The sequence below is a fragment of the Poecilia mexicana genome, unplaced genomic scaffold (genome assembly GCF_051168715.1).
Source record: "Poecilia mexicana isolate PSO_F unplaced genomic scaffold, ASM5116871v1 scaffold_13, whole genome shotgun sequence".
Taxonomy (NCBI): domain Eukaryota; kingdom Metazoa; phylum Chordata; class Actinopteri; order Cyprinodontiformes; family Poeciliidae; genus Poecilia; species Poecilia mexicana.
In genome coordinates this window covers 15536938-15640872 of record NW_028263382.1, presented here as the reverse complement: position 1 = coordinate 15640872, position 103935 = coordinate 15536938, and the positions used below count along the sequence as shown (strand labels likewise).

The window sequence follows — 103935 nt, the reverse complement described above, 5'->3', positions numbered from 1 at the left end:
TTAACAAAGGCAAGCATCTAAATTAGGATACAGCCGATATCGAAGGTCAATATCGTTGTTCCAGTAGCTCCTTTTAACGGCAGGGAGTTTCCTTTCAGCAGCTTTAAAGCTTCTCTGTCCTCTTGGGACAGCGGCCTGCCTATTCTGTTTGTCCGCTGCTTGATTCCCACATCAGCTGACCTGTTTCTTGCTTTTTCCTGTGTTCCTCTGCTCTTATCGTCTAGATGGAGGCCAGGACGTATTAGGTGCTCTTTGTTGGCTTTGCACACCTCTTCACAAAACAAGCAATTCATGTAATGACCCACTGTAAAACAGATCTCTTGTTTTCTAACCTCGGATGAGATTTAAAACCCCGGAGTTGAATTATGACGTTTTTGGTCCCTCTGAGATGGCTTAACAGTTTGTCAAGTAACAGAAAGAATATTAAGTACAAGCATTTGCCATTTTTTATTCTTCTTCATCAAACAAGAATAATCAAATTCTATTATAAAAAAACAACAATAGTGTCAGAACTGAAGCTTTTCAACTTTTCATGTAGGAGAAGTCACGAGTTTTGATCAATTTCAGTTTAACAATTTGTCCTACCCCTGAGCCGTACTGCTGCATGTTCTTTTCGCAGACCTAGGATATTGGATATTTCCAGATGTTTTTGATGTGAAGAGGTAGAGGAAAGAGTTTAAAGAGATTAAAATCAGGGATCATGAACTGAACTTCAAGTATTTTCTGCTATCATATTTAACATCATCTGAAAAGAAATGGCACAACTACAGTCCTACATTTGAGATTAAAAGAATTTGTACCCCGGGAAGATTTAAATGTAAAGTAATATTTTAATTTTTATATACAATAACTTGTTTTTTTCAATCTGACTGGAAGAAATCTGAATATTTTAAGAGTGTAAGAGTGATGCGACCAGATGTCAATGTAAAAGGTGGTATTATGTATTTTTCAGGCACTAGTGCCTTTTTATAGCTCAATGAAGTAACTGTGTTATGTTAAGTTGTTATAAAAAATATAGCATTAGAACATGATGTAAAGCTTGACAAAGCTGATTCCACACATTAAATATAGAATCGATTTATAATTTACACATTATAAATTGATTCCACATTTATGAGAATCCATTGACAAGAAGACTGTCAAAGTCTAGACCCCTCTTTAAATACCATCGATGTAAAAATTTAGATGGCCATTCAATCTCAAACACTTGGAGTTCAGTAAGACGATAAATCATCATGATACCAGTGGACACACTGGAATTTTAAATGCTGGTCACTAGAGATAGTGATCAAGACTTAGATTTAGAGACAATACAGATAAATCTTTATTGTCATTGTACCAACATATAAAGTTTAGTAGTACAATGAAATTGATGTACAAACCACTCAAAACTACACAGAGCATAAAATAAGCGTATAGTCGGCCATAAATAAGAAAAATGAAAAACTAATTGATAAAAATGATACTTTTGTGCTGCACATGGCCCACTTCAATGAGGCGAATCATAAATTAGAGTTACAGCGTTGTTGCAAACGCTGCCTTCACCACTGCTGTGGCGTTAGATCTCCATTTCAGGTCTGCATCCATGTGCGCAACCAGGAACTGAAAGCTGGCCACCTTCTCCACACATTCCTCTCTGATGGTTATCCTTCTGGAGTCGATCATCGCTTCTTTAATGGCCATGCTGTGATTAAAACAACCTGGTGACCTCGGGCTTGTGTGCTCTCTCATTGCCACCAGAAATGAAATGCCAATTAAGATTTTTGTTTTCCCCATTTAATATTGACTACGTGTAAAAATGATCCTATACTCAGTTGCACATTCCTTGGATCAGAGTATATTGTTTGTACTGTTGATAATGTAGGTTTGACTTCTTTATTTTGAAGTTTGACCCTGAAGATAAAATCCAGGTGAAATAATTTAGATTCTCCATCCAGTCTTATGTGTCACATCTGAAACTGTTTTAAACAATTGAATTTAAAATGGGCAAGTTCAAGCGAGTAGCTAATTTTTGTAGCTATTTTCTGACTCATGAAACTCAACATACGTCTGCCTTACTTGTATGATGCGTCTCTTAACTTTCCCGAATTTGAAGAGTATTTATACTATATACTTAAAGGGAAAAAAAGATGGGATGTATTTTAATTAAACAAAGATAAACACTGCAATCATCTATAAAAATTGTGTTATATATGTTAAAAGTTGGATGTTTTAGGGGTGTATTTAATGTTCATCTCATATGTATGATCAGCTACTACAGCTCTGGAAAACAATGAAGAGCCCACTGCAGGGAACCTCATCGAAAGCCTCCTGGTTATTCCATCAAATATTGATTTCTGAACTCTTCCTGAGTTAAAACATTATCATTGTTGTTTCTAAATGAATATGAACCTGTTTTCTTTGCATTATTGGAGGTCTGAAAACAATGCATCCTTTTTTTTTTTCCTGCAAACTAATACTAAATTTTTGCTTGGAAATTTGGAGACGTCAGTAGTTCTTAGAATAAAAGAACAATGTTGATTTTACTCAAACATAAACCTATAAAAAGAAAAAATAGAGAAACGAATCATTTTAAGTGGCCTCGCTTCATTTTTTCCAGAACTGTATATAATGTTCACAGTGCAAATTGAGCCATAAAAATATCCTGTACTTTAACCTTCAATGATGGGATTTTTTTTTTTTTGTGATTTATTAATAATGTTTAACACATTACCAAACATCCACCCCAAAGATCATGATTTTAGATATCCTAAACATGTTTTACTACATGTTAACATATCTTATACTTCAATCTTCAGTCTTTCAGAATGGCCACTTGGAGACATTATCTCTTCGTAAGAAAAATTCTGAGATTTGGTTATTATATGCAAAAAAAAAAAACATCAATTATTGACAGCAAACCAATGTTCACATTCCAGTATTTTATTGTTTTTACACTTCCTTGTTTGTTGACAATACACAAGAACTCAGATTAAAAGAAAATCACAAATAAAGGAAGCTTCTTTGTCTTAAGGTCATTGAAGGATTTAGGGGTTCGAGCCTCAAATCAAACAAGAAATGTCATAATCTGATGAGGAAAAACACAAGATGTTACACTAGTCAAGCTTTATGTCAGGAAGATTTCAGATCGCCCAGACTGAAAGCTTATAGGACGACATTATTTAAAATATGATTTCCCTCAAAGAGCTTAGAACATCATAATGTAAGCGCCTACATGTCATTACAGAGGAGGAAACTAAACTCCCTAACTTATGCGTCAGCATAAAGCAGAAAGGCGCTGAAAGTGTTATAGTGGCTCGAGTCGTCACAGAGGAAGCATCCCTTGACCAACTTGACTGACACTTTGTCTCCAGCTTTCAGTTTGAGGGCAACAGCTATGGTGCTGCTGTCCTCCTGGTCGCTCCTGTTGAGTTCTCTGGATCCAGCCACTATCTGGCCGTTGACCTGCAGGCTGGTGCAGACAGCCAGCGTGTTGCCAGGAGAACCGGCGTCACTAAAGGAGGTCACGGCCAGGCTGTAGACCCCGGGGTAGGTGACAGTGAAGACGCCAGTGGCCATGTTGTAGGCCATTCCCAGGTTGATGAAGATATGCTGGTAAGCGATGACGGTGTCGACCCCAAACGGTCCGAAACACTTGAAGTTGTCTCCGGTGTACAGAGAGACGGAGAAGGCAACACGGCTGCCTGCGGAAGAAAAGATTAGAGTAGTTAGAAAGTAGAACTGTGATTTCTTATCTAAATATCTTCAGAATGTGATTCTCACCTTGAAGGGTGACAAAAGTTTGGTTTGCTTTATCTAACTCCCTCTCCAGATTAGTTAGAGTTGTATTGAAGTACGTCTGCAGTCGGTTCGTCTCACGCACCATCTTGCAGCATTCACATGAAAGCGTGTCCACATTGCAGGCTGAACACAAAGGCAATTTAGCGTCCGTTCAGGTGAAGATGCACACATTCATACACTCTTAAAAACACAATCACAAGTCCTCACCGCTGGCTGAGCTGGTGACGGCGCCCGGAGCGGCTCGCTCAGGTCCATCCCATTCGAACTGACTCCTACCAGGGGCCACATGCAGCAAGCACAACAACACGACAGCTGGAGGGAAGAACAAGCAAAAGATGCATGAACATTTGTCGAGCTTTGTAATAAAATGTTCTTTTGTTGTGTGTTAATCTCACCTCTCATGTTGGTGATATACAGACAGCTTCTAGAGGAAAGACAAGGTGAAAGAAGTGACTGTTTGGGGAAAAGAATCTTGGATATATAGTTCTCCTGGGGCTCCTCCCTTACCACCTCACATTTATGGTTCTCCTCTTTTAAGATCGCTCCACCTTGTTTTGTTCTTCTTTAATTTGGCCCCCTGCTTGCCTCTGTAATAGTATAACTGGGGGTATTTTCATCACTGGGTGCTCACAGAAGCAGCAACACACCCTCCAGTTCTTTGTTGTTGATGCAGGGCACATATCACATATCGTCTGCAGGGAGGTGTTGGTTCTGTCACACCAGGAGATAACAAGAGATGCCTTGAAAAGTTCTGGACTTGTTTCCACATTTTGTCATGTTTCAATATGGTTTTCTAAAAATACAAATCTGAACAGATTCATCTTCACTCCAGTTATGGCAGCTTGGCTTTTGGTCAAAGTCTCCACCAGCTCCAGGATACATCCAGGACACAGCAGGAAAATGCAACCCAAATCTAATTCTTTTGACCATATGTTTGATGTTTTCACAGTGGCTTGCACAGCCTAATTCCAGTCTTTTCAGCCCCCCAAAATCTGGTTTGTGCCACTTCCAGTAAAACTAAATTGGATATGTATCTGATATTTTTCATAGTGACTGCAGTCTGAATGTTCACGTTGCATCTCATCCCACTTTTACATCATCGATGTGAAACGTGCATCATAATTCTACATCAGAAGAAACCAAAAGCAGTAAATCTGGTTGTCATGAAATGTGGTTGTGTGGTTGTGATCGCATCTCAGAGTCCTGCTGTCATCAAATCTTTTGCAGCCATGCACAGATTTTCTCACAGGATTTCCCTACATTTAACTCCATCCACTTTACCTTCAATATGGACCAGTTTCATGATCTCTGCTAAACAAAAGCACGCCTACAGCATTATGCTGCCACCACCACGTTTACAGTGCATGTAGGCTATAAAGTTCAGTGGATTCAACAGTGCTCTGTGAGACGCTTTGAATATTGTTTAAGGAATATTTAAAGTATTTCTTAATCTCCGTTATATTTGTTCCTTAATGTTCTCTGGGAAATCTTGGAGACTTTTCATAGAACAGCTGGATTTAGGTCAATCCTAATTCACAATTAGATGACTTTTGAAGCTATCCTGGATTTAAATTAAGGGTATCAGAGTAGAATGTGGCTGAACACATACCATTCAAGTTTTAATTTGTAAGAAATGTAAAAAGCAACATCTCTTTTTGATTTCACCCCACAATTATGTGTAACATCATTTTATTATATAAAATCACAACAAAATAGGTTCTGCTTCATGGCTGTGATGTGACAAAATGTAGAAATAGAAGGAAAAAAAAATCATCTGCAACATCAGATTTAGTGTGAACTTTATTTTTTATTGTTATTTTATTCGCTCACAAATTTATGCTCAGAATGACAGCTGTAGGTTTAAGTCCAGTTTATTTATTTTATCTGAACAATGAAAGCAACTCATATCAGATCATTTCATTGGAACAGGGTCAAAAGTTACATCCAGGATACCTCAATTAAAAAAAAAAGAAAGAAACAACAGCTACGTTACTTGTTCATATTTACTCTTCAGTCGACACGATGCTAACAATTTACGCGCACGACGTACAAACTGAGCGCAACGGATCAAAGCATTGAACTCATGACTGTTGACCTGAACAGACGTCGTCTAGCAGAGTTAACGCCAGAGGCAGCTACGCCGTCTCAGCAGCATACAGCAGGAAACCGGTGAACGTGTTATAGTGGGTGGCGTCGTCGCAGATGTTGCACCCTTTCAGCAGGATGACGGACACCTGGTCGCCGGCCTTCAGGTGCCTGGCGATCACAACGGTGCTGCTGTCCTCGCTGTCCAGTCCGTTCTTCTCAACGAGGGTAGCCAGTGCCACGCCGTTCACCTGCAGCTGGGCGCAGGTGGCCTGGGGCAGGTCAACAGGAGACAGGCTGTAGACGGTGGCCGCCAGGCTGTAGACACCCGAGCTGGGAGCGGTGAAGATGCCGGTCTGAGCGTTGTAGCTGTCTCCCAGGTTGAGGAAGACGTGCTTGTAGGTGACCCGTCTGTCATCGGCTACGGGGCCGAAGCAGGTCAAAGTTTTCTCGTTGTTCAGGGCGACAGAGAAGGCGCTGCGGTTGTCTAAAAAAAAGATAGATAGAAAAAAAAAAGATCTGCTTAATGGGATCAGAAGGCCATGATGTTCTGTTCTGCACTCTGCTTGGCGTGAACACTCACTTTTGATGTTGTTGAGGGTCATCTTAGAGTTCATGAGCTGCTGGCTCATTTCTGTGGTTGTCATGTTAAAGAACTGCTCCATCCTCGCCATCTGCGTCTGCATCAGACAGCAGCCACACGCCGATTGGTCGTTACTGCAGACTGTACACATATAAGAAAACATACAAACGCTAGCTTTGGAGGCGAAACTTGGTAGGGACTCCGTCTAAAGAGACATTTAACCCACTTTTGTTTAGATTAGGGTCTGCAGCAGGTTGTGTGACGGCAGGTCCATTCCAGCCGAATCTATTTTGACTCTGACCAAAAACTGCTTGCAGCAGACACAGCAGAAAAATCGCTGAAACAACAACAAAAAAACAATGCATTAATCAGGAAACTTTTGCAGACATGCTTTCCAAAGTTTGAACCATCTTTCAAAATGACCATCAAATTGACACATTTTTCCTCTTTTTATAAAAAGCATCAATTTTCAGATTAGCTGTTTTTTTTCTATTAAATTTGTGTGTTGTTTTATACTTTTAATCAAATCTAAATTTCTTACTTATCTTCAGTAGTAACATTTGTAATTTACAACTCTAAAACATTACACTCCAACAATAATGTCCGTCAAACTCGAACTATTAAAGTCTCACCTCTCATGATGGCAAATGATACCGATCCTTCTGCAGGAGGAGAAAGATATTCACCGATAACACAGAAACAGAGAATATATATTTTTTATGTAGCTCCTCCCTTGGTAACCTCCTAACTTTGCTCCTCCTCATTCTGTCCCTCCCATTTGCCTTTAAAACCTGAAGTGTGAGAATAGATTTCTTCATCCCTGTGGCCTCTCTGTCCCTGACATTTCCTCATAGTTTGGGGCTTTGTTCCTCTTGCTGCTCAGGTATTATCTGTCACCTGTAAGAGACGCACAAATCTCTTGGATCGTTCACAAAACTACGTTGTGTCCAACCTCCTGGCCGGGGAACTTCCGTTTTTTATTTATATATATATATATATATTTGACAACTACTGTGCTGGGTCAAAAGTGTACAAAAAAATCATGTTGAAAATTATTCAACTGTAGTGTCACTGTCCTCAATATATATAAAGTTTTTTAACATCCTCTTGGAATGAGCAGGAGAAAAATAAGCACTATTCAAAAATCAACTCCTGCAAGGATGAATGACCGAAAGATACTCAGCAGCTCACATAAGCCAGATGTTTTCAAGAGAAAGCGAAACGTTAAGGACACAGACGGTTATTGGCAACAACAGTGCACTACGTTTGAAGGAGTCCAGATGAGCTTTTTCAATCAACAAAAAGTACCAATAGTCAAGCATGGTGGAGGTAGCATCATGCTGAGGGTCAGTTTCTCTCCTAGTGAAGCTTTTCAATTAAGAACAACAACAACACAAGTTTCAAATAAGATGCTTTTTATATTTTATTCCCTTTCAACAATTTAGTAACACTTCAAATCACAATGAGATTGGCGCACAAAATATTCTGGAAATTCCACAGTTAAGTGTTTCCATGCATGTCACGGTCACAAGACATTTTGAGAGCTTAAACGTTAGTTGGAATAATCAAAAACACAGCAACCAATCTACGAGAATCAAAAACTCAATCCAGTTTACAAATGGTGAGAGAGTCCCCTACTCCGGCCCCCAGCCTGAACCCTGCGTACAGTGGCCCGGTGAACTGCGTCTCGTAGTGATGGATGAGATGAGCCTGGCTGTGGGCGATGTTGTAAAAGTTTAGAATCCCAGCATGCTGGTCCAGATAGACGCCGAGCCGCGCAGCCTTGGGCGAGCCCAGAAGTTTCTCCTGGTTATTGTGGCAGAAGGAGTAGCCGGTACCAGACCAGTAAAGGCTCCAGGACTGAGCGTTGTGACCCAGACGGCTTTTGTTGTCACTGCTTTTGCGCTCCATGTCCTTGAAAGCAACACCAATGGTGATCTGCGTGGTGGCACAGACAGAAACAAATGAGAGAACAGAAAACCAAGCGATCACAGGAGTAGGTAGCAGGTTTTGATGTGTGACATGGCCCTTCACACAGGGCGGTAGAAGCATCTGGAGGATAGAAAAAAAAATCAAAACGGCAACAAAAATAATCTGCCAGTTGTGCCCAGATTAGCATCTTGTTGCTTATTTGTCAATTCTAAATTGACACCCACATGTGAAACAGAGAATAGATCATTTTTCTGCATTTTTTATAAGTTTTAGAAAGGCACAATTGAATGATATCCATGCAATAATATTTTCTGTGTATGAAATGACTAAGGGTAAAAGTGAAGGCTTTACTCTCTTTGCTCTTCAATAAAACTGAACCTATATCTGTAAACTTGTCATCATTTTTCATATTTTAGTTACAGTCTATCACAAAATTTGGAGAAATTCACAAACCAGTGATGCTACTGTGAACGTGCTTCATGGACAAAATCATGAAGACAGCACAGACCAGTAAGTGTTGCTTTAAGAAGATGGGAAATATAAACTAGTTGGACACAGCTGTGAGGAAATCCACGACAGAAGAAGGGTTTTTTTTTAGAAGCTACATAGTCAACCAGTTAATTATGGTCTCACGTTCTAGCCTTAAAGGCCTTTTTTGCTCCATAATGCAAAAAAAAACCTGTATGCAACAACTGTGTCCAACTGGTCAAACTTGACTAAAGTCTGTGGTGCAGAAACATTTTGGATTTGCCCTTGGCAGTGTTCACACAAGAGCTTCTACAGACATCAGAAAATGAAATTATGGACAAATTAGAAATGGGCAATCTGCCAAAAAGACTAAATAGGGGTGTTTAGGGACATGACTGGATCTTCACATACATATCTAAAATTTTCCGATTAAAAGTGAACACGACCACAGACTGAGGGAAGATATTAAAAGCAATCCATCCACTAGATGTCTCAACGATCCTCTCCAAAAAACAATCACAAACGTCGATGCCTGAGACAATCATTGGTAGTATTACGATCAGAAAGGCATAAAGTAAGGGCAAAGTTGCATTTAAAGCTTGTGTGTAAGGACTCGCCTTCTGGCCAGTCCACTCGACCTCCCAGTAGTAAGGGCTCCCAGCCAGGGGCTCTTTGCAGAGAACTTGTCTCCAGAAGAAGAAGCGATCAGGGTGGTCAGGTGGATTCAGGTTTTCAGAACGCATTGTGACCTTACGACAATCTTCCGACAGCTTCATGTGGCGGTAGGCTGTGTTTGGGTCTATGGTAGGTTCAAAGCGGACTAGAAAAACAGAAAACATTGTGATGAAACTTAAGGGCATCTAGAATGCTTCATTTCAGTTTTATATGTTGCTCTTCATATTGAAGATTAAAACAGACTCACATTTTAACATTTCCTCTCTTGTTTTTGGCTCTGGATTCACAAGCTTAATTGATCCAGATGCTACAACAGCAAATTCATAATGAGCCATTATTAAAAATACAAGGGAAGTGTGACGTTTAGATTAGATGCATTGCAAGTAGATGTACCTTGAAGCCTAAAAGGTGGGAGAGGTGGAGGGTTTCCTGCAGAGTCATATCCAAAACAGGTAGGGGAACAGAAAAAAAAATTATATACATATATATATATTTTATATATAAAAATTATATAAATGTTTACCTTGATGACTCATAGATCCTCTGAATCTTGAAGACTCACGTACTGTGGAGGAAACTATGACAATTTTGAAATTGAGAATTAGCATGGTTAAAAAAAAGACAAAAACATCCATATTGAGTGCATAAGAAACTTACACTGATGTCGCATAGGTTGTGGCGGTGGAGAAACATCAATTTCTTCATAGACTATGTATTAAAAAAAATAATACTTTATAAGAAACAAGTCCTTTTCCCATAATTTAAAATACATTTGTTTCGAATTTAAGAATATTCTGTGTAGTATTGGACAGGCAGAGAGGTTTCCAAACCTGAAGCCTGTGCAGCGGCCTGACCAGAATAATCAGTGGACCCTGTGCTTGCTGCTGCCACACCGTTGGGTGTTGAAGCCATGGGTTCATGACTCACTGCAAAGACAAACTTTTAGTCCGCAACAAAACAGGAAATAGAAGAGAAAACCAGAAAGAGGAAAAAAATCTGACCTATTTTGACAATCTTGGATAGACTTTCTTTGCAGAGGTTCTGTACGGACTCTTGCAGCTCTTTAATGACCGATCGTATGGAAGCCACCACACCTTCCTCCTGAATAATCCCAGACTGTCCTGTGGCACCAGTCTGCCCCAACGGCTCCATGAGGAGGAAGTTCTTGAGAGAAAAACATTGAAAAGAATCAGATAGAACAACCATAACAACTCATTTAAAAAAATAAAAAAAAATGAATATTTTGTGAAAAGAAAATGAAACTATTTTCTAGAACCATCCTTCCTTACCTTCAGGAAGGAGATATTATCCTGCATGTAAGCCAGCCTGCCCAGCTCCTCACTCTTTTGTTGAAGCTGTGATAAATCTTGCTCTAAATGCTTCACCAGTGCTTTGACTTGTCCGTCAAAGACGCTCTCCTGAGCAATAAGGAGCTCACCAACTTGTGTCCCTGTCAGATTTACACTCTTCACCAGTTCTGGAAATAAATCAGCGCTCTCCCTTTGAAGGGCCTGCAGCAAGGCCTAGAGAGAGAAAGAGAGAGAGATGCCATAAATGCCTTTGTAAATATCTATGTGAAGAAAATCAACATGGAGTTTCGCTGACTTTTTGTTGACGCGCAGCATGCGGGATCTCCATGATATTCCTCTCGGTCTCCTGGATTCTCCGTTGTACTTCTGCCTGCATCTGGACAAGCTCTTGCTAGAGACACATCAAAGTTTGGTGGACAAAGTGAATAAATGGATTGCAGTGCAGTCAGATCAGAAGTAGAGGCAAATAAAGATAGTTTGTGATCTCTCTCATCTTTATTATGCTCACCCTCTTTACTAAGGTGGAAATGACATTTGCCAGTTACATACCTGTCTCTGTCTTCTTTCTTCTTGCGGTCCAACCACACGATGTCCCGTGTGTCCATCCTGGCAACACATCACACACACACACTCCTTGTCTTCATGGCAAAACAAATCCAGTGGTTGCTTGTGTTGAGGGCAGATTCTTTGTTCCACCGAAGGCAGTTGAGGGTACACGCTCCCCTTCCTGGGCCCAATATCCGATATGACGTCCAAGTAGACGGGCATCACCGGGTCAGCTGAATAGATGCCCACCATGTTGCTTTGCTTTATGCTGTTTGTTCTTAGCTTCTCCATGGCCTGTGCAAGCAGCGTATTCTTGGCCACATAAGGTCGAGGCGTGAAGAGCTGCCTACACTGCGGGCAGCTGTAGTGACCTTTGTCGTCTTCCTTGTCCCAGTGGTTTTCGATACAATTCAAGCAGTAGGAATGTCCACATGTTAGAGTGGTGGGCTCTTTCAGAGTTTCCAGACATACAGAGCAAGCAAAGCTCTCCTCTTCAGGCCAAACTGAGGCCATGATGATGCTTGAGGTCTGGACGGTATCAATGAAGAAGTATGTCACAGTTTACAAAAATCAATGCTTATAGCAAAAAGAAAGAACAGCAAGGGACCAAAGTAGTAAAATGACAGTTGACTTGAGTCACATGCACTGAAATACTCAAGCTTCCTTAGCTTGGGGTGGGGCTTGTAGAACAGGTGTGGTGGAGTTTCTTTCTATTATGTCACTGGTGTTTGTCAATCGTTTAAGAGTACTTTTAACCTGAACCATCTAAATCATTGTTTTAAAATTCACAAAACAAAATGGTTGGGATAAATGTTTGACATTTTTTGAATAACAATTGGTTTAACTCTCTTTTTTTGGAAATGAAGATAATGAGGAACACTTTTTTGCCCACAACAAGACAAACTGGTTATTTAGCACTAATCAGCCATGACGTAATTCATGGGGTTTTGTGTGAGTTGAATCACTAATTATTTCCCTACTACTAGTCCAGCCCTTATCCAAAAAAAGAGGAAAAACAAGTCTTATGTGAGGTATGTCTGACGTCTGCAGAGGGAGGCGCTGACGCATGCGATGCTCAGAGTCCCAGTTGGATCCGCCTCATTTTTCCAACGGCGCAAGCCATTTAAGGGTTTTTATCTAAGAATTTGTTTTACAGTCTTGTTTTTAATCTTATCTATTAGTGTTGAATATTTAGCCTGTTCCAGTCTCTACTCTTTGGGCGCGGGGTTACTTGCACCCATGTAGGAACGAGGTATAAGCTCTGTGACCCCCCACTTTGTCTACAGCTTTCCACAACCTCTGTGCTTATGATGCAAAATAAGTGTCCAATTCGTGTTAGCAGAACACCCTGCGGTTCATATCATGAGATCTGAGCTCTTTTAGCATTTAGTGGTTTTCATTTAGACTACACAGCTGGAATTAACAGCTGGGCTGTTTTAATGTCAAACAAGAAACAATTCATGAAAATATAAATAAATTGAATCAGTAAAAGTGCTTTATAAGTTGTATTACAAGGTCTATATTTAAAACATTTTCAGTTGTTATACATTCATCTCGTAAGCAAAGCATGTTAAGTTGAACGAGTTCAGTAGATCACCCCTCCCTCGCCGAAAGTGACCATAACTTCTACTGCACATGGCGCCGTTATGAGAAAAAGAAGCGGACCCAAGGGCAGCTAGCCGGGTAGCACGACGAATAACCAGGTATTGTTTTTTTCTCTCAGTGTGAACATGTTCAGCTCTCGGTATAAATATTTTATTTATTTTATAAATATTTATTTGTCTTACGTGTATCCTGAACTTACGTGGGACATGTTGAATAGGCGTAGTTTGTAAGTCACAATTTCCAGCTGTGTAACGGATGACATTAGCTTGCTAGCCATCTGTGTTGCTAATGTTTTGCTACCTTATCCAGTTAGTTTGGGTTGCTATTCTGAAAGCTCGATACAGAGTCGGTCTTGACTGCTACCAAATAACTCTGCTGTGTTATTTGAATATTAGCATTTGCAAAATAATTGCCTCAAGATAAGGTAAAGCACATTAAGTTAGGTAGCAGCAGAGAATGAGTTGTGGGCATTAACTTTACCTGCTGGGTGTTGAAATTATGTCTTTGCTTTAATAAACTCTTCCAAACATAAATATTTTTACATTTTGTCACGTTACAACGTACTTTATCAGGTGGTTTTAATTGGAGACTAGTAAGTTTTACATAATGTAAAGGGAAATGTTTACAAATACAAATCTAATTAGTGTAGCATGCATTTGTATTCTTTAGTCTAATAATTTGTCAGTCTGCAAGTTTAAGAATGTGTTATCAGGTTCACATGACCATTATTTATACTGATGAGTCAATAATAAGCACAACCTGTCTGTACATTGTTCTAATCTCTATATTTTCTGTTTGTTTACAGGATGTTCAGGGGTCCACAAATACTGGTTTGGGTTTGTAACTTAAGGTCACTGCAGCTGTCAAAGGAATTTCGCCTTCTTGCTTTCTCTAAACACATTGACTCAACATGTTTGGAAGTAAGACACATTCGTGCTAGGAGACATGATCAAATCCATGAAAAAAGCACAAAGACTTTATGCTGTTCATCTCAGCTGACGTCTTTCAGCGCAGACAGTGAGAATTATCAGCTAGAAGGCCTTATATCTGAAACCCCCATTTCCAAAGCCATTCTGAAAAGCCGCTGTCATCACCCTCAGGTCTCTGCCAAAACCAAAGCACCTTATATTTTCAGCACTTTCTGGCACTGTTTATGCAACAGGACTTCCTGGCCTTTGGATCTTAGCCCGGCTACATCTTATAATATACCAGCACTTAATCCCCGGACCTCAAACCAGCTCTACTGTCGAGCACAAATCAACTATCACTCCGTCCATCAAATCAGAACTGTTCATCAGGCTGTCCCTCGTGTAACAGACACCTGGAAGGACTGCCTGTCCCCTGAGAACGAAAACAGATGTCGACAGATCCTGCAGGCCAACTGGAAGCACTACGACATGGACAAAGTGAGGCAAGGGGCCGGCCAGGCTCAAGGACAGAACAAAGGGAAGTGGGCTTCCATCTTGATTTCCCTCTGCTATGATAAAGGAGGACCGGCGTTTCTGTTTACTCTGCGCTCCTGTATGCTGAAGGGCAAGCACAAAGGAGACGTCAGGTTAGTGGGAGGCTGGAGACAAGCACACACTACAACATTTTCCTGTATGTCACATTTCATTGATTTGCAGGCAGAGTACTATATTATCTGTCCTTCTTGTAGCTTTGCTGGAGGAAAGGGTGATCCATCAGACAGAGATGTAGTGGCCACTGCATTGCGGGAAGCCAGAGAGGAGCTGGGAGTTACTATTCCAGCTGAAAGGGTCTGGGGTGTCATGAAACCTCTGAGGGACACAGTGAGTGGAAGGTGTTTTGATCTGATTTGAAGGCTTACTTTGATTTGTCCCCTGTTGAATCCACAGAAGTAATAACTATAAAGATATATATATATATATATATATATATATATCATTGAAGGGGCGGTACTATGTATTTTCCAGGCACGTAGTACCTTACAGCATAAAGTAACTATGCTACATTCAGTCTTTATAAACATGACTTGAACGAAATTTGACTTTGCAATTTGGTGCCTTGAAATTGGCATCTGTCTCTTTAAGAAGCTCCCGCTCTTTCCGACACTCCACCTTCAGCATGTTAAATCTCAATATGTCATTTACATATTCTTAGGAGTGCTGGACTGAGAAAATGTTTGTATAATGAGATCAGAAGAGACACAGTTATACCAGGTGTTTGCTAATTGCTGCTAGTTTGAAGAAGCTGAATAAGGAAGGTGCAGAGGAGGGTCCAAGGAGGAGCTTTGTGGAAATATAGGGGGTTTGTGAGATCAGGCTTCAGGCACCCCTGAATGGTTGCCATGGGAGATTCAAGGATTTCCCAAACATGCATGGAAGAATGAAAGCCACAGGGAGGTATTGGTAGAAATCACCTTGAGTCTAAAAAAAGCTTGACTGGAGAGGTCCACCATTCAGCAATTAACAATTCTAACTTGTTTGGATGTTAGAATGGCCCAGTCAAAGTCCAGACTTAAAGCCAGCTGAGAAGTTGGTCGTAATGTAAGGAAGCTCAAGGCTTGTGACTTGACATTATATGTTGTTATTTCTCTGCAGTCAGGGATGATGATTGCTCCGGTGTTGGCTAACCTTGGTCCTCTTGAGGAGTTGGCATTCAAACCAAACCCAGAGGAGGTACAGTCAAATCCAAACCAAGATTGTTTTTTTTTTTTTTTTTTTTTTTTTTTTTTGTGTAATTTCTTCAAAACTTTAATTGAACTTGTTTTGTCTGTATTTCCTTCAGGTGGACGAGATCTTCACCTTGTCCTTGTCACACCTGTCCAATCCCCAGAATCGCGGCTACACAAACTTTCGTACTGGCAACAAGTATGGATACACACTACCAGTGTTTCGTAACAGTAAACACAGAGTATGGGGTCTGACTGCAGTCGCTCTGGACCATACTCTCAAACTTCTTATACCGCCATATGGATCTGTTACTGAGGTTTTCAAAGGCTGAACGTTTCTTTTTGTAGCAGACCTCAATAACCGGTGAAGAAAATCTGGATTTCTTACATCCGGTCTAATGTTTAATAATTCTGTTGTGTTTATTAACGTGTTAGGAGACTGATCTTTTCTCTTATGCATTTGATGATTATATATTATAATCTTTTATGAGGAATCAAGACAGCAGTCAGATTTTTTGACCTCACTGAAAGGCACTGTTGAAGGTTTTCTTCTGTTCTTTTTTTTAAGTAAAGTGAAGGAGAATATTTAAGTATTTGACTGGTCCATATATGACTAAAACACAAGGAAACTTGTGTAGTCATATAGTGAACCAAGCACAAATAGAAAAAGAGTTTACCTTCTTATTTCATTGTTGATCAAATCCTAAATAATCAAGGCTTTTCATATTTGTTGAAGAACAATGCAATAAAAAAATTATTTTAAAGCAGTATGCAAGTGTTTTTTTATTTTACAGTATTGACGTTAAAGCAAGAAACTGAAAAGTCAGTTCACTTAACAATTGTTTCTTACTTCATCTGTACACTTTGACCATTAGTTTTAGTTCCATTTAAAGTTGCACCACTTTAAATGCCTTCATGCTCACGTTGCTCAGCAAATTCAGTAATTTCTTGGTCAAAGGTCATGCAGGTTTAGCCTGACCTCCAGAAGGACAAAGAGCAAATGTTAAATTTTGAAGGACTTCACAACCTTGCCCTGCAGTTATTTTCTAGTTAAAACACTAACATATACAGCCCCCTTTACAGCAGTAAATGTGTTGCTGCAGTTTAAGCTTTAAGGCTGTGAACACTCCACTGGGTCTTGTGAGTCTGGTAAGAGGTGGCAGTTGAAAGGCCAGCTAAAGGAGAAGAGGTCCAGCGCCTGGCTGCACTGCTGCTCAGCGGAGGAGCAGACTGAGCGGCAGGGCTGGAGGACCCCACCCTGAGGGCTGCACTGAGGAAGAAACATCCCACACACCAGCTTTCGTAGAGGCTCGAAGCACGCCAGCTCCATTAGCACCTGTCCACAGAACAAAGTAAACGCTGATTATCACTGTCTGGCTATAACCTGTGTTAAAAACAATGTCTGTACTGATAAAATGTGTCATAACGGTCTACTTTATTTGAGTAGTTTGATTGTAACTAACAAACTAGACACATAAGTGACACCCTAAACTCTCCCCACACACCAAAGAACAAGTTAAGGTTATAGTCTAAGTCTGTGACTTCAAATTACAGCTCATAATCACCTCCCATAAACACACATTATGGGTATATTACACATTTTCTGAATCTTTAGAGTCTGTTTGGTATTTCAGTTGTTAACTCTTGTGTCCTTCGTGTCCCTGGATGCAACTGGGCCAAAAGAAATGTATCGTTTAGGCAAGAAGTGTGCATTATTTTTGGTTTAACAAGCTCTAGTAACCTCTGCGTTGCTGGTCAGGGAGATTCCAAACATGGTTCAAACATGATTCAAACACTATGTTAGATTTATGACAAATATCCGTAGCATAAGCCTCATCTGGACATTCACCAGTTTCATAAAACAGAATTGGTCCAAAGAGGTTAACTTTATGAGCTACTTATGACTAATCCACCACTTTGAAAGGGTAATCACACCTAAATATCTAGAAACTAAAAGATGTGTATTTTTCAAAAATTATGGGTAAGCATTGCCATCCTGAGATGGACCAAAAATTGGTCTGGTCCATGGATGTATATGGTTTGTTTTGGAGTGTGTCTGCTCATCCCAAAACATTTTGTTTTTTTCTTTCTTTCCAAACTAGTTATTGTGACTCTTTGAAGCAATAAAGTAAAAGAAAATGTGTTGGCACAGTAAAATCCTTTCAGGTGTGTTATTATTACGCGTTGTTAAGGTAACCTTTACCCGGTACTGTCGCAGGAGTGTAGCGGCTTCCCTCTGGTCAGCGATGGACAGCCATATGTTGGGGAATGAGGTAAAGTTGTAACTGAGGCCCTGACACATCTCCACCTCTATGATCTCACATGATGAAGCTGGTGTTATTATGTGAGGGAGAAAAAAAAAAAACACTTAAATTTATTGAAACAGCTGTAAGAAATCTGAACTCATTTAAATTGGGACGTCTTTTGTGTCTGAGCTTCTTGTGTTTCCTTTACCCTGATATGAACAACAGATTATCTCCTATGTCAACCTCTCAGCAGCAGCAGACAAAAGAAACTCAGTGCTTCTTGATTGAGGCCGGTGATAACGTGGACTCACTGAAAGGAGGGTAGGTGGAGTTAGCACAGCCCTGCTCATCGGCACCGTCTGAACAGTCGCTCCACCCGTCACACAGCCACTGCTGCTGAAGGCACTCCCCTGTGCTGCAGGCGACCTGGTTCGGGCCACACGTTCCTTATCGGGGCAAACAAAAACAAAGTCGGTATGACAATATGCGTGCTTTTAGATATGCTGGTTTTTCGCTTTCTCTTGCGACGTGTCAAGGACAGAAACATTTTCATTGGAACCTGGTTGCATTTGTGTTTATAGTATGTTATGAAAAGGACAGATCTATATTAAGCTGCAAAAGATTCAGATTCTCTCAGTTACCAAACAACATCAGTAATTTCATTGGGCTTTTCTGTAACATACCAACATGCCGAGTAGCTGTGAAGGGAATGGAAATGCATGCACCGATTGCAGAAACGTAACAGATAAAAATTTCAGCTCCTCTTGAGTCAGTGGTGACAGTAGTAGCTGCAGTATTTCTCTACCACCTATGCACATGTAGGAACTGAAATTCTTCATAATTCTCAGCTCCAGTCTTAAATCTTTGTAGCCTCTGACAGATTTTTTTCTAGGGCTACTTGTATTTAGCTGTCTGAATGTTCTTGTCCTTGCTGTAAAAAAGCAGCTGGATGCTGCCGTCATTATGAGAAATCAAGCTGATGGTGTGTTCAGAGTGATGGGCAGCGTTTTTGCTTTGCTAGAAATGATGTTATGCACCGTTTTGTAATGTTCTCAGTAACTTTTGAGCAACAGCTTATTTTCTTTCGACACATGTTGGAAATATGGGGCTGAAATTAGAGGGATAATAAGAAACAAGAACACTAACTTTATTAAAGCAAAGACTCACTGTTCAGCACAGACACAGCCCGGTATGTTGCGTTAAAGCCGCTGTCTGCCACGCCCTCATCTGCCACAAACACCACTGTCATGTGCGGGCCAGAGGAGGTCAGGTCTGGTGGGAAGGTAGTACCGCAAAACCTGTCACCGAGGCACAACAGCTCCGTCTTAGCTCAATTCTTGAACTCAGGCGAAGGAAAACACAAATATTATCACAGTCGAAGAGCTTCTTACCGCCCTAAAACTCTCCCGGCTCCAATGCTGCTGCTGTCATGAACCTCCACATAGTCAAACTCGCACACATCCTGCGTCTCCAGACTGAAGTTTCTGAAGCTTAGCGTGATGACGTGACCCTCATCAACAGATATATGCCACACGCACAACTAGGGGACATAAAAAAAGGCTGTTACTTTTCCAGTTATTAGTAGTCTGGGTGTGTTTGGTTGTTTCCAGAATTACCTGTTGGTGAGGATAAGGCCTGGGGTGATTCGGACTTGCCAGGTAACCATGCGGCCCAGACTTCTGACCACCGCATTCTGGAAAACAACAGCGATCACAGATCCTTTCTTCTTAAAGATTCCTGTTGGGTTTATAATAGCGTCTGTGCTCTCACCTTTGTGCTTTTGACTACAGTTTGCCTCATCTGTTTGGTCATTACAGTTTGGATGACTGTCACACACAGACGCAGGCAGCAGGCACCGGCCACCATCACACATGAACTCTTCTCTGCTGCAGCTCTCTGGGGAAACAGAGAAGATCCTGGGGTGAAAGTGGAAATGAATGTGAGTTTGCACAAACATAACAGGGGTTCCCAAACTTTTCCAGGCCATGGCCCCCTAAACAGCATTAGCTTCTGGCCGAAGACCCCTTTTGCAAACCCACAGACAATGCTACAACATTTATAAAGAAACATTAACTTTTAGATTTGATCTTCTCACATTCATCTGCTAGTCAGTAATGATTACATTCATTTCCAGAAATGCTCCTCACATCTTCTAATTTTAGGTGGCCATGAGTTTTGTGGTGGAACATTTTAATCAGATAATTTTATCAGATAATTTTCTTAGAATTCTTACTTTTGATGTCAGACAGTTATGGTCATCTTCTGACTGTAATTCTGAGATTATAGTGAGAATCTCAGAGTTCTGACTAATCTCCCTGACATCAAAAGTAAGAATTCTCAGAAAAAGGTCAAAATTCTGGGGAAAAAAGTCAGAATTGTGAGATTTTTTCTCTTTCAGCAGCGGGAATCCTCTTCTATTAATTGTATTTAATTTCCACATTAGAGGTTTTTTTTCCACACTGTCCTCCACAACAGGAAGAAAAATGTTTTTCACCTTCACTCTTTGTCTTATTGTAAACTTTTCCATTTCACTCTTCCTATATGCTGGCTTGAGGAAAGGAAGTTGATCAATTTGAGTAGCAGCCAGTCAGGAAGATGAGTGTGGCCCTCTTTGGGACAATAAAGGCAATTTCTTCCATCCCTGCTTTTCAATAATGATTGAAAAACAGATTACATTTATAAAATAAATAAATAAAATGAATGATTTAAAACATCATTTCTTTCATGTAACTTTTTTCCCCCCTCATCTTCCCTCCAGCTTTTTGAGGGGCCCTCCGTGAGGCCGAGGCCCCCCATTTTGAAACACACTGATCTGGAACACTGAATACTGACTTTGTGCAGGGAGGACAGCTCTGTACTGCGCAGCAAAGCCGGCGCCGGCGATGCTGCCGTCAGAGTGGAAGGTGACCCACACGGTACTGCTGTTTGTGTTGATCGTTGGTGGGGCGATGTTACCACAGAACCTGAAGAAAATGATTCACTTCAATCATTTTACTATGTTGTCGTGTTACAACATTTCGTATGTAAAAAGGTCAACATGTTCCTGAGTAGATAAAAATTTTGCATGCAACCCTTTTGACAAAAAAGGACTAGAAATATTTGCACATCTTTAGCGCCATCTTGTGTCATTTTTTTCAAACACTTCTTCCAAAAGATTGAGGTGCAAACCTTACATTGCAGTTAAGCAGCTTAGAGTAATAAACCTGTGGTAGATTTAGATTTTCATCCTGCCCGCAACCTGACCGACCTGGTGAACACTGAGACCTGCTCGACCTGCTGCTGAACCTCCAACCAGTCAAACAGACAGGGGGAGGGTCCCTCCACCGCCAGATAGGAAACACGGATCTGAACCAGGTGTGGGGGTGCGACCCGGATCTCCCAGACGCAATGTGAGTTTGAGGGGTAGGAACCAGGGTGGTTTGGGGAACTGAAACTGCCCCCTGAGTCAGTCAGGACACCTCCACAGCCTGGGAGACAGAAAGGAATATTTTATTAAAGGGGAAAAACAAATATGCACTGAAAGAAACGAGAGTCTTGTTGACTGAGGATCGACGTACTTGTTTCAGACTGGGGGATCACAGCAGGCTGTGGTATGGCTGTGCTGTCCATGTGACTTCTGTTCAAAGGTGCTGCGGTTGGAGTGTGGGGCACATCATGCCCTGTGCTCTGTAAGCCTGCAGAGGTCGTTGCCAGGTGATTGTCCACTGCCTGGCTTTTCAGCTCTAAAAGAAAAGCAGGACATACTGAGAAAATGACACACATCTGGACAGTGACTTTTGTCTACTGTACATTTTAAAGTCCATTCATCCATTCTGTCAGTCATTTTTAAGTATCACCCATTGCATTCTGAGCAACTGCGTGCAGCAGGAACTCACGTGTGAGAATAAGAGCCAGCGCCAGTCCGATGGCTGTTAGCAGGAGCAGGGCAGCAGCAGAGACCACCACCGCCCCCCACCCACCACCTCTGCCTCTGAGCCGCATGGAGCACATTTCCACAAAACCTGAAGGACAAATTAAGCATTTAATCTGATTTTAAATAACTGAATTTACTCCAACACTGCAAAAACACAGAATCTGATCAAGCATTTTTTTTTCTCTGGCAGATTTTTTTCACTCACAACATGTAAAAATGGCTTGTTGGGTGAAATAATCTAATATTGGAACGAGTGCTTTTTATCTATATTAAATGACTGACTTAAAACAAGCGCCTATATCTTGCTGAAAAGTTGCCTGTAAGTTAGTTTTGTCTTATTTCAAGTGTAGTAAGATATTTACACAAAACTACTTTTTGTGTTTTTGAAGTGTAGCTTAATAAAATGTACAAAGCCTCACGATGAACAAAACTAAAACGTTTCATTTCATGTGATACACAGACTCTCTGAGTTCTGCTTTCTGTCCAGGTAAACGCAAAGCAATGGATGGATTTGACTGTTTTCACAGTCATGAAAAAAACTAACAAGTTTGCACTAAGTAAAACATGTAAGCTAATTATCTCTATAGTCCCTCACTTAGTTGAGCTACTCATTGGTATAATTTATTGTATGTAAACCCAAACTTTAAAATCCATAAATAAATGAAATGTCAGTCAGGGATTGGCTGACTCACTGGCTGCTGGGGGTTTGATTGGTTCAGGGGTGGATGAGGAAGTCCTGAAGCCGTCCACCCGCTCTTCCTGCTCCCCCTCCAGCTCAAAAGCGGGATTACAGAACACATTCTGTAGAAAGGAAAAGGGAATTAATTTAAACAAGATTTTATTAACCGAGAACTTTTTAAATAGACAGTATAAGATAACATAGTCTTCCTCTTTCAGATGTATGTTAGGACTGTCTTGTTTTTAGCTAGCTCAATATGTTGACCTTGCGGTTGTTTTTTTTTTTTGTTTCAATTAATTGACATCGGTCTGCTAAAGGTCATGCCACATTGTCATGGATTTATCTTGAATTTGACCACACCACTCCAGAGCCTTCAAATAGTTATTTAAAGCAATTTATAGAAGAATCTGCTGGTGTGCTTCATTGTCCAGCTGCATAACCAAGATGTTTTTGGGTTTAAAGTCAGAAACAGATTATTTCTCGGATGTGATAGAATGCACACCTTTCAAAACATTTACAGCCATCATTAAGATGTTTTCTGGCCAATGTCTGTTCTGTTTCGTCAGCAGATTGTTGTTCAATGTCTTTCATATTACTGAATCTCTAAAACTGACCTAAAGTGAGTCAGGTAAGGCCTTAGATATTGTTGTGGGTTCTCTTAAAACCTTTTTGATGAGTCTTTGATACTGTCTGGATTACCCAGATGCAAAAAAACATTTAGTAGGCTGTCCACTCCAGGAAGTGCTCCTCACTGTTCCATATGTTCTCCCTTTGTAGATAGTAACTCTCACTGTGGCTCGGGCCCACTGTTGTTACTCATAAAATTAAATAGTACTAACATTCAAACCATCTACCACCAGCTTATTGCTTTCCAGCTTACCTTATAAATGTCAGAGGAGTCAGAGTAAACAGAGACCTGGCTGAGATCAGACATCTTCTGTCTCAAAGGGAAATTCTGATTCCGGTCAGCAATCCTCTCCAAAGGTCCGGCGTATTTAGGAATAAATCTGGAGGGACATCGCAAAGACAGAGCTGTTTCTGTATTAGAATTTTTCAAGGACATTTTCCAGCGTTTTCTTACCATCATGCATTTTGCCCAAACAGTTAGCCTTCTCTTTGACTGCAAAATCTTCCAGTCTTCGATTCTCCTGCACATAGAAATTCTTTGTTGGCGATCCATAACCATAATTCTCACGAAAAGCAGCAATAAAACCAAGATAATTCAGGGGGAAGGAGTTTTAAGTTGCAGTTGTCAACATAACCGTCCTCGATGCTCTTTATTCTCTGTATTTCTCTTGTGTGTTTTTGAAAAACTGGCTACAAAAGGGTTTCAGAAAGTTGTTCCCAGTGCTCAGCAAAGCCGTGTCAGCTGAGAGGACTAAGCCCTGAGAAGGAGGGGAAAATTAAAGTGAGGGGGGCTGTTTGGGGTTTGCTAAAATGTTTGTAACACTTAGGTTGTACAGAGACATACGGTCGCACGGCTGAGCAGGAGCGGCCTGGCGATCAAACATTTGAGTGCAAACAAACATGAACGGACAAACAGAATTTTAGGCAACGGGTGAAGACGAAGCAGAGTTAGTTACTACCTCAAAAGTTTGAGGTAATCGGTGCAGCTTGGTCTGGGAATATCAAATCTGTTATTTTGAATATGCAAAGTTGTCTTTATATGCCTTACTAGAGAGTACATGGTTTACTCTGAAAACAGAATCATTCAGCAGAAAGGGGTAGTGTCACTAAAAACGAAAGTGCTGAAATAAATCTATTTTCTGTCCTAAATTGCTCAATCCCTCTGTCCCTGTTTGGTAGCTGGATGTTAATGGGTAATCAGTCATCAAATAAAGCCACCGACTGCAGGACGACTCAGAAGGTCCGTTAGCGGTTTCTGCCACTTAGAAACAGAGAAACCAAACTCTGCCGAGTCTGATCATGAGTGTTAAATCCGCACTGTGGCTCCTTGTCTCCATCACCGTCCTGGAGGGTGAGTGTGTCAGTTTTATTCAATATTTGCAACACCAAATGGAGATCGCTTGGTCCAAAATGACTGGTTGCATTTGTGTGTTTGTCTCAAACATTATTTAACTTGTTGTGCTCCAGTGGCTCCACAAGAGTTTGACTACTACTCCGAAACATACGATGACCAAGGACCTCTGAACTGCTCGACCACGGAGACGATCAAAGGCGGGAGTGTCACATACTCAGAGGTGGGGATTATGAATCGCTCCCCACTTTATCACAGCAATGTCACGCTGCTATTTAAATAAGGTGTCACATTTACATCAACATCTTCATCTCAACAAATTAGAATAACCGTCAAAAACGTTACAGATTTCAGTGAATTAATTCAAGAAGTGAAGGCCATTGTAGGTCATAAATTCATGACCTACAGAGTGATGTTTTACAAGCATCATATTCTGATAGGGTTGATTTTTATGACTCCCAGGTGTTGGTTCCTGTAGCAGTGAGGGTGGGTGGCATCAAGACCTTCTGGAAAATAAAATCATCTTCTGCATGAAGCTTGTCGGCAGAAAGAACCATAAAGTGTTTGACAATTTCCTGGTCAACAATTTGGATAGCTTTGGACTTAGTACTGAAGTTGACCAATGCTAACAGGTAGCAATAGTGGTGCCATATCAAAAATGATGGGCTGAATTTGATATGTTTTGACTTTAAACCTGTCTTACAATTTATATATATTTACTTGGGACTTGACTTGAGTTGCAAACGACTGACTTGGTCCTCACTCTGATTGTGTGTGTGTGTGTGTGTGTGTGTGTGTGTGTGTGTGTGGGTGTGTGTGTGTGTGTGTGTGTGTGTGTGTGTGTTGACTCTTAATGCTCTGACTCAGGCTGTTCGTCAGAGCATTCATGTGTTTTTATTTCCTGAAAACGTTTGACTGGACTTTCTTCACAATTTTCTCTGGACAGTAGCTATCCCTGTTGCTTGTGCTTTTCTTCCACTTAACTTTCCATCAGTGTGCTTGAATAGAGTGCTCTGTGAAAAGAAAGCCTCTAGCAGTCACCTTTAGTGGCTTACTTTCTTTGAGGGAGGATGTTAGTGACTGTCGGCCAGTGAAGACCATAATATACATTTATGTGTCAAAAATATATATTTTTTTATTACCAACATGTAATATTCTGATTTTCTGAGAGCTAAACTTTGAGTTTTTATTAAATGTAAGCCATAATCGTCTAAATCACATGTGTCAAACTCAAGGCCCGCGGGCCACATGTGGCCCGCCATGTCATTTTATGTGGCCCCCGCAGCATTTTATAGGCCGACATTGACTTACAATAGGTTTTGAGCACGAATTGACTACAAACTACATCTCCCACAATGCATTCCGATTGTTACCAGCTAACATTACGGCTTCTCGCCACTAGAGAGCAGCAGAGTCACCTCAAGCTGCTTATTGATTTTCCCAGCGAATAAAACTGAGACATCGACAAGCTAACATCAAAACGTCCAAGAAAAGAAAAATCGATTTACAAGTAAGACTGTGAATGAAGATGTGTGAGTTGGTGTCAGGGCGGCAGGTCGCGTTAGACATTATCTTGACCGACAACATAAAAAAAATCGATCCTGTACTATTTTATCCGTGAAATTACAATCATATTAAAATTGACTATTTAGTCGCATTTTATGCGGTTTAGTTAATATTCACCGTGAATCCAGATCCCATCACAAATTAAGCAGATAAATGCATCTACATTTTTCTCGTAGTGACAAAAACCACCCCAATAACTTTTAATAAATTAAATTAAGCGACTTCACTTAAATTAGCATCACTTCACCCGCTGGGGTCTGAACGCACTTCCTCCTAGTTCCCATCTGCAGAAAAATCTGCGCTAATTCATGGAGACTTGAATTTAACGCGCCATTTCAACCAAAGGTTTGTAATGCGCTTCCTAACCATTTTTTATTTGTAAGTATTAATTTTACTTTTTAGCCAAACCTGTCTCTGCTAATAATATCTTCAATACATTTTTTGATCCCAGGCTTAGTTTATGGACTGAACAGACAGAAACAGTTACCATTATCCATTTTGAACTGTTGATTTTATTTTTGAACCATTTTTTTAATTGTAAAATGTTGCTTTTATTTTTGAACCATTTTTTATTTTAAAGTGTTGATTTTATTTTTGAACCATTTTTTTTATTTTAAAGTGTTGATTTTATTTTTGAACCATTTTTTATTTTAAAGTGTTGATTTTATTTTTGAACCATTTTTTTTAATTGTAAAGTGTTGATTTTATTTTTGAACCATTTTTTAATTGTAGAGTGTTGATGTTATTATTGAAACCATTTTTTAATTTTGAAGTGTTGTTTTTATTTTTGAACCCTTATTAATTTTGAAGTGTTGATTTTATTTTTGAACCCTTATTTATTTTGAAGTGTTGATTGTCTGAAAGACCTTACACATGAATTGCCCCATACGGGTTTGAACTGATGACCTCAGCATTACCAGCACAGTGCTCTAACCTGCTGAGCTAACTCACCTACCTTACAAACTGTTGAGTTTCCATGGATTTAAGAAGAACTTACATGATTTTACCACAATGGAGATTTGATAAAAGTGCTTATATTCCAATGTTTTTCAAAACAACATACATCATAATTTATTTTCCAGAGATTTTGTATTTTGAAGTGTTGATATTATTTTTGAACCATTTTTAATCTCCAAGTGATTGTATTTCAGAGATATTTTTTTATTTAATGTCTTAATTTTATTTTTGAACCATCTTTTATTTGTAATTATTGATTTTATTTTTTAGCCAAGTCTCTGTAGAACCATTTGTATCTGCTAATGACATCTTCAATACAATTTTTTTGATCCCAGGCTTAGTTTATGAACTGTAATGTGAAATTAGGCACAATTATAAGTCTGACAGTTTGTTCACCAAGTTACTGTGCTCTCTGAGAGGATCTGTAAGTATTTGACATCGTTCCATGCCCATTGTTCACATTAGTCTCTAACAAAATGTGGATCATCTACCAGGAACACTCCAAAGAGCATGAGTTTCTGTAGTGTAGTGGTTATCACGTTGGCTTTACACGCAAAAGGTCTCTGGTTCGAAACCAGACAGAAGCAGATTTTGCATGTTCTACTCATCACAGGTGTTTTACTAAAGGTCAACAAGGGTTCTGTGGTGTCATGGTCTGTACTCTGAATCCAGACATCTGGATTCAGAGTACTGAGTGCAAACCTCAGTTGAAATTTTCATGCGTTGCATCTCACATCATCAACTTTGGAACCTCAAACTGAAACAAAGCAGAGAAGTTCAGTTCCTGTAGTGTAGTGGTTATCATGTTTGCTTTACATGCAAAAGGTCTCTGGTTCAAAACCAGACATAAATGGTTTTTGTAGGTAATGCATCTCTTGGGGTGCAGTGAGACAACAAGAGCCTTCCTCTTCCGTGATGGTTCATTTGCCAATCGACTTCAATGTCGGCTTCTTTGAAATCAAAGCTACTTTACTTCAATTACCAATTGGCAGTTCTATGGCGTAATGCACATGTGTCAAAGTCAAGGCCCGCCGGCCACATGTGGCCCCCCAGCATTTTATAGGCCAATGACTGACTTAAAATAGGTTTTGAGCACGAATTGACTACAAACTACATTTCAACCAAAGGTTTGTAATGCGCTTTCTAACCAGACGCTCCAAAGCGTCCGGTCCATAACTCTTCAACACGCTGTCAGCTCCCGGTCAGAAAGACGCATTTAGTTCAGAGACCATGAGATGATATTCAGAAAGGATTTTTTAAATTAATAGATTTCAGTTGCCTCTGAGACTAAATCTTTGCATAAAGTCTATAATGTCTGCCCATGTGACTTGTTTTTATTATTTGTTTGCTTACCTTTAAACACTGATTTAAATATTGTAATTTTTAAACTGAGCAGTAATTTTACATCCATGGAAACTCAAAAGTAATATTTAAAACTTCAATACATAAAATCAGTTATTTAACAATATGAGGTGGTGTTTAATTTATTTTTAACATTGTATTTTATACATTTATGCTACAGGTGCCCAAGTCTAGTTTTCCAGAGCTACCATCTGCAACTTTAGATGGATTCCTTCTCTAACACACCTGGACCATTGACTCATTATAAGCCTCTGAATGAGGGAAGTCAACCTTTTGTCTGGGGTGTTTTAGCAGGGATGCCCTCCTGATTTGTACCATCAATGTGGCCCGTTGAAGGGGCCCAATATGCTGAAGTGGTCCTCGGTGAAATTGAGTTTGACACCCCCGGTCTAAATTATTGCGATGAAATGAATAAGAGTTATCACTCTGTTTAGATGCTATAGTGAATGAGTTTCACTTTGAATCAGTTTGCTGAAATAAATTCACCTTTCAATGATAATCTAATGTATTTAATTGCACCTGCAGATGGAATGATTTGTGTTTTCTCAAAAAGTAATTATGAAGCCTGTCACACTGATGAAAGAAGTAAAAAACAACAACAAGAAATTAAAGAAATTAATTTATAGAGTACTAAGAAGAATGAGTACAGTCAAAAGAAGAAGCATGTAGAGTGAAATATCTTCATCTCCAACACTAACATTAATTATTGGCGAAAGGAGCAAGAAACATGAAAAATAATAAATGTGGGCTTCTTTTCAATTAAATGCTTTTTAATTTTTTTATTCTTTTACCTTTAACCTTGAAGAAATAATGTATTTCCTCCCCAGGGAGGGATGGAGGGTAGTGTGATGACCTATCACTGCGATCCAGGGAAATTCCCACACCCGGTCAGCGACAGGATCTGTGGTGCTGATGGAGAATGGTCACCAATGAGACTGCCCAGTGGCAGGCTTGTGTCCCGACCCACTTGCAAAGGTAACGTTTTTATTTTCAAGGACCTCCGCCTCCTTCCTCCCCCGTCCACTGAACACCATTCTGTCTCCCTGTCACACACAGACATGATGTGTCCGGGTCAGCTGCAGCTGGACAATGGTGACTTTTGGCCCAGGGATCAGTGGTTCCCAGTTGGAATGACGCAGAGCTTTTCCTGCCATAGCGGTTTCTCCTTACACGGGTCAGAACAAAGAAACTGCACGCTGTCTGGAGAATGGACCGGCACAACTCCAATCTGTCGCAATCATGGTGAGGAAACAATGCAAAGATTGCTCACTGCACTACTACGCTGTAGGTGGAAAGCGGCGATGTGTTGGTAGGTTTGGATTTGGGCCTTATGCTTTCCATTTTCAGATGATGGCTTGTTCAGAAAACAGAGATTTTCAAAGTTTAGATATCGTTCTATAACTGCTTTTAACTTCTACGAAACTTCATCCATCACATGAAATCCCCACAAAATTAAAATTTGTGATTATAATCTGACATATGAAAATCCTTAAGAGGTTTATTTATATAGTTTGTAAAGAATAAAATATATTTTGAACATTTTATTTTAAACAACACGGACATAAATTTTGTGCAGCCTCAGAATAAGTCATTATAGTACGCTTATAGTTTTTGCAGCCAGTGAATGTAACGACCCAGGGATCCCCCCGGGGGCCAAGAGGTCAGGTGATCGTTTCCAGATAGAAGACAAAGTGACTTACCGATGTCAGGCTGGAATGCATCTGCTTGGGTCGGCTGAAAGGGTTTGCCTGGAGAACGAGGAGTGGAGCGGCTCATCGCCAAGGTGCCAAGGTGATGACTTTTATTATTTCTCATTAGAAAGAGCTCACACACTAAACTCAAACATTATAACTCTACCAGCAACAGAGTATCCAGCTTTTCCCTCCATTCGGTACTTTTGTGCTTTATTGCAGCTCCTCAAACTTTTGACACGCCCAGCTCCGTGGCTGAAGCCATGGCGGGATCTCTCGCTGGTGTGATGGATGTTCTCTCTCCGGATTCCAAAAAGAAAAGTTGTTAATTTTTTATTTATTATTATTATTTTTTTAATGAACATTAAGATGTTTTTATGTAAAAAAATAAAAAATATGTTCAAATGGAATAAAAAATATCAATCGTGTGTTTGTGTGTAAAAAGATGTTAGCAGAACATTTGGCCGGAGCTTTCTTGTGGGTGAAGTCAGTCGTATGAACATCTACATTTTGCTGGACACATCGGGAAGCATCAAGAAGGAAAAATTTGAGTTGGCCAGGAATGCAACCATTGCTCTGATCAGAAAGGTTTGTATGAGACACGGTCAGGGTTAAAGTTACAATAACATCCTAGGGTCTTTGAGTCTCATCCTCTGTCCTTTTAGTTGGACAGCTACGAAGTCCAGCTGAATTTCCACGTGTTGTCGTTTGCCAGCGAAACCAAAGTCATTGTCAACATCCATGAAACGGATATAAGCGGGGATTCTGACGAGGTCATATGGGCTCTGATGGACTTCAACTACAACAGTAGGACATGGCTTGTTGCAAACTTTATAATTAAAAATCACATGTCACAGTATGCTGGTGAGTTAACGAATTCAACCAAGTGAGTTTTGTTTTTAAACTGATCAGTTTCTTTTTCTGCTGCAGGTCACGGCCGTAAGACAGGCACCAACCTTTACTCTGCTCTGGAAAATGTGGCGAACACAATCGGCTTCTTAAATGAAAACAGAAACAAGAACCATTTTAATGAGACCCAGAACATCATCATCATCGAAACCGATGGTAAAAAACAACAACAACAAAAAAAAAAAACTCTTGGAGTCTCACAAATGCAACTGCAGATCAGCAGCTTCTCCTGCTTTTTAGAACAAGTGTAGCAAAGTACAAAACACCTTGAACCTTGACCTTGGACACAAAAACATGCGCATACACCACACCCCGATGATGAGTGTTGCTGAAGCCTTCATCATGAAATTTGGTCCTTTACTTGACCTTACCTGATTGAGTTTGATGTCATTTTATTTACTTTTATAAACAAGCTTGTCCTCTGTGTTGGTTTGCTTCAAGACACCTTGCAAGTTTTATTTTCATGGAAGCTAAAGGGATAAAATACTTTACCTGTATTACCATGGCAATAAGACAAGCCCTTTTCAAAAGAATTAAATATTGTATTAGAGATATTGCAAAAATTGTGATGCTTCTTTTTTTGTTGTTGTATTTTTCCTGCAGGTTACTCCAACACAGGGAAAAAGCCAGAGGCCGCTCTGGTCAGGATCCGGAGCTTACTGGGCTACAGCACCACACAACACGATCAGACACACGAGAAACTGCTGGGTAGGATGACATGGATTGATATGAATGCACAACAAGTATTTTTGATTTAAAATTTGAATTGACAAATTTGAAATGAAAGATACACCATCAGGAAAGGATGAGTGCAAAAATAAAACATAAAAATAAGGGAGTTCGATGTTTCCAGATGTCTATGTGTTCGGCGTTGGGGAACAAGTGAACAAAGACGAGTTGAACTCTCTGGCCTCCAAGAAAAGTGGCGAGAGGCATTTCTTTGTTCTCAAAGACTTCAGCTCACTGGGAGAAGTGTTCAACAGCATCATCAGTGAGTAGCAGCTGTCAGTCAGTGCGAAACCAAACATTACTCAACACGGATTGTCTCTAAACGGAACCAAATTCGTGCCTTTCCATTGACCAGGTGACAGAAGTGTGACAATGTGCGGGATAGCTCAGGAAGACGTCACCGAACATGCCACGGCCTACACCAGGCCTTGGCACGTCACCCTCTCATCGGCAAGTGCAATCTCTCTCAGTTAGAAGAAACCGGTTGAAGTGGGCTGTAAGCTTAAACAAATTCTGTCTCCCTGTAGAACGAAGGGACACACTGTACCGGATCTATTGTAAGCCAGAACTGGGTGCTGACAGCTGCTCACTGCTTTGGCAAAAGGAGCACAAGCAGAGTCCCAAGTGAGCTAAAAATACAATATGGTAAGAAGCTGAAATTGTCAATAATTTGGAGATGAAGACAAATATTTAGTCTTTTAAAAATAAATGTTCTCATACAGATTACATTTATTTTAATCTTTAAATCATTATAGATTAATTTAGTAAAGCTTTGCTTAAGCAAGAATACATGCAAGGACATCATACTTTTCCACAAGATTAAGTTCATATTTATATTAAATATCTATGTCTGGAAAAAAAAATAGATTGATTCATAAGTTATCCTGGAAAGGGTGAACATATATAATTATATTGAACTCAAATCCTTTATGCGGACATAGTAAACCGTGTCTTTGGTTTCCAGATGGAGGACTGGTGGATGGCATCAGGGTGATCACCCACCCCGAATTCAACACCCTCAAACTGAAAGGGAGGAATGTCTCAGAGTTTTATGACTACGATGTGGCTTTGGTAGAGACAAAACAGAAAATCCCGTTGTCCTGGAATGCCAGGTGAGGCAGATGACAGTAAAGCAATCTGTAAATGGCTGCAGGTCAGCACACGTCTGATTGAACAACTTCTTCAGGTGTTTAATTATGAATGCATACAGGTGTAGTTTAATGTGAGATTTACTTAAATAAAATGTTTTTCCAACAGGCCTATCTGCTTGCCATGTACCATAGCGGCCTCTCGAGCCATGAAAAAAATCAACTCCACCTGTGAGCAGCACAGTAAGTAATTTTTGTAATGACGGCACTTGGAAAAATGTAATGCTGCAGTTGTTGATTTTTATGTTTTTTATGATCTGAAGCGTTTGAACTGCCTTGTTGCTGAAATGTGCTGTACAAATAACTTTTGACTGGAGAGAAGTCCTGTGTTAAAAGACTTAAGACTAGAGTGGTGGTTCACCTTCACCAGGACGACCTTAGACACACAGAGCTGAAATTAAATGTCTTAGTTTGTTTTAAAGTGCTCCAGACCTAAATTCAATTGGTAATATAAAGTCTTTTGGGAACATTGTATTTCAAAAACGTTTTTTTTTTCCCTTCAAAGTGATCAACTAGTTGGTTTCTCACAGGAAATCCTAATAAAACACTGAGGTTTGTTGTAGCATGAGACAGTTGAAGGGGGAGCACAGCTGTGTCTCGTATTTGTTCATAAACATAAAGCTGTACGCAATGTTTCAACAGGGGAGGAACTCCTTTCACACACGGCGACTCCTGCCTTCTTCATCCACAAGACCAAAGAACGGAAACAAACTCATATCCACCTAAAGAATCAGGTGAGTTTTCTAGGCCAGTCATCATAAATCTGATAGAAATCCTCCTGGTAAAATAAAGTGCTGTTGTGTTTTCTCTCTCTGCAGAGGCCAGCCTGTGTGGAAAAGGCCAGGGTGACCCTAACTGAACCAACAGATGTATCGCTAGACGAATATGTGACTGAAAATTTCCTCTGCTCTGGAGGAACTGCAGGATATCAGGATGGCATCAGCTGCAGAGGTCTGGAATCTTCCAGTTCAAAAACAGCAACAGAGATCAATATAGGACACAAATAACAGCTGCACCTCTGTCACAGGCGACTCTGGCGGATCCCTGTACCTGCAGAAAAGGAAGCGCTTCTTCCAGGTCTGAAAACTTTTAAACAGGGGAAAAAGAGAAGAGTCGGATCGCCATGAGTCAAACTATTTTCTGTTTTCATCGGTAGGTGGGGGTGCTGAGCTGGGGCACCATAAACGTGTGTGAGATCCCAATGAGCAGCAGGAGCAGAACCCTTCCTGACGCCCGAGACTTTCACATCGACCTCTTCAAGTTGATGCCGTGGCTGAAACAGCACCTGGGGAAGGAAATCCAGTTTCTTCCTTAAGAGCCAGAGAGCAGATCCTGGACCGTACAGTAGAGCAAGTCCACTGTATGCTAATGAATACCTGACTTAATGTAGATTGCAACATCATGCAGATCATTCTAGAAAGATGATAGACCTGTTGAATAAAAATCTTAAATCTTTATTCAACAGTTTGAAAAATAAAATGTAAACTGTATTCTGAGTGTTGATGTTTGTTCAAACCCTGAGACTTTCTTTAATTTTAATTAATCAAACTATTCAGGTAGGAAGTTTTATTGTCCAGTGGAAACGGTGAAAATTTGGAGCAATGGAAGTAAAAAAAAAAATCTACTTCTGTTTTTACATTTTACCAGTTTATCTCTAGACTCAACATATAGACAAAAGTGTCTCTGTTATGATGTAATGCTTCTTGCAACATGTCAATAAAATGACCTGAGCTAATCTGCTTGACATCTCTGCTGTAATCACTGTAAGTAATCACTTCAATAGCTTAGCATGTGAGCTAAATAAGCAGACTGTTTATCAGCTGCAGGCCTAATATCCCAGTGTCTTTCCTGAGGTCTCATCTGTGATCCGTCGTTGTCAGAACCGGCTGCTTGAGTCCGGTCAGCCCTCGGAGAACTGCCTGAACAGAGTTTCAGACTGACTGTCCTTGAAGTGTGGAACAAAGTGGATTTGAAGGATCTCAGAGAACCCCTCAGAGACATTTGGAGCCACAAAGTTTTTCCTGCCCAGAAACAAAAGACAGATCACATCAGTTAATTCATAATAAAATGTTTTAAGTACGCAAAAAAAATGTAAAAATAAAACGGATTTAGCAAAAAGGACACAATTTGAGCAAGTACTTTCAAACAAAATACCAATTTCAGTCCACATGAGTCTTTTGACTCTAGAAAAAAGTTGAGCAATATGACCGAGGCCGCCATCACAGGCCAGTTTCACTCACTTGTAGCTGTGGAAAACCATGTCGTTGACCTTAGCGTGTTTGCTGTTGGATGGAGCCATCTCACGGAACTGAGGACAACAGCAAAAACAGACGAGGTTCCTCACAACCAGGACAAAACTGAGCCATGTGTTTAGAAAAAGAAATCGGGGATGTTGTTGGTCATACTCTGTTATTGTGCTTGGCTTGCTCCAAGGTGGCAGTGAAGAGGAAACAACGGCAGGACACTCCTGCTGCTTTGGCCACGTCCAAGTATCTGCAGAAACCCCCACACAGGTCAGTTTATCAGTGCAATTCTGGTGTTGGAAAAACTTCACAAAATCAGAATCATTTTCCTACAAAAATATGCTAAAGGGGACCTATTATGAAAAATTCACATTTAGCATGTTTTGTTCTTCCATTTGTTTTTTGGCGGTAAGTTAATGGTTTCTGGTATTACCTAGCAACCCCAGTACATCCCAGCCCATCACCTAGCAACCCAAGCGAAGCTCCAGCACATTTGGTCACGTGATACAACGGCTGTGTTTTGTTGTTGACTTACCATCCAGGAACCACTTGCTGCATTCTTACTGGTTGTGCAGGAGGCTCTACTTCTGTTTTTTAAAGATGTGCAGTTGTATAATTGTGAATCTGTTTGAAGTCATTTTCACATGTGAGTGTAAATGTTGAGTTTGGGGGGGCGTGGCCTGCAGCAGATTATTTGGATTTAAGGTGACAAGAGGCCCTGAGAGCTCAAAAATAAGCAAAACTAACCAGACTAAATTCTCATAATATAAGACTGATTGTGTACAACAAATAGAATGAACATGTTTTGTGTCGCACATAGACCTATCCTAACCTTGTCAAGGAATCATAACAGGCCACCTTTAATGTTTTAATGCAGACTGCAGAGAATATTACTGAATAATAATTAACACCTGAAAGCATCAATCATGAGAAAAGTGACTTGAACTAGATTGCAGAGCAAACACTCCTCCAACGCAAACATTAACTAATCTGTTTGTGTTAAATCATTTGCATTTGTGACATGATTCTCCTGCAGGCAGTTTACATAAAGGTGGATCCAGTGAAGTGGATCGCGATCATCAAACTGAAACATAAAAATGACACACCCATCCAAACAAACAGAGAGAAAACACATGGGAGGTGCTGCAACGGAGCTACCGTTTGCGAGACTCTGGGTCTGGGTTGGTGTTGTCCACGGCGACGCTGCGGCCCTCCTTCAGAGCGCGCTCGCACGCCGACACGCAGTTCTGCCAGGAGCCGAGCGTGTCCTGTTGCGGACGGGAGTGGAAACAAGCTTTACTGAACTGAAAACCAAAACAATGAGACTCGTTCAGTTAGCTGAGCTGAAATACTCAGGATCTACTCGCCCTGTTGACGTAGACGTAGCCCTTCGGAACAACGTGGGTGTGGAAGAAGGTGGATTTACCAGCTGGAAAGAAAAGACAAAAAAAGAATATCAGGGTGTTGGCGGACGGACAGACCAGAAAGGTGACATACCCCTACAGACGGTACCTGCAGGGTAACCCACGGCAACAATAACTTCTGTGTTGGTGCAGGTGAGCGAGGCGGACGGCGGGTCGAACAGTCTGCAGCTGGAGTCGAGCTTCCGCTAATTCAGAATGAAAGACAACGATTAAGACGCACACAGATTAAATTATATATCTACACACCAGAGGATTGTCAACCTTGGACTTTAATAAGATTTTTGTCAAACGTATTGATCATTCCCCATAATTAGGGCTCAACAGGTTCCCTGATTGGTTTTATGCTGAGCCAGAATAAAGCCCAATAGAAGGAATGACTCAGCCGCGATGAGTCAGGAAAACATCTGTGACACCAAAAAGAGGATTCAGATCTAAGCTGTACTCACAGGGTCAAAGTCAGGCAGGCTGTAGGGGGCGCTCTTCCATCCTAAAAAGTATTCTTCTGGTGTGTAGAACTTAAGCCCAATGTTCAGCGCAAACTGCAACAACAGAAAGAAAAAACAGCTTTGAGCTCCACTAATCTATTCACTGAGATCAAACATGATGTTAACGACTTGGTGGAGACAGGAAGTGACAGGAGGAGGATGAGGTTCCCACATATTTTCAATAGAAAAATTCCCAAATAAATTTTCTAGATTTAACCTTCTAAAATCAAGCAGAAAAAAATAAAATAAAAAATTTAGAGCAGATATTTCTACACTGAGCTTTCAACATGGAACCTCCAAAAACCAGAGACAAACATGAGAGAAGGACACAAAAAGGAAACATGGAAGAGTGGAGAGAAAAAGGGGGGAAGGAACGAAGGAGAGGAGAAAAGATGGGATGAAAGGAAGGACAAGAAAGCAGAAGTAGGGACTTTGGAGCTCTTACCAATCTGTCACTGCAGGAGAAATCCTTCTTCTTCTTGCCCGGAGCCCAGTTCTCCGGCCTTCCTGCAGCATCTAGACACAGGGAGACGGTCAGGATGTCGTATGAATTTGTCAACCCAAGTGTTATAGACTGCTACAGATTCAACTGACACATGATTTGGTTAAGCAATGGAGGCTTCTGTGTTTGACATCAAACAGAAACAGAAAAGAGAATATTTATCACATCGACATCAAAGCCACACACCTGAGCTCTGACTTACCTCCGACATAAAAACTCTGGGTCTTGTCGACAGCCAGCCCGTCATTCGCCTGGACAGGAGACACACCAGAGACGCCATGCAATAAAATTTATTTTTATTGATTCTTTGTTTGGTTTCTGGTGGTGAAGCTGCTATGTATCAGGTGTGTACTCACTTTCTCACACAGGTGATTCCACATTCCCATCACGGGTTTCCTGTAGACACCAGGGCCGCTGGCGACAAACACCTGAAAGCGTGGAACGGGAGATCAGTCGCTGCTTGATGCTGAAGGAATCTGTTACGAGAACATGGGACCAACCTGCACAGGCAGCTGCAGTGTGGTGAGGATGTCCTCCACTTTAGACTTGAACACCTCTGGTATCAGTTTGCCCCTAGCGATCCCCAGCTGGTTGGTGAAGAAAACAACCTGCAACACGTTACACAAGCATGTAAAATCCAGCAGCACTCCACTAGGTTTATTCTTCTAAAGTCCACCAGTGCAGACGTTTTAGTGCTTCGCACCTTATAGCCTTTTTTGAGCAAGCTGGCCAGCCTGGGCTGAATCTCCGGGTACAGAATCCTAGGAAATTCACATAATGAGAGTTAAATAATCTACATCTGTTAAAGTGCATACAGTTTTTGAACTCTTGAACATTGTTCACGTTACAAACACAAAGTTTATTTAACCGTTTAGTGATACACCAACACAATGTCACTGCTGGCGAGGCTGATACTTTTTACAAGTCATCATTTAATGAGTTGTGAGATAGAACGTACTCAGGTTCACCCCCCCCCATCACAAGGCCAAAAGATGGAAATAAAAGATCAACAATTATCAAAGAACACATGGAGGAGAATGAACATACTTCCAGTCATCAGGTGCGGTGGGAAATACTTTTCCAGATTTGGTGGTGATAATGCATCCATCAATATCAAACCCAGCAATCTGAAAGCAGAGAACAAGTATATAAACCAAGTTTAGTAGTACATAGCACAAACATACCAGTAAATCTTGTGTTTCGTTCCAAAAAGGAACCGTTCCCCACCTTGTCGCTCGCTTTCACTCCTGCAGAGATGTAAAACAAGAGGTTTCCTGTCTGCTGCCAGCTGCTCTTCATGCACGCCTTTGCTGGAGATGACGACGGGGAAGAATGGGTGTCTTTATTCTCCTCTGTCATCTTCTTTTCTGCAAACTCCTGCAGCTGCTTTAGCTTTTCCTCAGCGAGTCTCTCCTCCTCATCCTGCTCATCTAATTTCTGTCGCTTCACCTCCGACTGGTCCCTCTCTGTGTTCAGCTGCCTTTTAGAAGCCTGAACAAAAAAAATATATACATACAATCACTCTCACAATCATGTGCATTTATTTGTGGTGCATCAAAAATGTATAAGATGCATGAGAAACAGATGATGTTTTACCTTAGAGGGAGAGACGGAAAAGAAGTCTTTAATACTGCGTTTCGGAGTCGGACTGGATTCAGCCTCCTTCCTGCTTCTACCTCCTTTAGTCTTATCTGAGGCTTTCAGGTTCCTCCGTGGCATATTGCAAGCTGTTCCGTTGGAGCTCAGAGAGACGTCCAGTGTAAACGGGTGGCTCTGGTTGACCAGGTACAGGGTGCCTCCGTGGGTAAGTTTACCTGACTGACCCCGACCCAGCTTCTCACCATTCAGGAAACTGGGATTTGGCCCAAGCTGCAACAATACGTCACATGTGGACATTGGACTGGAGAATCTCCAGGGCAACACTTCGTTTAATGACGAAGTGTTGCCCAAGATAAGCAGGGTGTGTGTAAAGGGAAAGAAAAAAAATGTGCTGACCTCAGCTTTTTTCATGAAATAAAATAACTAACTTGATGTGTTAATGTTGCATAACCTGGCAGTGATGCTTTAGTTGTAGATCATTATGATACCTCTCTGGGTGGGTGTGTTCCCATACCTGAGTAACAACCACATCCTGCTCTGCATAGCAAGCCACCGCCTTCACTGAAACAAACACAAGGGCTGTTAAAATGGATATGGCACATGATCACAGAGGAGGCGATTTAATATGTGTGTGGCTTACTCAAACATAGGTGCAATGAGTCACAGAGAGTGCAGATATTAAAGTAAAACACACATGAAAGATAGGAGAATGTTATTTTTAAGCTATCAATATTTAAAAAAAAAACCATTGCTTATTTGTAGGTTTAACAGAAACTAGAGGAAAACAATCGTTCATGAAATGATTTGGCTGTTTCTCTCAAGTTTAATATCTAAGTAGTAACACTGATTTAAAACTCTGCAGACATAATGCAATCCTGTATGCACAGATTCATATTTAACAGTTAAAACAGGGATGTTGCTAAGGCAGAATAAAAACATATTTTGCCAGACGACTGGAAAATTTCAGGTCAAATGCAGCACAAATTATTTTTGTGCTGCACGGAGCATGTTTTTCTTAATTCTGGGCAGTTTATTCCCATTCAATGCAGACAGCAGGAGCCTAGACCCATGTTTTAACCTTACTGCACCAAGATCAATCTAAAAATAATTATATTTACCCTATTTGACAATACAAGTTTGAAATAACATCACTTTTAATCTCACAATAAGCATCAGATAATCTTTACATTTTAAAATTTCATAAATTTCCAGACATATTTCCAAATAAATCTCCTTTGATTTAGGCTGTTTTTCAGATCTAAGCACGGACATTCACTTTAATTTTATTTGAAGATAACGTGGATCTTTAAAATACCAAAGAAATCCCCAAACTACCGGTACTAACAGGATCCATTTCACCCATTATTCAAGTGATACTGATTCCCTCCAGTAACTATCATGAAAGACAAAAACAAAAATACACTGAAAAGATGACATTATATTATGTTATCATATTATACTTGGGTGGACATTTTCTCTCTTTTACTCCTGGTAACCGAGCATATCAACATTCATGATAAAACTGATATAAGCTGACATTACGGCCAACAGTGCATTGTTATTGAGTGTCTCTCTGCCTCACCCTGGTGCCTGGAGCATTTCTTGTCGGCCACCCCAGTGTCCGGACCCCGGCCCAGAATCACAGCCCGTCCGTCCTCCAGTGGAACCCGGATCCCAGAGGGTCCAACCAGCGTACACGACATCTGTGGAGCCACTTCCAGCTACTTTTACTAACTATTTAGAGCAACAAGGAAGGCAAACATAGGACGTTCTTTTACGTCCTGTTTCGGTGGCGTTTCTGGGTCTACTTTAAAGGTGTGTTGCGGCTAAAAAAATTAAACTGAAAAAAATGTTCCCCGTTTAAAATCTGCAAAAATTGTGATTTGTTTAGTTGCAAGCTATTTCTGCAGGAGGTGCGTCTGCAAATCATGCTCGTGCAGAAACATGCTTTATGTTTTAGTGTTCCGCAATGACTGACAAGTTGTACGCAACATGGAAAATAAGTTTTATTACTATTTAACTGTTTGCATTCATATTTGATTCGTGTTACAATTGTACGTTTGGAGTCATAGTCTTGTACATTGTAAAATGTGTTCATTTTATGCGGTAAAACGCGTTTAAAAGAGTTTGAAACTGTTCAATGTGTCTTTTTTTCCCCTCCCATCTTGTCAGATGAAAAACTACCTTTTATGAAAAAGCAAAAATAAATAAATAAAATAAAGCTAAATGAAATGAAATAAAACTACTAAATGCCTTGGTTGGTTTGTGTTTTTTATGACATCCGTTTCATTTTTCCAAATGACAGTGGTACAGTTTGTTAAAAACTTAAATGTTTTTGAAAAAGCAAACAAACAAAAAAACGAAGTAAAAACCTCATGGGCAGTGTGTGTTTCTTTACATGCTAAGGTTTTTGTATTATAGCCTCAAATAAATGAAGACTCACAAGATAAACAGGTTTTACTTGATGTCAGGATCGAGTAACGCAGGACTAGTCACACACTTAGACTGTTGACACACAGTTTTTTTCCATCCAGCTTATCTCTGCAGTTCCTCCTCTTTTTATTATATTTTGACTGATAATCCCTCCCCGCTCAGCTTTCATTTGTATTACTGTGTCTGTGTTAACAATAGGTGAAGCACACTACCGAAGCAGGAACTTTCAGGTATGCATATTGTGAAGCAAACTATTGAACAGATATTTCATATTTTATCTTTGCGGGTATACATTCTTGTGTTTTAACTCAACTGTCACAAGTTTCATCAGTATTGTTTTGTATTTCATTCGTGTTTCTTCCTATAGGCCTGTCAGCCATAAAGTGCACTGGAGCTATTAAACTGGATGTTGACAAATTGAACTTAAGGCATCGCTGGAGACTATCCTTAATTTTCTTCACTGATCAAATATAACTAGATTACATCATGTCTAACCCAACCAGCCAAGTCAACCATCAGGCAGCCTACTTGTCCCTCATGAAAGGAGTGAAGGAGCTGGACTTTCGTGGCCCCTTTGTCCCCAGCGACCTGCTGCTGATCGGAGACCATGCCTTTCCTTTAGCCATGAACAGCAAAGGTCAGGTCCTGATGGCTGCGTCTCTGTATGGTGCTGGGAGGATTGTTGTTCTGGGTCATGAAGGCTACCTGACTGCCTTTCCTGCTCTGGTGGAGAACGCCCTGATCTGGCTGCGGGGTGATGGATCAAATGACCCTTCTGTATTTGTGCACAACAGCGTCAGGGTGGTCAGCAACAACCTCAGCAAGTCCACCTTCCAAGCACAAGTGGTGGGGGGCTTTGACAGCAATCTGAAGACCGGCGTGTATGTGACGGATGCGTACAGCGTTGGTGCTGACCCGAAAGACTTGGTGGCCTTCATGAAAGCTGGAGGAGGGGTGCTGATAGCCGGCCAGGCGTGGAGCTGGACTGCAGATCACCCTAAGGAGAACACACTGCATCACTTTGATGGAAACAAGGTGTCTGGGGTTGCAGGGATCTACTTCTCTAAGAATCCAGCAGAGGAGGAAAACCTCCCAGTCTACCCACAGATCCCATCCTCCTATATGGCTGTAGTGTGAGCATGCACTCCATTTCTTCTAATTTCCTCTTTTAGAAATGTTTTCATGTTGAGTTTAAAATATCAGATTTAAATACATTGCTTTCAGTTTGCTTTCATTTTTAAGATAATTAATATCATATAAGCTTTACTCTTTATTAAAATTTTTAGACATTCAGGAGGAGTTAAACGTATATATTTATTTATATCTGTGCATGTTTTTGGACGTTTTGAATTTTAAAAATACTAGTTATTAAAATCAGAGCTAGGATCTTTTTTTTAACTCTCAGAGAAAGAAAGTACTTAGCAATGGTAATTAACAGAAATGTGCTTCCTTTTTCAAATACAGAGTAGGGAAGGATTTTGAGGACGACTTGCAGTTCTTACTTGATGGTGTTTCAGAGCTCGCCATCCCAAATGGTTCACTAGCATCAGAGGTTATGGTCCATGGCCCGCTAGCATTTCCAATTGGTGTAGCAAATGGTGGGCAGGCATTTTTGGCCGGAGCCTATTATGGCCAAGGTCGGGTCATCGTTGCGGGACATGAAGGAGTTCTGAGTGCTGAGGTAAAGTAACCAAAAACATGTTAAAACTTTCTAAAGTTAATCAAAAAAACTGGGTTAATTTTTCTCTTGTCTCTTTCAACATCTAATTATAACCCAGGCAAATGCTCCATTTTGGAAGAATGCCCTACACTGGCTGGACGAAGGACGAAGGGGCGTTGTTGGAGTAGCACTGAAAAATGGGATTAAGATAGCTACCGACTCAGGTCTAAAAATGGAGAAAACAGGCATCAAGAAAGACCTGAGTGTGTTTGTGTCTCCATCGAACCCCAAAATCCACTGGGAAGAGATCCAGAACTTTGTAGCAGAAGGAGGAGGTCTTCTGATTGGAGGACATGCCTGGTACTGGGCACAGAGCCATGGTGGAAAAAACCCAATGACAGAATTTGGAGGTAAAAAACTTTAAAAAATTAATACAAGAGTCAAGCCTGCATTTCTGGTGGATTTGCAAATGTTGCATATTTGACCCTTAATAGCAATCATGTAAAACTGTATCAAAAGCCTGAAAATGCAAACTTCAAGCTTATACAGGTATTAGCATATCTAGATTGACATGTGCAACTGAGTGCAAAAACCCTTGTACAAAACTGAGTAAACTATTTACAAAAAGCAGGAATTTTAACATCTATGGAGTTTGTTTGGAGCAGTGATGATTCCAAAGTCTTACAGCTGCTGCGAGGAAGGATTTTTCATAACACTCCTTTGTGTTTCAAGACAAATATGTTTTAATTCTGTGTCTTTCAGGGAACAAATTCCTAAACCAAATGGGATTGAGCCTGTTGAAGTCAACTATTAAAGCAGGTTCATACAAGGTTCCTGATCCCAGTCAGGCCATCAAAGACACCTACCATTTCCGGCATCTTTTGCACCGCTTTGCAAAGCATGTAGCTCTGCAGGAAACACTCAGCAAACATGAGGAGGAATTCCTCAAAAAGCTGGGCAGCGACTGCTCCACCTACTTGACCATGAAAGCTCATGACTCCTGCCACTACTCTCAAGTGGTGGCAACACTCACAGACATCTTAAAAAAGTCAGGCATGCCACAGGTGAGGAGAAACTAACACATTTTTAATGCATTTTTTAAAACAACTCAGGAATATTGTTACACTACATACCAGTGGTTTCAAACAAAATTGCCTTATTTTTCTTATTTTCATCACCAAGGTGAGTGAAAAATGCCCTGTCAAAAGTCCCAAAGACCACCTTCTGCTCAACATTGGGGCAGAAGTTTACAAGGTTTGCCCAAATCCAGACGACCTCCTGCCGTACCTCATCAGGGACAATCCACTGCTGCCAGTTGTCCACAATCACAGGGTCAAGCTGGACATCAAGACAGAAGGTCTTTTTGTTGTAAATTACTAACAAATAATGCCATGAGCTTGTCTTTGAGCTTTTGAGTTTGGTTGTGTTTATCAGGAGGGGAGGAGTGGATCAGCACAGGTCTCTACCTTTCTCCTGGTATGAAGACATATGTGGCCGTACCAGCAGATATCGTCAACAAAGGATGGCAGGTACTTAACACAAAATCCAATTGTGAATATGGTTTTAACCATAAATAAAATAGTTTGTCATGATGTTGAAGGTCATTGCTGAGTGACTTGGTTCCAAACATCCAGAAAAAAACTCAAATATAATTAAACTTTTTCTGTAGTAATGACATGACAGAAAGCTTTCATGAATTCAAAACTCCCATTTTTAAAAGTGTACCTTGAAACTAACCAGCCACGGCCCTGTCTGTACCCAACACAACCGTTTTAATGCAACCACAGTCCTGCCTGGAACACTGCCACAAGGTGGTTTTGTTTGTATGTTCTTTAACTAATTATCTGATGATCAGCATCAACCGCCAGTTTTACAGGAATGAACTAAAGTAAGACACATTTTTTCTGGAACGAGGAAGATTACTGGATCCAAGTGGGTACAAACAGGAAGCATTTGCAGCCACAGAAGGATCTTGAAGGAATGCATCCTTCAGAGGTTTAACTTGTACTTCACTCTTTCCATAGATTCAGATAGGCTGTCAAACAGATCACCTGAAAGCAACAGCATTGAAGAGAGCTCCGCGTGTCCACGTACGCTTTCCTGTCACCTCTGAGATGATCCAGGTGTCGAACCTGTGGGGAGGACTCATTTACCTTGTGGCCCCACCCAAAACACAGGCAGAGGGATTGGAGGTTGTTGTACAGATGGCTGTTCCTGCACCCTACTACAAATCAGGTGAGTGTGGTGATCAGCTACAGATTTAGCATAGTATATCTCAGGCATATATCAGTGGCCAAACAAAATGAAAGCGCTGATAGCAAAGTCCTCAGCTTGGCTCCCACAAAAAAAGTTTGACAATCTACTGTGAATTGGAGAAAAGTTGTTTGAGGGAGATACCCATAGCTGAAAGTTGTAGGTTTGATCCCCCAAGTTGCTCACCGGTTTATGCACCCAAGTGTATGGATGTGCACATAGTGGTGAATAAGTTGGTTCTGTTTATGCGCTTTAGTGTTCAGCATGACTAGAGAATCACAGGCCCGAAACCTGGGAGTAGTGATGGACTCTGACTTGAACCTTCAGAGCCACATAAAGACAGTCACAAAGTCGGCCTTCTATCACCTGAAGAACATCTCCAGGATTAGAGGACTAATGTCTCAGCAGGATCTAGAGAAACTCATCCATGCGTTTATCTTTAGCCGTATTGATTACTGCAACAGCGTCTTCACAGGTCTGACTAATAAATCAATCAAACAGCTGCAGCTGATCCAGAACGCTGCTGCTCGCGTTCTCACTAGAACCAGGAAGATAGAGCACATAACACCAGTTTTAAAGTCCCTACACTGGCTCCCGGTAGCTCAGAGGATAGACTTTAAAATACTGTTGTTAGTTTATAAATCACTGAACGGTTTAGCACCACAATACATTAAAGATCTGTTATTGCTGTACCAACCATCTAGACCCCTCAGATCTTCTGGTTCTGGTCTGCTCTGCATCCCCAGAACCAGAACCAAACGAGGAGAAGCAGCATTCAGTTTCTATGCACCACGGATTTGGAACAAACTTCCAGAAAACTGTAAAACAGCTGAAACACTGGGTGCCTTTAAATCTCAACTTAAAACCCACCTGTTTACAGTTGCTTATGGCAATTGATGCCTTCTATGTATTTGCGAGTGACTGGGAGTCATTGCGCGTATATAAAACCCTGTAAATTCTAGACTAACAGGTAACCAATTAATGCACAAAATCCGCGTAGGACAGCGAAAGTCCTAGCGCAAAATTTTTGCGAAACAGGCGGACGGAGCCTGGTGCTGCAAGGCTGGAGGCCTTGTCCTGTTAGGCTGTGATTTTATTATCTTTTTATTACTTTCTTTTTCTTTCTCACTGTTTAACCCTGTAAATTCTAGACTAACAGGTAACCAATTAATGCACAAAATCCGCGTAGGACAGCGAAAGTCCTAACGCAAAATTTTCGCGAAACAGGCGGACGGAGCCTGGTGCTGCAAGGCTGGAGGCCTTGTCCTGTTAGGCTGTGATTTTATCTTTTCTTTTTATCTTTTTATTACTTTCTTTTTCTTTCTCACTGTTTAAAATTATGTAAAGCACTTTGAAATGCCTTGCTGCTGAAATGTGCTATACAAATAAAATTTGATTGATTGATTGATTGATACATACTTTCAGTCCATTCACCATTTAGTTGTCTTGTAGTTGAAACGTTGTGGGTTTTTATTCCAACTTACTCTCTCACCACCTGTCATTGTGTCCTTAATACATCTTTCACAAGGCATTTAATCCCAAATTTACAGAGTTTAAACTAATTATATATTTTAAAAGTGTTTTGAGTGGTTGCCATCACTAGAAAAGATATAGAGCCACTTTTCTCTATTTTCACAAATATCCATTTTTCTGTCTGGCTTGATCTCTTAAAATTATGCTTGAGTCTGTCCATTTTTGGAGACACAACAATCTGTTGAAAAGAATAGACAGTTGCAGTCTTCTGTTCCAGACCACAGAGCATCGCTACCCATGTGTAAGTGTATATAGACTGCTTACATTATATTTGACACTCGTATTACCTGAGTTTCTGGTTGGAATTCAATGAGAACGCTCCCTGAAATTGGAAAAAACTGGCTCTGACCGACCAGTCAAAGGGTGCATTTAGTGGCCGCCACTCCTGTTGAATTTAAGAACTGCTGGCATTAACAGATTATTTATGCTTTGTATTTCATAAAGTAAAGAAAGTGACACATATGATACTACAAAATTAATAAACATGATAGTGTTTGAACACCTAAAAGGAAAATAAATATATCATCAACAGATCCAAGTGGTAACAGCAGTTAGCTTTAAAGGAAATAAGCTAATATAGTTTTCTGACTTGCAGCAAGAACTCTGTGACATCAATACAAGGTCTGACTAATGAGACAAATTGAATTAATTCTTGAAATGTCTCCTCCTGTATTACCTATTGTAAATTCATATTTTCAGTCATGTGGATATGAAAGAAACAGACACTATCCTACTTCTACTTATAATATTTTACTGAATGCCAGTATGTTACTTCATTCCTCTGTTTTAATGGACCTTTTTGTTATTTTCTTTTCAGGTGTTACGACTCAAGCTGAATGGTCGTTGTTGTGTACGGCCCCTTCACCTTGGGCGGAGTTGGAGTTTGACAACATCATCCTCACCGTACCCTCTGATGTCGTCAGACGTCTCGATCATCCCGATAAGTTGGCGGTCCTCTGGAATGACATCATGAAGGCCATCGCTGACCTGGCTGCCAAGCCCCACAAATTTATACGGAAAGAGCGTTTTGTGGCAGACGTTCAAATTTCTCACGGTTGATATTTTTATCTTTTACACTTAATTTTTTATCCTGATGAGTCTCCCCAAACAGTGCTGTCGTCCTTCATGCTTTAATCAGGATTTTATTGTTTTTTTGCTCAGGTTTTATGCATGCAGGTTATCCTATAATGGCACACAGGGGTTCTGCAACTGGGTTGGTGGATGTTGACCATGTGAAGACCAAAGGCATTTGGGGTGCCATCCATGAGCTCGGACACAACCAACAACGAGGCTGCTGGGAGTTCCCTCCACACACCACAGAGTGCACATGCAACCTGTGGTCAGTGTATGTGCATGAAGTGGTGTTTGGGATCAAACGGGACAAGGTAAAGGAAAACAATACCTAAAACAGGTTGATGTATTGTGGTCCACACAAATTTGAAACAAGCTTCAGTTTATGACCAGAATTTAAATAAATCTTTGTTTTAATACTTTATCTGTATTTACAAATGCTGCTACATACTTTGGCTACTGCAGGCTCATGGAGCGTTAACTTCTGCAAAAAGAAATAACCGACTTCAGGATTACATCAAAGGAGGCAAAAAGCTCAGCAGCTGGAGCATGTGGATGGCCCTGGAGACATACTTGCAGGTAAGGGAATTATAACCGCAAAAAAATGGTTCTTTAACCTAATCAAAATTCTTAAATACAGTGACAACTTTTCAGAAATGATTAATAGTTCAAATATATCTGATGAGAATCTTGTCGAAAGATTATATATATATATTTTTTGTTGTAATTTCTTTGCACTTCTCTGTTTGTTCTTGTAGCTCCAGGAGAAGTTTGGGTGGGATGCCTTTAAGAAAGTGTTTGCTGCCTACCACAAGATGAACAACTTTCCCAAAGACAACAAAGGGAAGATGAACCTGTATGCAGAGACGTTCTCCCAGACTGTGAGCATGAACCTGACTGGATTCTTCAAAGCCTGGGGATGGCCTATCGAACAGGCCACTGAAGAGAAACTATCCAGCCTGCCTGCTTGGACTGATCATCCAATGGTCTGAATGGCAAAGAGCTGATTGTTACTGAGCACTGATGTGGTTATGAGGACCAGTTTCGTTAGACGAGCTGTGCCGTTGATTTTCTTGAATTTTCACCTTTATTTAAGACATTGAAAAGAGAGGTACTTATGGCTGGTACTTTTTACTTTACTTTTGAAGTTGTATCCCAGGGAAGTTGGGAAACAAATATAAGAAATATATATATATAAATATAAAACTTCTCTGTATTAATGTTCTACAACATATTGTTTTACTTTTTGCAATCTTATAAGAAATAACTTTCTTTTGAGATCTGTACATTTAGTAACACTGTTAACTGGCCTAAAAGTTGACAGTTGGCAACAAACAATAAAAAGACCCTTAGCAATATTTGGGTCTTTGAAGCAAACATCTGTCCTGTGATTGACTGCTGACCTTCCTGCTGACCCCGCCTCTCACCCAATGACCACAGGTTCTAGCCCAGCTCCTCCATGATCCTGCAAAGTTAAGCAGGTTTAGATAAAAACTAAAATGGATCAAGTATTTACCTTCTTTTAAACCTTACTGCCATAGCTATCTGTGCTGCAGAGCTAATGCTAGCTTACGTCCAAGAAGGATGTACGCAAGCTTGATTGACATCGTTAAGACCCTGCTCCTGGCTCTGATTGGTTGTTTCTGACTGAGCTGTGTATTTCTGTAGTTAGGACTAGAGGAAGGGGGAAGAGCTACATTTTTTCACAAATTATCTGTTTCATAGCATATTTTTGTGACATAGTGACAGTTTAAACAAATATGCAAGAAACATATTTTTCATAAAATGTACATATCCCATGTTTAAGAGCTGCTTCACAGTTTAGATGTGGCATGTGAGAGGATTAGGGCCAGTGGAAAAAAAAGAGACACATCTCAGAAAACTGATTAACACATTTTTTTCAGTGTCCCTAATTGACTTCTGGATGTCAAATTGAGAAACAGACAGTTTTCTGTCTCAACTCGCAAGTAAATTAAGAGATATGAATTATAGGTTGGCAGACAGGAAGTGGTTGTAAAACTGTTCCTGTTTGTTCCCACAGCAACAGGAACAGTCACACCAGCTGTAGGGTGTGACTGCACCTCTGACTGCATCTCAAGATCTATTTTTTGTACAATCTTCATAGTGTTTCACTAAAATAATCCTCTTGATCATACAGTGTGAGCATATTATGTAAAATAACTTCTGAAGAAAAATTAAGGACTAAAGATGAGTAAAATACAGTAAAATCATGGTGAGAAGCGACACCATCCTCCGTTTTAGCAGAAAACAGAGAATTACAGACGAGGTCAAATTTGTTAAGCATGACGAGTAAAGATCCTGAAAATAAATAACATTTATTTCTGTGGCATGATCTCACACTGAAAAGTTTAGAAAAATCCAACATTTTGAGTGAATCAAAGGGGAAGGACAAATTCCACACACACAAAAAATGTTTTGGTGTCACTGAAAGCTCCTAAAATAAATAAAACTTAAGTTTTTTTATTTTTATTGTTTTTAAGTTGATAGTGTCTAGGAAGTTCAAAGCAGTAATCAATTTGCTTTCTGTCTCATTGGGGGCGTGAATAAAACAAAGACTTATAGGTCCATTTGTCAGACACATAATAATGGAATAAACAGGTTTAGAGTGTTTTGTGAAGATTTTGTAGAGATTTGTTCACTGCTTGCATAAACTTCCTACCACTGTTACACCCTGCTTTGCATAACAAATCACCATTTTCATTCAACAAACAAACAAAAAAGAGTGAAGGTGTTCACGTGGTTATTACTTATGATTCCCAATACGAAAATTTTAAGAAGGCCAAATCGTGGTCTACAAATTACAGCTAATTACATCTTTTTCAATTATTAATCAGAGTACTAATGTAAGATAAATATTTTCTAAATATTCATTTAAAAGAATTTAAAAACAAAGTTACTCAAACGATGTATGTTCTCGTCTATGAACTTAAAAACATGTAAACTCAGCAGACATGTCTTTGAATTTATTTAATAGGCAATTAAAACATATTTCTAAGGTGGAATAAAAACACATTTTGAAATCACTGCTCCACATGGAACATGTTTGTCGTAATAGTGAGATAAAATCTGTAAGTCATAATGTTTAATAAAGCAAAAATAAACTTTTGTTTCCTAAATACGCAACTAAAAATAGATGCAAATACCGTTTTTTTTTTTTTTACAGTTACATGTATCACACAATTTTAAATTGAGATTGAAAATCACTAACAAACCAAACCAGCAGTTATTGTGACCTCTCTGAGCATTTCTTGTCGGCCACCCCGGTAATTACAGGACCCCGGCTCAACCAGCGAGGACGACGTTCGTGAAGCAGCTTTTGGCTGTTTTCTAACTATTTCAGAGCACGAAGGAAGGTAAATATAGTGCGATTTCTGATGCTTTCTTGGAGTTGGCGAGTCGAGCCTATTCTTTTTGAGTCTTCCGTGTTTGCGGCCGCTCTTTAAAATAGGCTCGTGTAGAAACCTGCTTTAAGCTTAAGAGGTTCCGCAATGACTTGGTGAAACGCAATTCACGAAATGTAAGTTTTACCACTATTTATGCCCACCTCCTTTTTGTTGTTTTTAAATCCTGTAAAAAAAATTACTGAGTTATGACATTTTACTTGTTTACATTGTGTACTTGTATGAGTATACACGCATTTAAAAAGTCGAAAGACTTTCCGGGTGTGTCATTGAATTCTCCTCCGCCCAGTCAAATAGGGAAACAGGGAGACCCGTGTATTGTGTGTGCGTTTGACAGCATAAACAATCTAATACCCAACTAAAAATACCGTCAAGAGTGAATACAGTGATTTTTTTTTATATGTATAAAATACACTGTATTTTTGTAAACGACTTTTTTCTTAACTGTGCATATTGAATGAAGTATTTTCAAACAAATGCGTTTATGTTTATTTGAAAAAGACTAAAAGCTTATGTACAGGGTGTGTTTCTTTATCTTAACAGCAAAGCTTCATCAGGCTCAAATATTAGTTTACTCCCATGATAAACAGGTCTTACTAGAAGTCTTATCCTGGGTGGCTCCTTTTATGTTTGTCCTGCCTTCTTATTGTTTTTCTGCAGATGATCACTCTTTGCTCTGCTTTCATTTACATTCTTGCCTCTCTGCCGACAGCTGGTGGTTGATGAAGCACCCATCTACTCAAGAGGGAATACATGTAACTTTCAGGTAAATTATTATTACAATGATGTATCTTTTATAGTTTTTATTTTTGTGAGTTTAACTCAGTTGTCGCAAGTTCCATCAGTAATGTTTTGTATTTTAATAATTTTTCTTCCTGTAGGCCTCAACTGCACTGATCCATCAAAGAGCAGCTGTTAAACTGGATGTTGACAAACTGAACTTAAGGCATCGCTGGAGACTATCCTTAATTTTCTTCACTGATCAAATATAACTAGATTACATCATGTCTAACCCAACCAGCCAAGTCAACCATCAGGCAGCCTACTTGTCTCTCATGAAAGGAGTGAAGGAGCTGGACTTTCGTGGCCCCTGTGTCCCCAGCGACCTGCTGCTGATCGGAGACCATGCCTTTCCTTTAGCCATGAACAGCAAAGGTCAGGTCCTGATGGCTGCGTCTCTGTATGGTGCTGGGAGGATTGTTGTTCTGGGTCATGAAGGCTACCTGACTGCCTTTCCTGCTCTGGTGGAGAACGCCCTGATCTGGCTGCGGGGTGATGGATCAAATGACCCTTCTGTATTTGTGCACAACAGCGTCAGGGTGGTCAGCGACAACCTCAGCAAGTCCACCTTCCAAGCACAAGTGGTGGGGGGCTTTGACAGCAATCTGAAGACCGGCGTGTATGTGACGGATGCGTACAGCGTTGGTGCTGACCCGAAAGACTTGGTGGCCTTCATGAAAGCTGGAGGAGGGGTGCTGATAGCCGGCCAGGCGTGGAGCTGGACTGCAGATCACCCTAAGGAGAACACACTGCATCACTTTGATGGAAACAAGGTGTCTGGGGTTGCAGGGATCTACTTCTCTAAGAATCCAGCAGAGGAGGAAAACCTCCCAGTCTACCCACAGATCCCATCCTCCTATATGGCTGTAGTGTGAGCATGCACTCCATTTCTTCTAATTTATTTTTAATTTTTCTTTGTTTTTAGCCCAAAAGGTCCGAATAACATATTTTTTTTGCTTTCATTTTGACTTTAAGACTGTAATATTCACTATCATTTGTGAATGATAGTGAATATTGCTATCATTATAGTAATATAATATGCTGTAGGATCCTATAGCATATAGGATCCAATGGTATCCTATATGCTATAGGATTGTTTTTGACAGAAATTCAGAGTCAACCCTTTGTTTAGTGTTGAACTGATTTTCTGCTCCCACCTTTCTGAATCTGACATAAATATCAGCTCCAATTCTGTTTTTCATTTTTAATAACTCTTCTTTACACTCTGCTTTTCAAATACAGAGTAGGGAAGGATTTTGAGGACGACTTGCAGTTCTTACTTGATGGTGTTTCAGAGCTCGCCATCCCAAATGGTTCACTAGCATCAGAGGTTATGGTCCATGGCCCGCTAGCATTTCCAATTGGTGTAGCAAATGGTGGGCAGGCATTTTTGGCCGGAGCCTATTATGGCCAAGGTCGGGTCATCGTTGCTGGACATGAAGGAGTTCTGAGTGCTGAGGTAAAGTTAATGGGAAAGTTGTGTTAAAACTTTGTAAGGTTTATCAGAACATCTAGGTTAACTTTTCTTCTTTTGTTGTTTCTTTCAACACCCAACAACCAGGCAAATGCTTCATTTTGGAAGAATGCCCTACACTGGCTGGACGAAGGACGAAGGGGCGTTGTTGGAGTAGCACTGAATAATGGGATTAATATAGCTACCAACTCAGGCCTAAAAATGGAGAAGACGGGCTTCAAGAAAGACCTGAGTGTGTTTGTGTCTCCATCCAACCCCCAAAGCCACTGGGAAGAGATCCAGAACTTTGTAGCAGAAGGAGGAGGTCTTCTGATTGGAGGACATGCCTGGTACTGGGCACAGAGCCACGGTGGAAAAAACCCAATGACAGAATTTGGAGGTAATAGACCTGAATAAATTATTATAAAACATCATAAGTAAATACCAAGCACTTTTCTGCTTTCTGAATATGCAGCACCTTACACCTTTATTGGAAATCCTCGAAACAAATATCCAGATCTTGTCGATATTTATCAAATACCATTTTGTCACATGTAAAAAAAGTTTTTCCTTCCTTTCCTTTAAATTTTGTTTCTTTAAAGAAATGTACTTTAAATGATATTGCAGGTCATATTTTCCAAACGTTTCCAGGGTGAGATTACCAATCAGCTATAAGGACAGGACAGACAAAATCCTGGATCTGCTCTGGGAATGGTCATTGTTTAATATTTCATATTGCATTTAATGTCTGGTACTCCGACAGATGGGGTATTATAGATGGCTGGATCAAATTTGACTTTAGAACTAATTAAATGCATTTAAATGTTAAAATCTATTCTGAGACAAAAACAAGAAGAACTTAAAGTTTGGAGGCTGATGAAATAACTGCATTCAATTACAGTGAAATTACTGTTGAAAAGATAAAGGATTGCGTTTGTGAAACTCGGACAAGAACTCAATCGTGACTGATTGATGACAACTTTGTTTTGAAACCAATGTGTGAGATAAGTTTAAGTTTGCTATAAGGACACCATGAGGACAGTAGTGGAATTGCAAGTTTTGTGACAGATATTAGAGTCATGACCAGGTCTTAGGTGAGCTGTGGTGGAGTTGCCCTTTTTCAGGGAGGTTGGAGGTTTTCTCCGTCCATGAGGATCTCCTTCACAAAGTCCAAAAACAGTGTCATGTTATTGTATGCATTGCTGCTTGTTTGTCTTGAGTTGCCCTGTGTACTTCTGACCCATTGAATGTTTTGCAGGGAACAAAATCCTAAACCAAATGGGGTTGAGCCTGTTGAAGTCAACTATTCCAGCAGGTTCCCACAAGGCTCTGGATCCCAGCCAGGCCATCAAAGACACCTACCATTTCCGGCATCTTTTGCACCGCTTTGCAAAGCATGTAACTGTGAAGGAAAAACTCAGTAAAGACGAGGAGGAATTCCTCAAAAAGCTGGGCAGCGACTGCTCCACCTACTTGAACATGAAAGCTCATGACTCCTGCCACTACTCTCAAGTGGTGGCAACACTCACAGACATCTTAAAAAAGTCAGGCATGCCACAGGTGAGGAGAAACAAAGACGCTTAAAATATTTTAAAACTTGAACCAAGTTATCAGATCTCTGACCGGCGGTTTCATGCAATAATATCTCATTTTTATTGTTATTTCCATTACCAAGGTGAGTGAAAAATGCCCTGTCAAGAGTCCCAAAGACCACCTTCTGCTCAACATTGGGGCAGAAGTTTACAAGGTTTGCCCAAATCCAGACGACCTCCTGCCGTACCTCATCAGGGACAATCCACTGCTGCCAGTTGTCCACAATCACAGGGTCAAAATTGATGTCAGTACAGAAGGTGTGTGTGTTTTTTTTTTTTTTTTTGGTATACATTCCTTATGGATAGTTCCCCAAGTTCATTTTATGAATTTGATAAGCTTTGTTTTTGAGAAAACAAAGCAACAGGAGTTCTCTACAGGGAATCACTGGCTTGGCCAACAGTTGTCCTGCAGCTGTGACTGACTGTCTCAGCAGCAAACAGATACAACTTTGCATCTGACAAAGTTAGACCAAGATTGTTAAAGTAAATTATATATGGATGGAGACCCAACACTGAGTTTTGTGGCACCCCCTTGTGGACTGTAATAAATTCACAATACAAACCATCATATCTAATGCACTGAGACCCTTTCCAGAGGTAATTTGAAAATCATGTTACTATCCTGTAAATGTTGCCATTGGGTAGTACTATACCCACCTTCAACATGTTATATAATTTCTATGCATATGATATAAGCTTTATTTCAGATGTACAAGCAGAGGTACTGAATTGTGTCGAGGCAATAAAAGGAAACTTCCTCCAGCTAAACTCTAATAAAACAGAGAAATAAATCCCTTGTTATTAGCAGTTTGTTCAATCTTAAGAAACCTTGGGTCCATATTCATAAGTTGTCCTCCTTTAATACCTGCATAAAATCAAAACCCTTTTGTGTTCCGCCTGTGAAACACCAGAAGGTTAGGAGGTAGCAGATATGGAGATGCTTGTTCATTCTTTCATCCCATCTTGTATTGATTACCGCAGTGCAATATATTCATCACCCAATATAACTATCCATTGCAAAGCTAGCTTACGCACACGGTCAAATGAGGTAATTTCTTTGCTGTGTCTTTTGTTTTTTGAAAACTCTTTTTTGATTTTATCTATGAAAAGTGCATGTAAGTTTAATTTCTTAATAAACACTAAAATGGATATTGGTAACTTTGACCTTTTCTGTTTGTGCGTGTTTATCAGGAGGAGAGGAGTGGATCAGCACAGGTCTCTACCTTTCTCCTGGTATGAAGACATATGTGGCCATACCAGCAGATATCGTCAACAAAGGATGGCAGGTACTTTACATAAAATCTGTTGCTGTATTAACGCAGAAGTGTTTAATATGACATTATTGCCCATGTACTTGCAATTATTCCTTGCTCATGTTATAATAAGAAAGGGGCTTGAATGAAGCTATGAAGCATCCTCCCAAAGCTTTAACTTGTACTTTATTATACCCACAGATTCAGATAGGCTGTCAAACAGATCACCTAAATGCCGCCGAGTTGAAGAGAGCTTCGTGTGTCCACGTACGCTTTCCTGTCAACTCTGAGATGATCCAGGTGTCGAACCTGTGGGGAGGACTCATTTACCTTGTGGCCCCACCCAACACACAGGCACAGGGGTTACAGGCTTTTGTACAGATGGCTGTCCCTGCACCGTATTATAAATCAGGTGAGTGTGGTGGTGAGAACTATTGGATGCCTAAATCAAAGACTATTCTAGTCAGTAGGTGTCCAGTTACAGATTTAGCATTGACCTCAGGCATTGGAGGTTTAAATCAATTACCAAACAAAAGTAGTGATGGCAAAGGTTTTAGTTTGCTCTTAAAATAAGATTTACAGTCTATTGTCCAGTGAACAAAATGAATTCAGGAGAAATGTTTCTTCCAGGTTATACCTTTTAGACCTAGCAGACCAGCAACCCACTCAAGGTTTTTAAAGCATGCTGCTTTCAGCCCAGTTTCCCTGTAAATTACACCTGTAGCAAATTATTGTTGTATCACAGTGGTAATGTAAAAAAAAAAAAAGATGGCTACCAATCTACATAATTGGAGTTGCATGCTGACTCTGCTAGAGCCATTTATTTTCACAAATCTCATCCAATTTTGGATAAGTTAGAGTCCCTACTGTGACTTTTTCTGTTTTGCCACTAAGCAGCTAAATATCCTTTTAACTTATTGTTTAACGTTTTCTGGTCAACAACAAAAACCTATTAATCATCGGCAGTCATTGTCTTCTGTTCCAGACTACACTCCCCATGTGGTAGTGCATTTGATGTGTTTCTGCTGAGTTTCTTTGTACTTAGCAGTCACATTTCCCAGGTTCCCTGTTGTGATTCAATAAGATTGCTCCCCTCAACTGGAATTTCAGCTGGGAACAATGACATAAGTCAAGCAGCCCCAGGTTTTATACCCAATATTGCTGCTGTGACACAAATGTTCATTTGCTGTTTGAACACATAAAACGGATATACAAAATCAGCTCCTACTGCTAACATGAGATGGCACCAAAGCAAAAGGAAAATGACGCTATTTTTCTGATTTGCAACTAGAAAGCTCCTCAACTTGGATATGATATCAATAACGGCTCCAACTTCTGAGACAATTTTGTTAAATTGAATGAAGTATGTTACTTCATTCCTCTGTTTTAATGGACCTTTTTGTTATTTTCTTTTCAGGTGTTACGACTCAAGCTGAATGGTCGTTGTTGTGTACGGCCCCTTCACCTTGGGCGGAGTTGGAGTTTGACAACATCATCCTCACCGTACCCTCTGATGTCGTCAGACGTCTCGATCATCCCGATAAGTTGGCGGTCCTCTGGAATGACATCATGAAGGCCATCGCTGACCTGGCAGCCAAACCCCACAAATTTATACGGAAAGAGCGTTTTGTGGCAGACGTTCAAATTTCTCACGGTTGATATTTTTATCTTTACACTTAATTCTTTATCCTGATGAGTCTCCCAAACAGTGCTGTCATCCTTCATGCTTTTATCAGGATTTTATTGTTTTTTTGCTCAGGTTTTATGCATGCAGGTTATCCTATAATGGCACACAGGGGTTCTGCAACTGGGTTGGTGGATGTTAACCATGTGAAGACCGAAGGCATTTGGGGTGCCATCCATGAGCTCGGACACAACCAACAACGAGGCTGCTGGGAGTTCCCTCCACACACCACAGAGTGCACATGCAACCTGTGGTCAGTGTACGTGCATGAAGTGGTGTTTGGGATCAAACGGGACAAGGTAAAGGAAAACAATGCCTAAAACAGTTTTTTTTTTTTTTTGTGAAGCAAATTTCGTAAACATCTCCTATTTTAATATTTAAACTACAAAGTTCTGCTACACAGTTCGTTTTACTGTGGTTGTTGCAGGCTCATGGAGCGATGACTTTGGAAAACCGAAATAAACGAATGAAGGACTATATACAAGGGGGCAAGCAGCTCAGCGGCTGGAGCATGTGGGTGGCCCTGGAGACATACATGCAGGTAAAAGAATGTTAAAAAAAATTGTGTTTTAACCTAATAAAAATAATCCTCAACCCATTTCATATGCTTCAATCTTTTTAAATGGCTTAGTGAAGGCCTCTGTTTGTTCTTGTAGCTCCAGGAGAAGTTTGGCTGGGATGCCTTTAAGAAAGTGTTTGCTGCCTACCACAAGATGAACAACTTTCCCAAAGACAACCAAGGGAAGATGAACCTGTATGCAGAGACGTTCTCCCAGACTGTGAGCATGAACCTGACTGGATTCTTCAAAGCCTGGGGATGGCCTATCGAACAGGCCACTGAAGAGAAACTATCCAGCCTGCCTGCTTGGACTGATCATCCAATGGTCTGAATGGCAAAGAGCTGATTGTTACTGAGCACTGATGTGGTTATGAGGACCAGTTTCTTTAGACGAACTTTAGTTTGGGGTAAATTAGCTACAAGTCGTGATGATTTTCCTGCATTTTCACCTTTATGTATAACACTAAAAAGAGAAGGATATATATTGCATGTACTTTTTACCTACTAATATGGCATTCTAGGGAAGAGGAGAGCAGAATATAAAAACGTGGGAAATGTTACTTTAAATTATTTGCACACATCACACCTGGGCAAAGGATTTCAGGAGTTATTTAGGTTTATGTAGCAACAAAGATCTTATGAAAGGGGCATCAAGGGATAATTGTATCTCAGTTAAAAAACAAACAAATGGAAGACCAATGTGCTCATTGATTATGTATTCATGTTCCACACAAATTATATTAGGATGATTTTTTCTATGAATTATATTGTTTTACTTATTGCAATATTACATATTAATCATTGCTGGAAAAACTTAATTTTGGGGTCCATTTACAGTATCCAAAAAGCTGCTACATGGCAAAAATCAATATAACATCAAAAACACTTTTGAACCTTTGAAGCAGGGAACTTCTTTTCTACCATCTCTGCTATCTCTATCCCTGCTGCAGGGTGAATACGAGCTTATATCAGTTCAATTCGAAAACACTTTATCTCAAAGGAAAGTTAAATAAATGGATATCAAAGAAGGAAGAAAAAGTTGCGCTCCTGCTCAGTTGTCTTATTTCATTTCCTGTGTTGTATTTTTGTTGCTCTTGACGCTTTAAATTGACTTTTTAAATTAAATTTTAATATACCTTTGCTTTAAAAGGGTCATTATGGAACAAATAATGCAAAAGTTAATCAACGAAACTCTTTTTTATGCGTGTGTAACTGAGGCTTGTAGAGCCACAGATATTTCTGTTTTTTTTTGGTTTTTTTATTAAAGCATGTTCTGTTTCTCAGGTGGAGTCTCAGAACATAGAGGTCATGTAGAAACACACGTTTCTACACGTTTCTGCTTCTTCGTCTGTATTTTTCCTTCCAGGCCTGTCTGTTCATGTTCATTTAGCTTTGGATGCCAAGCCACAGACATGTCATAAAACATTTCCATAGGTTGACTCTTCCCTCAATAACTCCAGTGGAAAGCCGTCCAGACTGCACCTTTACGTCTCTATTTGAGTTAACGTCAGTGTTTTATTCAAATAATCCTCTGAATCATATATATTATCAAACATTTAACATTACTTAGCAACATGTTTTTTTACAACGTTTTTTTTTTTGCTTTGTGCAAAAAAACATGTTTGCACAAAGCAAATTAATTACAGTAAAACAGGAGAAAAAGAAGCTCTAATTCTTCTGTCAAAATTACAAAATATAGATTTTACAGCTAACATAATTGTTTTCACTTTCTGAAACCCCTTTAACAAAGAAATACAGCAGGTTATAATGTATTTATATGAACATTAAGAAATTGCTGCTCATATTAGACTGAAAATTCAGGTTCAGCACAAGTTCAGGCTCTCAAAATATTCTCACATCTCACATTGAAAATAAGAAAAACTGAATTCAAAAACAAGAGTGTAGAATATGCATCCATAGAATAAAAACAGACTGTAAAGGAGGCACATCTGTAACAAAAATAAGGCTGACAATTTTTATATTCACTAAAAAAACTTGAGATCATGAAAAACAGTGAGCTCACCCCTCAACATATGGTATTTAACCAAGGAGAATAAAAAGCAAAATTTTGTGATTTAAATAATTCAACATACCATCTAGTTCTGTTAAATAAAAACCATAAAGTTAAAAGTTACTTCTGCGTAAATTTCTTTGTTCCAGGAAACAAGATCTTGAACAAATTTGGCTTGAGTTTGTTGAGAGAAACGACAGCAGGTGTCTACAAAGCTCCTGATCCCAGACAGGTCAACAATTTCCATTTCCGTCGTCTCCTGCATCGCTTTGCTGGTCATGTTCCAGAGGATGGAGAACTCACCAAGCAAGACGAAGAGCGCCTTAAAAAACTGGGAACAAATTGTGCTTCCTTCTTGAGGATACAGGATTATGGCAGCTTCTGCTACAGGCAGATTCTGTCCCTTCTGACTGACATCTTGAAGAAAGTGGGAATACCCCAGGTGGGCCACAAAATATTTATTTAGCTGTAGGACTTACAACTATTTAGTTTACTTGTTTTGTAGCAGAATGCTGAATATAAAATATAGCCTTATCTTTGAAAATATTGACTGATAAAAACAATCCATGGGCACCAGTAAAGCAGAAAACACTGTTTTGTACAGTCAAAACTTGTGGCAGTAACTCAAATCTGCATTATACACTGTTTCCTCGACATCAGAGTAGTTTTGCAGAAACGACTTTCTTTAGTTGACTTGAGCAGTTGTTTGCCTCTCCTCAATTGACGTTTCTAGCTGCAAGCTCGTTTTATGAAAAAGTTGCCAATTTTTTTCACATTTCAGAGCTTCCCTCTTTATTTTCTCCATGCAACTCTCGCTTTTTCTACTTTCCATTTCTTAAACACCACTGACCAAAAGCATTGATGTTTTACTCCTGGGTACATCTTTAGGAAAAAAAAAAAAAAAAAAAAAAAAGACAGGAAGGCTGCCAGTAGATCCATGTGGTAACTTCATGCTGCTCTAGTACTGCCATAGCTTGAATTTATGTTTGTTGTAACTTATAAGAGAAGACTGAGACAATGCGGTTTTGATCCAGCAGCATTTACTTAGTTTCTAACAGCAACATAGTAGAAATCAAGGCAGGAATGGCCGCGCCACCTGGTGGTCACAGTCATAACGACATATACTGCTTCAAAACAGTAAACCGGTGTTATGCGGCATAACACCGGCAAATCGTTTTAAAAACTCCCAATAGTTTTCCCCTATGAGTGGAGGTGAAACACAGATATTAAGTCTGGTAAAAGCTGTAAATATTTTTGGTTCACTAAAGTGATTTATTTATTTATTCAATATCCCGCAGTGCTGATGAAGCATCTTCTGCTGTTTTGGTCGAGCAAAGCAGGAGGGACTTTTGTTTGCGTCTCTTTTTTTGTTTGCTTCATTTGCTTTTTGTTTGCGTCTCTTTTTTTTGTTTGCTTCATTTGCTTTTTGTTTGCTGGATTTCATTTGTTTGCGTCTCCGTTTTTGTTTGCATGTTTTCTCTGTTGCTGCGCATTTGCACCTGTCGGCCACCGTACCTTGTTGCTGACTTGACATACACAGGTTACACACAGGCCAAAGATTTCATAGAAACTTCCAATACTGGTCATTCCAAATGTTCATTATAATCACACCTGAAGGAGATCAGTTCATTTGTTGAATGTGCTTTAGGTACTGTAGATACATTAATTCTATTTGGGCTCAATAGTTTCATCCCTTACGTTTTCAGATGGCATTTCATTAGATTTTTTCTTTTCATTCTTCCGTTAAAATTTAGAGCCACACAATAAAATGCAATACCAATCTTTGCAATGTCTTAAGACAATACCTTGACAGCAAGACAGTCAAGTAGAAAATAGAAAAGGAAACTTTATTGTGGTTAGCAGTACAGTTGTGACAAACAACCATTAAAACATTACAAGTCAGAACCGGAAAACATGAAGAAACTGAGTGTTTAAATGTACTGACAGAGAGAAGAGTAATTACTTAAAGAAATTAATATTGCAATATATGAGTACACCAAAAGGATAATAAACTGTGATTTTTTCTCCTTACATATCATCCATGCCATTCATCTGTTAAAGAAAGAAATTCTAAATATTGTCCCAGTATTGTAGAGATTTTCTTTTTATTCACTTTGCTGAAATAAAACAACTTTCACCTAACTAAAAAATATTCGAGACAGAAATTGTTTTCGAGTCACTAGATACCAAAATGATAAGTTTAATTTTATTATAAATTAATGTTTCAGGTAACTTATGATTTAATGGTGGGATATGAATTATGCTGTTTTTTATGAGCCATTGGCCAACCTTTTCACATAATGTTGTCTTTAAAATCAGTCACCCCAAAAATTATTTCTTGATAATCATGATTATTTTCAGTAATCATTCAGTTATTTAGCATTACATTGGAAAGAAAAGACAAACTACCGCTATCATTATCAATAAAACCAGCTTACAGTTTAAACTTGCTCCAGTGGCAGTTTTAGTTATAGGCGATCATTGGGTGATCGGTCCAGAGAGGCAGGTCGGAGAGTTTCTCCTCAGTGGCTCTTTGGATGGGCCATCCCCAGGCTTTGAAGAATCCAGTCAGGTTCATGTTCACAGCTCTGGAGAAAGTCTCAGCATAGAGGTTCATCTTCCCTTCTTTGTCATTGGGATGGTTGGTCATGTCATGGTAGGCAGCAAACACCTTTTTAAAGGCATCCCAGCCAAACTTTTCCTGGAGCTACAAAGAAGAAAACAGGCTTATGCAGATGTGACCTCAAATATAAACACAGTGACTGTTCTGTCTTTTTATTTCAAAAGGACTTTTTATTGTATGTCAACATTCATACCATTGATTGTGTTCATAAAAGTTCAATAACGTGTCCTCTGTGATTAAAGAGTAGGCTGAAAATTGTTGTCTTGAATCCACAATGCATCATTCATTCAGTCATTCATCTGTTACCACAACTATCAATTCACCTACTGGAAGACTAACGTTCGATCAATCCTTTACAGATTTTCCTTTAAATGACTTTTATCTGTTTTTTCTCTAACCTGCAGGTATGTCTCCAGGGCGGTCCAAACGTTCCAGTCGCTGAGATTCTTGCCTCCTTTCACGTATTCCTCTACAGAGCGCCTCCGACTGGCTGCAGTTACGGAGGGATGAGCCTGGATTAAAGACAATGACTTAATTTTAGATAAAGGTAGCAAAAGTTCACTCTGTGACTTAGATAAACATCATCTGACCGTTACCAGATTCATGTTTGTTGCAACATGTACATAGAGTCTAAAGGCAATTCTAGACTTGCAACATAAATATCTTAAAGTCTTCCCTCTTACTTGTCATTACAGTAGATGACTTTGTGAGGCTTTTCCGTAAAATTATGTGATGTCAATCTGATAATATGTCAATGAAACAAACATATAAATGTCTCCATCTTCACAGTACAAGTCTGATCTGCTAAAGTGCTCAATATATGCAGGCTGATGTATGATGTGAAGAATATTTGTGGTTCAACAACAAAAGGTTACTGTTCATCATTCCTGAACTGCTGTTCTTGCTTTTTCTCTGTGATGTGGGAGATGTGATTAGTTGAGGCAAAAATAGTCATAAATGGATAAAACTCAATACTCAACAAACTAAAAGATAAGTCACCTTTGCTCTGTTGAGTCCCAGCACCTCCTCATGCACATACACTGACCACAGGTTGCATGTGGCCTCTCCAGTGTGTGGTGGAAACTCCCAGGGGCTTCTCTGCTGGTTGTGCCCCAGTTCATGAGTTTCTCCCCACAGACCTTTGGTCCGGGCATCTTGTGGGTTGAACAGCTCAGCTCCTATAGATGAGTGCATCATGACAGGATAGCCTGAATGCATCCAACCTGGGAGGAGAAAACACAATTTAGTTCTGATTTCAGTTCAACTAAGATCAGAAAATAATCAACATCTTTCTCATTTCCAGCCAGCTGCTTTCCTCACAGCAACAATGTTGTCTTCTTTCTCCACCATAAATTAAATGATTTTGAATCAAATCATATTTAGACAAAAAGAAGTCCCTAAGCTGATTTCAGTGGGATTCTGTGACATGTTTCATTGCTATGGTGTACTGTGATCATGTATGTAGCACAGACAATAAGTAAAGATCTGTGTCTTAAAGGAAAGTGTTAAATCTTGGTAGTTTTGATTTATATTTTAACTCTTTTCCTATGGAAACCTCCATTTCTGTCCATCCATCCATCTTCTTTACACCCTTGTCCCTAGTGGGGTCAGAAGGTTTGCTGGTGCCTATCTCCAGCGAACGTTTCGGGCAAGAGGCAGGGTACACCCTGGACAGGTCGCCAGTCTGTCACAGGGAAACACAGAGACAGACAGGACACACAACCGTGCACACACACACCTAGGGAGAATTTGGAGAGACCAATTAACCTGACAGTCATGTTTTTGGACTGTGGGAGGAAGCTGGAGTACCTGGAGAGAACCCACCATGCACAGGGAGAACGTGCAAACTCCATGCAGAAAGACCCCAGGCTGGGAATCGAACCCAGAACCTTCTTGCTGCAAGGCAACAGCTCTACCAACTGCACCAATATGGAAACCTTGTATATCAAAATTCTAATTTGTGTTTATCTTATGTTAAGTGTTTGATTTGATTTGTCACTTCACGTTGCTTCGCCAAGATCACAAGAAATTCCTGCAGAATTATTTGTCAATCATTTAACTTCTTATTACATTTCCTGCATCTTTACCTGCAGAAATCTGCACATCAGCCACGATACGTTCTTTGCGGACGAATTTTTGTGGAATGACGGCCAGATCTGCAACACCCTTCATGATGCCATTCCAGAGTTTTTCCACCTCCAGAGCGTTCTCCAGGTCACGAATGAGGTGTGATGGTGCAGTAAGGATGATGTTCTCAAACTCCATCTCTGCCCAGGGTGCAGGAGCTTTGCACAGAGAGGACCAATCAGCTTCTTTCGTTACACCTGAAGTAAAGCAAGGAATACACATTATATCAGAAAGCCCAGAGCTCATCACAGCTATTGGATTCTCAAAATATCCCCTTATGGAGCATAAGATAAACTCACCAGACTTGTAATAAGGAGCAGCGATCGCCTCCTGAACCACGATCTTTTCGTCCTCCACCTTCACGTCACGAGGAGCCACCAGGTAGATGAGTCCTCCCCACAAGTTCCACACCTGCATCCTCTCTGATGTAACAGGGAACCTCTTGATAACATATGGAGCTCTCCATAACTCCTCGTGATGCAGCTCATCACTTTGGCATCCTATTTGGATCTTTGGGTGACACAGACCAAGTATTACAAGTTTGAAAGATTGTAGAAGGTTCTGGTGTATTTTGGGGCTGGACTTTTTTTTTTTTAACTAAAATGTGTTGCACAGCCATGAATTGAAGAGGATGTCATTCCCTTTGACATTTAAATCATTTAGTTGTGGTCCATATAGAGTGGACCTGTAATGGTTTGGTCTGAATTCCTCTACAGGTCCCATTTTTATCCCTGTTCTATAACAGTTATATTGGGTTGAAGAAAGGCCACAGAATGGATTAGGATCACCTGCTCCCCAAGACAAAAATGGCATAAAAAAAATCCCAAACAAAAGATGTAATAATACAATTCAAAACACACAGTACTACAGTTATTGTCCTCAAAGAGCTAAAAGTAAACAGTGCAAACATAAGCAGAAGGCATGATGCTATTTATTTTTCTTGGAAAGGTATCCACACCAGTGGGGAAAGTGATTGCTTCAAGAACCAGTGCTCTAGCAACCTGATGCTATCAGGCGGTGTAATGAATTGTGTGGATAAAGACATCCTACAGCTGAAAAATTTGTCTTGTCCACCTGTAACTTTGGCATTTATGAATCTGGACTACAAATTACCTGCAAGATATAAAAATGGATTCATGAAACTGGTTAGCCAGAAGTCCATGACCTTAATTACCAGTTCTGCAGAAAATGTTGTGATTGTTCAAAAAACATAATAAGGAATAAAGAAAGCTGAACATATTGAAAAATATGTCTCAAACAGAATATAAAGAAGCTTACACAGCAATGGGAGAGACAAAAACTTTTCTGCACTCCAAAATATATTTTAGTGCTAAAACAGTGGATTTTGCATTACATGTCCCCTTTAAAGCACTAATGTTTGGTAATATTAGAATTACATTTCATTCAGATGCTCTAGGATTTAGCATAATGTTTAGGGGAATAAATAAAGACAGCAATAGTTTGAGTTCATATACACTACCGTCCATCTCCTGTTCACAAACTTTGGTGGTAAGATCATTTCTGTCTTCATGCCAGGAGAGAGGTACAGGCCTGTACTGATCCATGCCTCATGTTCTGTCACATAATCACGAAAAACAAGCCAGTGAGTCATTTCATTTTCACCATTACATAAAAAACATTCTTTCACATTTTCCCCTTATTAGATAACAACAGTGATCTCTGACCTCCTGTTTGTGCAGTGATCTTGATTTGTTGGTTCTTGACCACAGGTAGTGGCGGGTTATCCTTGATGATGTAGGGCAGAAGCTCCTCCTGGTTTAGGGAAGCATCATACACACTGGTTGCCAGACTGAGGAGTGCATGCTCTTTGGGACTCTCCACAGGGTTCTCCTTACTTGCCTTGAAATAATATAGTTCATATGAACTCTTAGAAACCAGTGCTTTGCAAAAACATTGACATTTATTATAAAAAGTTTTCACCCCCTTGCATGTTTTACCCTTTTTGTTACTTTTATAATTAAATCATAATCACCAAAGTTTGGCATTTTTTTATAAAAATGTTACAAAAACCTTTAATGTCAAACTGAAAGAAGATTTTTACAAAATAGTAACTGTTAAATAAAAATATTTAACACAAAATAAGGGATTGCATAAATACGTTCCCCGTTTTATTCAGTATTTATTAGAGACACAGTGGCTGGAATCACAGAATCTTTGGATGTTCCAGGATAACGTAAATCATTGATTGTCGCCAGTCTTACATGTTTTGGTTCTGTAAGTGTGCAGGTGCATATAAGCACATAAAAGAGAAGTAGAAAGGTCACAGAATCACAAATCCATAACAATATAGAAATCTAGGACAGGAACAAGACAAATACTTGGAGTTGACAATGCACAAAAATGTTGTCTCTAAAATTTTTGACCATGTATAATTTTTCTTCCAGTATTTTTGAAATACCCAATGATATCTTTTCTTAAACTGAATAGATTTAAAGTACAGAAGAAAACAGAAAATTAATCTTATAAGTCCCACCTGTTGGATGCCCACTTTCTTTAAGATGTCAGTCAGATGATAAAGAATCTGTATGTAGGAGAAGTTGTCATAAGCCTCCATCCTCAAGAAGGAGGCACTCTCTGATCCCAGTTTCTTTAGGTTCTTTTCTTCTTCTTTGGTGAGTTCTACACCCTCTAGAGCATGACCAGCAAATTGATGCAGGAGATGACGGAAATGGAGCTTGTTGACTTGGCTTGGATCAGGAGCTTTGTAGACATCTGCTGTTATAGTTTGTGTTAATAAGCCCAAGCCCATTTTGCTCAGGATTTTGTTTCCTGGAACAAGAAAATTGCACAGAATAATCTTGTAAATCTGTCATATTTTTTTGGCTCACAGAATTAGACATTAGTCAGTTTGAATTACACATAAAACAGGAATTTTTGTTTTTCTACACAGGCCTATAACAGTACCTTAATGTAGTTAAGCCCTAATTTATTCAAACCCTGGCAGATTAAGATTTTAAATTATATTACAAATAGACATGTGTTCCTGAAATAGAAGTAAGACTGGAATCTCACAAAAGATAATGAATTAGTATTATTTATTTGGAAAATAATTTTAATTTACTTTCATTTTGATAAAAAAAAACGTCATGACAGTAATTATTAACACCCCATCTGATAATCAGTAGGAAAACATGACTTGTCATTACAGTTATCAAAGGTTAATTCAGTATGACTGACCTGCTTTCCAGATGTTTCCACTATTATTTTAAAGTTGTTTTTTTATGTTGAGCTCCAAGTCTCACATATATTTGATATCTGCTCAGCTCTCTACAGTATATATTTCTCTTTTACTGAGTTGGCTTATTAGCCTTATAACTTATTTTAAATATGAAGAAATGTGGCACCATACCTGAGAAGTCTTGCATGGGGTTCTGGCCAATGTGTGTTGCTCCCCAGTGCCAGGCATGTCCACCAATCAGCAGGCCTCCTCCCTCGACCACAAAGTTTTGGATTGTCTCAGGATCCACATTAGTGTATGCTTTGCACACAAACACACTCAGCTCTGAGCTGAAGTTTGTCTTCTTACATGTCAAACCTAAGTTGGATAAAGGTTTGACGCCTGGCTCAAATCCAACCACTCCTTTTCTACCTTGGTCCAACCAATCAATTGCATTCTTCCAAAATGATGCCAGTTTCTGTTAGAAAAGAGAAGATATCTAGAGGAAGAGACACTTAAAGTATTCTTAGTTCTCAGCCAATAACCATGATGTAGAATATGAAACCATACATTATAGAAGAGGTATATAACTCCAGGCCTCAAGGTCTGGTGTCCTGCAACTTTTAGAAGTGTTGCTGATCCAACATGTCTGAATCAAATGGATTAATTGTATTCTCAGTGTGAGGACAAGTTCTCAGCAGTCCTGCTAATGACTTTATTATTTCACTTAGTTTTTGAAGCAGAGACACATCTGAAAGTTGACACTGGCCTCCAAGGCCTGGATTATAAAGACCCCTTCAGTATAAAGTTAACACATAAATATTTTGACAGTATAATAGTTTATGCTGTTAAAAACATAATGGCTGTTTTTAGTGAAACAAAAACAAAATTTCAGGTCTCCTTTACTGCACCTCATATTGCAGAAATGTCTCATGGGTCACCACAATGACCCGTCCCCGACCATAGTAGGTTCCTGCCAGGAACGCCTCTCCTTTATCTGTGGTACCGATGGGAAAAGCAAGAGGGCCATGGACCAAAGCTGCAGAGGGAACTCCATCTCCACGAATGTCAAAATCTGAAATCCCTTTCAGCAAGAACTCCAGGTCTTTTTTGAAATCCATCCCATGACTGTGTAGCAATATGACAGAGACAGAAACACAAAGCTGTGATGATGAGTGAATGAGGGAAAAAAAACTCTTATATATTAACACCATTAAAACCGTACAAGGAAGAGTTTGAACATCTAGCTCCCCATTGGATTTCTAAAAACTACTAATAAAGAATGATGACATATTGAAAAAAAAATGTCTGAATTTGCAGTGAAACCAAAGTTTACACTTACCCTACAGTTTTCCAGGAGGATGGGATCTCTGGGGAAATGGGAAGTTTTACTGCCTCTCCATACTGAGCAGTAAAGTAGATTCCTGCTACTCCTGTAACTTTATTCCCTGGAAACTCGAGGATTAGGTTTTTATTCTCATTCTGTGAAGCCCACCACCAAGCTTGTCCACCAATCAGCAACCCTCCCCCTGCTTTCACGAAGGCTATCAGCTCTTCTGCCTTTGGACCCACTTGGTACGCATCTGTTACATACACACTGACACCCAGATCTGCTCTAAATTCCTCAACAGGACTGACTTGGTAGCTGGATCTGTTGAGGTTATCAACAACTCCTTTCATTGTTTTTGGTACACCTAAAGACAGGTTGGTAGACTCCCCTCCTCCCAGCCAGGTCAGAGCATTGTCTACCAGAGCAGGACAGAGGGTCAGGTAGGTCTCGTGGCTCAGGACCACGATTCTTCCTCGGCCGTACACAGAAGCAGCCATGAGGATGTGACCCTGGCTGTTCATCACTACAGGAAAGGCATCTCCTGTCAGCACCAAGTTACAAGGAACACTGGAGTGCTGAAGGTCCACTTCCTGAATACCTCTTATCAGAGCCTTGTAGGCATCCTGAGGGTAAGACTGGGTCGACTGGTTGGACATGATGGGAGGAATTAATGCTGTGTAGTTTGGATGAAGAAGGTAATGGACAAAAGAAAGCTGTTCCAAAGAGATACTGTGTCAGTGTCTCTTCCTGCAATAGAAACAAAATGTTCAAGTTAAAAATGCTAAATCATGTAGTTGTATAGCAGTCATAGCACCACAATGAACCACTCCTACAAAACAGCTTAGGGGGTTTGTTGATGAGGATTTAAGTACAGAGCATTGTCACATTAATGCATTCACAAATATTAAGTAAATCATTTCATAAAGTCTTAATAAAAATTAAGTAACACTCCCTCAACTACTTGTACTTTAAACTTAAAGCATTATTTCTAGAACAGAGAGGTTATGGCTATTAAAACGTATTTTCCCCATGTGTATATTTAAAACCTTGAGAAGAAGAAAACATGATCTTTGTCTTGGAGGAATAAGACTGAAATGAGTGAATTTTATTTGAGGCCATTTTCAGCATCTTAAGTTGTATCAAGCAAAGTCCAGGGAAATATTTAATTTATGGGAATAAAATTAATATATCTTAACTGGATTTGCTAAATGTAAAATAGCAAGTAAATAATAATCAGCTGAATTTTATTACCCTGTTTTCCTTCACAGTTGGAGCATTTACAAAATACATTTTAGTTTTGACAGTTTTTGACAAAAAGTTAATTCAAAATTGATATCAGGTATCAGCAGTGTTGTGTTCAAGACCACCTAACCCGAGACCGAGACAAGACCAAGACTTTTAGGGTCCGAGACCAAGTCAAGACCAAGACCGAGGGAAGTCGAGACCGAGTCAAGACCAAGACCAGCGGCCCGCGCTACATGACACAATAAAATGTAAAATATGATCAAAATTGCTTTTCAAAATAATCTGAAAGATCCATATTCCCATAAAAACACCTAGATATTAAATACTTAATACATTTTACCAATATTAAATATTCCATTTCTGTGCTAAAATGTGTGATGGTCTCGTGCCAACCCTAAAAACATAACACCCTGGGCATTTGCCCATATTGCACATATAAGAAACCACCACTGTTGCACCACTAAACATAGCAATTGAGGCAATGCCCTGACGGTAAATAACGCTCAACTATGAACACTGACCAAGGAGCAACAAGCAAGAAGTAACCAAACAGAAGGCGCTCATCGTGACTGTTTTCACTCTCTATCCTAGTACATGAAGCCAGGTAGTCTGACACCATGGCAGACATTACAGCTGCAACTTTGAACAAAAACAATCAAAGAGCAATGTGCATGCTCTGTGTGCTCTTTCGTTCTTGTGTTTTAGTTATTTGTTAATTTAAATATCAAGTACATAATTAAATAAAATAATGATGCAGTGTACACAGAGCATTACAAGAACAAAGAACGGGTGTTCTGTCAGGTCAGATCGTCATACGCTTAACATGAACTCACGGTGTTCTGTCAGATCAGCATACGTTGTCAGATAGTCGTACGCTTAGCTCAGACATGCATACGCTGTCATTACCATATGATTTTATTTAATCAGCAACATAGAATCATGACGTAGATCATTATTAACAGTTATTAACAGTTGTATGGCATCCAGCTGCAGCCAGACCTGCTTTAAACACACTTTGAAACCACGACAACGCATGTATATCTATCTAGTTATCATATTATGTCATATCATATTATTTAATGACTTATTTTCGTCATAACTTGTTACGTATACTGACAACTCCCCTGATGGTCGGACTTAATGCGCATGCGCTGGCATGGTACTCACTGCATGTATGCTATCCTGACAGCGTATGGTAATCTGATAGAACACCAGCAATATCTGTCAGACACGTCATTACCATAAGATTTCATTTAATCAGCAACACAGAATCATGACGTAGATCGCCATACACTTTGTTATTAACAGTTGTATGGCATCCTGACTTAGCGGTTAAGTGAGTTTTACACAGGTGTGTGTTGTAGCTGACTCCAGCAGCAGCCAGACCTGCTTTAAATACACTTTGAAACCATGACAACACATGTATATCTATATAGTTATCATTGAAAACAATTTAATGACTTATTTTCGTCATAACTTGCTGCGTATGGTGAACTGACAACTTCTCTGACGGTCGGACTTCTTAATGCGCATGCGCAGGCATGGTACTCACTGCATGTATGCTATTCTGACAGCGTATGGCTATCTGATAGAACAACGGCTATCTGATAGAACAACGGCTCTCAGCGACACTCCAGTCCTATCTAATAAGTAAAGAGACGAGCAGATGAATCGTACTTTTCCTGAATGTCACATCACTATATTGCAGACTTTTGGACACAGCGCAGTTGTCCCATATATGCGACAAGTGAGTCAACATCTCCGCACAATAATTCAGCGCAGTCAGTGACAACTTTTTTTCATCACAATGCTTATGTGTGTCTACACAACTAGCTTTGCTAACATCACGTCAACGGATCTTACCTTCTTTGAGCTACTTTTCTAAGTGACGACAAAAGTTAGACGTTGTCTCCACCGTCTGTGAAAGCGAAGCGCTGCTGAGTTAGCTGTGGCCATCGGATTTGTTATGATTTATGCAGCGATATTCCATTTCTGACGATTAGACAAACATTTTCTGCCGCTAAGAGAAAACCACTGCATGTCTCAGAGTGCCGCGTGCGAGTGAAAAGTGGGGAGGGGAGGGGGGAGTAACAGAAACACGTAGTTGCTTGGATTTTGATCAGTGCGTTTTGCATCCACTGAAAACAAAGATGTTAACAAATAAACTGGACAGTATGCTGTACGTTTAGTGATATTTTCACAGTTGCGGTCTCGACTGGTCTTGAAATAAAATGCCAAGTCCTCAGAGCCCGAGACCGAGACAAGACTGAGACCAAATGCAGTCGAGTCTGAGACAAGACCGAGACCATCAAAAAATGGTCTTAAGACCGGTCTCGAGACCAAGACCAATTTTGAGTACCACAACACTGGGTACCAGACCTCTAAAGAAGCATGTTTATAGTCAACTTAAGAGAACGTTTTTATTCAGGTCTCATAATTTTATAAAAATATTTCATATCAAAAATGTATTTTTTATTAGAAGCAATTTATTGTTTAACGTTATTCACTATTCTATTTAATCTGAATATAATATCTTTTAAAAACCAAACATTAGAAAATTATTTTCTTTTTTATTATGATGCACAGTAACTTTTTTAACTCTGAAGTCTATGTTAAAAGGATATAAAATTTAAATGTTGGTCAGACTGGTTTGTTACTCTTTCACAAAATCTAAAATAAACTTTGATTTCTTCACTGGAGGATTCTAGGGGAGTGAAGTTGCCACACCTTTGCTACCAAAAAAAAAAGTGAGAACTTGTATAATACTGTCTTTAATAACGACTTAATCATGTTCAAATGTTAATGTTTACAATGAATCTGATTCTACAAAAGAAAGAAAGATCATTAACTACACAGGGATCAGAAATATATTCCAGACATAAATGGACTTTTATAAATAATATTGAAAAAAGAGTTCCCAAATTTGTGCAAATAGCATCAGGTAAATTAGTTTAATTAAAATTCATATTATTGTTGGGTTATGCACAACAGCTTTGTGAATAAAAAGTATTGCATAATGACTTGGCAAGGACTTTTGTGAGTGGAATATATTAAAATAAATGATTTATATTAACTTAATGTAAGTTAATTTAGTTCAAAAGCAGGTTATCATTCAATGCAAAACTTTAGATTAAATTAAATTAAATTAAATCATTTGATTTAACATCATCAAGCCTGTAGTAATCATTTGCAAGTTGTGTTTAACCTAAACATAAAAATATAACCTTAATATTTGTAAAATTTAATAAACTTAAAATCCACCATAATTTTTAGCTCGTGTTTCTAAAATAAGGCAGTTTAATTCTCCATGGAGTCAATATAGTTGTTTTTACCTCTGTGCAACTTGAAATCTCTAAAAACAGAAACCTGTCCCAACGTGCAGCAATCCAAGCAGTTTCTCGTAAAGATAGTGTACTGAAGAGAAATACCTTTTTTTTTTCTTTATTCCAAGGAAAAGTGAACAAGTGGAAAAACAGGGAAGGATTCAATGATTGTCCAATGAACATTTAGTACAGAGTACTTTTCTTTTCTTTCTCTTTAGGCAATGACTTTGTAATCTTCTGTAATTTAAGGTTCACTTTAAAGGTCATTGAAGGTCATACTTGTGCAGTTTTTTATTTATTTCAAACAGACAATAAATAATTAAAACATGGAAAAAATACACAATAATGTCCATTGGCATGCAGTTTTACATAATTTATTCAAAAAGAAGCAGGTAGAAGATACAAGATCTTATGATTTCCTGCCTCTCTCATAACGATCAACTTACAAACATTTAAATCTCCAAACACCACACAATACTTCACTGTCTTGTTGTTTGACCTCCTTGCCTGGATCTTTGTGATAATCATATCTGCTCCTCCGGGATTAAATGTACCAAAGATAAATACATGTTTGGAATGATGTTTCTGAACAGGTCCATGCAAGTTTGTCTGAAGAAGCCTAGGCCTTCATTTTATAAGCTTCTGTTTTTTTTTTTCTTTTCTCATTCACCGTCTCCAAGAACATCCGTCTCATTGGTCGAAATATATTTCCCTATGTATCTTGTCAAAATTAATTTCTACATGTACTGTATTCAGTGGTAAAGATGCCAAAATATGAGCAATTGTTACAATTATTAGCTGCTCTCCAAACCGTGGTTGGATCTAGTCCATGAAGAATTTGGGATGCGCTCCACTCCACAGAGGAGCAGGGCTCATAGCTTGGCAGAAGCGCACACATTTCCAAATTGTGCCCATGCTTGACTGTTATCTGGTTCTTAAAGTTGTAAGTTTAAATATTTCAAAGACATTTTGAATAATGTCAACTTTGTATTAAAAGTGTCATAATTTACTGAATGACGCTTTATGACAACAGTCATAAATATTCATGAAGGCTTATTCATGTTCATGACAGGTGTTATGTCATGTTTATGAAAGTGTCATGACAGTCTTATTCACCCCCCCTTCAAATAAAGTGTTACCAATGATTGCATGACCTCATTTGCAAATTATTGCAAATGAGGTCATGCAATAATTTGCAAATTGCAAATAATTTGCAATTTGCAAATTATTTGCAAATTGCAACTTCTAGCTGTGTCCCTACTTCAACACGCCTGCAGGATACCTGCCCTCCAGCCCTTGGTTTGAGGATTCCTGACCTAAAACATGCAGGGCAGTGGTGCAGAGGACCAGAATTGAGAAGCACCGTTCTAGAGCAAGGCTCAAAATGATTGTGGAGGCACTAATATTCCTCTTAAATACAGAGAAATTCCCCAGATTTTGACAAGGTTATGGAAAAATTCCAGTGAACACCAGCCCTATTTGTCATCAAAAGTGATCAATAAATGGCAATAGTCAATTAACTTAGAATAAAATTAACTGTGTAATATACTGATGTGCAAATTGAGTGTTTTCAATCATTTTTAGTGCCATAATTGTTTATGGGATTGAATATAATTTTTTTAGAACAATACTTTTAGTTTGATTTATCTCAAGCTGAAAGCAGGATGATATTTTGGCTGCTTAAAAAATTTAGAAACTGGTTATTTGCTTTTAGTTGTCTTTTAAAGGGTACACAGTCACTATTCAAAATATTGTTTTTGACTTGAGATTTTTAAATGAATTTAAAAATAGAAACACTTGTTATTTCAAACTTACAGCCTTTTTATAAGCTAAAATCTCTAAAACTCTTTCGTTGACAGCTAGGAATGAATCTGTCTTTCCTGTATTTGAAAGTGAGAAGAAAACCTACAAATTGTTTTGGTTTACTTATACAACTATGAGGTAACCAGTTACTCACTGTGCAAGCTGTAGATCTCCAGATGATTTTTCTTTGACCAGCAGGGAGCAGAAATTTGCCTCTCATAATGAAGATAATGTGCAGACAGACTCTTATATACAGCTCTGGTAAAACATTAATGGTTTCCTTTTCTGACGTCATTGTCATGTTCTGCTGTTGAGAAAATGAGTCACTGATAATGTCTGTAAAAGGGAGGGTGAGATTTCTGAAAAAGGAAGTATATGACTTCTACTGAAGTCATTTTTTCATGTGGCAATAAGCTGCATGCAAGAATTAATTTGAAAAATATTGAAGCTTTATATTTTATCAAAAATGTCAAACTTTTTTTTGTTAGCAAATATATTTAATGTTGGTTCCTTTATGCCTTTCCTCTCTGTAAGACACAAAAACATAACCTTTGACCCTAGAAGGACATACACTTAAAAATGTACACATTTGAACTCTTTTGTATCTCATTTTAATTTAGTCATATGTTTTGGAAAATGTAGGGACCTGTAAAAGTAGTTTCACACTTCACACAGTCTGCTGCATTTTCACTTTTTATGCTCGATTATATTTTCTTCCAGATGAGAAACGTAGATGCAGCACTACGAGGATGCTGATCGACTGCAGCATCTGCAGCCACCTGAGCAGGCAGAACTGCAGGTGCAACAAACAATTTGTTTCCCCAGCAAGACATAGTACGCGAATCAAACTTTGAACTCTGAGGATATTCTCTGCCTTTTGTACATAAGTAAAAAAAAAAAAAAAAAAAAAAAAGATTCTGTCCTTGTTAATTATATTTTCAAATTTAGATCAGAGGACGCCGAGTGCATGTGGCAAAGAATAGCAACCATTTGACTTCCTGTCTAATGGTTGTTTTTCTCTGCCACATTTGACTTCCTGTCAAATGGTTTCTCTGCCACAACTTTCTACTTTAGAAACTGAGTATGTAGACCTTATAACCAACAAGACTTGTCTAAAGGTCACCTGTCAATCTGTCAAAACTTCTAAAAGTTTGACAAAAGGTGTCTTAATTTTCTCTCTGATTGGCATTGAGTGTTTAAATAGCCTCCAAATATGCAAACTCAACCATATAGAAAACTTGTAAACAAGTCCTTTCGATGGAATAAAAAATTATGTATTAGACGTAGGAAGAATAAATTTAAAATCCATAATAAGTTAAAACTTCAGCACACAATTCTTTAAAAAATTTATTCATTTTGTTTGTAGAGATTTTTCCAGCCTGAGAAGCAACACTTTGAATACATAAAAAGTCCAAGATTAATATGAAAAGCATATTTGATCACGTACAAGACAAATAACATTTTCTGAAGAAATTTGCAGATTTAAGGAAGTTGAAAACAGGAATTTAAGAATTATGAAATATCAATTGCTTCAGCAGAACATGTAAAATTTCACAAGCCATTCCAGGGAAACAGCAGCAGACTGTGTGAAATTACTTTTACAGGTCTCTACATTTTAAAATCTGACCACTAAATAGGAGATCATATCGCATGTATAGGTTTGGTTTCCTCTCTCACAGATGTTCAATACTTCCTTGATTAGACTCACCTAACTCTGATGTAATAAGTCATTTTCTATGTATTTAAGCTCTCTTTTTCATTATTCATTGCTGGTTCACTTCCTGCAAAGTTTTCATTTTGTGCTCTTCCTGTGTCGCTGTAGTTCTTTGTTTTTCATGTACTCCTGTCTGTATTTTGGTCTAACTCAAACCTTACAACACCTGGGGACACCAGTCAATGCCCAGTTTGTCAGCCAACATCGTGTGTGCTGGATTGTTTCAGAAATATATTTGTGCTGACAGCATCTTCTTTCCTGTGTTGTGTAGTAGACCTGAGCCTGGTGGTCTTGTTCTGAATGACTGTTGGATTAAATTTATAGATGGTGACTCTGAACCTCTATAACGCGTCCGTATTTTCCATCAGTGGCGCAAAAAGTGGGTATGCACTGTATGCAACGCAAAGGGGCGCTGCACTAGAGGAGGCGCAAAAACAATGAGGGGATTTTTTTCTCATCAGCATTTTATGTACTTAACAGCAGTTTGTGTATGAAATGATCGATAACAGAGGAACAGCAACGAGTCCCATTGTCGGCCGCAGAGCTTATGAAATCATTACATCTCCCAACTGAAGTTGAGTCATCTGCAACGCAAACACCATATAATGAATTCAGATATGGCAACATGCCTTTGCTGCCGCTGCCAGACTTTGGGGCAGGGAGGCCCAGAAGTCCTTTTTAAGGTCCTGGAAAGTACTGTTAATCCATTTATCCTCTTTAACTTTGTGAGGCTTTCTCTAAGGTTTTCACAGAAAAAATTGTAGCTCTTAGAGGCTCGAGTACCCCGGTAGATTCAGATTCCCATGAAATGCCACAATGCATAGCTATTCTGGAGCATTTTTAGCCAGTTTCTTTAGATGAACTAACCTCAGTTATTAAGCATCTGCGGCCTTCAAATTACCCTTTGGATTGTCTTCCCACTTATTTGATAAAAGAGTAGGAAGACATACACACGTACATATACAGGTAGCTTGGGCACGTGGCCCTTCGAGAACGCACTGAGGTGTGTTTTTTTTCTTTTAAATTTGAATGGTAGTGCAGTATCCAGTTTGGATAACCTGACTTCGTATCAAGCTACAAGAATGAAGGAAAACATGCTAACAAAATGCCTCAGACCTGCATCCCATAGGTGGTTCTAGAGCAGGGGTGCCCAAGTCCAGACCTCGAGAGCTACCATCCTGCAACTTTCAGATGCATCCCTGCTTCAACACACCTGAATCAAATGAATGGCTCGTTATCAGGACTATGTAGAGCTGATCCTGGTCAGGCCCTGATTGGCTAATTGGGGGAACAGAGACAATTCCTGGGTGGGTTGGTCTGACATTTGGGACTCAAGGTAGGTCATCTTTTATTATTATTATTTTTAATCAGGCCGGTATACAGATATGATACTGGATTGATCATGTACACAGCGACTGCTGTCCCACAGGCCATGTCCGGTTTACTGTTTTGAAGCAGTACATGTCGTAATGACTGTGACCACCAGGTGGCGTGAGCAGCTTCACATTCTTGTGCATTTTCGGCCTTTATTGTCATTGTAAATGTGTCTGTATAATATACAAAAATATTTTTATCAACTCTGTCGCTGGTGCTGTATGAAAATGTAATTTTTAGATTTTTTTTTTTCATTCTTCAGTTAAGGTTTAGAGCCACACTATAAAATGCAATACCAAACTTTGCAATGTCTTGAGAGAATATCTTGACAGCAAGACAGTCAAGTAGAAAATAGAAAAGAAACCTTTATTGTGGTTAGCAGTACATTTGTGACAAGCAACCATTAAGACATTACAAGTCAGAACCGGAAAACATGAAGAAACTGAGTGTTTAAATGTACTGACAGAGAGAAGAGTAATTACTTAAAGAAATTAATATTGCAATATATGAGTACACCAAAAGGATAATAAACAGTGATTTTTTTTCCTGTTTCCTTACATATCACCCATGCTGCTCATCTGTTAAAAATGGAATTCTAAATATCGTCCCAGTATTGTTAAGATTATTTTTTTTAAATTAACTTTACTGAAATAAAACAAGTTTCATTTAACTAAAAAAATACTTGAGATAGAAATTAATTTAGAGTCACACTAGATACCAAGATGATAAGTTTAATTTTATTATAAATTAATGTTTCAGGTAACTTAACTAATGATGTAATGCTGGGATATGAATTATGCTGTTTTTTATGAGCCATTGGCCAACCTGCTCCATGATACTTCAATGAGCTTTTTTTCTTTAAGCTAACTCTAATGTTTCCATTTTCTAAAACAACACATCACATCTCATTGTTAATGTTGTCTTTAACCTGTCATTCACGAGAAGACCCAACTTTGGGTCCTCTCGTGTCTGTGAATGACAGGTTAAAATCAATCACCCCAAAAATCATTCCTTGATGATCATGTTTAATTTCAGTATATTATTCAATATTTGTAGCATTATACTGGAAATAAAAGACAAACTACCGCTATCATTATCAATAAAACCAGGTTACAGTTTAAACTTGCCCCAGTGGTAGTTTTAGTTATAGGCGATCATGTTAGGCCATTGGGTGATCGGTCCAGAGAGGCAGGTCGGAGAGTTTCTCCTCAGTGGCTCTTTGGATGGGCCATCCCCAGGCTTTGAAGAATCCAGTCAGGTTCATGTTCACAGCTCTGGAGAAAGTCTCAGCATAGAGGTTCGTTCATCTTCCCTTCTTTGTCATTGGGATGGTTGGTCATGTCATGGTAGGCAGCAAACACCTTTTTAAAGGCATCCCAGCCAAACTTTTCCTGGAGCTACAAAGAAGAAAACAGGCTTATGCAGATGTGACCTCAAATATAAACACAGTGACTGTTCTGTCTTTTTATTTCAAAAGGACTTTTTATTGTATGTCAACATTCATACCATTGATTGTGTTCATATAAGTTCAATAACATGTGTCCTCTGATTAAAGAGTAGGCTGAAAATTGTTGTCTTGAATCCACAATGCATCATTCATTCAGTCATTCATCTGTTACCACAACTATCAATTCACCTACTGGAAGACTAATGTTCGATCAAACCTTTACAGATTTTCCTTTAAATGACTTTTATTTGTTTTTTCTCTAACCTGCAGGTATGTCTCCAGGGCAGTCCAAACGTTCCAGTCGCTGAGATTCTTGCCTCCTTTAACGTATTTCTCTATATAGCGCTTCCGTTTGGCTGAGGTGATGTTCCTACTAGCCTGATTTAAAGACATTGATTTCATTTTAGATAAAGGTAGCAAAAGTTCACTCTGTGACTTAGATAAACATCATCTGACCGTTACCAGATTCATGTTTGTTGCAACATGTATATAGAGTCTAAAGGCAATTCTAGACTTGCAACATAAATACCTTCATCAAGTCTTCCCTACTTGTCATTACAGTAGATGACTTTGTGAGGCTTTTCCATAAAATTATGTGATGTCAATCTGATAATATGTCAATGAAACAAACTTATAAACGTCTCCATCTACACAGTACAAGTCTGATCTGCTAAAGTGCTCAATATATACAGGCTGATGTATGATGTGAAGAATATTTGTGGTTCACAACAAAAGGTTGCTGCTGTTCAGTATTCCTGAACTTCTGTTCTTGCTTTTTCTCTGTGATGTGGGAGATGTGATTAGTTGAGGCAAAAATAGTCATAAATGGATAAAACTCAATACTCAACAAACTAAAAGATAAGTCACCTTTTCTCTGTTGACTCCCAGCACCTCCTCATGCACATACACTGACCACAGGTTGCATGTGGCCTCTGTAGTGTGTGGTGGAAACTCCCAGGGGCTTCTCTGCTGGTTGTGCCCCAGTTCATGAGTTTCTCCCCACAGACCTTTGGTCCGGGCATCTTGTGGGTTGAACAGCTCAGCTCCTATAGATGAGTGCATCATGATGGGATAGCCTGAATGCATCCAACCTGGGAGGAGAAAACACAATTTAGTTCTGATTTCAGTTCAACTAAGATCAGAAAATAATCAACATCTTTCTCATATTCAGCCAGCTGCTTTCCTCACAGCAACAATGTTGTCTTCTTTCTCCACCTTAAATTTAATGAGTTTGAATAAAACCATATGACTCTCTGGAGATATCTAGAAAAAAGAAGCCCCTCAGGTGATATTAGTAGGATTCTGTTGTGTTTTTATGTGTTAAAACTTGTGTCTTGAGTTATATTAAAACTCATTTTCTATGGAAACCTTAAATATTAAAATTACATTTTGTGTTTACCTTATGATAATTGTTTGCTAGAGATTATTTATTTGTATTTAGTGCTTGGATTTAGTCACTTTAAGCTACTTGGCCAAGATTACAAGAAATTCCTGCAGAATTATTCATCCTAAATATGCCAACACATCAATGTAAAAAGAAGTTAAATGATTTACATTTCCTGCATCCTTACCTAAAGAAATCTGCACATCAGCCACGAAGCGTTCTTTGCGGATGAATTTTTGTGGAATGACGGCCAGATCTGCAACACCCTTCATGATGCCATTCCAGAGTTTTTCCACCTCCAGAGCGTTCTCCAGGTCACGAATGAGGTGTGACGGTACAGTAAGGATGATGTTCTCAAACTCCATCTCTGCCCAGGGTGCAGGAGCTTTGCGCAGAGAAGACCAATCAGCTTCTTTAGTTACACCTGAAGTAAGCCAAGGATGGATGTTGTGATGAAAGCAACTTAGAAAAATATGCAAATGACAAGTACAAAACTGTATGTGACGGAGGAGCCGTAACGAGCTGGAACGTAGTTATACAGTCCGTGTTTGCGTGCGAGAACGCCCGCACATATATACACAAATGCACAACCGCTAACTTACTTTTGTTGCAGCTCAAACTAACATGGTTCATCGTGGGTGCACTCGCGGTGTTCCTGCTTCAATTATCATATCCATATCATATCCTTATTTTCAGCTTCAAACATTTTCCCAGTTCAAATTTTCAAACAGGGCTGTTTCCGAATTGAGTATTGCATTTCTGGTCACAAGTTTATTTTTTTATATTTTTTTTCGTTTCTCTCATTATTATTATTATTATTATTATTATTATTATTATTATTATTATTACTTTGTAAACCTTAAGAGTTTACTTGAGTTAGGTTTGTTGTTGTTTTGTCTTCCTGTGGGCAGAGCCTGTGCTTTTAAAGCTGGGCTCTGCACCACAGGGAGTCCGTCTGTGGTTAGACTCCTTAGAAGTCAAACAGAAGAGTGATGGACTCTTGCGCTGAAGGTACTGCTGTTTGTCTATTTTTAACCTGGCTTAAACGTCCTCTCTATCTACTCTGCACCTGTCCTCTTTTATTCACCTGACGAAAAGTCACCGAAGTGATCTTCGGCCTTGGCCAGTCATCTTTGTTGTCCAAATCATAATAGAGCCCTGCCATACTGTACACAGTGTGGATTGTATATCTCCCAAAATGAAACTTACTTAAACAGACTCTCTGAAAGTTAGCTTCTCTTATGATCTAATTTGAAATAGTTCAATGTTTTATTCATATATAGGGAATTTACATGACATTTGCAAATTTGCAAGACATTTCAAATGGACAGAAGAAAGGTCTACTTTGAACCCAGGGGTGGAAGCAATTGCTTTCCAGCAGGAGAAACTAGTCACGTTACAAAATAGATTATATTAGGAGGGGAATATTAAAGCAACATTATAAGATATAAGTCAGAAAGGTGAGGACGACATAGCCAGTGTTTTCAGTGACCATTGTAACGTAACCAGTTTGTTGTCTTTTGACCAAAATAAATTAAAATTTAAATATATCAAACTGTTTTTTAGGACAGTTTCAGTCATTTGATTGTTGAATTTTCTTATGTTTCCACTGTTTAAAACAGATTTTTTGGGGGGCAGCATCATGCGTGCTTAGGTGTAGTTGTGATAACCAAATAAAAAAGGGGCGTGTGCGTCGGCCCGCGGGAGCGCAACCACAGAGGTTAGACACACACCGTCATATCTGTGCAGCGGGAGACTTGTCTTTATGAATGTTTGAAACAAGTAAACAAAAATGAAAGAAAAGACATAAACGGCAGTCAGAGTTCGCCTCAGCGCCACAGATCTTGCTTTTGGAAACTGGATCGGAGGCACCCAAACGCCGCCTGGTGTGAGAGGACACCACCGAGAGGGGAAAAAGACGCTCTTGGTGAGATCTGGAATTTATTTTTTTTTTTTGCGGATTTTTGAGGGTCTGGGGGAATATCGTTATGGATATTTCATTTTGGATTGGGACTTTGAATTGAACTATTTTCAGGACTTTGTTTTTGTTGAGGATATGGGACTCTATTGTGGACATATTTCAGAATTAAAATGAACTGAAATCTTTGGACATTTATTTATTATGCTAACATAAACTGAGTAATTTAAATCTAACCTTATATTATTTTTTGAGAGATTTTGGTTACCGATCTCCTATTGATCAGAATAACTATTATTATGTCTTAGTATTGTGGTTTTCTGAATGTCATTATTGCTAAACATCAGTAAATTCCATATTAAGTGTTTGAATATTTATTTTCTTATTAATCTAATTGGTGTAACATATTTTACCTGATACCTGATATAGAACCCCCTTGATGAAATTATGAGTTCTGTTTTTAATCAAGCTGCATTTTAAAACCATGATCTAAACCTTATTAAGATGAGAGCAGACTTAAACAGGTCACTCTATTAGTGTTTTCTGGAGGAATGAACTGCAATTTCATCAAACTGCAAAAAGTTTCTGAAGGAAATGTTTAACCCAAGCCTTTATGAAAAACCAAATAACGAGGAAACCAATTAAAACTTTAGATTAAACAATGATCTTGCTCACTATTCTGGCATTGAAAAAAATAAATGGTAATCCTAAGTGACCTGCAAAAGGAAAAGTGTAAGATTTCATGTCAGATAGAGAAATAAGGCTGCATCCCAAACAGATATGGTAATCTAGCTGGACGTTTTCTGTGTCTCTTGTAATGTATCCATGATTCTGCAAATCATGGCTACAAAAGTAAAATAAAATGAGTGTGTTGTATATCAAACATTACGAATGTGCAAGCTTCTGAAAGGAACAAACTCAGTTTTATTATGACTGCATAAGCCAGAGTCTTGTTGTTCTTTGAAAACAGCATAGTTTGTTTTATGGAATAGAGCAACTTCCATACCTGGCACTATTGGTAAAGATGTGAACATCCCTAAAAATGAAATTCATTACTGGCACTAAAAAAGTGAACCTAGTAATATAAACTATCCTCCCTTCTATCATGAAGAATTGATCATTTCATTTTCTAAATATAAGTAGGCAATTTACAATGGTGTCTTCAAACAAAATGCATAGCAGATCCAAACAGTTGCAAATGGGATGGAAAGTCATAACATTTCAACTAATGTTATGGCTGTTTAGAAAGTTACCAAGCAACCAATGAATGTGATGTACACAGTATATCAGAAAGCCCAGAGCTCATCACTTGGATTCTCAAAATATCCCCTTATGGACCACAAAATACTCACCAGACTTGTAATAAGGAGCAGTGATCGCCTCCTGAACCACGATCTTTTCGTCCTCCACCTTCACGTCACGAGGAGCCAACAGGTAGATGAGTCCTCCCCACAAGTTCCACACCTGCATCCTCTCTGATGTAACAGGGAACCTCTTGATAACACGTGGAGCTCTCTGTATTTTCTTTTTTACCAGCGTATCACTTTGGCAGCCTATTTGGATCTTCGGGTGACACAGACCAAGTATTACAAGTTTGAAATCTCATGATGCCTCAAAATCTGATGTATTTTGGGCATGATTTTTTATTTATTTATTTATTTTTACTAAAAAGTGAGACACAGTTATGAATTAAAGTGCACATACAAAGCTTTTAAATCATTCCCTTTAAATAATTTCCCTTTGACATTTAAATCATTTAGTTGTGGTCCATATAGAGTGGAAATGTAATGGTTTGGTCTGAATTTCTCCACAGGCCCCTTTTTTATCTGTATTCTGTTACAATTATCTTTAGGTGCAGAAAGGCCACTGAATAGATGAGGATCACCTGCTCCCCAAGACAAAAGCGGCATAATAAAATCCCAACCAAATGATGCAATAATACAATTCAAAACACATAGTACTACAGTTATGTCCCCAAAGTGCTGAAAGTGAACACAGTGCAAACATAAGCAGAAGGCACAATGCTATTTATTTCAGTGGAGAAAGTCTTTGATTGCTTCAAGAACCAGTGCTTTAGCAACCTGATACTATGAGGCGGTGTAATGAATTGTGTGGATAAAGACATCCTACAGCTGAAAATTTTGACTTTTCCACCTGCAGCTTTGGCGTTTATGAATCTGGACTACAAATTCCATGCAAGATATAAAAATAGTGGATTCATGAAACTGGTTAGCCAGAAGTCCATGACCTTATTTACCAATTCTGCAAAAAATATTGTAATATTATTGTTCAAAAACCATAATAAGAAATAGAGAAAGGTGACCATATTGAAAAATATGGCTGCAACAGATTATAAAAAGATCTATGTAACAATGAGAGAGACTAAATGTGCCTTTATCCACTCCAAGAGACTCTAAAATGTACTTTAGTTCTAAAACAGTGGATTTTGCATTAAATGTCCCTTTTAAGGCACTAATGTTTGGTAATATCAGAATTGCATTTCATTCAGATGCTCTAGGATTTAGCATAATGTTTAGGGGAATAAATAAAGACAGCAATAGTTTGAGTTCATGTACACTACCTTCCATCTATTATCCACAAACTTTGGTGATAAGATCATTTCTGTCTTCATGCCAGGAGAGAGGTACAGGCCTGTACTGATCCACTCCATGTTTTCTGTCACATAATCACGAAAAACAAGCCAATGAGTCATTTCATTTTCACCATTACATAAAAGTATTTTTTTCATATTTTTCTTTCTTAGATAACAACAGTGAGCTCTGACTTCCTGTTTGTGCAGTGATCTTGATTTGTTGGTTCTTGACCACGGGTAGTGGTGGGTTATCCTTGATGATGTAGGGCAGAAGCTCCTCCTGGTTTAGGGAAGCATCATACACACTGGTTGCCAGACTGAGGAGTGTATGCTCTTTGGGACTCTCCACAGGGTTCTCCTTACTTGCCTTGAAATAATGCATAAATATTTTCCATGTTCTATTCAGTATTTAGTAGAGACACTTGTGGCTGAAATCACAGACTCTTTGGATGTTCCAGGATAATGTAAATCATTTTCCCATTGTGGGACAATAAAGAACCTTTCCATTTTATTTTATAGGTTTCAATCAGGGTTTGTCTCAGCATAATTGATTCTCAGTATAACTTCAGCTGATTTATGAAAGTATCAGAGGTTTAACATTACAGAACAAACTACATAAGGAAGACAAGGCCAGTCATGTAGATCACACAGCTCTGCGCTCTGCTAAGATGAAACCAAAAATGAACTTTTTTCTTGCATAAAGAAAGGTTACTTTTGAGAAAAAGCTCAATTCCCTCAACCAAACTTGAATCAGAATGGCCTTTTTCACCAAACTAGATGTTGTTGTGTTGCACCCTTTTGCCTTCTGTGCAACACCCAGGTCCATTTTACAGTTCCTGTACCTAACTGTTAAACCCCTCAATTGAAAAGTAATGAGATTTGAGTAACTGTAATACAGGTTTTACACTTATGATCAAATGTTACAAGTCATATAAATTGAACAGCTACAGAGTGACATTCATTGTTACAGAGCTGGGCTCCACTCAGCACAGCTTAAGGGAGACACCAAGTGAAGCAAAGAATGTAACGTGGGGTCTGCTTTCACCTTTTCCTTATTCTGCATCGTCTCTAAGTGTTGTTGGCCTGCCTTAATCAGTGCTTATTTTTATGTGTGACTGTTGCCAGTCTTACATTCTTTGGTTCTGTAAGTGTGCAGGTGCATGTAAGCACATAAAAGAGAAAGGTCACAGAATCACACATCCATAACAATATAGAACTCTAGGAAAGAAGCAAGACAAATACTTGGAGTTGAAAATGCACAGAAAGGTTGTTTCTAAAATGTTTGACCTTGGGTGCTGGATCATGTATCGTTTTTATTCCAGTATTTTGAAATACCCAATGATATCTTATTTTTAAACTGAATAGATCTAAAGTACAGAGAGAAAACAAATTAAAACCTATAATACCCACCTGTTGAATGCCCACATTCTTTAAGATGTCTGTCAGAAGGGACAGGGTCTGTATGTAGGAGATGTTGTTATAAGCTTCCATCCTCAAGAAGGAGGCACTCTCTGAAACCAGTTTCTGTAGGCTCTCTTCTTCTTCTTTGGTGAGTTCTACACCCTCCAGAGCATGACAAGCAAATCGATGCAGGAAATGATGGAAATGGAGCTTGTTGATCTGACTTGGATCAGGAGCTTTGTAGACACCTTTCTTTATAGTTTGTGTTAATAAGCCCAAGCCCATTTTGCTCAGGATTTTGTTTCCTGGAACAAGAAAATTGCACAGAATAATCTTGTAAATGGGTCATCTTTATTTGACTCACAGAATTAGACATTAGCTGTTTTGAATTACACAAAACAATGTGTGCAATTGTTTTATGTGCAATAAAACAATTGCACATAAAACACAGGCTATTATATGCCTGTATCCAGGGCCGGCCCAAGGCAAAGCAAACTAAGCAGCAAGGGGCCTCCTCAGTGGAGCTGATTTTTTATTTTTTTTATTTTTTTATTTTTTAGTAATAATTTCTACGTCATTATAATATCAAAAACACACAATTTCACTATGACGTGATTTGTTTTTACAATAATATATATTTGATAATGTATGTAGAAATTATTTTATTGATAAAATGAAAAAATAATTAATTGCTTCTGGGGGTCCCCTGGTGGCCTCGGTAGGTACTGCACGCTTCGCCGGTAATATGAGCTGCCGTGCATTGAGCATCCAAACGTCCAAAGTTCCGGTAGAAGTTAAGTAAGCAAAACAATGTCGCAAAAAAGGACTTATACTTCAGGGAGTGAGAAGAGGAAGAATAGAAAAAAGCCAAGATAAAGGTTTGTTTTAATGTGCCTTGGTAATGTAATGTTTATCAGAAAGATTAGTGGAGCTGCTAATAGAAAGTTAGCTTGATAGCGACCTCGAACGGTCCAGTTCAACAGCCAAACATTTATGCTAAGGTCTTTGTGTTTGTGTGAAGCTCAGTTTTAACTTTAAATGAGTTGATTCTCCTGCTTGGCTCTGTATATTTCTGAAGTATTTTTGGCTTCAAAACGCTGTGTTTGATAACGTTTAATAACAATAATTAAAACTTCTCAATGTTTGACATTGTCTAGCAAAATGTTTTTACGTCAGGCTACATAGCTGCTACATCGATGAGCTGCTCTATGCTGTAGTTGGGGATATGTTGTTTGCTGCTGAGCATAATCATTTTGAGGCTAAAACAAACATTTTTACATCAACTTCTAAATGAAACTATTGTTAAAATCATTTGAAGGCTCAGAATCAGTCCAGTACCGGTACCGGTCCGCATTCTCAGGGGAGAAAGACTCACCTGGTATAAATTACATTTTTAGCAATTGGAGTTACGCTTAAGAGAAATTTATTTAATCAAAGAGTGTCATGAATATGTGTGTAGAGCTGCACCGATTGCAGTTTTCTGGCCGATCCCTGGTTACCAATATTTAAAAAGCCTGACCAGCTGATTTTGATTTTGGCTGATATGAATTCTTTTTTGTCTGAAATGTCGCTAAATATTGCAAGAAAGTCACTGTTGGCAACATTGTTAACTGCAAATGTGCAGACCTGACCTAGTGGGTCGGTCTGTCAGTCAAACCTCTCACTGCAGAGCAGAAGAGGACAGAGGCTGATTTTCAAACCTTTGCTGATGAAGATAAGATTAGGGGATAAGATGGGCTTCACGTGTAAGTATCAGTAGATTACAATCCCCCAAAATTAAGGAAATTGGTGCCCAGAAATCAACTGGTTGATAAATCAGTTGGCCAATAAATGTATCTTATATTATATAATGTAAACAGCACTGCCAGAGATGCAATAAGTTTATAGCTGGTGTGTGAATGATCTAATGATCGGACTGCTGATTGCAGCCAGTCCACATTGTTAGCAGAACTAGAGGGCCCCAAAACTACATTTCGCTTAGGGCCCCATGGAGGTTTGAGCCGGCCCTGCCTGTGTCTTCCACACAGGCATATAATAGCATCATAACGTAGCTAAGCCCAAATTTATTCAAATCTCTGGCAGGTTAAGATGTAAAATTACATTTCAAAGAGGGTTTTTTTTTCTTTTTTTTTAATAGACGTAAGACAGGAATGTCACAAAAGATAATAAATGAGTATTTTTTTATCAGGAAAATAATTTCGATTTACTTTCATTATGTCAAAAAAAGAAAAAAAACAATGGAATGACTAACTACTAATACCCCATCTAACAACAGGAAAGCTTGAACTGGTATCACAGTTATTAAAGGTTAATTCAGTTCAAATGACCAGCTTTCCAGATGTTTTTTTTTTTAATTATTATTATTTTTACGTTGAGCTGTAAGTCTCACATAGACACACACATATCTATGTATGCATGTATCTATATACAGTTTTGTGTTACATATACAGTGTTGTATTGTATAAGCTCATATTAGATAATGGGAGTTTTCTTTGACTGTTTTACATGCACATAATCGCTACTAAACTGTTTAACAATAGTATTGCCATTTCCACTTCTCCAAACAACCACAGGCATTAAAAATGATCTCCTACCTTTTCGAACATTTCATTAATTATTACAACATCTTAGATCTGTGTGTGGAAAGGATTAAAAATCAATTTCTAAGAGTTTAGGATTGTGGCAAGGTAAGAGCCATAATTCACAACTGGAGAGAGAATGGAGCAGTGAATATCCTTAGGAGCGGTAGGTCAAACAAAATAGATTTAGGAGCTATCATCAATTTAACCAGGAGAATACAAAACAATGTCCAAAGCTCTGCAGACCCCATTGCCTCAGGTAAGGTTAGAGTTCATGATTTAACAATAAAAAGGAGAGCCTGGGTAAAATAATCTCAAATGGTGAATTTCAATGCCAGAACCACTGCTGAACGAAACCAACTAAAAATCCTAGATTGATGTATTTGCTGTCAAAGAATTAGTCATTTTTCACACTAATCTGCTTATACTACATTACCTCACAGATGTACGGGGAGACATTTTTTTTATGTTTTTCCGCTGTCAGTTATACAAAAAACAACAATAAAATGATTTTGTCATGAGTTGTAGTATTTGTGGTGGTGAGAGACACGGTAGAACCAGTGACAATGTAGATTTAATGATGCTAACGAAGGTGTACAGAAGTCCAGGCAGCACAGGTGAGCAATGACACTAGGAACTCAGACACTGGTAGCACTGGAAACACAACTTCAGACAATGACAAGGACCCGATTGGGAAACACAGACAAAGGTGGGATTAAATACACAAGGGATAATCAGTGAACACAAGACACAGCTCTGAACAATCAAGAGCAGACGAGACGACACAGGAACTAAATGAGCACAGAAAACCAGATTTGAAATTTGTTCAGCTTTGTACGGTATATATTTCTCTTTTACTGTGTTGGCTTATTAGCCTGATAACATTTTTTTTTAAATATGAAGAAATGTGGCATCATACCTGAGAAGTCTTGCATGGGGTTCTGGCCAATGTGTGTTGCTGCCCAGTGCCAGGCATGTCCACCAATCAGCAGGCCTCCTCCCTCGACCACAAAGTTTTGGATTGTCTCAGGATCCACTTTAGTGTATGCTTTGCACACAAACACACTCAGCTCTGAGCTGAAGTTTGTCTTCTTACATGTCAAACCTAAGTTGGATAAAAGTTTGACGTCTCGCTCAAATCCAGCCACTCCTTTTCTACCTTGGTCCAACCAATCAATTGCATTCTTCCAAAATGATGCCAGTTTCTGTTAGAAAAGTGGAGATAGAGGAAGAAACACTAGAAGTATTCTTAGTTCTCAGCCAATAACCATGATGTAGAACAGTGGTCCCCAAATTACGGCCTGCGGGCCGGATCCGGCCCGCCTCCACATTTGGTCCGGCCCCCTGAACAATACCAGAGAGCATTTAGATTTTTTTTTCATATACCGTATTTTCTGGTATATGAAAATACACTACTTTTTTCCTAAGCTTTGATACTTGCGGCTTAAAGCCCCGTGCGACTTAAATGTGGATTTTTCTTCAACCACCAGGGGGCTCTTTAGCAGGAAGTGAATCATTGGAAGTCAAAATTGAAAATCAAAGAAGAAAGTGCCCATTAAAACAGAATTAGATTTTCATAGGGAATTGAAATTTGAGAATGTTATTGATCAGTTAAATAGCATTGAGGGGAAAAAGAAGATTTTTCGTTTTTTTTTTAAATAAAACTTGGATCATTATGAGAATTTGAGGTATAGATATTAGGATCCAATAGATGGCAGTAGTGCAACAATAATGGATGCAAGCTGCTGTTGAAATCTAAAGCAGAAGAAGAAGAAGAAGAAGATGATGATGATGATGATGACGCCCATGTTTTCATTTACCACATGCTAGTAGCAGACACGAAGGATCAGCACTTTTACTGTTACAGTTACCATTCGGAAACTACCGTAATCAGTTCAGTTAAATGTAAACTTGGCAACTTTTTCTTTTTCAATCGTAATAAATGTGATAATCAATTGACCTGTTATGACTCAAATTTTGGGTGTCCGCCCCCCCTCTGTTGCATCGTTGTGGAAAACCTAGGACGGCAGAGATATCTGCGGCTTATATCCCGGTGTGGCTTATATGTGTATGTTTACTGGGGTTTTTTAAAAATACTTTGGGGTTGTGGCTCAAAGTCTGGAAAATATGGTATTTATTTCATAAATAGTGTTATTTCCTGGATTTATTCAGTGAGGAACCCAGAGAGGGTTATTTGATTGTGCTTTCTGGGAAACAATACATTTTTACATTTAGGTGCTCCTGCAATCGTCACACTTTTTCTGTTACAAACTGACTCCGGCCCCCCACCAGAGAAAGGAAAAGTTATGTGGCCCTCACAGGAAAAAGTTTGGGGACCCCTGATGTAGAATATGAAACCATACATTATAGAAGAGGTATATAAATCTAGGCCTCCAGGGCCGGTGTCCTGCAACTTTTAGAAGTGTAGCTGATCCAACACGTCTGAATCAAATGGCTGAATTGTATTCTCAGTGTGAGGACAAGTTCTCACACTGAGAACTTAGTTTTTGAAGCAGAGACACATCTGAAAGTTGACACTGGCCTCTAATGCCTGGATTTCATTATAATGCCAGAACATAAATGTGTTGACAGTACAGTAGTTCATGCTGTAAAAAAACATTATGGATTTTTTTAAATAAAGTAAAACACATTTTCAGGTCTCCTTTACTGCACCTCATTTTGCAGAAATGTGTCATTTGTCGCCACAATGACCCGTCCCCGACCATAGTAGGTTCCTGCCAGGAACGCCTCTCCTTTATCTGTGGTACCGATTGGAAAAGCAAGATGTCCATGGACCAAAGCTGCAGAGGGAAATCCATTTCCACGAATGTCAAAATCTGAAATCCCTTTCAGCAAGAACTCCAGGTCTTTTTTGAAATCCATCCCACGACTGTGTAGCAATACGACAGAGACAGAAACACAAAGCGGTGATGATGAGTGAATGAGGAAAAAAACTCTTATATATTAACACCATTAAAACTGTACGAGGAAGAGTTTGAACATCTAGCTCCCCATTGGATTTCTAAAAACTACCTATAAAGAATGATGACATATTAAAAAAATGTCTGAATTTGCAGTGAAACCAAAGTTTACACTTACCCTACAGTTTTCCAGGAGGATGGGATCTCTGGGGAAATGGGAAGTTTTTCTGCCTCTCCATACTGAGCAGTAAAGTAGATTCCTGCTACTCCTGTAACTTTATTCCCTGGAAACTCAAGGATTAGGTTTTTATTCTCGTTCTGTGAAGCCCAACACCGAGCTTGTCCACCAATCAGCAACCCTCCCCCTGCTTTCACGAAGGCTATCAGCTCTTCTGCCTTTGGACCCACTTGGTACGCATCTGTTACATACACACTGACACCCAGATCTGCTCTAAATTCCTCAACAGGACAGACTTGGTAGCTGGATCTGTTGAGGTTATCAACAACTCCTTTCATTGTTTTTGGTACACCTAAAGACAGGTTGGTAGACTCCCCTCCTCCCAGCCAGGTCAGAGCATTGTCTACCAGAGCAGGACAGAGGGTCAGGTAGGTCTCGTGGCTCAGGACCACGATTCTTCCTCGGCCGTACACAGAAGCAGCCATGAGGATGTGACCCTGGCTGTTCATCACTACAGGAAAGGCATCTCCTGTCAGCACCAAGTTACAAGGAACACTGGAGTGCTGAAGGTCCACCTCCTGAATACCTCTTATCAGAGCCTTGTAGGCATCCTGAGGGTAAGACTGGGTCGACTGGTTGGACATGATGGGAGGAATTAATGCTGTGTAGTTTGGATGAACAAGGTAATGGACAAAAGAAAGCTGTTCCAAAGAGATACTGTGTCAGTGTCTCTTCCTGCAATAGAAACAAAATGTTCAAGTTAAAAATGTTAAATCATGTAGTTGTATAGCAGTCATAGCACCACAATGAACCACTCCTACAAAACAGCTTAGGGGGTTTGTTGATGAAGACTTTAGTAAAAAACAATGTCATGTTGAAGCTTTCACAAATATTAAGTAAATAATTAAAGAAAATCTTCATAAAAATTAATTTAAACTCCCTGTGTTACTTGTTCTTTAAAATTTCACAAACTTTAAACTTAGAATATTTTTTCTAAAACAGCAGGGAGGTTACGGTTTCTCTAACTTATTATTATTATTATTATTATTATAACTCATGCATTTTTTAAACCTTGAGAAGATGAAAACATGATGTTGGTTTGTTGGCCAAGTGCCCCAGATGGCATGGAGGAATGAGACTTTCTATAGTTTCATTTGAGGCTTGAATCACTGGTCAGTGCCATTTTCAGCATTTTTTTTCTTAAATCATAAGTTGTATCAAGCAAAGTTCAGGGAAATATTTAATACATAGGAATAAAATGCTGACACGTTCTGTTTTCAAAGACATGTCAGTATTTGTCCCTACTTGACATTAAATGTTTTTTATTGTTTAATTTTGTTCTGTTGAAAACAGAGTTCCCAAATTTGAACAAATAGCTTCAGGTAAAGTAGATTAATTAAGATTCATATTACCGTTGGGTTATGAAAAACTGTTTTGTGAATAAAAAGCATTGCATAATGACTTAGAAAGACTTTTGTAAGAAGAATATATTGAAATAAATCATTTACATTAATTTAAATTAAGTTAGTCGTATTTACCATTTAATGACAAAACTTTAGATGTACAAATTAACATCATCAAGCCTGTAGTGATCATTTGCAAGTTGTGTTTAACCTAAACACAAAAATATAAACTTAATATTTGTAAAATTTGATATAAAATCCACTATAATTGTTAGGTCGTGTTTTTAAAATAAGGCAGTTTAATTGTCAATAGAGTCAATATAGTTGTTTTTACCTCTCTGCAACTTGAAATCTCTAAAAACAGAAACCAGTCCCAACGTGCAGCTTTCCAACGAGCTTCTCATAAAGATAGTGCACTGAAGAGAAATACCTTTTTATTATTTTAAGGAAAAGTGAACAAGAGAAAAAACAGGGAGGGATTCAATGATTGTCCAATGAACATTTAGTACAGAGAGTACTTTTCTTTTCTGTTTCCTTAGGCAATGACTTTGTAATCTTCTGTAATTTAAGGCTCACTTTAAAGGTCATTGAAGGTCATACTTGTGCAGTTTTTTATTTATTTCAAACAGACAATAAATAATTAAAACATGGAAAAAATACACAATACTGTCCATTGGCATGCAGTTTTACATAATTTATTCAAAAAGAAGCAGGTAGAAGATACAAGATCTTATGATTTCCTGCCTCTCTCATAACGATCAACTTACAAACATTTAAATCTCCAAACACCACACAATACTTCACTTTCTTGTTGTTTGACCTCCTTGCCTGGATCTTTGTGATAATCATATCTGCTCCTCCGGGATTAAATGTTCCAAAGTTAAATACATGTTTGGAATGATGTTTCTGAACAGGTCCATGCAAGTTTGTCTGAAGAAGCCTAGGCCTTCATTTTATAAGTTTCTGGGGTTTTTTTCTTTTCTCATTCACCGTCTCCAAGAACATCCGTCTCATTGGTCGAAATATATTTCCCTATGTATCTTGTCAAAATTAATTTCTACGTGTACTGTATTCAGTGGCAAAGATGCCAAAATATGAGCAATTGTTACAATTATTAGCTGCTCTCCAAACTGTAGTTGGATCTAGTCCATGAAGAATTTGGGATGGGCTCCACTCCACAGAGGAGCAGGGCTCATAGCTTGGCAGAAGCGCACACATTTCCAAATTGTGCCCATGCTTGACTGTTATCTGGTTCTTAAAGTTGTAAGCTTAAATATTTCTTTCAGACAGAGAGAGAAAAGTTTTCAGCATCAGCAGAGGAGAGAAGTGATCAAGCAGTGGCTTATATGGTCGCAACATGACTTATAAAACTTCAAAACCTCAGTGTGATTTAAAAAAAAACAAAGATTTTGAATTCAATGTGCACGATTGAAGGTACAGGTGCTTTATGGTCAGTTGTACTCTCCTAAGTAATCAGCAGAGAGAAAGAGAGCTCTACTGGGTTAAAATGACAAAATCCACAGAAAAGCCCTTCTTCACCTGAAAATACAGATGGTGTTTGTCTCTCTACAGCAGAGTTTCTCAGTTCTGGTCCTCAGGGGCCGCTCCCCTGCATATTTTAGATATGTCTCTGGTCCTGCTCAAAAATTTAGAAACTGGCTATTTGCTTTTAGTTGTCTTTTAAAGGCTACAAAGTCACTATTCAAATACTGTTTTTGGTTTGAGATTTTTCCATGAATTTGAAAATAGAAACACTTGATATTTCAAACTTACAGCCTTTTTATAAGCTGAAAGCTCTAAAACTCTTTCGATGACAGCTAGGAATGAATCTGTCTTTCCTGTATTCGAAAGTGAGAAGAAAACCTACAAATTGTTTTGGTTTACTTATACAACTATGAGGTAACCAGTTACTCACTGTGCAAGCTGTAGATCTCCAGATGATTTTTCTTTGACCAGCAGGGAGCAGAAATTTGCCTCTCATAATGAAGACAATGTACAGACAGACTCTTATATACAGCTCTGGTAAAGCATTAATGGTTTCCTTTTCTGACATCATTGACATGTTCTGAATTAATTTGAAAAACGTTGAAGCTTTATATTTTATCAAAAATGTCAAACTTTTCTTTGCTAGCAAATATATTTAATGTTGGTTCCTTTATGCCTTTCCTCTCTGTAAGACATAAAAACATAACCTTTGACCCTAGAAGGACATACACTTAAAACTGTACACATTTGTACTTTTTTGTGTCTCGTTTTGTTTTAGTCATAGTTTTTGGAAAATGTAGGGACCTGTAAAAGTAGTTTCCCTGGAATGATCTGAAAAAATTCTACGTGTTCTGCTGAATCAGTTGATATTTCACAATTCTTTAATCTATTCATTCAACTTCCTTAAATCTGTGAAATTCTTCTGAAAAGTGTTATTTGTCTTGTACATGATCAAACATGTTTTTCATATTAATCTTGGACTTTTTATGTATTCAAAGTGTTCTTTCTCAGACAAAAGTCTTACAGACTAATTGAATTCATTTTATAAAGAATTGTGTGGATTTATTATTATTTTATTTATTTATTATTATTGCTGATTTTAAATTTATTCTTCCAAGGCCTAATATATATAATGTTTTTCCGTTGACAGAACTAGTTTACAAATTTTCTACATATTTGAGGTTGGATATATGGAGGTTGTTTTAAACACTGAATGCCAGGCAGAGAGAAAGTTAAGACACCTTTTGTCAGACTTTGATAAAAAGTTTTGACAAGTTGACAGGTGACCTCTAGAAGAATGGTCTTGTTGGTTATAAGGTCTACATACTTGTTTTCTAGACTAGAAAGTTGAAAATTGTGGCAGAGAAACAATTTGACAGGAAGTCTAATGGTTGCTATTCTCTGCCACAGGCAAGCAGTATCCTATAATTTTAATTTTAAAATATAACTACTAACAAGAACAGTGCTGCATCTACGTTTCTCATCTGGAGGAAAAGGTAAGTTTCTCTCCCCTGATCTTGGATTGGAGGTTTCCACTAGTGTCTGGTTGTGCAAGTCACAAGATGGACACAAATAATCAGTCATAAAATTCAGGTGAAACATGCTTTTATTAATTTAGATTCTTGGTAGATAGGTAAATGGTTGTTTCATTAGCTTTAACTCTTTTTAGAATATTGCTATGAATTCATCTCAGGCCATAGCCTGAGATTGAAACCAGCTTTCAATGTGATTTTGAAAGCTGGTTAGCCGGATGCCTCTCACCTATTACGCCTCTAGAAAGGGATGGACCTCATTAAAAATTCTAACAGGGTTAAGCTGCTGCAGAAGTTTGATTTTCAGGCTGGTTGTTCAAATATATAGTTTGGAATCTGATCTTCTGAGCTTCTGATCTCCATCAGAAGCTCTTGATGCAAATTCCACATGTACCAAGGGTCATATTGGAGACACCTTGTTGCCATCTAATGGTTGTAATTATGCTAAAATATGCCAAATATTTCTGCTTTGCATTCTCATTACTTTGATTCTTATCTGTTGTGTTATAATCAAATAAACAATTGATACCTAATTTAGCACCAGTGTGAAAGAATAATCACTAATACTTCATTTTTAATTCCATTGTGAAAAACAAAGATGCTTGTCAATAAACTGGGATTAAGCTATTGAAATGAATATGTTTAATAACTTTTGCTTTTTGTTGGGTCACTGTTAGTCAAGATGTGCTAACCAGTTTTGCATCTAATCCAATCTCATTTTGAATTGCATTTTAATGTGATTTTGAAAGCTGGTTAGCCGGATGCCTCTCACCTATTACGCCTCTAGAAAGGGATGGACCTCATTAAAAATTCTAACAGGGTTAAGCTGCTGCAGAAGTTTGATTTTCATGCTGGTTGTTCAAATATATAGTTTGGAATCTAAAACATTGGGGAACCACATGAAGATTTTCAGCTGCCAATGATTTATGCTCTGCAGTTGTTGTAAAACAGCTCCCCCACTGGTTCATTGGAAAACTGCTGCAGGAAGGCACCCAGTTCATCCAGTGAACGTTTCACAACATAGTTCTCTTCTGTGTTTCTTGCTGTACCAGCGCCACTCTGAATGGGCCGGTCGTTGTTGTCCACGCAGCAGTAGGCATTCCACACGTAGTCTGGGATGTTGACGCGCTTCACGTTGTTTTTGACAATCCAGTTGTCTGCTGAGGGGACGGCACCAACCAGGACGTAGGCCTTTGAGCACTTTTCAAGGAAAAGAGTGGTGAGGTCGGACTCATGGATCCTCCAGGCATCTTGATTCATTTTGGGGTTCTGGGGAACCACATTGGTCAGGGTGAACGTGGCATTACGACTGGGCACTGGAAGAGAAAGGTTTTTATTGAAGTAACCAGTAATTCTAAACGTATTCTAAATTGATCACAGAAACCCGAGCAAAAGTATAGTTGCTTTTTCATTATTTTGCCATTGCTGGAATGTGAAAGAGGAGAATGGTTCAGATAAGTGGAAAAAGACAGTAATAGCTTAGCCATTGTCTGCTCTTGGCAAATAGACTATTACTAACTGATTATTCCACTTTATTTTTTGCACCAATATTGGCTAAAAATATTCTCCAAGCCCCTGTCATAATGACGAGAAGAAATCTTTGGAGCTTTGGCTACCAGACACAATCTGTCTTTCTCTTTCTTTTAAAGCAGAGATGTAATACAAATACAAAACATTTTTAAGAGAAACATTCGCCTTTTATGTAGAACAATAGGAATTTCTTCAATGCTGTTGGTTTGTTCTAGATTTACCTCAACTTTGAGAGAACCGGTCAGTTTTGCTGACTTTAGTTTGTGTTGACCTGTTTAGTAATTTTTACTTAATTGCTGGAGGTTCACCTAACCCTCTTTAGGTTGTTTGTCCTTTTTGTGTTAACTTGGTTAAGTAGTACTGCATTTGTGAATGTTTTGTAATATACCATTTCAAATTACATTTTTTTTCTCTGGATACTTTGCTACCACCCTTGATCCCCTTAGACCTCGGGATCGTAACAGTTACACATGTAACTACGGCCAAAAAAATTAATAAAAATAAAGGTGACTGGAATGTATAAGTAGAGGTTTTATTTTTTTTATTCTGCATAGTTAAAAACAGTATTTGTTGGTTTCTGACTACAAAAACAAACATTTGCATTGTTTGTTTGTCTCAGGCATGATCTCAGCAAGATTATGTTCAGGAAGTAATTTCTACTCTTGTTAAAAACCTTTGGCTGCGTGCTCGGCTGCTTTATTGTGTTTGTTTGTGAAACATATTTGTCTACATCATGAAAAAGCATGCAAAAGTTTGACTCAAATCCTTCATAATTCAACTTAAAAGCAGGGAAATTTGTTTAGGATATGAATGTAAAATTAAAAAAAAAAAAAACTAAAATTATTTCAACAAGTTTTCTTGAGCACAGGTCTAACCTCAGAAATAGTGTATCTGTCAACAGTTTCAACCCCAAAACATACAAATGAACAGCAATTTAAATTGTTTGCATCACGGTAAATCCAAGCATACATTAAAACCAACAAATATATCCATGTATAAGAAAAAAGTAAAAGTTCAGAATGGTCTATTCAAAATGTGGGATGCTGCAGAAATCCTACTCAAGACAACTGCATGGTATTTTTGAATCAAAATGCTAAAAAATAAGTTTAAGGGTGTGTGCACTGATGCAATCGGCTTATTGCTTTTTTCCCCCTCATTACATTTGCTTGTTTTTCAGTTGGACTGTACAAAATGCATCTCACACACCTTTTAAATAACTTTTCATCCTTAGTTTTTCACATCACAGAACTTGTCATTTTAACACAGGTTTGTTAATATTTAAGACTTAAGTAACTTGAAGGACATTTACGAAAGCATGTGGAATTGCTCTTAAGCAATAAATACTGTATCTTGCATCTCTGGTGCCATAGCACCACCTACTGTGCCTCAAGGATACAGCACCAGTATTTGGTCTTTCCTACCTGGATGGTGTCCGTTAGGGTTGAGGTGACCTCGGTCAAAGCCAGAGTTTGTGTAGTCCTCGTTCAGAGCTTGTTTCTCTCCGAGGTAGACGCCGGGGTAGTCCTGTCCCAGCCAGTATCCATCCTTCATCTCAGCTTGCCAGCCGTCATTCACCAGCTACAGCACATCAGAACATGCAGAGACTGAAACATAAAAGCTGTAGAAGGAATCAAATAGTAAACCACGCAGTGGATTCCTTCGAAGTCATCCCACCTCCACAAAGCAAAGTTTTTGTTGATGAGAAATAGAAAAGATGGTGTTGAAAGATGGTTCAAATGGAAAGTGGGACACAAAGATGTTTATTCGTGTGTAAAAGTCATTTAAAGGTGGCGTAGGTCCATCAGCTAAGCTAAACAAGCAGGGATTGCAATGTATTAATTAAGGTAACCTTTTAGGGACTTAATGAAAAGTTAAGTCATTAAGTGGAGTGGGGTTAGGATTAGGTTTACTTTTGTGTTTACTTTTCATTAAGTTTTGTTCTGGAATAAATAAAGTACAGACTGGATTAAAAATGTCAACAGAAAGCTGGCCATGGAAATATTTTTTTTTTTATACAATCTTCTAAACATCTACTTAACAATTCTGACAATATCAAACCATTTAGGTCAAACAGTGTAAAGCTGTGTGTCACCTGAGGCTCCACAAACCACCTGTTCTCCCTGCCACCTCCATTGCTGGGCTCAAACTGATACGCAGAGTAGACTGCAATGCGATGGTTGGTGTCATACAGTGTGGCAAAATGAAACCTTGAAGTGCAAAAATCATGATTACAAAACTGAATGCCAGCAGGAGAGAAACCAGCATGCTGCTGCACATGATCATGGAGATACAAGGAACAATAAGATAATTTAGCGCAGAATCGCTTCATGTGCTCAGAGTAGACATTCATCTTTATAAGTACCTGTTGACAAAGCGCTGGCACAGACGCGCAGCGCCTGGGGTAGACGCTCCCAATTCTGGCACCTTTGACTTATAAAAGTAAGTCATGCATTCTGCCACATCCTGAGGAAAGAACAACAGAACAGATGTTTCCTGACAACTTTCAACCAAACACATTTTTTGTAATATTTAAGATCAGGGTGGAACTGGAGAAGAAACAAACCTCAAAACGCTCCACAACATCTGCATGAGCAGAAAAGAGGAGTGGCAGGAGAGCGCACAAAGCTGCCAAAGTTTGCATTCTGAGTAGAAGGTGATGAAACCAGGAGTGTCAGCTGGCCTGGAAAGATGGGAAAAAGCAAAATACTGTGTATTTAGCAGTCAGAAGAGTATTTGATGAAAGCATGTGGAATTACTTCAGCACCTGACACATGGGAGGGGGAGCAGCCAGTTGGTGCCATCTGTGTTTGCATTTTCCACTCACCTGCTTGCTGCTGCAGCCAGTCCTTTGCCACGGCCGCCACTTTTATACAGGACTTCTCCTCTCCACCTTTCGCCCTGAATGACCCCTGTTTTATTTGATCTTATGTTTACTAGCGCTTTATATTGATCTAAGATTAATTCAGATCTGACTAACATGTGATGCCTGGATGATGATGGCCAAAAGTGGGAGTGCAAAATGTGAAAAAGTGCCACAATTAGCACCAGAAAGGTGAGAGCACACAGTGAAATATGCAAGTTCATCATGTGTCAACACCCTCACACGTGTTATGTGATGACATTTGTCTAATTTCTTTCCAACACCTTAGTTTGAGCTGTTTTTTTTAAACTAATTTATTTTATTTAAATTAGATCAAACTTTAGTTCGCTGTTTATACTACCAGATATTTATTTATTCAGACATTTCTTTAATTTTAGTTAGAAATGTACTTTAAATTCTACTTTTTTCGTCCAGGAATATATTTTATACAGCAAAATATTTGGTAACCACAAAGCTTCATTCTGTCTTTTATATTTTGATCTGAAAACAATCAACAACTCAGTTTTAAACTACTCAAGAGAACATTTTGATTTATACTTTCATGAGAAAATAAAAATACACCTAAGGAACAATCTGAATTTATTCCTTCTCATGAAAAGCTATTTTTACTGTATGTTATGATTGAATGTTTTAGTTTGCAGGCCTGGAAAGTTCTACAGCACCTCTATGGTCTTGTGTTGAAGCCCTGAAATATATTTATTTTCTTATTGCTAGCACAATCCATAACCTATAACCTATAACCATTTATCCATAATATTTGTTGTATTGCCTCTTTTTCTGTGTCCTTTGTCATGTTAGTCATCTGTTCTCACATGTCTTGCAACATAAAGTCTGTTTCCAGTAAAGAATGTTTTATTTTTAGCAGCTTCCCTGAAAGTAAAGTAATTATGTACAATGACTTAAGTCCTCCAGGAGGTTGCATCATTTGGCAGAATATGGTTAGCTCATAGTTTATTGAGTCAAATAAAGTGTTCATATTTGTTCAGAAATCCTAAAACCAACAATGTTCAGTTTGGATGTTTGATATCAGGACCTCACGTCCCAGAATATTTTTAGCGTCTCATGTTGACAGGGTCCCTAATAATCTTCCACATGCCGTTTCGGGTTAGATAACAGAAAAATTTGTGCTCATATGTTGCTGTTCTCATGACCTCGGCGTGTTGTTCACAGACACAGAACGAACAAAGACCCTGAGCAATATCTCTTCAAAATGAA

The 103935-nt window shown here is 39.0% G+C and overlaps 11 protein-coding genes and 1 pseudogene across 16 annotated transcripts; 4 read left to right on the top strand and 8 right to left on the bottom strand.

The window, feature by feature from the left end:
- Positions 1–2933: 2933 nt before the first annotated feature.
- On the bottom strand, positions 2934–4182 carry LOC106914151 (complement C1q-like protein 4). Its single transcript, XM_014980767.2, has 4 exons — positions 4176–4182; positions 3988–4092; positions 3763–3903; positions 2934–3683 (listed from the first exon to the last, which is right to left on the bottom strand). Exons 1-4 carry the CDS (start codon positions 4180–4182, stop codon positions 3250–3252), a joined length of 687 nt encoding a protein of 228 aa, XP_014836253.1. The 3' UTR covers positions 2934–3249.
- Positions 4183–5567: 1385 nt separating this feature from the next.
- Positions 5568–7087, bottom strand: LOC106914172 (complement C1q-like protein 2). The gene is made up of 4 exons (XM_014980797.2): positions 7081–7087; positions 6675–6785; positions 6449–6589; positions 5568–6352 (listed from the first exon to the last, which is right to left on the bottom strand). The coding sequence occupies exons 1-4, from the start codon at positions 7085–7087 to the stop codon at positions 5916–5918; spliced, it is 696 nt and encodes a 231-aa protein (XP_014836283.1). The 3' UTR covers positions 5568–5915.
- A 759-nt stretch (positions 7088–7846) lies between these two features.
- Positions 7847–12074, bottom strand: ftr86 (finTRIM family, member 86). The gene is made up of 11 exons (XM_014980792.2): positions 11383–12074; positions 11129–11224; positions 10813–11046; positions 10525–10687; positions 10354–10449; positions 10181–10231; positions 10047–10100; positions 9917–9952; positions 9771–9830; positions 9466–9668; positions 7847–8386 (listed from the first exon to the last, which is right to left on the bottom strand). Exons 1-11 carry the CDS (start codon positions 11890–11892, stop codon positions 8051–8053), a joined length of 1839 nt encoding a protein of 612 aa, XP_014836278.2. The 5' UTR covers positions 11893–12074; the 3' UTR covers positions 7847–8050.
- Positions 12075–12532: 458 nt separating this feature from the next.
- nudt8 (nudix hydrolase 8) lies at positions 12533–16386 on the top strand. The gene is made up of 5 exons (XM_088011758.1): positions 12533–13082; positions 13790–14539; positions 14642–14774; positions 15546–15623; positions 15733–16386. The coding sequence occupies exons 2-5, from the start codon at positions 13791–13793 to the stop codon at positions 15946–15948; spliced, it is 1176 nt and encodes a 391-aa protein (XP_087867884.1). The 5' UTR covers positions 12533–13082; position 13790; the 3' UTR covers positions 15949–16386.
- mfrp (membrane frizzled-related protein) lies at positions 16371–23785 on the bottom strand. Of its 2 annotated transcripts, none has more exons than XM_088011755.1 (13): positions 23335–23785; positions 22462–22576; positions 21738–21869; positions 21420–21584; positions 21110–21329; positions 20695–20825; positions 19633–19758; positions 19479–19555; positions 19254–19402; positions 19030–19160; positions 18174–18308; positions 17820–17947; positions 16371–16952 (listed from the first exon to the last, which is right to left on the bottom strand). In XM_088011755.1, the coding sequence occupies exons 1-13, from the start codon at positions 23638–23640 to the stop codon at positions 16728–16730; spliced, it is 2040 nt and encodes a 679-aa protein (XP_087867881.1). In that variant the 5' UTR covers positions 23641–23785; the 3' UTR covers positions 16371–16727. The 2 variants fall into 2 exon arrangements, with proteins under 2 accessions (XP_087867881.1, XP_087867882.1); XM_088011756.1 differs by having other exon boundaries at positions 21738–21863; positions 22468–22576.
- Positions 23786–24283: 498 nt separating this feature from the next.
- On the top strand, positions 24284–34529 carry LOC106914174 (complement C2). The gene is made up of 19 exons (XM_014980799.2): positions 24284–24432; positions 24549–24655; positions 29145–29292; positions 29374–29559; positions 29926–30108; positions 30231–30329; positions 30454–30596; positions 30674–30815; positions 30939–31073; positions 31521–31625; positions 31771–31908; positions 32002–32096; positions 32174–32291; positions 32611–32758; positions 32904–32977; positions 33437–33528; positions 33613–33745; positions 33822–33871; positions 33951–34529. The coding sequence occupies exons 1-19, from the start codon at positions 24381–24383 to the stop codon at positions 34107–34109; spliced, it is 2307 nt and encodes a 768-aa protein (XP_014836285.2). The 5' UTR covers positions 24284–24380; the 3' UTR covers positions 34110–34529.
- pnkp (polynucleotide kinase 3'-phosphatase) lies at positions 34228–41399 on the bottom strand. Of its 2 annotated transcripts, none has more exons than XM_014980800.2 (17): positions 40630–41399; positions 39562–39608; positions 39045–39317; positions 38676–38939; positions 38496–38575; positions 38152–38209; positions 37949–38056; positions 37805–37876; positions 37651–37699; positions 37392–37462; positions 36908–37000; positions 36550–36646; positions 36405–36466; positions 36196–36305; positions 35200–35287; positions 35035–35102; positions 34228–34815 (listed from the first exon to the last, which is right to left on the bottom strand). In XM_014980800.2, the coding sequence occupies exons 1-17, from the start codon at positions 40748–40750 to the stop codon at positions 34695–34697; spliced, it is 1782 nt and encodes a 593-aa protein (XP_014836286.2). In that variant the 5' UTR covers positions 40751–41399; the 3' UTR covers positions 34228–34694. The 2 variants fall into 2 exon arrangements, with proteins under 2 accessions (XP_014836286.2, XP_087867880.1); XM_088011754.1 differs by having other exon boundaries at positions 39562–39603; positions 40630–40739.
- A 222-nt stretch (positions 41400–41621) lies between these two features.
- LOC106914173 (TRPM8 channel-associated factor homolog) lies at positions 41622–49374 on the top strand. Its single transcript, XM_088011753.1, has 12 exons — positions 41622–41710; positions 41848–42613; positions 42945–43161; positions 43259–43550; positions 43903–44204; positions 44323–44497; positions 44575–44669; positions 45165–45375; positions 47744–47980; positions 48088–48311; positions 48463–48576; positions 48756–49374. The coding sequence occupies exons 2-12, from the start codon at positions 41967–41969 to the stop codon at positions 48987–48989; spliced, it is 2748 nt and encodes a 915-aa protein (XP_087867879.1). The 5' UTR covers positions 41622–41710; positions 41848–41966; the 3' UTR covers positions 48990–49374.
- A 1910-nt stretch (positions 49375–51284) lies between these two features.
- Positions 51285–59778, top strand: LOC106912143 (TRPM8 channel-associated factor homolog). 2 transcript variants are annotated; one of them, XM_014978976.2, is made up of 13 exons: positions 51285–51535; positions 52132–52185; positions 52301–53070; positions 53442–53658; positions 53761–54052; positions 54911–55212; positions 55328–55502; positions 56436–56530; positions 56699–56909; positions 57915–58151; positions 58257–58480; positions 58609–58722; positions 58838–59778. In XM_014978976.2, the coding sequence occupies exons 3-13, from the start codon at positions 52424–52426 to the stop codon at positions 59069–59071; spliced, it is 2748 nt and encodes a 915-aa protein (XP_014834462.2). In that variant the 5' UTR covers positions 51285–51535; positions 52132–52185; positions 52301–52423; the 3' UTR covers positions 59072–59778. The 2 variants fall into 2 exon arrangements, with proteins under 2 accessions (XP_014834462.2, XP_014834464.2); XM_014978978.2 differs by having other exon boundaries at positions 51502–51535; positions 52080–52185.
- Positions 59779–62577: 2799 nt separating this feature from the next.
- LOC106914176 (TRPM8 channel-associated factor homolog) lies at positions 62578–76623 on the bottom strand. Of its 2 annotated transcripts, none has more exons than XM_014980802.2 (12): positions 76535–76623; positions 70022–70756; positions 69591–69807; positions 68872–69157; positions 67996–68291; positions 67187–67361; positions 66982–67076; positions 65801–66011; positions 65462–65698; positions 64374–64597; positions 63773–63886; positions 62578–63458 (listed from the first exon to the last, which is right to left on the bottom strand). In XM_014980802.2, the coding sequence occupies exons 2-12, from the start codon at positions 70663–70665 to the stop codon at positions 63216–63218; spliced, it is 2742 nt and encodes a 913-aa protein (XP_014836288.2). In that variant the 5' UTR covers positions 70666–70756; positions 76535–76623; the 3' UTR covers positions 62578–63215. The 2 variants fall into 2 exon arrangements, with proteins under 2 accessions (XP_014836288.2, XP_014836287.2); XM_014980801.2 differs by lacking the exon at positions 76535–76623 and adding an exon at positions 74587–74679.
- A 3190-nt stretch (positions 76624–79813) lies between these two features.
- LOC106914178 (TRPM8 channel-associated factor homolog) lies at positions 79814–97276 on the bottom strand (annotated as a pseudogene). The gene is made up of 12 exons (XR_015765063.1): positions 97208–97276; positions 93890–94624; positions 93464–93680; positions 91710–91995; positions 88221–88516; positions 87003–87177; positions 86799–86893; positions 85570–85780; positions 82487–82723; positions 81783–82006; positions 81180–81293; positions 79814–80865 (listed from the first exon to the last, which is right to left on the bottom strand). The product of XR_015765063.1 is annotated as a TRPM8 channel-associated factor homolog (transcript).
- A 1089-nt stretch (positions 97277–98365) lies between these two features.
- Positions 98366–102687, bottom strand: LOC106914179 (endonuclease domain-containing 1 protein). The gene is made up of 6 exons (XM_014980804.2): positions 102664–102687; positions 102403–102519; positions 102202–102302; positions 101932–102046; positions 101261–101417; positions 98366–99625 (listed from the first exon to the last, which is right to left on the bottom strand). Exons 2-6 carry the CDS (start codon positions 102478–102480, stop codon positions 99234–99236), a joined length of 843 nt encoding a protein of 280 aa, XP_014836290.1. The 5' UTR covers positions 102481–102519; positions 102664–102687; the 3' UTR covers positions 98366–99233.
- Between the last annotated feature and the right edge of the window lie 1248 nt (positions 102688–103935).

Excerpts from the sequence above, each read along its gene's own strand:
- LOC106914151 (XM_014980767.2), bottom strand. Across the intron at positions 3,904-3,987 it reads CGTCACCAGCTCAGCCAGCG|CCTGCAATGTGGACACGCTT; the intron begins GTGAGGACTTGT and ends CTTTGTGTTCAG. Across the intron at positions 3,684-3,762 it reads AACTTTTGTCACCCTTCAAG|GCAGCCGTGTTGCCTTCTCC; the intron begins GTGAGAATCACA and ends TTTCTTCCGCAG.
- LOC106914172 (XM_014980797.2), bottom strand. Across the intron at positions 6,590-6,674 it reads AGACCCTAATCTAAACAAAA|TCTGCAGTAACGACCAATCG; the intron begins GTGGGTTAAATG and ends ATATGTGTACAG. Across the intron at positions 6,353-6,448 it reads GACCCTCAACAACATCAAAA|ACAACCGCAGCGCCTTCTCT; the intron begins GTGAGTGTTCAC and ends TCTTTTTTTTAG.
- ftr86 (XM_014980792.2), bottom strand. The coding sequence starts at position 11,892 with ATGGCCTCAGTTTGGCCTGAAGAGGAGAGCTTTGCTTGCTCTGTATGT. Across the intron at positions 10,232-10,353 it reads GGCCGCTGCACAGGCTTCAG|TCTATGAAGAAATTGATGTT; the intron begins GTTTGGAAACCT and ends TTTAATACATAG. Across the intron at positions 10,101-10,180 it reads ACAACCTATGCGACATCAGT|TTTCCTCCACAGTACGTGAG; the intron begins GTAAGTTTCTTA and ends AAATTGTCATAG.
- nudt8 (XM_088011758.1), top strand. The coding sequence starts at position 13,791 with ATGTTCAGGGGTCCACAAATACTGGTTTGGGTTTGTAACTTAAGGTCA. Across the intron at positions 14,775-15,545 it reads TGAAACCTCTGAGGGACACA|TCAGGGATGATGATTGCTCC; the intron begins GTGAGTGGAAGG and ends ATTTCTCTGCAG. Across the intron at positions 15,624-15,732 it reads TCAAACCAAACCCAGAGGAG|GTGGACGAGATCTTCACCTT; the intron begins GTACAGTCAAAT and ends TATTTCCTTCAG.
- mfrp (XM_088011755.1), bottom strand. The coding sequence starts at position 23,640 with ATGGTTATGGATCGCCAACAAAGAATTTCTATGTGCAGGAGAATCGAA. Across the intron at positions 22,577-23,334 it reads ACTCCTCTGACATTTATAAG|AATGTGTTCTGTAATCCCGC; the intron begins GTAAGCTGGAAA and ends TCCTTTCTACAG. Across the intron at positions 18,309-19,029 it reads GGCTGTGTCTGTGCTGAACA|GAACGTGTGGCCCGAACCAG; the intron begins GTGAGTCTTTGC and ends TGCCCCGATAAG.
- LOC106914174 (XM_014980799.2), top strand. The coding sequence starts at position 24,381 with ATGAGTGTTAAATCCGCACTGTGGCTCCTTGTCTCCATCACCGTCCTG. Across the intron at positions 29,293-29,373 it reads GTCCCGACCCACTTGCAAAG|ACATGATGTGTCCGGGTCAG; the intron begins GTAACGTTTTTA and ends TGTCACACACAG. Across the intron at positions 30,330-30,453 it reads TCCGGATTCCAAAAAGAAAA|ATGTTAGCAGAACATTTGGC; the intron begins GTTGTTAATTTT and ends GTGTGTAAAAAG.
- pnkp (XM_014980800.2), bottom strand. The coding sequence starts at position 40,750 with ATGTCGTGTACGCTGGTTGGACCCTCTGGGATCCGGGTTCCACTGGAG. Across the intron at positions 37,700-37,804 it reads GGAATCACCTGTGTGAGAAA|GCGAATGACGGGCTGGCTGT; the intron begins GTGAGTACACAC and ends TCTCCTGTCCAG. Across the intron at positions 36,467-36,549 it reads TGCCGTGGGTTACCCTGCAG|CTGGTAAATCCACCTTCTTC; the intron begins GTACCGTCTGTA and ends TTTTCTTTCCAG.
- LOC106914173 (XM_088011753.1), top strand. The coding sequence starts at position 41,967 with ATGTCTAACCCAACCAGCCAAGTCAACCATCAGGCAGCCTACTTGTCC. Across the intron at positions 43,551-43,902 it reads CCCAATGACAGAATTTGGAG|GGAACAAATTCCTAAACCAA; the intron begins GTAAAAAACTTT and ends TGTGTCTTTCAG. Across the intron at positions 48,577-48,755 it reads CCCTGGAGACATACTTGCAG|CTCCAGGAGAAGTTTGGGTG; the intron begins GTAAGGGAATTA and ends TTGTTCTTGTAG.
- LOC106912143 (XM_014978976.2), top strand. The coding sequence starts at position 52,424 with ATGTCTAACCCAACCAGCCAAGTCAACCATCAGGCAGCCTACTTGTCT. Across the intron at positions 53,071-53,441 it reads TCCTCCTATATGGCTGTAGT|AGTAGGGAAGGATTTTGAGG; the intron begins GTGAGCATGCAC and ends TTTCAAATACAG. Across the intron at positions 54,053-54,910 it reads CCCAATGACAGAATTTGGAG|GGAACAAAATCCTAAACCAA; the intron begins GTAATAGACCTG and ends AATGTTTTGCAG.
- LOC106914176 (XM_014980802.2), bottom strand. The coding sequence starts at position 70,665 with ATGTCCAACCAGTCGACCCAGTCTTACCCTCAGGATGCCTACAAGGCT. Across the intron at positions 69,158-69,590 it reads AGACATTTCTGCAATATGAG|AAACTGGCATCATTTTGGAA; the intron begins GTGCAGTAAAGG and ends CTTTTCTAACAG. Across the intron at positions 67,362-67,995 it reads AGAAAGTGGGCATCCAACAG|GCAAGTAAGGAGAACCCTGT; the intron begins GTGGGACTTATA and ends TATTATTTCAAG.
- LOC106914179 (XM_014980804.2), bottom strand. The coding sequence starts at position 102,480 with ATGCAAACTTTGGCAGCTTTGTGCGCTCTCCTGCCACTCCTCTTTTCT. Across the intron at positions 102,047-102,201 it reads TGCCAGCGCTTTGTCAACAG|GTTTCATTTTGCCACACTGT; the intron begins GTACTTATAAAG and ends TTGCACTTCAAG. Across the intron at positions 101,418-101,931 it reads GGTGGTTTGTGGAGCCTCAG|CTGGTGAATGACGGCTGGCA; the intron begins GTGACACACAGC and ends GATGTGCTGTAG.